Source organism: Phocoena phocoena, chromosome 8, assembly GCF_963924675.1.
Source record: "Phocoena phocoena chromosome 8, mPhoPho1.1, whole genome shotgun sequence".
In the NCBI taxonomy this organism is placed as follows: domain Eukaryota; kingdom Metazoa; phylum Chordata; class Mammalia; order Artiodactyla; family Phocoenidae; genus Phocoena; species Phocoena phocoena.
The window spans coordinates 71,499,227-71,603,348 of NC_089226.1; the positions used below are offsets into that span (position 1 = coordinate 71,499,227).

General features: G+C 38.6%; 2 protein-coding genes across 5 annotated transcripts; both read left to right on the forward strand.

Annotated features, from left to right (window-relative positions):
* The first annotated feature begins 33,795 nt into the window (after positions 1-33,795).
* On the forward strand, positions 33,796-78,097 carry NUCB2 (nucleobindin 2). Of its 4 annotated transcripts, XM_065881783.1 has the most exons (14): positions 33,796-33,915; positions 38,936-39,087; positions 50,820-50,963; positions 51,559-51,666; positions 56,822-56,948; positions 62,882-62,985; positions 63,808-63,993; positions 64,190-64,280; positions 64,874-64,932; positions 65,030-65,122; positions 66,326-66,415; positions 77,005-77,175; positions 77,461-77,542; positions 77,974-78,097. In XM_065881783.1, exons 3-14 carry the CDS (start codon positions 50,820-50,822, stop codon positions 77,979-77,981), a joined length of 1,263 nt encoding a protein of 420 aa, XP_065737855.1. In that variant the 5' UTR covers positions 33,796-33,915; positions 38,936-39,087; the 3' UTR covers positions 77,982-78,097. The 4 variants fall into 4 exon arrangements, with proteins under 4 accessions (XP_065737855.1, XP_065737853.1, XP_065737854.1 ...); XM_065881781.1 differs by lacking the exon at positions 33,796-33,915 and having other exon boundaries at positions 39,030-39,087; positions 77,461-77,546; XM_065881782.1 differs by lacking the exons at positions 33,796-33,915; positions 38,936-39,087; positions 77,974-78,097 and having other exon boundaries at positions 77,461-77,550.
* A 16,394-nt stretch (positions 78,098-94,491) lies between these two features.
* NCR3LG1 (natural killer cell cytotoxicity receptor 3 ligand 1) lies at positions 94,492-101,950 on the forward strand. Its single transcript, XM_065882410.1, has 4 exons — positions 94,492-94,735; positions 94,955-95,038; positions 96,305-96,652; positions 101,583-101,950. The coding sequence occupies exons 1-4, from the start codon at positions 94,492-94,494 to the stop codon at positions 101,948-101,950; spliced, it is 1,044 nt and encodes a 347-aa protein (XP_065738482.1).
* The last annotated feature ends 2,172 nt before the right edge of the window (positions 101,951-104,122 follow it).

A 104,122-nucleotide genomic window follows, 5' to 3' on the forward strand; every position in this document is an offset into this window, starting at 1 on the left:
ACAAATCAGGGCTTTTCTCTCTCCCCCTCCCAGGGGGACAGTTGTTAACCATGAACTAGCCCTCTATTCATTGCTGATGTGTTGGCTAGGGAGCAGACCAAACATGCCACTCACTTATTCAAAAGGAGTTCAGAGTATTCAGTCAACCTAGCTCCAAATTTGCCTCAGTTAATTTATTTTGTGATTATTATTAAAATTAATTAATTAATTAATTTTTGGCTGCTTTGGGTTTTTGTTGAACAAATCAGAGATAAAGTAGAGCAGACATTTAGGATGATTCCTAGTATGCTTGGAACACAAAAAATGGCAGCTATTATTGGCTATTACTCAGATGCTTATCAGATGAGAGGCAATGTAGCATGGGCTCTGGAGGTCAACTAAGGCTTGAACCTGATTTTGGTACTTATTAGCTGCGTGCCCTCGGGTGAGTTGCTTAAATTCTGTGTCTCTTTTTCCTCATCTCTAAAATGCAGATAATAACAATTACCTAATTCATGCAAGTGTTGTGATAATTAAATGAAATAATGTATGTAAAGTGTTCTGAATGGCATATAGCACACAGTAAATGCCTGAAAAGTGGTTGCTATTATTCCAGACTAAAGCACTTTCACATATATATTTTTTTCACATATATTGTCTAATATTCACAAAGACCTATGAGGATTTTTTTTTCATTCGTTTAATTGAAAATTTTCAAACATATACAAAAGTAGAGAGAATAGTATAATGAATCCCTAGGTACCCATCACCCTGTGTCAACAATTAACATATTAATTAGCTAGTTTTGTTTCAACTATACACCCACGCAACTTTCCTCCTACGTTTGGATTATTTTGAGGCAAATCCCATCCATCACATCATTTCATTCACTATGTATCTCTAAAAGATAAGAACTCTTTTAAGAGTTTATTAACCTCTTTCGGGAATTCCCTGGTGGTCCAATGGTTAGGACTCCCCACTTTCACTGCTGAGGGTCCAGGTTCAATCCCCGGTTGGGGAACTAAAATCCCGCAGTGGTGTGGTGCGGCCAAAAAAAAGAAAAAAAAATTTATTAACCTCTTTCAATAGGTTGATTAACTGAGGCTCAGCAAGGTGAAGTAACATTCCCAAAGGGACCGAGCTGGTAAGTGTATTAACCAAAATTCAAATATAAACCTGACTTCCTTTACATTGCCATTTACTGACTGATATAAATATTCACAGTCTGAAGGTTAGACATTAAAACTCTAAGCTTCAATAGTAAATCTTCGCATTTTAAAATTTAAAAAGAGAATAGACTTGTGGTTGCCAAGGGGGAGTGGAGGAGGGAGAAGGATGGACTGGGAGTTTGGGGTTAGTAGATGCAAACTATTACATTTAGAATGGATAAACAACAAGGTCCTACTGTCTGGCACACAGAACTGTATTCAATCTCCTGGGATAAACCATGATGGAAAAGAATATAAAAAATGAATGTATATATGTGTGTAACTGAGTCACTTTGCTGTACAGCAGAAATTAGCACAACATTGTGAATCAACTATACTCCAATAAAAAAATAGAGAATAAAAATAAAATAAAATGTCTTGGGAAAAAAATAAAATAAAATTTAAGAAGAAATCATATAGCACAGGGAACTCTACTTAATACTTTGTAATGGCCTACATGGGCAAAGAATCTAAAAAAGAGTGGATATATGTACATGTATAACTAATGCACTTTGCTGTATACCTGAAACCAACACAACATTGTATATCAACTCCAATAAAAATTAAAAAAAAATAAAAAGAAGTCAGAATAGAATAAAAGCATAGGTGTTCAACACTGAGCAGTGATAGACCACAGATTAAGCTCTTATGGATTTATTTTTCCTCTGGTTGAAAGAATTTATCTTGATCTTTGAAGCCATCAAGCATGAAGTGTGAAAGCAGACATCAATTGTTCAGATTTTGTATGTAGTGAATAACTGAGCAAATTTTTTCTCCAGCTTTCAGCACTAAAACAAATGCCTGCTGGAAACTACAAGCACCTGCTTGTAGTTTGTCACACTTTCAAAAGAAAATATTCCTAGCAATGTGATTATTTAAAAGGAAGAGTATACAGGCAGAAACTGCATGGGGGGAATTAAAATGACAGTGCCCAGCACCATGACAGCTTTCAACAAATGTTAGTTGATGATGATGAAAATGATAGTAATCATAATAATGAGGTTGACACATGACATGTGAACCACAGGAACGAGCAGGGAGACAAGTCGTATGTCTGTAAATAACAGCTTGCAAAGCATCTTTGGAGCTTGTCTGAGGAAAAGGCCAAAGAGGTGGTTGTGTATGTTCCAGGTACTAAAACCACTGGCTTTGGGGCCAGCAAGAATTCTGATCCCCTACTATTAGATGTATGACTTTGAACATGTTACTTAACAACTCTGAGCCTCAGTTTCTGCATTTGTAAAATGGGGATACTAGTACCTATTGCATAGTTGTTATGAGGATTAGATGAGGTTGTGTGACTGACTTATGATTATCAAAATTGTTTGGGGGCTTCCCTGGTGGTGTAGTGGTTGAGAGTCCGCCTGCCGATGCAGGGGACACGGGTTCGTGCTCCAGTCTGGGAAAATCCCACATGCCGCGGAGCGGCTGGGCCCGTGAGCCGTGGCCGCTGAGCCTGCGCGTCCGGAGCCTGTGCTCTGCAATGGGAGAGGCCACAACAGTGAGAGGCCCGCGTACAGCAAAAAAAAAAAAAAAATTGTTTGAGAGTTACTAGGAGATGTCCCCCAAGCTTGAGAAAATGAGGCAAGTAAAACTGCTTTTCAGAAGTGGAAGAAGGAGACTGAAGTGTGCTTAGGCTGGCAATAATGTATTTGGAGAAACACTGAATTATTTAGAAGGGGAGAGTAAATATCCCAGGTTCTCCTGGTAACCTGATGAGGATCTAGCCTCCTGGGTTAAGTTAGCCAGTAGGGAAGGAAATGAGCAGGCATTCAGCCTTCAAGTATGTAAACCCTGGGGCAGTGAGTCTCTCTGTGGATGACTAGGTTAGCATTTGGCTCCTGTGAATTTTGGGGTGCCCAAGTCTGTCTCTCAGGCCCTGGACACTCTGAGGCCTTTCACAGGAAAGGACAGATCAAGCCAGACTCACCTTAGACAGTGTGCACACAAATCACCTACAGGTCTTACTAAAATGCATATTCAGATTTGGTAGATCTGGGGTGGGGCCTGAGATGCTCCCAGGTGATGCTGAGTCTGCTGGTCCCTAGGTCACACTTTGTTTGTTTGTTTGTCTTTGCGGTACACGGGCCTCTCACTGTTGTGGCCTCTCCCGTTGGGGAGTACAGGCTCCGGACGCACAGGTTCAGCGGCCATGGCTCACGGGCCCAGCCGCTCCGTGGCATGTGGGATCTTCCCAGACCGGGGCACGAACCCGTGTCCCCTGCATCGGCAGGCGGACTCTCAACCTCTGCGCCACCAGGGAAGCCCCCCTAGGTCACACTTTGAATAACAGAGCTGCAGACAATGCATGCACCCCCACTTTGTTACCCCTCTACTTTCCACGAGGATTCATCAATAGTATTTATCGTCCTCTCTTTCTTCCTGGGGTCATAAGTGTCCAACTAAGAACCTAACGCTTGCTGCCCAAGCACTCTACATCCGAGGACTAGAGCAAGTCTTTGACTTGCTTCCTTTGTTTTGTTCGTTCATACTTAGGGGTCAGCATGGGGCAATAATGGGTGTCTAAATCTTCCTCTCTCTAATCCAGGGCAGGTCCAGCGAGGGCACTGGCTAAGGCTGCTTAGCTGTATCCTGCCTGAGGTGGACTGAAGCTGAGAGAGAGAAAAGACTGATTGAACACAGGTCCTACAGGAAGCCCAAAGGCAAACCAGGGGAAGCTGAAGCAAAATTAGCTGGGTGAATGGGAAGAGCACCCGAGAGTGGGGTGAAGAGATGATGGTAGATGATTGTTTTGGGGCTAGGAGATCTCAGCTTATCTGGCAAACCCTGAACTTGCAGCTTGCATGATGGAATCCCTGCAACAGGCAAAGCTAAATTTGAATCAAGCCATATCCAGACTTGAGTTGTTAAAATAAGAAACAGGCATTGCAGGGCTTTTGAGAGTATCTTATTTTTGAAAATTTTGATTTGCTCATCTGAAAACTGAGAGAAATAAATTAAAATAAATGGGTCATAGATAAACCATAATGGAAAAGAATATAAAAAAGGAATGTGTATATGTGCATAACTGAGTCACTTTGCTGAACAGCAGAAATTAGCACATTGCAAATCAGCTATACTTCAATAAAAAATATATAAATGGGTTATATAAAACTTAAGTATAGACAAGATTAAAACTCATCTATAATCTTTATTTTTATTTATTTTTTAAAATATTTATTTATTTATTGGCTGCGTTGGGTCTTTGTTGCTGCACTCAGGCTTTCTTTAGTTGCGGCGAGCTGGGGCTACTCTTTGTTGAGGTGCACGGGCTTCTCATTGCGGTGGCTTCTCGTTGTGGAGCACGGGCTCTAGGTGCATGGGCTTCAGTAGTTGTGACACGTGGGCTCAGTAGTTGTGGCTCATGGGCTCTAGAGAGCAGGCTCAGTAGTTGTGGTGCACGAGCGCTGTTGCTCTGCGGCATGTGGGATCTTCCTGGACCAGGGCTCGAACCTGTGTCCCCTGCATTGGCAGGCGGATTCCTAAGGCACCACCCAGGGTGGCGCATTCCCAGGCGCCACCAGGGAAGTCCAAAACTCATCTATAATCTTTAGATGAATGGTATTACACAGGAATAAAGTGCAAGATGTCAGAGGAAAATTAATTACCACTGCATTAACTATCAAAAAACCTTCAAGTCTTTAAAACTTGTCCCTTTGTTTTTTTCTCTCACAAGGGAAATCCTGTTATAATTCTTCCGTCCAAATAAAGGCACTTTAATATCTCCCTTTTTTTCTGCATGCTGTGTCTTGTTGAATTACAAAATTAGACATTTTTCATCTTTCAGAAACTTTTACTTAATTTTTTTGTATCCTACGAATAATGTTTTAAAGCTATGCAAAGTTTTAATTATTATAACCAAAAACATATGATAAAAGCTTGTAATCCTTCAAAATACATCACAACAAATGCAAGAACTTTATTTCCTTCAAAGGGAACTGTATAAATAAAGGAAGAAAACTGTGTTTTAAGCTAAGCATAATATTGTTTGCTGCTACATAATAACCAGTAGGCACACTATGGCTTGGGGTCTAGCAAATAACAGAGCACAATTCTTCATCACACAGTCTTGACTTTGATCTCAATTAGATTTCTGACCTTGGCAAGCCACTTTATCAGTATTAGTCTCATTTTATCCTCTGTAAAATGAGAGATTAGACTAGTTGGTATCTAGTCCCAGTGCTCCACTGATTCAGCAGAAGCTTGCTTTTGATTGTGAGAGCATCAAAAAGCATTTGCTGTTTTCTTTACCATTGAATGTTTTAGTAAGCGGGGACCCAGAGAGGTGAAGCAACTCACCCCCAGTGCTAAAAGGGAAGAGCTAGGATTAAACTCCAAAATGCCTGACTTCTAGCTCAGGATACTTTCTATAATGGCAAGCAACTTAAAATCTTTTTCAGAGATGAACTTCCCTGCTATTAAAATAAAAATGCACCAGGAAAAATAAAAAACACAGAAGACGTTGGTCTAACATAATTTCCTCTAAGGAAGTGGTTATTTTTCTGGGTGGCTTAATATAAGACATAACTGACTGATTACGGTCAGACATGTGGATGTAAATTATGCTAGAGAACCACATGAAAGCAGGTCAGGTTCTCATATACAGCCAAAATGGCTAGTTTCAAGATTACACAGTACTGATCCTCTTAGTCTGTGAGTGACCTGAAGGCAGAAGCCATGTCTGGTCCATCTGTGTGGTTAGCAAGCCAGGCATTCTGCATCTAGGAGATTCTCCCACTAGTTCAGGGCTGTGGGGGCAGGACTGGGGCAAAGGAGCAGATCTGCAGCATTAGGGAGAGGAACTGAAAGGAAGGGTTCTTTCAGGAGGACAAAGCATGCTACGGAAGGAGATCTTGCAATGGAACCGAACAAGAGTCTGTCCTCTGCACAAATACACGAGTAGGGATGTCAAGTGTCTTCAAAAAAAGTTCCTCACAAACAGGGAATATAGAAGGGATGATGGTGAAAAAAAATAAACCATATCCGTTTTTTTGTAGATATACCTTGTCCCTCCCCACTCCTTTTCCTCTGAGAAAGTTTTAACATTATCATGTACATAGCATTAGAGTACCTGAACATATTACTTGAAAATAGGTAAACAAGATAGCAAATTATTCACATATCTTTATGTAATATTTATATAACACTGAATATGTGCTAGGCACTGTTATAAGTACTTTCCAAATAAATATTAGGTCATTTAATCCTTGTAACAACTCTATGAAATAACACTATTGAAATCCTCATTTTACAAATGAGGAAACTGGAGCACAGAGAAGATGAGTAACTTGCCCAAGGTCACACAGCTAGTAAGTGGTAAAGCCCAGGTAGTCTTCTCCCAAGTCCATGCTTTGCTTTATCTTTAAGAAAGGACTACAAACAAGCGGTGAGAGCATGAAACCGTGCAACTCTGATTGGGACTTGAACCCACATGTGTTGAAACAGGAGGGAAGGGGGCAGGGCACAATCTTTAAAAGAATGACATAGCCCAAGGACACGACATAAAGTGATTAGAACCAAACAGGTCCAAGATGGCCTTCCACTAGACCTTGAGCCTCAGTATATGCTCATCGTAACACATCAGCAAGCTAAATGACACACCCACAGGTGCTGTAACAGTTCCAAGGCCGACCACAGAGGTCAAAAAGTGGGCAGTGGCACAATTCCTGGAAATCCCCACCCCTTCCTGAAATAGCTGGAATACTCCTCCCACTCATTAGCCTATGAAATTACCCACCTCTATAAAAACTGACAACCCCATACACTGGTGCCTTTCTCACCTTCTGAGATGGCCCACACTCTGTCTGTGAAGTGTGTTTCTCCCAAGGCTGCTCTCGCCTTCTGAGCGGCCCACACTCTCTGTGGAGTGTGTTTCTCTCTAAATAAATCCACTTCTTATGTATCATTTTGTCACTCACTGAATTCTTTCTGTGATGAGACATCAAGAACCTGAGTTTCATTAAGTCCTGAAACCAGGTGTGTGATCTCAGTTGGAAGACTGTGGGTTTAGGCTGGGTTCAAGTCCTGGCAAGTGGGTTCAAGTCCCAATCTGAGGTGCACGGTTTCAAAAGGGCCAGGTATATTACAGTGCTGGAGAAGAAACCTCATGGGTGTCTTAAACCCAGCCACTTATTTTTTGGCTCCTATAGGTGAAAGCTAAGTGGCAATAGAACTTTGCTGACACTATGTGAAACTGAGCAGGACCCTGTGGGGCCCTCCTCAGTAGAAATCCTTTTGGATACAAATCCTTTCTGTGTCCCCCATTTCTTTTTTGTAGGAAAGAAGCTTCAGCCTCCTAGACCTTCCCTGTGTACCAACGGGTAGATTCAAACAGTTGCTTATCAGGGAAGAGAAGGAATGCAGACACAAAGGAGAAGCAGTCAGGAAACCATAGTGCAATAATAAAGCAGTGTCCTGGTTCTTCCTCAAGGAATATACATAACAGTATCTTTGCGTTCTTCTGTAGGAACTAAGGCCCCCACCCAGGTGGAGGATGCTAACTTCAGGCTGGGTATGATTCCTGGAGCATCACCCTGTTACCTCACCACCAACCAGTCAGAAGAAAATCTGCACACAGTGGAAGATAAAAGACTCTGACCCCCTCCCCAAATGATTAACTGTGATTAACTTCCCTTTTCTCCCTCTAAGAAACTTTCATGGTCAAGCAGAATCTTGGGAGTTGGTTCTTGGATACAAGTCCTATTTCTCCCCATGTTGCTGGCCTCCTGAATAAAGCAATCTTCGCTTTCCAGTCAACACTTGTCTCTCGAGTATTGGCTTTTGAGTGGCAAACAGCCAAATCTGAGTTAGGTGATATATGTTTCTCTAGTTTCTTGTCGTCACTACTAATTCTGTGCTTTTTTTGTTTGTTTGTTTCAGGATTGCTTATGGCTGATAAGTTATTCCCCAAATTTTGTTAGTCATAATTGTTTCTCTACTTGTCCATCTTAAGACCGTGCAAACCAGGAAGGAGAACAGACTTTTACCTGGATGGGAAACAGCTCTTTGATATCCAAACTAGTAAGTTTTTGTGTTTCTGTTTTTACTCTTGACTTGCAGCTGAAATTGTAGATTTAAAGCTATAAATCTGTATCTCTGTGTAATTTAGAAAGGCCTTTACCTCTCTGTGTATGAGTGTGAAACTGTAACTAAGCTAAGGGCTCATGGGCCAGCAGTACAGAAAGCCAAACTCGAGCAGTGGGAATTTGCAGCAAAGTAAGGATTTATTGCAGGGCACCAAGCAAGGGAGTGGGAGACTAGTCTCCACTCCAACTTGGTCTTTGAGTTAGGAGTTTTTTCAAGGGGGAGAACAAAGAGGCTGGGGTTAATCATCTTCTTGTGACATTTCTTAATTGTAGTTTTGGGAATCAGGATGTCTCTGGTTTGTGATTCTCTGGCCAAGTGGTCCATGGCTCAGAGGCCTATTAGCTCATCTTGCCCTAGAGAAACCACCTGAGTTTGTTTAAGTTAATAATAATATCTACAACAGCAATTTTAGTACATTAAATCAACAACATCAGTTTTAGTCATTTGACTCTGGTTGATTAGTGTTGAGTTAGCACAGGATTGAGGTCAGAGAAGAAAGAAAGGAAATAAAGTTTGGGATAGAAAGAAAATCGAAAATTGGGTATGGGAACTCGGCTTTAGGGGGACTCAGTTGCAGAGTGTCTACCTATCTCCAGATGATATTAATAAATTAGATTATAGGGACTTTCCTAGTGGTGCAGTGGTTAAGAATCTGCCTGCCAGTGTAGGGGACACGGGTTTGATCCTTGGTCCAGGAAGATCCCACATGCCACGGAGCAACTAAGCCCTTGTGCCACAACTACTGAGCCTGCGCTCTAGAGTCCGCGTGCCACAACTACTGAAGCCCGCATACCTAAAGCCCATGCTCTGCAACAAGAGAAGCCACCACAATGAGAAGCCCACGCACTGCAATGAATAGTAGCCCCTGTTCACCACAACTAGAGAAAGCCCGCACGCAGCAACGAAGACCCAATGCAGCCATAAATAAATAAACAAATTTAAAAATAAATAAATAAATAAGATTATAATGACTTCTAAATTAAAGGAGCTCTGCTCTGATTGGCTTATATAGAGATAACTAAGCACACACATAAATCAGATATTCCTAAAATTCTCTTAAAATAAGGAAACCAAGCATCTAATACTTTAAATGTGCTCAACTGAAAAAATTCTAACAGAATATATGGGGAGGCTCAAGGAAAATAGGGTTCTTCTAACAAGGTACAGATTCTTTGTGGCCTCCATTCCCTGTCTCTGGTGATAAGAATGTCCTTTTCTTCCAGGGGCAAAGAGGGCATCTTTCACATGGGAGTTTTACCTCTTGCTTTCAAGAAGAAAGGGGAGGTCACAGTGCCCTTCTTGCATCTGCTGTTTTACAAGTGCCTTTAGCTCAAAATAATCAGTAGGCCAAATCAGCATATTTTGAGGTGGCATGTTCTGAACCCCTTCAAGACTCATTTAACAATTTTGGTTTTAAGAAATAGCTATCTCTTCTCTGATTTATCAGTGTTAAGTATAATACAAATCTACATTTTGTTCTATTTGTGTTTGTTTTTCCTAAACATATGGAGGTTTACTGACCAAATGAGCTAACATTACTTCTACATAATGTTAATAAAGAAAAAAAGCAGACCCTGACATCCAGGAGCTGGCCTGGTGCTATCTATTGCTGGGCCTTGGTGTTGCTATGAGCTGTCTTGTCACTCACAGCTAGGTCTTAATGTTCTCCTGTTGGACATGAACTATTTCACAGAACATCAACATCAGACAAGGCCACTCTGTGACCATGGCAGATTAATACAAAAACAAGGTCACTCCAATAATCATGTCTGAACATAGACAAAACAAGAACATTGTCCAAGCCATAAAATACCAAATATTTCTCTAGACCAGCTAGTATGTGACTCATACTGCTTTACCAATTATAGCTCTATGCTTGCATTAGTGTGCCTTCCCTATGAATAAGATGTATTGAGATAATCACAGATTGTCCCCGCTTTCACCTAGAGTAAACCCTCTCTTCCTGTACCTTCTCCAAAATCACCCAACCAAAGCCCTAGTTGTATAAGTCCTTTCTAACATCCTATTACTGAGCCGCCCCACAGTTCCTTATGCTGTATGTTCTCTCCTGCTACAAAACCAAACTTGTTCAACTATAGGAGTGTTCCTGGTGGTCTTTGGTTGAAGGGCATTAACAATATTTAAGATTATGAAATGTAAATTTGTGCTCAACTAAATTGAATCATTATACTGACAACATTTTTATTTCAATAATAATTATATTTTGTAGTATGTATGTTTTATAGTAACCTGAAGTTAATTTTCAAGTTCTTTAACTTAAAACATTGGACTGGGAATTCCCTGACAGTCCAGTGGTTAGGACTCTGTGCTTCCACTACAGGGCGGCATGGGTTCAATCCCTGGTCAGGGAACTAAGAGCCCGCAAGCTGAGTGGCTTGGCCAAAAACAAAAACAAAAACAAAAAACAAAAAAAACCCCAACATTGGACTGATATTAGGTTAATTACTAGATAATCATTGAATACCTAGATAACTTCTAAGTAATGTAGAATACTGTATTGTTGATTATTACTAAGCATTGTTTTAAGTATACATAGTTTTGCTTCTTACTTTTGTTTTTTTTTTTTTGCAGTACGCGGGCCTCTCACTGTTGCCTCTCCCATTGCGGAGCACAGGCTCCGGACGCGCAGGCTCAGCGGCCGTGGCTCACAGGCCCAGCCGCTCCGCGGCATGTGGGATCTTCCCGGACCGGGGCACGAACCCGTGTCCCTTGCATCAGCAGGCGGACTCTCAACCACTGCGCCACCAGGGAAGCCCTGCTTCTTACTTTTATGTATTATAGAGAGGCTATAACTTGGGTCATGGTAATAAACATGTTCTGTTTGCCACTTTAAGAAGCTGAAAGAGATGTATGTGGCTGTAGAAAGGTGTAGTATATGTGTTCATGAGCTTTGCTAGTCTGCTAAAGTACTCCTGTACAACAAGCAATTCTCATTTATCCATCTGCCAGTTTTCTCTGTACAATAGAAGTTAGCTGCTTTGGTTAAAGTTAGTTCAACATAAATGGCTGAGACTATTCCAGGAGCAATAGTAATAGAGAAATAAAACTATGTATGTCTTTTTTTTTTCCAAGGGAAAAAAAAAAAAGCTTTTGTCCTAAAGCAGAAATCCTCTGGTTTTCTCACCTCCAGATTTCTTAACACTTACATTGGAAATGGAACCAAAGAAAATTTAAAGACCTTTTAATTGATTTATTTAAAGTTAGCAATGATGACTCCATTGATGTTAACATAAATAACATCTTAGTATTATTATGAAACAGCTGTGATCTCATGGATCCAAGAGAGAACCACTGTCCTAAACTTCAATAGAGTGTCAGTTTGTTCCAGAATATTAAAAAGCATAATGATAGGTAAAACTTAAAAGTTAATTTTATTTGCCTGTGCATTTGGCTGTTATAACAAAATACCACAGACTGGGTAGCTTAAAAACAACAGAAATTTATTGCTCACAGCTCTAGAGGCTGGAAAGTCCAAGATCAAGGTGCCAGTATGGTCACTTTCTGGTGATGGCCCTCTTTCTGGTTCACTAGCCGGCACCTTCTCCCTGTGTCCTCACATGGTGGAAGGGGCCAGGGATCTCTGTGGAGTCTCTTTTATAAGGCACTTATCCCATTCTAAGCAACTCCCAGAGTTCCCATCTCTTAATATATTATCATCTTTGGGGGTTAGGTTTTTAACATATGAATTTTTGGAGGGGGGAGTGATCATTTAGACCATAGCACCTCGATTTATACTATCTGAGTTTGAAAAGAAGCTATGAAATTGGTGAGTGCTTTAGTGAAGTTCACTCTGTCTTGAACAGCTTGCTTTTATGAAATTATTCCTCCAAGAGCTCAGTCAGCCACTTTGTGGCAAGTTGAGTACATTCGGCCTCTTCTATCCACTTGAGCACCTCCTGGAATTCTTTTGATCCATTATAACTATGAATGGTTACATGTAGCAAACCTGGACTGAGAAGGGTATGATTATCAATAGGTTCAGACCCCTCAGACATAAAAGTTTGAGTTGCACTATCAGGTAAGCCACGCAGATCTGCTGGGGTAGTAGCTGAGGGTGAGGGGAATTTAGAATACATAGTGGAAACCATAAGCAAGACGAAAAGACAACCCTCAGAATGGGAGAAACTATTTGCAAACGAAACAACGGACAAAGGATTAATCTCCAAAATATACAAACAGCTCATGGAGCTCAATATCAAAAAAACAAACAATTCAATTAAAAAATAGGCAGAAGACCTAAATAGACATTTCACCAAAGAAGACATACAGATGGCCAAGAGGCATATGAAAAGATGCTCAGCATCACTAATTATTAGAGAAATGCAAATCAAAACTACAATGAGGTATCACCTCACACTGGTCAGAATGGCCATTATCAAAAAATCTAGAAACAATAAATGCTGGAAAGGGTGTGGTGAAAAGGGAACCCTCCTGCACTGGTGGTGGGAATGTAAACTGATACAGCCATTATGGAGAACAGTATGGAGGTTCCTTAAAAAACTAAAAATAGAACTACCATATGATCCAGCAATCCCACTACTGGGCATATACCCTGAGAAAACCATAATTCAAAAAGAGACATGTACCACAATGTCATTGCAGCACTATTTACAGTAGCCAGGACATGGAACCAACCTAAATGTCCATCGACAGATGAATGGATAAAGATGTGGCATATATACAATGGAATATTACTCAGCCATAAAAAGAAGCGAAATTGAGTTATCTGTAGTGAGGTGGATGGACCTAGAGATGGTCATACAGAGTGAAGTAAGTCAGAAAGAGAAAAACAAATACTGTATGCTAACACATATAAATGGGATCTAAAAAAAAAAATGGTACTGATGAACCTAGTGGCAGGGCAGGAATAAAGACATAGACGAAGAGAATGGACTTGAGGACATGGTTAGGAGAGGGGAAAGCTGGGGCAAAGTGAGACTAGCATCGACATATATACACTACTGAATGTAAAATAGCTAGTGGGAAGCAGCAGCATAGCACAGGGAGATCAGTTCGGTGCTTTGCAATGACCTACAGAGGGGGGATAGGGAGGATGCGAGGGAGGCTCAAGAGGGAGGGGATATGGGGACATATGTATGCATATGGCTGATTCACTTTGGTGTACAACAGAAACTAATATAGTATTGTGAAGCAATTATACTACAATAAAGATTTTTTTTTTTTTAAAAAGAATGCATATGGGCTTCCCTGGTGGCGCAGTGGTTGAGAGTCCGCCTGCCGATGCAGGGGACATGGGTTCGTGCCCTGGTCCGGAATATCCCACATGCCACGGAGTGGCTGGGCCCGTGAGCCATGGCCGCTGGGCCTGCGCGTCTGGAGTCTGTGCTCCGCAACGGGAGAGGCCACAACAGTGAGAGGCCCGCTTACCGCAAAAAAAAAAAAAAAGAATGCATAGTGGAGGAAGGAGAGGATGAGTACTAAATGAAGCCTTCAGATCAAATGCAGCAATAGATGCTGTAGTTCTTCCAACACACCTCCCTCAGGAAGCAAGTTTCCCCTCAGAAAGAGAGGCCCATGGGCAGCATGGAGGAGGTGCTCCCTGTACAGTACAGAGAAGTAGGTCTGCATGGCACAATAGGTGGACCATGGCAGCTATGAGCTCTCAGGTCTCTGACTCCAGGGACCATAACTGACTGTAGGCCTCTGCTGTTGTGCTTGGAAATTCATCCTTATGTTTGTGCCAAGGCCATGCTTCCCTAGCCAGTGACTGAGCACAGCAAGGATACTAAGGTAGGCCCCTTCCTGGGAGACTTGTTGCTCTTCTTATGGAGACTTCAGCTGGAAGGCTACCTGATGGCCTGGAAAAGTTTTCTTAGAATTGCATGGCTGTCTAAGCATTCCCCCCTTCCTCCCTTCCTCCCTTTATCCCTCCCTCCCTCCCTCCCTCCCTGCCTCCTGTCCTTCCTTTATCCTTCCCTCCCTCCCTCTCTCCTTTCCTTCTTTCCTTCCTTCTTCCCTTCTTTCCTCCCTTCCTTCCTTCTCTTCTTCACTCAGGGTCAGAGCTGTATTGCAGTCTGACAGATCTCCCAGCCTTCTCTGGCTCCCTACCCATTTTCTCTCTCAAAGACATTTCCCTTAATAAATTCCTTGCACATTTAATCCTATCTTGATGTCTGCTTTTCAGAGGACCCAGGAAATGAACTAACTACCAATCAGCCATCCATTCATCTATTTGTATAGAACCCTGAGTTTATTCTGATTCCCTCAATTTCACTCTATTACCATAGGGTTCATTCTAGCCTTCTTCCTTTCCATATTTGAACTCGTTTCTGACAGTGAGAAATCTAGAAATTATTCACATATGTTTACTAAGTTTCTCTGTCTTAGAATGCACAAAAGGTAGTTTCAGAATTACTAACTTGGGCTTCCCTGGTGGCGCAGTGGTTGAGAGTCTGCCTGCTGATGCAGGGGACACGGGTTCATGCCCCGGTCCGGGAAGATCCCACATGCCGCGGAGCGGCTGGGCCCGTGAGCCATGGTCGCTGAGCCTGCGTGTCTGAAGCCTGTGCTCCTCAATGGGAGAGGCCACAACAGTGAGAGGCCAGCGTACTGCAAAAAACAAAAACAAAAACAGAATTACTAACTTGCTCCATGGCAAAAAGCAAACCAACACACTAGAGTTTAAAACTTGCTTACAGACATTTTGGATTTAACACCAAATGCAAAGGCAATAAGCACAAAAGTAAACAAGTGGGACTACATCAAACTAAAAAGCTTCTGCACAGAAAACAAAACCATCAACAAAATGAAAAGGCAACCTATGGAGTAGGAGAAAATATTTGCAAATCATATATCTGATAAGGGGTTAATATTGAAAAAATATAAGGAACTCATCAAACTCAATAGCAAAAAAACAAATAACCCAATTAAAAAATGGGCAAAGGGGCAAACTATTATATATAGAATGGATAAAAAAACAAGGTCCTACTGTACAGCATACGGAACTGTATTCAATATCCTGTGATAAACCATAATGGAAAAGAATACAGAAAAGAATGTATATATATATGTATAACTGTCACTTTGCTGTACAGCAGAAATTAATACAACATTGTAAATCAACCATACTTCAATAAAAGAATGGGCAAAGGTTCTGAATAGATATTTCTCCAAAGAAAACATACAAATGACCAACAGGTACGTGAAAAGGTGCTCAACGTTTTTAATCATCAGAGAAGTGCAAATCAAAACCACAATGAGATATCAACTCATACCTGTTATTTAGTTCATGATTTCAGTTATGGGCTAATTCCATTGCCAAGGAAAGTGCCAGACTGATCCATAGCCTAAACTGGAACCCATATCCAAGATTAGACCTGCTGACCAATCCTATTTCAGTATATGTGCTGCCAAAGCAAGCACTGACCAATCCTAGCATATCAGTTCAGAAACCAGTTTACAATCCAGCCAGAATCCCAGCCAGTACCATCTCAGTATAATGTTGTACCCAGAGTTGTGTCGACACAGATAGACAAACATGTTCTCAGCTAAGAGATCACTCCAACTCAGAACATAGTTATGTGCCAGTCCACCTTGACATAGAAACCAAACAACTCCTGACTAACCCAGATTAGGGCCAAGGCCTGGTTTCTGATGGCCCAGAACCCAAAATATGCTAGCTCATTCCCACACCCATTCATTCATTAATTTATTCAACAAGCCTTTAGTGCAGGCCTACTAGGCTTCAGGCACTGTGGTAAGTGTTCATGCTTATCTGGGCGTGGGAGGATTCCAGAGAGGCTTGCATCAATCACCCTAGTGGTGTAAATGCAGGGTCCAGCTCCTCTTCCTGTTGTGGTCAACACTTCCAGACTAGTGTCATCAGATAAATTTTCACAGATTTTTCTCATGACATCATATTCTGCTTAATCCCCTTATGGCAATTTTTAAGAAACGATTTTTTATTTATTTGGTTGCACCAGGTCTTAGTTGTGGCAGGCAGTCTTCTTAGTTGCGGCAGGCAGGCTTCTTTGTTGCGGCTCGCTGGCTTCTTAGTTGTGGCATGAGAACTCTTAGTTGCAGCATGCATGTGGGATCTAGTTCCCTGACCAGGAATCGAACCCGGGCCTCCTGCATTGGGTGCACGGAGTCTTAACCACTGCGCCACCAGGGAAGTCCCCCTCATAACCTTTTGACCTAGTAGATTTCTATATTTGCTTATGACCATTCATTCAACACATTTATTAAATGTCTTTAGATTGCTAGGCCCTGGAGAAACGAAAATACTGCCTTTAAGTAACTCACAGTCTTTAATTCTACCCAAGGAGATTAATAAATTAAAAAAAAACTACTGCAGTTCTAAAATAAAGGTATAAGTTCTTTAATAAAGGTATCTTCAAAATTCTATGACAGCCTAATAGACAAGTTGTTTCTTTTCTTTTTTTTTTTTTTTTTTGGCCACGCCATGCGGCATGTGGGATCTTAATTCCCTGACCAGGGATTGAACCCGTGATCCCCCTTCATTGGAAGCATGGAGTCTTAACTGCTGCACCACCGCGGAAGTCCCAGAGTTTTTTTTTTAATGCTAGGAAGGTATAGTTAGAGAAAGTGATTTCTCTACTGTTCTTTGAAAAATGACTAGTTTAGTGAGAGAGAAAAACATTACAAGAAAAGAAGCAGTCTGTGCCAAGGCATGCAGGCAGTAAGGAGAATAGGATGCCCCAAGGACAAATAGTTGGTGATGTTATGGAATGTCTTATTCTTTGGAGACATAATGGTTTATACCACTTAGGGATAATGAGATTTGTTCTAAACTTGACCCATGGATGTTTGACACAAAGGACACTCGACAATATACAAATATATAATAAAACTTATGTCAACATTAGTGAATTTGGGAGGAAAGTATCTTATGAATTAAATTCCATCGATCCAGTTTAATTCCTTGATTAATACATAGACTGCATAATGGAGGCAAAATCCTCTGAGGTCAGAGTGGCAGGATCAGAAAGAATATTATTGGGATTAAAATGGCAAGATATAAACATCCTGCTGCTTCTACTCTTGTCACAATGAATTTTCCAAGGTCTCTATACCTTATGTCATAGATTACCTTCCCCTCCTACAACATTGACTCACCTCTTTGTTATATGGAATTCCCCAAACCAGTGTCACAAACTTAAAAGCCTACAAGTGCTAGGTGGATAATATGAGTAAAGCTGGCTAAGTGGGATTGTAAACTAATAAGTATCTGCCTTGTCCAAAGAGGGAAGCTGTTACTTTGCTCCAGCCAGTTGTTGCCATGTAGGAATACAGGCTAAGGACTGTCAGAACTCCAATATTTTCAAGAGAGAAGCCAGAAATCCTGATTTTTATTATGGTAACTTGTGACTTGGTAACTAGTTGGAAAAAACCCCAACCCTATAAGCAGGTCAAACAACATGTCTATGGGTCTGATTCTACCCCTGGGCACCAGTTGGTTAACTTTTTTAGTTTTCTATGATATCATACTTAAAGGAATGAAGGACTGTTCCATCTCCTGACATTACTGGATTCCCAAATAAGGACTCAACCTCTTTCTCTTGTGAAGAACTATTTTGTACCACCCTCTAGTAATTGCAGTTTGCCCATTCCTTTAAGCATCAAGTTTTATGCTTAAAACATCTCTTGTGATAACATGAACTATACCAACAATCTTCCCCTCCATTCTTGAATTTCCCTAGCCAAACCCTACCCTTTATGACCTCATGAATTGCCCTACCACCTTGGAATGACAACCCATGCCTCCATACCATTGCAATCATTTGCCTATTTCTTTGTATCATGCCCCATGATATCATGTATTAACCTCATTCAGGACTGCAACATAGGATGGGAAGTGGGAAGATAAAATCTGTATGGCATCACAAAAGCATGAGGTTGCTTGGGAAACTTCATGATGTCATAAGAAAATTTCTACATTAAAAGGATCATAGGGACTTCCCTGGTGGCGCAGTGGTTAAGAGTCCGCCTGCCAATGCAGGGGACATGGGTTCGAGCCCTGGTTTGGGAGGATCTCACATGCTGCGGAGCAACTAAGCCTGTGTGCCACAACTACTGAGCCTCCGCTCTAGAGCCCGTGAGCCACAACTACTGAGCCCGGGTGCCACAACTACTGAAGCCCGCACGCCTAGAGCCCGTGCTCCGCAACAAGAGAAGCCATGACAATGAGAAGCCCACACACCGCAACAAAGAGCAGCCCCCGCTCACCACAACTAGAGAAAGCCCGCGCGCAGCAACAAAGACCCAACAGAGCCAAAAATAAATAAATAAATAAATAATAAAATAAAATGGGCAAAGGCCTTGAATAAACATCTCTCTAAAAAAAAAAAGGATCATAAAAGTTAGAGAAGGATGTGTAAATACTGTGATTTAGATCTCGTTAGAGTGAGTAAAAAGTATAAATTCAGTTTTCCAAGTATTTCAGGCAAACATCTATCATAGTGAAGTTTTATAGGAGATCTCTAAAGAGATTCTGCTTTCTGGATATACTGTTTATTCTTCAGGGGGAGTGAGAGGTTATCTTTTTTTTAACTTCATAAAGTGAAAATCTAGTGATTGGGAATAAGATTTATATAACTACAGTCATTGCATATTATAAGGTTTTTTGCTGAACAGAAACAAAAATTATGAATGTAGTACACAATATTTATTTGATAACATTCCTTACGGCAGCATGACTGAATTTTTTTCTCACTAAATTCTTGTAATCTATGGAACACATACTTCATACTACTTTGTTTCTAGTTTCTTCTTTTTTTTTTTTTAGGATTCCTAAGTGGGAGTAAAATTATCATTCTTAGGATGCTATAAAACTTTTTGGGTAGAGATAGTCTAATTTTTAAAGTATGGGACTCTTTAAATTATTGTCATTGTAACATGGATCTAGATATTGTTTTTACTGTCTATTGATTTACTCTTATTAATATTTGTCTCCTATGCGATGATCACTAATATCAGCTGGCAGAGGACACAATTTCCATTCTCCTTATAAAGGAAAAAAAGATAAAAACAAGAATCAAATCCCTTTGTCAAAATACTGAGAAAAAACATGCCCAACAACATGAATACCTAAGATAATTAGGTGATTGTCCTTTCATTCACTCATTCATTCAACAAATATGTATTGATTGCCTACTATATGTATCAGACACTGTGCTAGGCTCTGGGTAAATGGTGAAAAACAAATCAAATATGGTCTATACTCTCATGGAACTTCTGGTCTAGTGAAAGAGACAGACAAAAAACAATTAAGGAAAGAAGTGCATATATATGTATACCTATATATGTAAATGAATTTCACATATATGTAAATGTATATATACATATTATTATGGAGAATAATGGGAAGGAGGAGAGGAAAATTACTTTAGGTTGAGCAGTCAGAGTGGGTTTTTCTGAGGCAATGGCAAGCTGAGTACAAGTGAAGAAGGATCCGGCCATGTAAAATGTAGGGGAAATAGTGGTCTACCGAAGGGGGTATACTTGAGCAAAGGCCTTAGCTGGGAATGGTTTCTAAGAACAGCAACAATAAAAAATCAACATGGCTACAGCAGAAGCAAAAAGAACTACAAGTCTGCAACCTGTGGAACAAAAACCGCATCCACAGAAAGACAGACAAAATGAAAAGGCAGAGGACTATGTACCAGATGAAGGAACAAGATAAAACCCCAGAAAAACAACTAAATGAAGTGGAGATAGGCAACCACCCAGAAAAAGAATTCAGAATAATGATAGTGAAGATGATCCAGGTCCTTGGAAAAAGAATGGAGGCAAAGATTGAGAAGATGCAAGCAATGTTTAACAAAGACCTAGAAGAATTAAAGAACAAACACCTAGAAGAATTAAAGAACAAACAGACATGAACAATACAATAACTGAAATGAAAAATACACTGGAAGGAATCAATATCAGAATAACTGCGGCAGAAGAAAGGATAAGTGACCTGGAAGACAGAATGATGGAATTCACTGCCGTGGAACAGAATAAAGAAAAAAGAATGAAAAGAAATGAAAACAGTCTGAGACCTCTGGGACAACATTAAACGCAACAATATTCACATTATAGGGGTCCTAGAAGGAGAAGAGAGAGAGAAAGGCCTGAGAAAATATTTGAAGAGATGACAGTCAAAAACTTCTCTAACATGGGAAAGGAAATAGCCTCCCAAGTTAAGGAAGCACAGAGAGTCCCAGGCAAGATAAACCCAAGGAGAAACATGCTGAGACACATAGTAATCAAACTGACAAAAATTAAGGACAAAGAAAATTATTGAAAGCAACAAGGGAAAAATGACAAATAACATACAAGGGAACTTCCATAAGGTTAATGGCTGATTTCTCAGCAGAAACTCTACAAGCCAGAAGGGACTGGCATGATATACTTAAAGTGATGAAAGGGAAGAAACTACAACCAAGATTACTCTACCTGGCAAGGAACTCATTCAGATTCGATGGAGAAATCAAAAGCTTTACAGACAAGCAAAAGCTAAGAGAATTCAGGACCACCAAACCACCTCTACAACAAATGCTAAGGGAACTTCTCTAAGTGGGAAACACAAGAGAAGAAAAGGACCTACAAAAAAAAGAAAACAATTAAGAAAATGGTAATAGGAACATACATATTGATAATCACCTTAAATGTGAATGGATTAAATGCTCCAACCAAAAGACACAGGCTCACTGAATGGATACAAAAACAAGACCCATATATGTGCTGTCTACAAGAGACCCACTTCAGAACTAGGGACACATACAGACTGAAAGTGAGGGGATGGAAAATGATATTCCATGCAAATGGAAATCAAAAGAAACCTGGAGTAGCAATACACATATCAGATAAAATAGACGTTAAAATAAAGACTATTACAAGAGAAAAAGAAGGACACTACATAATGATCAAAGGATCAATCCAAGAAGAAGATATAACAATTATAAATATATATGCACCCAACATAGGAGCACCTCAATACATAAGGCAACTGCTAACAGCTCTAAAAAAGGAAATCGACAGTAACACAATAATAGTAGGGGACTTTAACACCTCACCTACACCAATGGACATATCATCCAGACTGAAAATTAATAAGGAAAAACAAGCTTTAAATGACACAATAGATAGATTTAATTGATATTTATAGGACATTCCATCCAAAACCAGCAGATTACATTTTCTTCTCAAGTGCACATGGAACATTCTCCAGGATAGATCATATCTTGGGTCACAAATCAAGCCTCAGAAAATTTAAGAAAATTGAAATCATATCAAGCATCTTTTCTGACCACAGTGCTATGAGATTAGAAATAAACTACAGGGCAAACAACGTAAAAAACACAAACACATGAGGCTAAAAAATACACTACTTAATAACCAAGAGATCACTGAAGAAATCAAAGAGGAAATCAAACAACACCTAGAGACAAATGACAATGAAAACACGATGATCCAAAACCTATGGGATGCAGCAAAAGCAGTTCTAAGAGGGAAGTTTATAGCAATACAAGCCTACTTCAAGAAATAAGAAAAATCTCAAATAAACAATCAAACCTTACACCTAAAGGAACTAGAGAAAGAAGAACAAACAAAACCCAAAGTTAGTAGAAGGAAATAAATCATAAAGATCAGAGCAGAAATAAATGAAATAGAAACAAAGAAAACAATAGCAAAGATCAATAAAACTAAAAGCTGGTTCTTTGAGAAGATAAAACTGATAACCCTTTAGCCAGACTCATCAAGAAAAAGAGGGAGAGGACACAAATCAATAAGATTAGAAATGAAAAAGAAGTTACAATGGACACTGCAGAAATACAAAGCATCATAAGAGACTACTACAAGCAACTCTATGCCAATAAAATGGACAACCAGGAAGAAACGGACAAATTCTTAGAAAGGTATAACCTTGCAAGACTGAACCCGGAAGAAACAGAAAATATGAACAGACCAATCACAAGTAATGAAATTGAAAGTGTGATTAAAAATCTTCCAAAAAACAAAAGTCCAAGACCACCATCACCCTGATACCCAAACCAGACAAAGATACTACAAAAAAAGAAAATTACAGATCAATATCACTGATTACTATAGATGCAAAAATCCTCAGCAAAATACTAGCACACAGAATCCAACAACACATTAAAAGGATCATACACCATGATCAAGTGGGATTTATCCCAGGGATGCAAGGATTCTTCACTATATGCAAGTCAATCAATGTGATACAACATATTAGCATATTGAAGTATAAAAACCATATGATCATCTCAATAGATGCCGAAAAACCTTTTGACAAAATTCAACACCCATTTATGATAAAAACTCTCCAGAAAGTGGGCATTAAAGGAACCTAACTCAACATAATAAAGGCCATATATGACAAACCCACAGCAAACATCATTCTCAATGGTGAAAATCTGAGAGCATTTCCTCTAAGATTAGGAAAAAGACAAGGATGTCCACTCTCACCACTATTATGAAACATAGTTTTGGAAGTCCTAGTCACGGCAATCAGAGAAGAAAAAGAAATAAAAAGAATACAAATTGGAAAAGAAAACATAAAACTGTCACTGTTTGCAGATGACATGATACTATACACAGAAAATCCTAAAGATGCCACCAGAAAACTACTAGAGCTAATCAATGAATTTGGTAAAGTTGCAGGATACAAAATTAATGCACAGAAGTCTCTTGCATTCCTATACACTAAGAACGAAAGATCAGAAAGAGAAATTAAGGAAACAATCCCATTCACCATTGCAACAAAAAGAATAAAATACCTAGGAATAAACCTACCTAAGGAGGTAAAAGACCTGTACTCAGAAAACCACAAGACACTGATGAAATAAATCAAAGATGACACAAACAGATGGAGAGATATACCATGTTCTTGGATTGGAAGAATCAATACTGTGAAAATGACTATACTACCCAAAGCAATCTACAGATTCAATGCAATCCATATCAAATTACCAATGGCAATTTTTACAGAACTAGGACAAAAAAATCTTAAAATTTGGATGGAGACACAAAAGACCCCTAATAGCCAAAGCAATGTTGAGGGAAAAAAATGGAGCTGGAGGAATCAGGCTCCCTGACTTCAAACTATACTACAAAGCTACAGTAATCAAGACAATATGGTACTGACACAAAAACAGAAATATAGATGAATGGAACAGGATAGAAAGCCCAGAGATAAACCCACGTACCTATGGTCAACTAATCTATGACAAAGGAGGCAAGGATATACAATGGAGAAAAGACAGTCTCTTAATAAGTAGTACTGGGAAAACTGGATAGCTACATGTAAAAGAATGAAATTAGAACATTCCCTAACACCATACACAAAAATAAACTCAAAATGGATTAAAGACCTAAATGTAAGACCGGACACTATAAAACTCTTAAAGGAAAGCATAGGAAGAACACTCTTTGACATAAATCACAGCAAGATCTTTTTTGACCCACCTCCTAGTAATGGAAATAAAAACAAAAATAAACAAATGGGACCTAATGAAACTTAAAAGCTTTTTCACAGCAAAGGAAACTATAAACAAGATGAAAAGACAACCCTCAGAATGGGAGAAAATATTTGCAAACGAATCGACAAAGGATTAATCTCGAAAATATATAAACAGCTCATGCAGCTCAATATTAAAAAAACAAACAAGCCAATTCAAAAATGGGCAGAAGACCTATATAGACATTTCTCCAAAGAAGACATACAGATGGCCAAGAAGCACATGAAAAGCTGCTCAACATCATTAATTATTAGAGAAATGCAAATCAAAACTACTATGAGGTATCACCTCACACCAGTTAGAATGGGCATTATCAGAAAATCTACAAACAACAAATGCTGGGGAGGGTGTGGAGAAAAGGGAACCCTCCTGTACTGTTGGTGGGAATGTAAACTGATACAGCCACTATGGAGAACAGTATGGAGGTTCCTTAAAAAACTAAAAATAGAATTATAGTATGACCCAGCAATCCCACTACTGGGCATATACCCAGAGAAAACCATAACTCAAAAAGATACATGCACCCAAATGTTCATTGCCTCACTATTTACAATAGCCAGGTCATGAAAGCAACTTAAATGCCCACTTACAGACAAATGGATAAAGAAGATGTGGTACATACATACAATGGAATATTACTCAGCCATAAAAAGGAACGAAATCAGGTCATTTGTAGAGTCGTGGATGGACCCAGAGACTGTCACACAGAGTGAAGTACGTCAGAAAGAAAAACAATTATCATATATTAACACATATATGTGGAATCTAGAAAAATGGTGCAGATGATCAGTTGGCAAGGCAGAAATAATAGACACAGATGTAGAGAACAAACATATGGACACCGAGGGAAAGTGGGGTGGGGGTGTGGTGGTGGGATGAATTGGGAGATTGGGATTGACATATATATACTAATATGTATAAAATAGATAAGTAATAGGAGCCTGCTGTATAAAAATAAATAAAATTCAAAAATCAAATAAAAAAATCAACATGGCTAGAGTATAGTGATTGAGAAGGATGGTAGTGAGAAATAAGGTTGAATGGAGAGCTAGGAGACCTCATGAAGAAGCTTGATAGATACAGCAAGGAGTTTGGAATAGAAGCCATTGTTTTCAAGTAGAGCAGTGCTATGTTTTAAAGATCACCCCAACTGCTGTGTGGAGAATGGAATATAGGTGATCAGAGTGGGTGTAGGACACTACTTTAGTGGCTATCTGCAGTATTCCAGTGAGAAATGATGACTTGGACTGGGTTGGTAGCAGCAGAGAGAGAAGTAGATTATGTATTTCGGAGTAGAGTCAACAGAACTTGCTAATGAATTAGGTATGTAATATGAAGGAACATTAAGAATCAGGAATGACTCATAGGGTGTGGCTTGAACAACAGGTGCATTCCATTTACTGAAATGAAAAAGATAGAGTGCTAATAGGTTCTCTGGGAAGCAGATGCTGACACAGAGTTAGGTGTGCAAAAAGTTTCTCAGGGAGTAACACTTGTAAAAGGAGAAGAGGCAGAAGCATAGTTGTATAGAGAGGTCGCAAGCATGATGCAAACCTGACAAAGTCTCTGCCAGCCCAGTGGGGAGTACCAGAGCACAGACTGCTAGTTAATAGAGTTCTGTGTTGGACTAGGTCCTTGTACTACCACCTTGCTCATTCATTGGCTGGGAGCCTCCCCAAGAACAGTATGCCATTAGTTATACCCCAAGAAGCGTGTAACTGGCTCTAAAGGTGAGGTGGACCCTGAAACAGGTAAGAGCTGGAATCTGTCAGTTAACCACATTCCTCACAGCTGGGCAGGCAGTCCTTCCTTGAAGGGGGTTGTAAGTAAGCACATCTCCATGTCCACCACAGGGAACAACAGGTAGGAAAAGATCAAGAACTTAGTTTTCAATAGGAGCGGGGCTAAGACAGTTAATTAGATCATTCATTCATCAAATTTTTATTGAGCTTCTATAATAGACCATTCAAATGGAAATGTCAGGTGCATAGTTGGTAGCGAGTTCACAAGAGATGTTTGGGCCTGAGATATTTGAGAATTAGCATATATATGATATTTAAGGTCACAGATTAGCTGGCATCACCTACTAAGAGACAAAATGGTTTTTAACCCTGAGAAATATCACTTCTCTAGGGACTGTTTGGAGGCAATTTGGGTCATCATACTGACTAAGGGGACAAGGGGGACACTACTGGCATTTAGTGGGTAGGGTCTAGGAGTGTAAAACATCCTGAAATACATGGGAAATTCTACTCAGTAAAGAAGTGTCCAACATAAAATGCCAATAGTGCCTGTGTGGAAAAATTGGCTGTAGACAGAGAAGTGGTCCCAGAACCAACCCTTGGGACATTCCAACTCTTAGAAGTTGGGTAATGGAGAAGAAGCTGGCAAAGGAGACCAAAAAAGGAGTACCTAGGAAGGTAGAAAGAAAACTAGAAGTGAGTGGTGTCAGATGCCAAGAGTGCGGAGTGTTTCAAGGAGAGAGGCAGGTCAGCAGCAAAGAACGTTGCTGAGCAGTTGAATATGATGAGGACAGAAAAGTGTCCACTCAAAGGAGAGCTTAATACTGTAAGAGCCATCTCAGAGGAGTGGTGGAGATGGAAGCCAGATGGGCACAAGCTGAGAGTAAAGGGAGGGGAGCAAGCAGAGAAAGGAAATTTTTAAAGGAATTTGAATAAACAATAAGCGGAGAAACAAGTTGGAGGATGATTTGGGGTCAAGGGAAGGATTTTATTTCAAATATTTTATTATCAAAGTTTTAAACATGCAGGAAGTTGAAAGAATATTGCAGTAAATCTCACTAAGTTCTATCATTAACATTTTACCATGCTTGCTTTATCATATATATTTTTTTTTATGTGGACTATTTTTAAAGTCTTTATTGAATTTGTTGCAATATTGCTTCTGTTTTATGTTTTGGTGTTTTGGCCGTGAGGCATATGGGATCTTAGCTCCCTGACCAGGGATCGAACCCACACTGCCTGCGTTGGAAGGTGAGGACTGCCAGGGACGTCCCTATCATATCTTTTTATATATCCATAAAGAAGGAATTTCTAAAGATGAAAAACACTCCTAGAGCATGTTTGTATGCCTACACTGTGATTCAACAGGTACGGAAGATTAATGATAAAAGAAAGAAAGGGAATAACCAAGTGAGAAATGAAGCCCTTGAGAACTGAGGGAGGGGAACAGGATTCAGAGTACAGGTAAAGGGATTGCCTCTTGTTGTTATAGAGGGAAAAAAGAGCAAATGGTTACAGAATCATGTAGGTTTGTGGATTTAACTCAAAATGGATTAAAGACATGAACATAAGACCTGAAACCATAAAACTCCTAGAAGAACTTCAACATAGGTGGTAAGTTCCTGAACATCAATCTTGTTGATGATTTTTTGGATTTGACACCAAAAGCAAAGGTAATAAAAGCAAAAATAAACAAGTGGGACTACATCAAATTAAAAAGCTTTTGCACTGCAAAGTAAAACATCAACAAAATGAAAAGGCAACCTACGGAATGGGGAAAAATATTTGCCAATCCTATATCTGATAAGGGATTAATACCCAAAAATAAAAAGAGCTCATACAACTCAATAACAAAAAACCAAATAATCCAATTTAAAAATGGGCAAAGGACCGGAATAAACATTTTTCCAAAGAAGATATTCAAATGGCCAACAGGTACATGAAAAGGTGCTCAACATCACTAATCTTCAGGGAAATGCAAATCAAAACCATAATGAGATATCACCTCACACCTATGAGAATGGCTGTTATCAAAAAGACAAGAAATAAGTGTTGGTTCAGTATCCTATGATAAACCATAATGGAAAAGGATATATGTATACGTAAAAGAACGTATATGTATGGGTAACTGAATCACTTTGCTGTACAGCAGAAATTAACGCAACATTGTAAATCAACTGTACTTCAATAAAAAATAAAAGAGAAATGTGTTGATATGGATGTGGAAAAAAGGGAACCCTAGTGCACCGTTGGTGGGAATGTAAGTTCATACAGCCACTATGGAAAACGGTATGGAGTTTCCTCAAAAAATTAAAAATAGAATTACCATGTGATCCAGCAATTCCACTGCTGGATATTTATCCAAAGGAAATGAAAATCCTAACTTGAAAAGATACCTGCATCCCTGTGTTCACTGCAGCATTATTTACAACAACCATGACATAGAAGCAACCTAAGTGTCCATCAGTGAATGAATGGATAATGAAAATGTGATATATATCTATATCACATTTTCATAATATATATATAATTATATATATATATATATATGCATATGCGAGATGGAATCTCCACCACTCCTCTGAGATGGCTCTTACAGTATTAAGCTCTCCTTTGAGTGGACACTTTTCTGTCCTCATCTTATTCAACTGCTCAGCAGCATTCTTTGCTGCTGACCTGTCTCTCTCCTTGAAAGACTTTGCACTCTTGGCATATATATATATATATATATATATATATATGAATATTATTTAGCCATTAGAAAAAGAAGAAAATCCTGCCATTTGTGACAACACGGATGAATGCTGATGGCATTATGCTAAGTGAAATAAGTCAGAGAAAGACAAATACCATGTGATCTCACTATATATGGAATCTAAAAAACAAAAATAAAAACATGAACTCATAGATACAGAGAACAGATTGATGGTTGCCAGAGGCAGTGGGTGGACAGTGGGTGAAATGGGTGAAGGTGGTCAAAAGGTACAAACTTCCAATTATAAAATAAATGGTCCTAGGGATGTAAAGTACAGCATGGTGACTATATGGTTTATTATATTTTAATTTAATTAAAACAATTTTTAGGGCTTCCCTGGTGTCGCAGTGGTTGAGAGTCCTCCTGCCGATGTGGGGGGCGCGGGTTCGTGTCCCGGTCCGGGAGGATCTCGCGTGCCGCGGAGCGGCTGAGCCCGTGAGTCATGGCCGCTGAGCCTGTGTGTCCGGGGCCTGTGCTCCGCAACGGGAGAGGCCACGGCAGTGAGAGGCCCGCATACCGCAAAAAAAAAAAAAAAAAACAATTTTTAAATTATGGTATAGTTGATTTACAATGTTGTGTTAGTTTCACGTGTACAGCAAAGTGAATCTGTTATACATATACATGTATCCAGTCTTTTTTAGATTTCTTCCCATGTAGGCCATTACAGAGTATTGAGTAGAGTTCCCTGTGCTATACAGTAAGTTCTTATTAGTTATCTATTTTATATATAGTAGTGTGTTTATGTCAATCCCAATCTTCCAATTTATCCCTTCCCCCCCTTATACCCTGGTAACCGTAAGTTTATTTTCTACATCTGTAACTCTATTTCTGTTTTGTAGATAAGTTCATTTGTACCCTTTTTTTAGATTCCACATATAAGTGATATCATATGATGTTTGTCTTTCTCCATCTGACTCACTTCACTTAGTATGACAATCTCTAGGTCCATCCATGTTGCTGCAAGTGGCATTATTTCGTTCTTTTTTATGGCTGAGTAACATTCCATTGTATATATGTACCACATCTTCTTTATCCATTCCTCTGTTGACGGACATTTAGGTTGCTTCCATGTCCTGGCTATTGTAAATAGTGCTGCAATGAACACTGGGGTGCATGTATCTTTTCGAATTATGGTTTTCTCTGGATATATGCCAAGGAGTGGGATTGCTGGATCATATGGTAGCTCTACTTTTAGTTTTTTAAGGAACCTCCATACAGTTCTCCATAGTGGTTGTACTGGTTTACATTCCCACCAGCAGTGTAGGAGGGTTCCCTTTTCTCCACACCCTCTCCAGCATTTATCATTTGTAGAATTTTTTTGATGGTGGCCATTCTGACCGGTGTGAGTGATACCTCATTGTAGTTCTGATTTGCATTTCTCTAATAACTTGTGATGTTGAAGCATCTTTTCACGTGCTTTTTAACCATTTGTATGTTTTCTTTGGAGAAACGTCTATTGAGATCTTCTGCCCATTTTTTTGATTGGGTTGTTTGTTTTTTTGATATTGAGCTGCATGTGATGTTTGTATATTTTGGAGATTCATCCCTGTAGGTTGCTTTGCTTGCAAATATTTTCTCCTATTCTAATGGTTGTCTTATGGTTTCCTTTGCTGTGCAAAAGCTTTTAAGTTTAATTAGGTTTTTATTTTAATTTTTATTGAAGTATAGTTGATTTACAATGTTGTGTTAGTTTTACGTGTACAGCAAAGTGAATCAGTTATACATATACATATATCCATCTTTTTTAGATTCTTTTCCCATATAGGTCCTTACAGAGTATTGAGTAGAGTTCCCTGTGCTATACAGCTGGTCCTTTATGTAGTGTGAAGTACTGTATTTCACATTTGAAAGTTGCTAAAGAGAGTAAATCTTAAGTCTCAGCACAAGAAAAAACAATTGTATCTATGTGTGGTGATAGACATTAACTAGACATATTGTGGTGATCATTTTGCAATATATACATATTGAATATGTAATATTGAAACATTACGTTGTATACTTGAAACTAATATAAATGATATATGTCAATTATATCTCAATAAAATAAAGAAAAAAAGGCTGATGTGATTAAGTTTGATCTAGGGACTAGCAATACTGCTAGTATTGCTAGTACTGCTAGTATTGCAACACTAGGGTATCACCCTAGTGTTTGTTAGAAATGCAGAATCTCAGGCCTCATTGTAGATCTACTGAATCAGAATCTGCACTTTAATAAGACCCCCCAGGTAATTTGTATGCACATTAAAGTTTGAGAAGCAATGGATTAGGGGATTTGACGAAGGTGAACATTTTTGCAGTCGGGATATTGACAAATGATCCTGGGTGAATTATCAAGATCAAAGGTTAGCAATTTTTTTTCTGTAAAGAGTCAGGTAGTAAATATATTTGGCTTTGAGGGCCATAGATTCTCCATTACAACCACTCAACCTTGCCCTTGTAATTCAAAAGCAATCAGAGACAATACATAGGCAAATGAGTGTGGCTGTTGAGAATGGCTGTGTTCCAATAAAACTATTTACAAAAACAGGCAGTTGGGTGATTTGGTCCAAGGGCCTAGTTTGCTGACTACTGACCTAGATCGTAATAAAACTGTTAAGTCTTGGTGCCCATGTACAGTGTACTGTTGTTTTCCTCTTTCTGATTACTTACTATCTCTTGTACGTACTCCTGCCTCCCTCTCCCCCATTCTGAACACAGTGAAGAACTTGGCCAAGTGATGTCCTGTGGGATCCTAGAAGTGAGAAGGAGAAAACTGAAGTGTTAAAAAGCCAGAATCTCCCTGACACCTTTTTTTTTTTTCCTGAAAGACCAAGGTATGGGGCAGGCTTCACATCAGCTGGTTCTCTGGAGTTGTTTCCCTTTTATTTTCTCCTGGCCTCCAGTAAACTCATTTTGAGCTTTTCATCTGAGCCAAGAAAAATCAAGCAAAGATATTTTATCCTTGCTTAGACCAGGTTGAGCAACAGCTCCTTGATGGCAATGGCAGTGTTAATCAGAGAGGAGTTCAGAGGTAACAGGCTCGGGGCTTGCAGGGGTGGAGCGGGCAGAGAAATAATATTTATTGAGCATCTCTTCTCTAACAGTTTACATACATCCTTTGAACCCTTACAGTAAGTTCAATATTATGCTCCCAGGTTACAGATGGAAAAACTGAGACCAATATTGTATCAGACATTAATATAGCACTTACTATGTGCCAGGCACTGCTCTGCTTTACAAATATAAACACATTCAATCCTCACAAGTCTATGAGGTGGGAACTATTATTGCCTCCATGTTATAGGTGAGGAAGCTATGCTATGGAGAGAGGTTAAGTAACTTGCCAGAAGATACTCTACTAATAAAGATAGAACTGAGTTTTTAATCCAGGCAGGGCTGGGACCCAGGTCTGACTCCAAAGTCTTGTTTTTTCCCTCTCCAAGTTTGGGGTTTTACCTATTAAGTAATAACATTTCCTTATAAGTCCCTCACATGAGCTCATAGTTCCAGGGCTCACTATCAACATTCCTATTTTTCTCTACCACAAGATAGTCTTTACTAGTATAAGAGATGCTGTTGCCTGCTTTACAGGCACACGACATTCTGAAATACCTTCCTCAGTGATCTCTCCTAATCCTGAGTCTTGCTGTTTCATCTTTGTTTTCCTGTCTTTCTTGTTTTCTTCTTCTTTCACCCCAGAATATTGCTGAGAATATTGCCAGCATCTCAGTCACCAAGCTAGTGTTATCTTTTTCTTTTCATTGTGTTGTTGGACTAATCCAATTTCTCATTTTCCATTCTTCTTCTCCACTGGATTACTAGATAATAGTAATAAATAATATTTATCTAGATAAACAATCTAGATAGATTATTACAAGATCTTTCAGGGTCTCCCCTTAAAGGGTTTATCCCAATTTTTAGGGCCTAGATCAGGCACAGTGTGCTTGGCCCTTTGGTAGATAGTGGGTAATAAAAATGTGGAAGATAGCTCCTGCCTTTGATGTATTTACAGTTTAGTGTTTTCCACAGTGATGGGATGTGGTATTGTCTCCTGACCTAACAGTAACATTGCCCCCGTATTAGTATTTCTCATGTTTTTCAAATAGAAATTTAGTCCTCCTATACCATAACCTCTTGAATATACTTTCTTTCTCTAGTGTTTTCACTTTTCAATCTCTCCATCAGAACGGAATATGATTATTTTCCTCACATTTGTCTCTGCTATTAAACCCTCAGTGAAGGCAGAGTCATAACATTCTAGGACTTTCATGATGATAAGGGAGATAGTTTGAGATTTTAAGAAAATAGACAAGTGTTTCCTCCTGAACCTTCAAAAAAGCTTAACCTCCAGGCACTGTTGTAAGTATACAGATGAGAGGTGTGTAAGAGTAAAGACTGCTGGCCTTGGAATCCAGAGACCTGAATTATAGCCGTAGCTCAGCCACTAAAGTGAGAAGGGCTAACATTTACTGAGCACTTACTATATGCCTGTCACTTTTCTATTAACTTATGCTGTAAGGAGGAGGGTACTATTATTCTCATTTTACAGAAAAAGAAAGTGAGGCACAGAGCACTTAAGTAACGCTGCGAGACAAGGAATTGGTTTGACATAGGCAGTCTGGCTCCAAATTTGTGACTTAGCTACTATTCTCTATTACTTCCTGATAAAAAGAAGCTACCATTACTAACATATATGCAACAGGTTCTATACTGGTTTTCTGGAATCTTATCTAATCTTCACTAACAACTCTGAGGTATATACTATTTTTCACAAGGGAGAAAACTAAGGCTCGGAGAAAGATGCCGTTACTTGGCAGACTTAAGTTTTGAAACCAGCCTTGAGGCTCCAAAAGCTTCTCTAACCCTCGAGCCACTAATATCTTTGAAGCTGAGTTTTCCTATCTTTAAAATGAGGGTTGTGGAGTAGATGTCTCAGTTCTATGAGAAGGGTGTGAAGAAAAGACAGATGTCCGCAGATGGGTGTGAGACAAGGTGAAATAAAAGCAATCAAGCCATAGTAGCCCAGGGCCCAGCAAAACGGGGGTGGGTGCGGTTACAAATATGAGGAAGATTCCCGCCATGGAGGAGGCCCGGGGTGTTAGACCCAAGCGAGGCCTGTGGGCGAAAACGAGCCTAACATCCTGTCTCTGACCAGTCCGGGAGCTGCCGGCGCAGACCAGCGGCCGAAGGGGAGGAGATACCTGGGTTTTTGTCCGCGTCCCGGGAAAGCACCTCACCCACCCAAATCCTGCTCCACAGGACTCTCCATGAAAGCCAGAGAAGGAAGGGGCGCGGCTTCTCAGGCCGCGCCGCAGAGCGCCACGTCCCTCCTGGCTCACCCTCCTCGGGGCTCCTACGCGTTAGCTCTCCACACCGCCCGCCTCCAAGCCCTCCGGCGCGGCCTGGTCTCCGCCCTTGCCAATCGGCACCTTCCACTCTTCGGGTAGGACCAATTAGCGGCTGCTGGGGCCCGGGGCGGTCGCCATGGCAGCAAGGAGGCGGGAGCGCGCGGTGGGTAGAAGTACAGAGCAGAGCTGCCGGCTGGGGGCTGGAGGTGCAGGTCTGTGCGCTGCAAGCGTTCAGCAGGCGGAGCTTCGCGTGTGGAGACGCGGCTTCGTAAGGCCGGCGGTCTCGAGGTGGGTGAGGATCTGCACCGCGGGAGGCTGGGGTGGGTCCTGAGATAAAGCTCAGGTATTCGCCTACCCTGCCCCGGCAGTAAGGATGGTGGGAGCTCCACGGTTGGGCGGGCACGGTGGAGAGTGGCTTCCAGCTCGAGCTTGAGACGCAGGGTCTCTTTCTCCGTTCCACTCGCTGCCGGGCACTCGCTTTCTTTGCGGTCGATGAAAGTGGCAGGCTCCTGGCGAGGAGCAGGCGGGGGGTGAGTGCAGGTCCAAGTCCCAGTCTGGGCTCCAGCCCGGCCTTGGCAGGTTGATGGGCGAGGGAGGTGCCCCCTGGTGAGACTGATGCTCACCACCGGCTGAGGCGCAGGAGCTAAGATAGGCCGGTGAATCCTGCTCTTCTGCCGGTTCTGTTCAGCCGGCAACCGCTGACATTAGGGGAGGAGAAAGTTCGTGCCAGGTGTGGTATTGTTTTCCCTAAGTGACAAATCATTAGGTGTGAGATGATGGTACAGGGTTTGAGAAGGATGGTACTTCCTTGTTGCACCTGCTAAATAGTGACTGAGTAAAATGTGGTTATTGTTGTGGTTGGTGCTGGCAGTGGTTTTGGATGGCAATTATTTTATAATGTCAAGAAAGAAAATATGAACATAAACCATTGAACCATTACTCTCATTTCTGGGAGACAGAACCTCTTGAAAGTCTCAGTGTCCACTAAACTCCTAAATTGGATAATGTCCATTTACACAATTGAATAAGTAAGTGCTGCCGTCTCAGCCTTTTATTAAGGCTATTAAATTCATGAGTGAATATGAACACCAAACTATATATTACCTGGGTTAGAAAAGGGGGGAGGAGGGAGAAGGGAGGTTAAATGCAATTATATCTGATACTCAGTGTTGTCTGAAGGAGATTGTGGACTTTCCTTATAAGAACTGAAAGAATTGATGAGATATTTGCTTTAAGGAATTCATTAAAAGTAGTATGACTAGTGGTATAATAGATTTGGATCCATTAACTTATAGCTTCTTTTACAGCCTACTTAAATTACTTGTTTCTTAAGACCTTCCCTGGTAAATTCTGTTGAATAGTGTCAGCCAATATCCAGATTCTTGCATCTTGTTCCTCATAGATATTGCCTCGAGACTCATTCTGATTTAAGCCGAGTGTTCTTGTTTTACAAAACTTGAAAACCAAGTTCAACAAACGTTGAACAAACAGATGTTTCAACAATTCTTCCTCAGTTAGTAGAGTCAAAATTTTAAGAAAAAAATGGGAATTAGAATTAGAAATGAAATCTCAAATAATATCCCTCTTGTTATTAGGGTAAACATAGGAACTTCTGGGCTTCCCTGGTGGTGCAGTGGTTGAGAGTCCGCCTGCCGATGCAGGGGACGCGGGTTCGTGACCCGGTCTGGGAAGCTCCCATATGCCGCGGAGCGACTGGGCCCGTGAGCCATGGCTGCTGAGCCTGTGCGTCCGGAGCCTGTGCTCTACAACGGGAGAGGCCACGACAGTGAGAGGCCCGCATACAGCAAAAAAACAAACAAACAAAAAAACCCATAGGAACTTCTGTTTCTCATCTTGGTCTTTAAATTCTCCATGATCTGGTCCAGCTTTTCAAGATAAGTGAAAAATTCATTTGTCTCCTTGTGGTTACCTATGTTGTTCTCCTTCTATTCTAGTTTTACCTATTTTGCAAGGGTGAAGTCCATGTTGTGTTTACCTTTCTATGATCTCCCGAGGTACTTATTGTTCATACCACACATTTTGTATATACCCTTTCAGTATGCTTTTTGCCAAGTTGGTTTGTGCTCTGTAAATACCAGTTAAAATGAAATGCACAATTAAGGCAATAAGGGTACCTTTCAAAACACTAGTTATTGATTATGGGCACTAATATAGAGTATCAGTAACATGATCAATACCAGTGTCTTTTTATTTTGGGATATGTTATGTACCTCTATAGACATACCAAACTAATTTTGTGTTATTTAGAATAATATTTAAATGGCTTTCCACTTTCTAAGGACGCTTTAGATGACTGAAGTGTGCAAAATACCCTTTTAAGTACCGGGTAGCTGGAGGAATCAAGTGTAGGATTTCAAAATGTACTGAAAATAATTCTTAAAGTCAATAATCTGTTAAGTATTGTAATTGAGTTGACTATATTTGGCATGATAGATGATTAACTTTTTCTAAATAATTGAAGGTCTAGAAAGGGGAAATTGTTATTTTTATGTTTAATACATGCAATTAGTTTATAGGCTTTAAAAAACAGGCTCCTAACAATTTAAAATAATTTATTCAAGGAAAAGTGTTGATCACTTTAATGATTTTCAATCTAAAATTTTTAAAAGCCACCACAATATGGTAAAAAGTACACTTAATTAGAATTAAATGACCAGATTCCAATCCTGGCTCTGCCAAATGATCTTGGCCAACTCAGTTAACCTCCCTGTGCCTTATAACCTTTTATAAAAGTAGGGTCTGACCCGAACAACCTCTAAGATCATTTCTGGTCCCAGCATTCTCTGATTTTAAAAATTTAAAGCAGCCTAATGGAAAATGAGATAGCAGTTGCATGCTTGTATTTTTGGCAGTGTTTTGTTTGTTTGTTTTTTCTTTGTTGTTTTTGGCAGAGCTTCTTGACATACTGTATTTTAATTATTGAAGTACGGTATGTGTAAATAATGAAGACATTGTAATTTTAATAAATTTAAAATTCTTACTGTTGCTCATATGTTTATTGAGTATATGTATGAGCAACAGTATCTGCTTTTCAGAAGCCTTATCATCAAGGATACTGTAGGGGAGAGGGAGAGATAAATTAGGAGTTTGAGATTAACATATACACACTACTATATATAAAGTAAACAACAAGGACCTACTGTATAGCATAGGAAACTATATTCAATATCTTGTAATAACCTATAGTGGAAAAGAATCTGAAAAAGAATAAATATAAATATACATATAACTGAATCACTGCTGTATACCTGCAAGTAACACAATATTGTAAATTAACTATACTTCAATTAAAAGAATGGTTAATTTAAAAAAAAGAATACTGAAACTGTCTTTTAAGGTTGGAAAAAAAAGGCAATATACTGGTTTTCTTGATTGGTGTCCTTTTCTACAGATATGAGCAGCAGAGACACTAAGATCTATGCTGATATCTTGATACAGGGAAGGGTTGGAGTCCAGCTCAGCTGGTCATACATCTGATGTTTTATTTTTTTTAATTTTAGAAAGTTTCTTTTTTTATATATTTATTTTATTTTTAATTTTATTTATTTAGTTGTTTATTTTGGCTGCGTTGGGTCTTTGCTGCTGCTCGCAGGCTTTTCTCTAGTTGCGGCGAGCGGGGGCTACTGTTTGTTGAGGTGCGCGGGCTTCTCATTGCGGTGGCTTCTCTTGTTGCGGAGCACGGGCTGTAGACGCGTGGGCTTCAGTACTTGCAGCGTGCTGCGCTCAGTAGTTGTGGCTCGTGGGCTCTAGAGTGTAGGCTTAGTAGTTGTGGCGCATGGGCTTAGTTGCTGCATGGCATGTGGGATCTTCCCGGACTAGGGCTCAATCCTATGTCTCCTGCACTGGCAGGCGGATTCTTAACCACCGCGCCACCAGGGAAGCCCAGAAGCTCTGTTTTAATTCCAGGGAGGAAGAGATTGTGTTCTTCTTTTGTTGGATGTATTCTTTTCATTGGCCTACAGCTGCATCAGGACTTTGGCTATGGCAATGCTCAGAGGAGAGCTCTAACATGGCCTTTCAAAAAATGACATTTAAGGTTGTATGTCAAACTGGTTTATTGCTTTTTAAGTTCAATGACTTTGGGTGTTTACAGCACAGATTTAATTTAAATATATAGATATTAAATTTTCAAGACAGGAAGGGCATTACTGTTTATGGAGCGTTTACTATTGCCAGTACTGTGCTAGTTACATTGTATTCATTCTTATTTTCATCCAGTCAAAAACTTATGGAGAAGTATTAGTTCAATTTTATAGATAGGAAAATCGAGACTCAGAGAGTCAAATAGCTTGCCAGTAAATGAGAGTGTTTAGGATTAAATCTGCTGGGTTTTTTTATTTTTTTATTTTAATTTTTTTGCGGTACGCGGGCCTCTCACTGCTGTGGCCTCTCCCATTGCGGAGCACAGGCTCCGGACGCGCAGGCTCAGCGGCCATGGGTCACGGGCCCAGCTGCTCCGTGGCATGTGGGATCTTCCCAGACCGGGGCACAAACCCGTGTCCCCTGCATCGGCAGGCAGACTCTCAACCACTGCGCCACCAGGGAAGCTCTGCAGTTTATTTTTGACCATGCTGTGTTAATAAAAGTCATGTGCCTTTCCGACATATTACATGCATATGATTACTCTCCTGCTTAGATAATTTTATGTTAAATATAGTACCATGAAAAGAAATAAATCTGTGTTCTTAAAACTTGAAGATATTTTATTTCCTTATTTTCTTTACATACTGCTTAGGAATAATTATGTTCACTGGTGAGTTTGCACATGAGCTAACTGCCTTGTATTTTACAGTTAGGTAGTGGATTTCGAAAAAGATTTTGAGATGTTTTGCTTTATTACTGATCACTATGTCTGAGGCTGGGGCCAAGGTTAATTTTTAAAAGTGGTGCTAAGATTAAAAAGATTCCAGATAAAGATTTTAAGAAAAATTCCAGTTAAGGATTTAATGGGGAAACTTACCCTATATATTGAAGTCTCATTGCAGAGGAAAATAAGCTTTTAATTTGAACTTTTCTTAGTTATTTAAAAGAGGAGCAATATGGTAAAACCTGGGTACAATAAATGAGTATCTTTGCTTATTCTGGTCTTTGATTCTGTTTAGTTAATATGTTTCTTTCCCTTCCCCCACTGGAATATGATACAGTCTCATTCCACTTTATAGAAATTTGGCACCTTTCTTATCACAGGATTTGACAAATGTTTACACTGTCATGTGCCATTACCACTGTAATAAGGCTAAATTTATGTTTATTTTTAATTTTTTTTTTTTTTTTTACATATATTTAGAACCTGTTAAGAGTCAGTTCTTGCGAAAAAGCATTGAGCCAGGAGCCAGACCCACCTCTTCACTAACTGATCTTGTGCAAGTCATCTTACCTCTCTGGATCTCAGTTGCCTGATCTGTAAAAAGGAGATAAAAATTCTTTACCTGTTTGAAGGTAAGTGATCAGTTAAGAAAGCAAAAATGAAAACAGACTTAGTGGTGGCTTCAACATAAAATATTTATTTTCTCATGTAAAGTAATTCTTGAAGTAAGCAGCCTAGGATAGGTGTAGTAGCTTCATAAAGTCACCAGGGACCTAAACTTTTTCCAGTTCTTTGATCTGCTGTTCCTAAGATGTGGCCCTGGTCCTCGTAGTCCAAAATAGCTGCCAGAGCTCTAACTGTCAAAGCAGAGTTCCAGGCAGCAAGGCAAAGACAAAGAAGGATGCATCCTCTCCCTTTAAGGAGATTATCCTGAACCAAAGCTCAGGCTACCAGGGAAGCAGGGAAATGTAGCTGGATACATGGCTGCCCTGAATAAAATTGGGCTTTTGTTATTGAAGAGGAAGGGAAGATTTGGATATTGGCTGGGGAATAGAAGTATTTGCCACAATATGGATCTTTTTCTCTTTCATCTCTGATATCTGTAAGCTGTGATAACCACTCAAAGAAGCTTCAGTAGTTTGCCATGGCAGAGCTCTAGTCTGACCATTGTCTCTAGAAGGAAATAACTTTCATCTAATACACTGTTTTTCTTTTGTTATGTTTATCCCATGATTCATTATAGAAGGTTTTCTGTCTTGATTGGGTATTTGTTCTGGTTATTTAAAAAAAATTACCCATAAATGTTCAATAGTAGATGTTGGTTGTGTAGCTAACATTTATTGAGCCACTTGCTTTATGCAAAGTACTAAAAAGACAGAGATAAGTTATCCTAAGAGTATCACATAATAAGTCATCAGGAAGTAAATTTATGTTGAAAAGTGTAATCCACCTTAAGATACATTTAAATTCAATGTTGTCACGCAGTGAACATTTTTACCTTTCTTCTTGGTTAAAAGTTGTGGTTTTTTTTAAAACGGCTTAACTGTTAACCGTCTTGAAATTTCCTCTTACTTAACTACTAGCCCTTGCTTAACTTACTTAGGTATACCAATATTTTATTTCCTTCCAGACCTTTTTGGGTAAATATTATGTAAATATACCCTATACTTGTCACATGAAATGATTCAATTACCATTATATCTGTAAAGAAAGTGAATTGAAATAAAGTTTTGAGAAAAGGAAACTGAAATTTAGGAAATGGAAATTGGATGGGGGAAGAACCTAAAGATTCAGTGAATCTTTTAAGAATATTAGAAGGAATATAAGGAGCAAATTAAGACATTTAGCATTTTTAGTCACCTGACTGAAAACGTCTTATTTGCTGAATACTATTTTAATGCCTTAAAATTTTTTCAATTAACAGAAAGGATCATGCTGCATGTTGCTTTGTAAGCAGCTTTTTTCAAATTGCAATTGTTTACTTAATAGGCTGCCTTCCACACTAGATTGAAAACTCTGTGAGGGTAGGGACCATGTCTATCTCACTTACCTTTGTATCCAGCATAATGGCTGGAATATAGTGAGTACTTAGTAAATATTTGTTAAATTAATAAATAGCATACAACAGATTAAAGAAAACATACTTCAATTCAGTCTTAAATTTAAAAGGAATAGGAGTAAAAGAGGAGCGTTGGGGGAGGGAGAAAGAGATGGATGAGGGAGGAAGAAGAGAAACAAAAGGAAAGAGAGACAAACTAGTTTCAGTTTTTTGTACTCTTCACACTTCTCACCCGTGATCATGCTTTTTAATCACTTCCAGGGTTTTTCTCCTTACAAACAAGCAAAACAGGAAACTCTTGAGAAATGCACACACACATACACACCCCAAGTAAACTTAATCTGGATAATTACTGGTACGAATCAGTAGTTGAGAAATGTGCCTCTGTTTATGAATGGGAATTTTGATTTGGTGGAGACAGGGAAGGAGAGTTAAACTTATTTTTAGGACTTGGACATTTAGGGAAATTATTTTGTATCTACTGCATGTTAGGAGAGGCTTAAGAACTCTGCTTTTTTTTTTTTAAATTTTGGCTGTGCTGGGTCTCGTGGTGCACGGGCTTCTCTCTCTTTGTGGCGCACAGGGTTAGTTGCCCCACGGCATATGGGATCTTAGTTCCCCAACCAGGGATTGAATCTGTGTCCCCTGCATTGGAAGGCAGATTCTTAACCACTGGACCACCAGGGAAGTCCCAATAACTCTGCTTATTTTGTAATTTTTCTTGAGGCTCTAATGCCTTTGGGATCAGTGCTTTCCATGCTGTCTTTTTTTTTTAATTTATTTATTGGCTGTGTTGTGTCTTTGCTGTGCACGTGCTTTCTCTAGTTGCGGTGAGTGGGGGCTACTCTTCCTTGTGTTGCGCAGGTTTCTCATTGTGGTGGCTTTTCTTGTTGTGGAGCACGGGCTATAGGCACGCGGGCTTCAGTAGTTGTGGTGCATGGGTTCAGTAGTTGTGGCTCGCAGGCTCTAGAGCGCAGGCTCAGTAGTCATGCAGCAGGGGCTTAGTTGCTCTGCGGCATGTGGGATCTTCCCGGACCAGGGCTCGAACCCATGTCCCCTTCATTGGCAGGTGGATTCTTAACCACTGCACTACCAGGGAAATCCCTCCATGCTGTCTTGAGATCACTGCCTGATTTAGAATTTCACATTATCCTACTTCAGAGCGTTAATTTTCAGTCTATCCTGGTTTGGATCAGTCTGCTGTGTCAGCCAGCTAGTTTGGCCCAGTATTTCCTCTTTAGGACTCTGTTCTTATGGAAGAAGAGAGTGATAAAAGAAAGGAGAAGGCCATTCTTAACTAACCTGATAGTGGAAGAGAAGTAAATTAGTCTCCCTTTCTTTCCATTGCCTCTCCTTATCGTTCATCTCTCCTTCTTTTGTATGGACATTTGTATATTATTGGGTTAATGAAAATCTGTAAACCTATCTCTGACACATTTGACATTATCTTGGTATTTAAAGACATCTTTGTATTGTTACTTTTCTACCTAATGAGCTAGAAAAATTTTCCTTTCTTTTGTTATAACAGTTAACATTTATTGAGGGCTTATTAAGGAGTAAATGTTTTAATTAGCTATAGACTTCAGTAAGTTAATTGTCCTAATTATTCCTAGAATAAACAGTAAAAGATTAGAAACTAATAGAAGGGAAAAATGTATTTTAAAAATTCCTCATCAATCAAAAACAAAATTTTAAAAAACAGGCAGGAAAGGAGAGGAGATAAATATTAAAGGGGCAGGATAAATAGAAAGCCCAAAAGAAGATGGTGTTTCATCAACTCTAAGACTCCATTGATATTAAGACACTAGTTTATACTATATAGAACACATACTGCCAGTTAAATTATTACACTGTGCTTTATCACTTATAATTTCATTTTGTGTTTACCGAAAGTGCTTTTTAAGATTCATTTAAACATATAGATTTTTCTCACATCACTTTTGCAGATACATAAAGAAATCACAAGTTAAATAAATTGGTTAAGGTATTCCTAAGGCTTTTTCACATTCATAGTCTGAGTCTTTTGAAATGCTTTCTTGATTCACAATTGTGAATGTTTGTGTTTTCCCACACGACATTGTTCTCTCTACTATGAAGAGTGAGGGTAATTTTATTCTGGGAATTTCTTTAAGACCATTTGCCTGGAATTTTCTTCCAAGCCTCTGACATTCATTTTGCAAGCTTTGATGCCAGTGCTTTTCAAAAGATGACAATGGAAAGTTGTCAGATTCATCTTCTTTCCTCAACCTCTCCTTCAGTGGTTTATTGACTAAAATGTTGAGGGGTTATAGTTTGTCTAGACATGGCATCAGGAATAACATCAAGTTGTGATACCTTTCCAGCAACCTAGTCTTTTTTTTTTTTCTTTTTTTTGCGGTACGCAGGCCTCTCACCACTGTGGCCTCTCCCGTTGTGGAGCACAGGCTCTGGACGGGCAGGCTCAGTGGCCATGGCTTACGGGCCCAGCCGCTCCGCGGCATGTGGGATCCTCCCGGACCAGGGCACAAACCTGTGCCCCCTGCATCGGCAGGCGGACTCTCAACCACTGCATCACCAGGGAAGCCCCCAGATTATTTTTAAAACAATCCCAGGCATCATGTATGCAGCCTCAGAATGCATCAAGAACTAAACTCATACCCTTGGCAGACCACGAAAGGCTCTTGAACATTCAAACCAGATTTAGCTAGCCTTCCTTTAACTCAGCCATAATCCCTCTTTTACATACACAGTAACGTTTTTGGGAAATGCTTTTGTAGTTTAAAATTTAATATGGCAGCAACTTTTGGCCATAGGTGCTCATGCTAGTGTTTCAGTGATATGCTATTCCCTATGTAACCCATTCTCAGGATATCAATCTCTTTAGTACCTTTAGCATTTGCATATCATTTTGAGGCCTGTGAAGAACATCAGGATTTTTTCAGCATTTCCTATTGACTAAATTCAGCTTTGTTTCTTCGTCAGATTACGTGGAAATTATGCAGCTTCTGTTTAGTCTTGATAGGAAGTCTCTGACAAATTAACATTTGCCTTAACAATTCATGAATCCATCAAATCAGCCTCATGTTCTATAATTTATTTTTTATTTGTTGGAGGCATTGTCAGTTTCTACCGCCTTCATTTGCATTGTTTGGCTGCTCATAGATAATCTTGTTGCATCTCAAAATGTAAGGCAGCTTTGTCTATTTGTTGGTATCTTCCTGTCTAAAGTCAGGTGAAGCACTTAAATGTTCTTTTACAAGAAAATGTAAAGTTGCTGTTATTCCTTTAACATCAAATATTTGCTTCACTAATATCAGCTGCTTCATTTTTATGTTTACAAAATATTTTTTTTTTTGGCCGCGAGGCTTGCGGTATCTCATTCCCCGACCAGGGATTGAACCTGGGCCACGGCATTGAAAGCCCAGAATCCTAACCACTAGGCAACCGGGGAATTCCCCAGAATAGGTTTTCATTTCAATGCCAAATCACAATTTAATCCTTTTGAAGATATTTTAAATGGCAATTAAATTCAATTTCTGAAGTACCCAAAATGTAAAAACTCAGTCTCAAGTGATGGAAGTAGGAATAGCTATAATAAAGTTCATGCATGTGCAGGCAGTAAAGATTATGTTGCTATTGCCACTTAGTCAACCACATTTTAATATTCCATTAACTGAAAAACACTCTGATTTCTGAGATGTTAAACTGAGGAATTAAGTACAATGTCAGTAATTTGATTAAATATAAACAGAGAAAATACTCTAGTTGGAAAGATTATTAGGCTGAATTTTAAAAAAACGTATGAACTGCTATGTTTAAAATGGATAACCAACAAGGAACTACTGTATAGCACAGGGAACTCTGCTCAATGTTATGGGGCAGCCTGGATGGGAGGGGAGTTGGGGGAGAATGGATATACATGCATATGTATGGCGGAGTCCCTTTGCTGTGCACCTGAAACTATCACAACATTGTTAATCGGCTATACTGCAATATAAAATAAAAAGTTAAAAAAATAAAAATATGAGCTAGGAAGATTTCATCCTTACCAAGTGTACTTCAAAATAACCCTAAAAACCCAAAATATGACACATTTTTTATATATAACTGGTCTTTATCATACAAATAAAAGAAAATTTATTAGAGAATGGAAAAAATAAATAAAAAAGTGTGTGAGAATGTGTGTGTGTGTGTTTGTGTGTATCTACACACTAATCAAAAGAGAACTGATTATACTATATTACTGTCAGAATAGACCTTAAGGCAAATTGGGGTATAAAGGTCACTCAAATGTGAAAAAGATTAAACCCACCAGAAACCTAGAAAATCTTAAAATTTGTGTACATTTTTTTTTGCGATACGCGGGCCTCTCGCTGTTGTGGCCTCTCCCGTTGCGGAGCACAGGCTCCGGATGCGCAGGCTCAGCGGCCATGGCTCACGGGCCCGGCCACTACGTGGCATGTGGGATCTTCCCAGACCGGGGCACGAACCCGTGTCCCCTGCATCAGCAGGCAGACTCTCAACCACTGCGCCACCAGGGAAGCCCAAATTTGTGTACATTTTATAACATAGCCTCAAAATATTCAAATGAAAACGGACAGAATTATAAGGAAAAACAGATAAATCCAAAATTAAAGTGCAAGATTTTCACTTTTCTAGTATGATAGGACAAACAGACAAAAATCATTAAGAATGTAAAAATTGGATAATTATGAAAAGTTATAGAGCATGGCTAGTTCTAAAACCTCTATACTTTTGTAGGTAAATGATATTTGTAAATTGTATTTGTTCCTTTTTTAATGTTCGCATTTTATTTTATAAGCTCAGATTTTTTGCTCTATTTTTCATTACTTTAAAAAAAGTTGAAATATGATTCACATATCATAAAATTCACTCTTTTTAAAGTGTACAGTGTCTCACACTCTGTATGGGAAGTGTGAAACATTCCTGGCTTTACTTCATTCTTATTTTATCTAGATAGGAACTTTCTTTGGTAGTTGATTTTTGTATTCTTTGTATCCCAGCACCCAGATCTTCTATTTGATCTACCAAGGTAATTTTCATCTGGCTGAATAAGCAGTGTTTGGTTTAAAGACATTTATAAATTATATAATTTAATTTCTTACAATTGGTGTGAGTACAAACAATTTTAGTAGTATTTCTGATAATGTAACAGAAAAGATCTACACATTATTCAAAAGAATAAGCTGATAATAGAATCTAAGAGCTTAAAGAATACTGAAGTCTAGTTAAAGTCTCTTTAAAAAAATTCATTATTTAAAAAAATGAGGAAACAAGCAGGGAAAGTTAATTGACTGACCTATGATCACATAGCAAGTGAATGGTACAGCTGGAATTAGAATATAGACCTAAATTTAGTTTTGCCTTACCCTTCTTAGATGTAACACCTGACTTTCATTTCCTTGAGGATCCAAATTTACTTTTCAGATACGCATTCGCTTTGTCTCTCATAGTAGAAGAGGTTTGTGAATAATAGAGCTAAGGAGAGGCAGTATGTCCTCAAATGTTAGCATGCCTCAGAATCACCTATAGGGCTTGTTAAAACAGATTTTGCCCCCCTCTTCTCTTCCTCACCCTCCTCAAAGATTCTTTGATTTAGAAGATCTGGAGTAAGCCCTGATAATTTGCATTTCTAACAAATTCCCAGGTGGTGCAGATGCTGCTCGTTCAGGGACCACACTTTGAGAACCAGTGCTTAAAAGCAGACATACTCTTTGAAGTCAGTCACTCCCAGGTCCAAACTCTGGATCTACGATTTACTGCTGTGTGACCCAGATCAAGTTTTTTAACTGATATGTTTCAGATTCCTGTACTATAAAATGGGAATAATAATATTTATTTCACAGGGCCATTATAAGAGATAGATCAGTTAATATAATAAAAAAGTTTGGCATACTGCTTGCTACATAGTAGACACTCAATAGATGGTTTCTGTTGTTATTTATAATAAGCCTGGGACCCAGTGAAATGTTTATGAACCATAAATTCAGTCATTGTTTTAGAGTAGATGCCCAGAGACTTTCTGTCACTTTGAGATGCTGTCAGGACACAGACACATAGACACATTCATATATACAAACACAAACACATTCTTGCTTGACTCTCTTCGTATTTATGGTAGACTTGAAAGAAGAGTGAGAGAGCAGAAGTGACAAATTGGTAAAGAGATTCCACATCCAAGATTGGATTTATCTATAGATTATTTTTATTACTCTCAGCTTCTATTGTGTATTGAAGTAAAGGTGGACACTATAAAAAAAAGAGCATATTTCAAGGTATGTGACATAGCTGCCAGTTGCTAAGACAGAACTGCTTATTAATGTGTACGTGTGTTGTATGGTGGGAAAAGGAGAGCCTAAGGGACATCGGAGATGACACAGGTGGAGGGGAGAAGTCTGTATGAAAGATTCTTTTAATGTATATATTTTTTAATTTTATTTTTTTTTGGCTGTGTTGTGTCTTCATTGCTGCACAAGGGCTTTCTCTAGTGGCAGCGAGCAGGGGCTACTCTTCGTAGTGGTGCGCAGCCTTCTCATTGTGGTGGCTTCTCTTGTTGCTCTAGGCATGCTGGCTTCAGTAGTTGTGGCACACAGCCTCAGTAGTTGTGTCCCGCGGGCTCTAGAGCACAGGCTCAGTAGTTGTGGTGCACAGGCTCAGCTGCTCCGCAGCATGTGGGATCTTCCCAGATCAGGGATTGAACCTGTGTCCCCTGCATTGGCAGGCGGATTCTTAACCACTGCACCACCAGGGAAGTCCTGAAAGATTCTTTTGAACTCTGGATTGACCACATCAAGGGATAATCACAGTTCCTGATGGGGTCTGCAAAATGAGGTTATGGAGGTGTATCCCTGAGCTGACTTTCTCTGTGTACATTATTATAGAGAGACTATTCAAACCATTTTAGCAATTATTCATTTTCTAACTGTACAGGTACCATGTTAGGGGCTGCGGAGACTTAATTAAGCTCCAGAAGTGTGTGTAGAAGACATCAAAATTGACTTGAGCAGTTAAGTCATAACTTGGGCCTTTCAACCATGATTACACTTAAAACTTTTACGTTGTTTAATGGTCATTTGGTCAGCCTGTTTACAGTGGCATATGGGACTTGCAAAGATAAACAAAACTTTCAATTCAGAGTTTTTAAAAAAACAACTAACTTAATATTTTTAAATTAATTTTTTAAAAGGTAAAAGGTATAGATAATAAATACTTGAAAAGATGCTCAACATCATTAGCCAGTGAAATGCAAATCAAAATCATAGTGAGATACCGCTTCACACCCAGTAGGGTGGCTATAGTAAAAAAGATAGACAATAGCATGTGTTGGTTAGTATGTGGAAAAATTAGAATCCTCATATATTGCTGGTGGTAGTGGAAAAAGGTGCCGCTGCTATGGAAAACAGTTTGGCAGTTCCTCAAAAAATTAAACATGGAGTTATGGAATTAACCTAGCAATTCTACTCCTAGGTATACAACCTAAAGAATTCAAAATATGCTAACACAGTAACCTGAACACAAATGTTCATAGTAGCATTATTCATACTAGCCAAAAAAGTAGAACCCAAATGTCCATCAACTGATGAATTGATAAACAAAATGTGGAATATCCATACAATGGCAAATCTATTCAGCTGTAAAAAAGAATGAAGTGCTGGGACTTCCCTGGTGGCACAGCGATTAAGAATCTGCCTGCCAATGCAGGGACACGGGTTCGATCCCTGGTCCAGGAAGGTCCCACATGCCTCAAAGCAACTAAGCCCGTGTGCCACAACTACTGAGCCCACGCTCTAGAGCCCGCGAGCCACAACTACTGAGCTCATGCACCACAACTACTGAAGCTGGCACACCCTAGGGCCCACATGCTGCAACTACTGAGGCTGCATGCTACAATTACTGAAGCCCGCGAGCCTAGAGCCTGTGCTCTACAACAAGAGAAGCCACTGCAATGAGAAGCCTGCACACCCCAATGAAGAGTAGCCCTCGCTCCCCGCAACTAGAGAAAGCCTGCGCGCAGCAACGAGACCCAATGCAGCCAAGAAAAAAGAATGCAGTGCTGATTCGTGTTACAACATGGTTATACCTTGAAAACAATGCTAAATGAAAAAAGCTGGGTACAAAAGACCACATGTTTTATGATTTCATTTATATGAAATGTCCAGAATAGGCAAATCTATATAGACTGAAAGTAGATTAATGGTTGCCAGAGACTGAGAGAATAGGGGGAGTGGGGAGTGACTACTAATGGGTATGGGGTTTCTTTTTAGAGTGATGAAAATGTTCTAAAATTGGACAATGGTGATAATTGCACAGCCTTGTGAATATACTAAAAACCACTGAATTGTACAATTGAAAAGGGTAAGTTTTATAGCATGTGAATTGTATCTCAAAAGAGCAAAACTAAAACATGTACCTACAGTGGGCATGAAGCATGAATGAGAAGTAAACTTTGTTGTCATAAAAAATAATTGTGGGAAGAGGAGCTAATTCATGGTTAGGAAAAGATTCTGTGGAGAAACAAACCATCCTTCTATTAGAGATTCATAATGCAGAGTAGCCGATCTGAAGTTCTGAAAGTCTTAGGAAGATGGAAACTTATTTAGCTTCATTGAGCCAGTATCTCCCAAACATTTCATTATAAAAAACATTTATTCACGGCAATCATGTTGAACTAGTGTCCTAGAGAAGAGTGAATCTTGGTCTTGAGCATATGTATATAGGTGGATCACCTGGATTGTTTGTTAAAACAGATTCTGGGTCCCCACCCCAGAGATTCTGATTTCAGAGGTCTTGGCTGCAGGCTGAGAATTTGCATTTCTGACAAGCTCCCAGATGATTTTATCCTTCAGGTTTGAGAACTAAACTTTGAGTAGCATCTTTATAGAATAGTCAAATCCTGTACCTTAAATGGGTGAATTTTATGGCATGTGAATTATATCTCAATAAAGATGCTAAAAAATTTGATATACTGGAAATAGCACTACAGTGTGGATTCTAGTGATTTTGTTAATGCAAGACAATGCTCTTTGAGTGATTTGTTTCCATTAAAAATTTCTTCATCTATAAAATGAGTCACTGTTCTATGTATTACGTAGGGTTGTAGTGAAAATAAGGCAATGTACTCTTCCAAATTGTGCTCTGTAGATAAAAACATGTTACTTAAAAAAAAAAGTCCATGGCCAGCTAAGTTTGGGAGTCTCTAAGTTAATAATGCATATTCCAGTTTGATGGTCAGACCATTATTTTTGACTTGGATCCTAATATCACTCTCTCTATATAAAATCAATTAAGTATGAGCTTTTTATTCATTCTTATTCTTGTAGTAGATCCTCTGGAGCTACAAAGATCGTTATGAAGTAGAAGCTGAATAAGCAAGGTTTGAATAATATTGCGGGACCAACAATAGTTTTTCCTCTTTTACTTCCATGCTGTTACATCCTGCTTGATATTTTATTGACCTATTTATCTGAAAAATTATTGGCCAAACAGAATTTTAACATGACTATTGGCTATGATAAAATAATGTCTAGGAAGGTTAAGAGAATACTTGTAGCCAGTTATTTGTCTCTTTTAATCAGTTTATGTTCATAGAGCAACTTATTTTCAAAATTCGATTGAAGCTAATTTAAATATTATATCCAGAAATAATTTTGGCTCTTTAGTATTTTAATAGAGAAAAAAATAAATAGTTTTCCCTTTTCCCTTTTTTAAAAAAAAATATTTATTTATTTATTTGGTTGTTCCAGGTCTTAGTTGCGGCAGGCGGGCTCCTAGTTGCAGCTCGCCAGCTCCTTAGTTGCGGCATGTGGACTCCTTAGTTGCAGCATGTGAACTTTTAGTTGCAGCATGCATGTGGGATCTAGTTCCTTGACCAGGGATCAAACCCGGGCCCCCTGCATTGGGAGCGTGGAGTCTTAACCACTGTGCCACCAGGGAAGTCCCCCTTCTCCCTTTCTTAAACTTGGACTATTTATTTAAAAAAAAATTGAGTCCCTCATTACCGTCTTTATTTGAAGCTTTTATAATTAACCAAATGTTTTCTTATATAAGCAGTTTAAACTTTAAATTTTTGTTTACTTGTCATTTTAATTTTAGCTGAAAAGCATTTCTTTCCTGATTTTCTTTAGTGATCTATTTTAAGCATTATTTTTGATGTTATAATCTATTTTTAACTCCTTTCCTAGAATTCTTTTGTTGAATTAAACTTCCTGAAATTAAATATATTATTAATGTGGCATTGGGAATGCATGTATATATAGTTTGAAAACATCTTTTCAGAACCTTAATATAATTGTACCTTTATTTCAGATGAAGTGGAGGACCATCCTACTACAATATTGTTTTCTCTTGGTTACATGTATACTTACTGCTCTTGAAGCTGTGCCTATAGACATAGACAAGACAAAAGTAGAAAATGCTCAACCTGTGGACAGTGCAAAGATAGAACCACCAGTAAGTGAATGCTAAAGATAACCTTGTGGGAAGAATTTTAACTAAAATATTGCTAAGAATTTATTACTTATAAAACTGGACATTTAGGAACTATTTCTGAAATAGCAGTAAAAAGAGTATTGGATAAGCATGTTCTTTAATATCAGGCAAAGGTTTTTTAATGTAGTTATATTAGATATATATATCTAATTAGTATATTAGTGTATAAAAGAATTAATCATAATACATTTCCAATGTAGAGATAACCAACCAAGAAAACGTATTATATTCAGAGAAGAGACAGATAACAATGAGGAGAGACAGGTGACAAGGGGGTAAAACCAATTAGTATATTGGTTAAGTATTCATTGTCTAAGCCATATAGAAAATCTACCTTTATGTAAGAGTAGAACATGACATTGGTTCTGATACAACTCTCTTCATTTGAGAAATACAGCTTTTAACTTTGGCTGTCCAAACTATCAAAGTAGGTATGTCTCAATGCCATTTTGCTAGACGGTTTTTGTTTTTTGTTTTTTTTTTTTAGGATTGAAATCTTTAGATACAGGAAAGGAAAAACTTTCAGAAGAGTTACTGTTTGTTTCTTAATTTGAAGGATACTGGACTTTATTATGATGAATACCTCAAGCAAGTGATTGATGTGCTGGAAACAGATAATCATTTCAGAGAAAAGCTCCAGAAAGCAGACATAGAGGAAATAAAGGTAAATGTAATTAAATAATTATTTAACAAACACTTGAGCATGCCAGACACTGAGCTAAGTATTGGGATTACAAAGATAAGACTCGGGACTTCCCTGGTGGCACAGTGGTTAAGAATCCACCTGCCAGTGAGGGGACACAGGTTCGAGCCCTGGTCTGGGAAGATCCCACATGCCACGGAGCAACTAAGCCCATTTGCCACAACTACTGAGCCTGTGCTCTAGAGCCCGTGAGCCACAGCTACTGAGCCCACATGCCACAACTACTGAAGCCCACGCATCTAGAACCCATCCTCCGCAGCAAGAGAAGCCACTGCAATGAGAAGCCTGCACACTGCAAGGAAGAGTAGCCCCCGCTTGCTGCAACTAGAGAAAGCCCGCACGTAGCGATGAAGACCCAATGCAACCAAAAATAAAAAAATAAATAATTAAAACAAACAAAAAACAAAGACTCATTCTTAGCCCTTAAAGAACCCTCAAGGGAGACTAATATCCAGGAAAAGATTACTAAGATAAATATTTACTGAGCGTATAATACATTTTGGAGATACAGAGGATGGACACCTACTTCAGTAGGAAGCAGTGGGGGAAGGTGGGAAGTCTTTCTTCCTGGTAGAGATTATGCCTGGGCTTAAATATGCGGCTGAGAAAAGGAGAAAGATTGGGAGACATGCTAGGCCAAGGTACAAGGGAACAGAGACCGGAATATATAGGAACCTGGAAGGAGTAACTGTTGCTGGAACCTGGCCTGGGAAGTGGAGGCCATGACTGGCCAAAAGATGAGGTTGGAAAGAGTCATGGGCTAGATGACAGAGGGCCTTGTACATCATGGTAAGGGGCTTGAATCATGATATGAGGACAGCAGGAAGCTAGTCAAAGGTTTAGCACAGGTTTAGTTCTGGTGTTTAATCAGGTCCAGATTAATAGAAGACGTAATGGGCCATATCTTATCTCAATAGGGGAGGTTTAATTATTTGTCTCTGTCCTAAGAACCCTATTTATTTGACATTATCCTAGCCCTAGACATCTCCTTAGTATTCACAATAAAGAAAGAAGGTTGTAAAAACCAAGATCTGACGTGAGAGAGTCTTTTAAAGCCCTCCCTTGAAGGGTAGTGAATCCACTTAGTGGGGTTTATCTTAGAGTCAGCAGTAAACAAAAAATTCCAATGATTTAATTTTAAACTTTCAGTTATAACTCTCAAGATAGTTTTATTGGTTTGCTTATGTTATTTTTGTTTATCTGTTTTTAACTTTCGTAAAAAGTTATCTTACCTGGAACTTTGAAGGAAAATTTCTGAATCAAACATCCTTATTTTAGTCTCTGTCCCTGGTCTGGGCCCCTGTGAAAGTCTGACCCACATTAGGTTGTGGCCACTATCAGAACCTGTGTGTGGCTTTTATTTATTTTATTTTATTATTATTTTTTAAAATAAATTTATTTATTTATTATTTATTTTTGGCTGTGTTGGGTCTTTGTTGCTGCACATGGGCTTTCTCTAGTTGCCGTGAGTGGGGGCTGCTCTTCGTTGAGATGTGTGGGCTTTACATTGTGGTGGCTTCTCTTGCTGCAGAGCATGGGCTCTAGGCGCTTGGGCTTCAGTAGTTGTGGCACTCAGGCTCAATAGTTATGCCTCATGGGCTCTAGAGCACAGGCTCAGTAGCTGTGGCGCACGGCCTTAGTTGCTCCGTGGCATGTGGGATCTTCCCAGACCAGGGCTCAAACCCGTGTCCCCTGCACTGGCAGGTGGATTCTTAACCACTGCACCACCAGGGAAATCCCTGTGTGTGGCTTTTAGTTCACAGCTGTCCTCTTGGAGGCTGTGAATTTTTCTGGGAGAATGGTAACAGCCTTATGCCAATAATTCCCTTGAATTATCTTTATTTTATTTTATTTTTTTGAATTATCTTTTTTTTTTTTTTTTGCGGTACGCGGCCTCTCACTGTTGTGGCCTCTCCCGTTGCGGAGCACAGGCTCTGGACGCGCAGGCTCAGCGACCATGGCTCACGTGCCTAGCCACTCCGCGGCATGTGGGATCTTCCCGGACCGGGGCACGAACCCGTGTCTCCTGCATCGGCAGGCGGACTCTCAACCACTGCGCCACCAGGGAAGCCCTGAATTATCTTTTTTTAATTGAAGTATATTTGACATACAGTATTATATTAGTTTCATATGTACAACATAGTGATTTGACTTTTGTATACATTGTGAAATGATCACCACAATAAGTCTATTAACCATCTGTCACCATACAAAGTTAATACAATATTATTGACCCCATGCTGTACATTACATCCCCATGACTTATTTATTTTATACCTGGAAGTTTGTACCTCTTGATCCGCTTCACGCATTTCACTCCTCCCCCAACTCCCTCCACTCTGGCAACCACCAATTTGTTCTCTGTATCTATGAGTCTGTTTTTTGTTTGGTTTAGTTGCTTTGTTTGTTCTGTTTTTTTAGATTCCACATACGTCATGCGGTATTTGTCTTTCTCTGTCTGACTTATTTCACTTAGCATGATATCTACAGTCCCCTGAATTGTTTTGAGAATAGTCTCGTGTTTCCTTGAAAAATTGACTTGAGCTGTAGGACTAATTTCCTGGGATGAATAATATTTAATGTAGAACTTTCAATGTCTCTTATTTACTTCAGATAGGACTAAGCGTTATTTGGGGGCTAACAGACAATGTGGGTAATGGGAGTTACTATAGAGAGATAATCAGGGAAAAGAAAACAACAAGCTTGCCTTCTTTGGTATAGGAGAATACTTTTATAACTGTCTTCCTTTCACAGTCAATTCCTATTCCCTATGGGGTTGTGTGGGGGGAGACAAAATGAAGTAAGTTAAACAGTTTAATGAAAAAGAAATTGAGTAAAAATAGACAATAAAAATCAAGCCGACAGAATCATTACAAACAGCTGAGCAAAGACTCCTGTCTCAGGAAAAACTGGAAAAAAAAAAGTTAGAAGTTGTCCTTTGTTGTCAGCTAAGCATTTTGAAAGGAGAATCATACTGTTTCTTCACTTACCAAACATTGCTAACTGGGAAGATTATGGCTTCACCCACACCACTTCCCTGAATGTACTTTTGTGAAGGGTGTCAGTTGACTTCCTTATTTTTTTTTTAATTAAAAAATATATTTATTTATTTGACTGCACCGGGTCTTAGTTGCAACATGCGGGATCTTTAGTTGCAGCATGCGGGACCTAGTTTCCTGACCAGGGATCAAACCCAGGTCCCTTGCACTGGGAGCATGGAGTCTTAACCACTGGACCACTAGGGAAGTACCTGTCAGTGATTTCTTAATTGCCAGATCCAGTGAGCACCTTTTATTACTCTTCTTACTGGACTCCTTTATTTTATCTCAGTGGTTCTCAGATTTTAAATTGTTAAAACAGATTTCTGGGCCCCACCTCCTGACTTTCTGATTCAGTAGGTCTAGGGCCTCCATATCTAAAGTTCCCAGGTGATGCTGATGCTTCCACTTTGGGACCACATTTGAGAACTATTGTTTTATCTAATAATAATGACCATTCCCTCCTTGAAATGTACTACTCTTTTTGCTTCTGTAACAGCATATTCTCTTAGCTCTCCTTCTCCCTCTCTGAACATTCTTTCTTGGTCTTGCTTGAGGCGTTTCTTTTCCTTCCCTTCCTCCCCCTTGACTCAGTCCTGAAGGGTCTGTGTGCCTGATTGCTAGTTAGACTTGCAGTTTCTGATTGAAAATGCATTTTTAAACAATAGAAGGTAAACCACTAGCTATTTTGTCTCTTAAATTTTGGAACATGTATAGAATTACTCATCTATGAAAAAAAGTAATCAAAGGAGACAACCTAAAAAAGATGAATTTTGAAAAGTTATTTATATATGGAATGACTAAAGCTTAAGGAGGCCACATTACTTAAAAAAAAACTTTATTGAAATATAATTCACATACCATAAAATTTGCCCCTTTAATATATACAATTCAGTGGTTTTATTATATGTACAGAGTCATGTAACCATCACCACTATCTAATTTTAGAACAATTTTATTTCCCCCCAGAAGGAACCCTGTACCCATTAAGCAATCACCCCCCCTTTCCTTTCTCTCCTCAGCCCCTGGCAACCATTAATCTACTTTCTATATCTGTGCATTTGCCTATTCTAGACATTTCATATAAATGGAATCATACAAAATTTGGCCTTTTGTGCCTGGCTTCTTTGACTTAGCATAATGTTTTCAATGTTCATCACATTGTAGCATGTATCGGTGTATTCATTCCTTTTAATGGCTGAATAATATTCCACTGTATGGATATTCCATATTTTATCAATTCATCAGTTGATGGACATTTGGGTTATGTCTGCTTTTTTGGCTCGTATGAATAATGCTGCTATGAACATTCATATTTAAGACTTTATGTGAGGACTTCCCTGGTGGTGCAGTGGTTAAGAATTCTCCTGTTAATGCAGGGGACATGGGTTCGAGCCCTGGTCCAGGAAGATCCCACATGCTGCAGGATGTGCCAGTATGCCACAACTACTGAGCCTGTGCTCTGGAGCCAGTTAGCCACAACTACTGAGCCTGGGTGCCACAACTACTGAAGCCCATGCGCCTAGAGCCCGTGCTCCACAACAAGAAAAGCCACCGCAATGAGAAGCTTGCGCACTGCAACAAAGAGTAACCCCCACTCACCACAACTAGAGAAAGCCCGAGTGTAGCAACGAAGACCCAGTGCAGCCAAAAATAAAATATAAATACATAAATAAATTTATTTTTTAAAAAAGACTTTATGTGAACATATGTTTCAACTCTTTTGGTATATACCTAGGAATGGAATTGCGGGGTCATATGGTAACTGTGGGTTTAACTTTTTGAGGAACTGTCAAAATTGTTTTCCAAAGTGGCTGCACCATTTTGCAATTTAAGTTACTTTTTGAGTTTCTTCTTTGTGCTTTAATTATGCTTTTCTAAATTATATGGTTTTTAGACATCTTGATTTTAGAGTTACAAACTGAATATCTTCTGAAAGAAATGCTGTTTGTAATGTCAAATTTATCTAAAATAGTCAAAAGTATCACTACTTTATTATAACCCTATTTTTAATATATTGTGTCTTATCTAAAAATGCAATGGAATAGATAAAATTAATTTATTATTTTTGTTAACAGAGTGGGAGGCTAAGCAAAGAACTGGATTTAGTAAGTCACCATGTGAGGACAAAACTTGATGAACTGAAAAGGCAAGAAGTGGCAAGGTTAAGAATGCTGATTAAAGCTAAATTGGATTCCCTTCAAGGTAAGTGCTAAAGAAAAGGCAGGAAAATTCCAATATTTGGTTGTTAAGGTCAGTTTACAGACCATGTTCCTATAGTCAACATTTAATGTTAGTATTGATTTGGCTTCTCTTATTTTTTTAAAAATTTATTTATTTATTATTTATTTATGTATTTAGGCTGCACCAGGTCTTAGTTGCGGCACTCGGGATCTTCATTGCGGCATGCAGACTTCTTAGTTGCGGCATGTATGTGGGATCTAGTTCCCTGACCAGGGATCAAACCCAGGCCCCCTGCATTGGGAGCATGGAGTCTTACCCATTGGACCACCAGGGAAGTCCCACCTTCTCTTAATTATTAAAATTTAATTTTTTGAATAGGTTATATATTCATGTCATTCAAAAATCAAAATGATTAGCCTTAAATAATTATATCAGTAAAAAGGAAGAATGAAAAATAATGAATTAAGCCACTGATTTAAAAGAGGAAAAATAACATCAAAGCAAACCAAAAGAAAGTAGAGAGGGAAAATCTAATTAGAACCATTTCCATAGATGAAATAGAAGAATCGTCAGAGCTAGCTCCACAGAAACACCAGATTCAGATAGTGCCAAAGGGAATTCCAGCAAACCATTAAAGATCAGATTATCAGTGCTATTTAAAGTATTCCAGAGCATAGATTAAGAAGGAAACTTCCACACTCTTATTATGTGTTGATGCCAAAGCCAAAATTATTGGATGTTAAAAGAATATTCTATCATAGCAAGTGGATTTATTTCAGGAATGTAAGATTAACTTAATTTTAGGAAATCTAATGCTGTAAATTATCATATGAATAGACATAAGAAGAAAGAAATTTTTGGTGTGACAAGAGAAATTATAAAGTCAAAGGACAAATAATGAATCAGAATAAATCTTTGAAATTTGTATTTTTTTAAAATTAAGACAATTTTTTTAGTGCAATATAAGGTTCACAGCAAGATTGAGGGTAAGGTACAGAGATTTCCCATACACCCCTGTCCCCAAATGTTCATAGCCTCCCCCAATACCAACATCTCCCAACAGTGTGGTACATTTGTTACAATTGATGAACCTATACTGACACATCATAATTACCCCAAATCCATAGTTTATATTAGAGTTCACTCTTGGTGTTGTACATTCTATGGGTTTAGGCAAATTTATAATGACATGTATCAACTGTTATAGCATCATACAGAGTAATTTCACTGCCTTAAAAATCCTCTGTGCTCTGCCTATTCATCTTTCTATATTCTTTTAATTTTAGACTATGAGAAGATTAAATAGCTATGAAGCAGAGTTTTTGAAATGTGAAGATATCTTAAAGGAAGTAATCTCATTGTTCATATGATCATCTCCATATATTCAGAAAAGGCATTTGACAAAAATTAACACCCCTTCTTAATTTTAAAAAAGTAATAAAATAGTAATCAATAGATACTTCTGTAACATGACCAGATATGTCCAACTCAGCTACACATTGGGGAAACACAAATATATTTTCTCACTAAAATCAGAAACAAAACAATGATGCTCACTGTCACCACTACTAATTAATATTGTTTTGGAGGTACTAGCCAAAGCAATTATACAAATGAAAAAATTGGAGGTAAAATAATTGGAAAGTAGGGGATAAAACCATCTCTATTTGCAGGTAATATAATTATTCACTTGGAAAACCCAAAGAACTTGTCTGAAAAACTTAGTATATACAAAAGGAAAATTCAGCAAGGTAAACAATATACAGAAATCAGTGTTTTTCATATGTACAAACAACAGCCAGTTAGGAGATATAATGGAAGAAAAGACTCCATTTATGATACCAACAAAGATAAAACACCCAGAATAAACCTATTAAGAAATGTGCAAAACTTACAGATAAAAACTTTAAAATGCTCCTGAAGAACACAAAAGTAGACTTGAAAAAAGGGGAAGACATAACATCTTTTTGATACAAAGACTCAACATTATGAACATGTCAGTTCTTCTTAGGTTAATTTACAAATTTAACATGATCCAAATAAAAAGATGTACTTTTTTCCCCTGGTACTAGCCAAGTTAATTTTAAAGTTCATATGAGAAGGGAAATGAGCAAGAAAAACAATGTGCCTCTGAAGAAGAACAAAGAAGAAGGACTAGATATATTAGATATTAGAATATATCACTAAGCCTCAGACATTAGAACTCTATGGTTTTGTCATGTAGGTAGAAAGACCAGTGGAACAAAATAGAAATTCCAGAAATAAAATTAAATACATATGGAATTTAGTTTGAATTAAAGGTGGTATCTCATTATTAATGAGATAAAGATTAAAAAAAATAAGTAGTCTTAATAGAGTTGGATAGCCATTTGGAAAAAGGAACAGTTAGGTTTATATCTCATATACATCAGAATAAGTGCTTATATAAATCAAAGATTTAAGTATAGAAAATAAAACCATAAAAGCAACAGTTGACAACATAAGTGAATTCCTTTATTGTCTTGGAATGACCTTTCTAATTATGAATCAAAATCCAAGGGCCAGCTTTGGCAAGTGGGAGACCCTTCAGGCTGGCTCCTGTGTCCTTGTAACGTGCCTCCATAGGTTGGTTATCTGGGTGGTTCATTGTCATCAGTAAATATCTGAATACTTACTAAGGGTGGAATAGCAGTTCTTAAACTTCAGATTGCATAAAACTCACCTTAGGGAGCTAGTTAAAAATGCAGATTACTGGATCTCACCTCCAGATACTCTGATTCTAGGGATGAGTAATCTGCATTTTATCTTTTTATTTTTAAAAAATAGTTATTTATTATTTATTTATTTTTATTTTGGCTGTGCCGGGTCTTAGTTGCGGCATGCGGGCTTCTTAGTTGCTGCATGCAAACTCTTAGTTGCTGCATGCAAACTCTTAGTTGTAGCATACATGCAGGATCTAGTTCCCCGACCAGGAATCAAACCTGAGCCCCCGCCTTGGGAGCATGGAGTCTTACCCACTGGACCACCAGGGAAGTTCCTGCATTTTAAACATGTACCTCTGGTCAATGGATCATATTGGAGAAATTGTGTAGAGCAGTAAACTCTCTGCTGGTGAATAGACTTAGAAAACAAGTACCAAATACTCTTTATCCTGAAACTAAGGATATCAATGAGAGGTAAATTAACTCATACCATCCTACTTCAGCTGGTCAGACACACAAGGTAATTCCATCCTTGAAGCCAGGCCTAAGGTGGTTTGAGATTTCTTTGCCCTTAGACAACTTCCATCCCCTTAATCTTGGCAACATTTTCTTTATTCCAAGACAGGGGCTGAATTTCATTATCTAAAGTAAACTGTTTTATATGCTTAGAAAAGTTATGAGTATTTTCTCATTGATTCAAAATTTATGAATTAAAATTTCTGATAACTTGAAGGAGGGCTTAAAGCATCTTAATTTTGTGGGGTGTGTGTGTAATTTTTAAAGTAGGCAATACATTCACATGGTTTAAAAAAACAAAGTGTAAGGGGCTTCCCTGGTGGCACAGTGGTTGAGAGTCCGCCTGCCGATGCAGGGGACACCGGTTTGTGCCCCAGTCCTGGAAGATCCCACATGCCGCGGAGCGGCTGGGCCCGTGAGCCATGGCCGCTGAGCCTGCGCTCCGCAATGGGAGAGGCCACAACAGTGAGAGGCCCACGTACCGCAAAAAAAAAAGTGTAAGAAAGTATATAGCAAAAAGTTCCATGATATTTTTGTACTTTATCAGTTCCCACTGCCCCCTAATACCATCCTTCCTGAGTTTCTTTACTCATATATAAACAAATACAAATAAATTTATTTTTCCTCTTTTTTATACAAAAGATACATGCAATACACGTTTGTAGTTTGTATTTTTCCTTTACTAATATATTTTGGAGATCTTTCTGTATTAGTACATAGAGACCATCATTTTTTTAGCAACTGCGCAGATTTCCATTATATAGGTATACCATAATTTATTTACCAGACCCCTGTTGATGGATATTTGGGTTATTTCTAGTGAACACTCTTGTACACATACCACTATGTATCCATGTAATATTATCTGTAGGATAAGTTCCCCACAATGAAACTGTTAAACCAAAGGATATATGTATTTGTAATTTTGGTAGATACTGCCACCTCCACAGAGGGTGATCAATACCCATTCCCACCAGCAATAATTTCTCACAGCCTTGCTAATTATAAGTATCATCAAACTTTAGGAGTTTTGCCACTATGTTAGATGGTATAATTGTGCAGGTTTAATATGTATTTCTCTTATTTTGAGTGAGGCTTAAGTGTCTTTTCATGTATTTCAGTGACAGGTTTTATCCTTTAGGGCTAGGTTTTATAACAGATCTTTTCTTCATAAGTAAAACTTCTAGTACAGGGCCATACTGAGAATTCAGTGAAAGCTTAGTTGAACTAAATTTAGCTGTTTCTTACTTTCTGGCATAACAATATGTTCCAGGCTCATCTTGTACTTTATACCCTGCCCTAGCCCTGGAACTAGCCATTTCTCTGAGGATTCCTGGTTCTTAATTTTAGTGCGAAATGATGTTACAGACCAAGAGATGGCACTAGGTGTGCTCAGTACTCCTGGGATATATTTTCTTCTTGACACTTCCATAGGACAGAGATAGGAAATACATGCATGTCTATACACATATGCATGCACACACACATATATAAATATATATTCATGCACATGCATATACGTGTGAAATATACATGCATATATGTGTACACATTATATATGTATGTTTAGAAATAATAAGTTCACACAGTTAGTACTAATTCCCATCCCTTTCCCCAAGTTTCTTTCCTGCCTTCCATCATTTTCATGTTTGTATGTTCTTTTTTCCTAAGTGAGAACCCTGACTTCTAACAAATCAACACATGTACATATTTTGCTCAGTTCTATAATACAACTGAAATCGTCCAGAATTGCTTCACTCATTCAACTACAATACACTGTAGCTTTTTTTTTTTTTTAAGTTCTTTACAAAGAAAACTGTTGATGTTTCTTTAAAAATCAGTCATAATCAGGGACTTCCCTGGCGGTCCAGTGGTTAAGACTCTGTGCTTCCAGTGTAGGGGGCGAGGGTTCCATCCCTGGTGGAGGAACTAAGATCCCATATGCTGTGCTGTGCAGCCAAAAAAAAAAGTCATAATCAATTGAATTTACTGAATTAGATTTTTACTGTTCCATAAAGGATTAATTGGAGCAGCATATAAATAGTTCCTTCATATAAATTTTAGAGCAATTCTATTTAGAAATTATTCTTAGGACTTCCCTGGTGGTCCAGTGGGTAAGACTCTGTGCTCCCAATGTAGGGGGCCCGGGTTCGATCCCTGGTCGGGAAACTAGATCCTGCATGCATGCCACAGCTAAGAACTCCGCATGCCTCAACTAAGTAGTCCGCACGCCACAACTAAGAAGCCCACATGCTGCAAGTAAGCATCCGCATGCCGCAACTAAGAAGTCCACGTGCTGTAAATAAAAGATCCCACATGTTGCAGTTAAGACCTGGTGCAGCCAAAAAAGAAAAAAATTCTTATAAAAAAAAAAAGAAAGAAATTCTTCTTAGACCTTTGGTGAGGGTGGTATATTAGAGTTTAGTTAAAAGTAGGAAATTTGGTACTTTTACAATAATGAAAAAGTTTTTACTGTAAATTATACTGTAAAAGATAGCTAACTAGTCTTTCTTGAAATAACATTAAAGTGTACACATTAAATTATATTCCATTCTAGATTCAAGGGCATTACCTTTGCCTAGAATAACAATATGTATGATATTCTAAAAGAAAATACAAACTTTTAAATCTAAAACTTTGAGTTTTCTTATAAAATCCTATAAGAATTAATATGAATGCTTATTCTTATGTATTATTTATATTAATGTTTCTAGCTTCTAATAATTCATTGTTTACAGTTTTCTCATTTTCTTTCAGATACAGGCATAGACCACCATGCTCTTCTAAAACAATTTGATCATCTAAATCACCTGAATCCTGAGAAGTTTGAATCTACAGATTTAGATATGCTAATCAAAGCGGTGAGACTCATTTCAAAATGTGTTGTCTTTGTTGTGCCTTTGAGGTTTTGTAATTTGACAAGTAAATTCCATGAAGTGGTAGTATAACTTTTACATACTCTCTAGAATATCTTTAAAGGGAGATAGCTTAACCCTTATTAGTACAGATAATAATGTGGACATACAGGTCTGTAATCCCTTGCCAACAATTCCAAAATCCAAAATACTATAAAAATGGAAACCTGGCTTGAATTATAGTAAGGCTATTTATAGGTTTTATTTAGCTTACTTAGTGTATTTATAGATTTTGATAAGGAAGTACTAATCTGTTTGATTACAAACTCTTCAGGGGTGTTAAATTATATGGCATATATGCCATATGTCTTTTCTAAAATCTAGAAAATTCTTAAACACATCCTGCCTCAGGGATTTTAGATTATAATTTGTAGACCTCTCGTGTTGTACTGTATGAAGTTAGCAAATTAGATGTTCTAGCCTGGGTGTTACTAGATTTAGTTAAGTTGTTAGGAACTGTTCTAGTTCTCTATACTGTACAGATTTGATACAGTCCCTTCCTTTTTCTTCTTTTTAAAATAAATTTATATATTACTTGCTTATAAGGAACTTCCTAAAGTTGAAGCTAGCTTTGAACTTTTAGTTTCTTTGAATGCTTACATCTCTGAGAATAATAATGACCAAAATAGAAGGGTAAAATTTAAAACAGAAGTCAAATATGTTTTGGTCCTCCTATGCTACCTTCTGTTAGAGAGTATGCTATATGCAAGAAAGCCTTTATTTATATTTTTCAAGCACATCTTATTTAATTTAAAAATTGCATTATAGGCTACAAGTGATCTGGAACACTATGATAAAGCTCGACATGAAGAATTTAAAAAATATGAAATGATGAAGGAACATGAAAGGAGAGAATACTTAAAAACACTGAATGAAGAAAAGAGAAAAGAAGAAGAATCTAAATTTGAGGAAATGAAGAGAAAGCATGAAAGTCATCCCAAAGTTAATCATCCAGTAAGGATTATGACTTTGTAAAACCATAGTTAGATGAAGATACTTCTTTGTGCCAGATAGAAGAATTTTATAAGTTATTAGTACTTAAAATCTTGATTCTTAATTCTGCAAAGTTTTTCAATTTTATATTTTATTTTGAGCCTATATACATAGATTATAGTTTGTCTTGAGTGTTTTTTTTTAAATTGATTCACAGGGAAGCAAAGATCAACTAAAAGAAGTGTGGGAAGAGACTGATGGATTGGATCCTAATGACTTTGACCCCAAGACATTTTTCAAATTACATGGTAACAGATTTGATACAATATTAATATTTATATCTTTTGTTTGAAAAATTATAGATGCTTTACTATTAATTGACTTCTGCCAAGGTTTGCTAATCGAGTCCTATTGATAGTAAACATTTAGAGTTTTCCTCTAGGGTAGTATAGTAGTCTTTATTGCTGGTCTGCAGTATAAAATATTTTAGGTCAGTAGCTATGTCTTTATACTTGCTTTTACTTTTGAGTCATTTTATGACTTATTACAAGTTTCTCTGTAAAATGAAGGCATTTCTGTGACTAGCTAGGTTATATCTAATGGACTTTATGCTGTAATATTAAAATTTACTTTTAGTCTTATAGCATATTGCTTCACTTTATATTTTGGTTAATATATATATTTTTCTAAATAACTATGATGAATTATGAATAAGTAGTGAATTGTTATCAGTTGGACTGATCTGAGGCTTCATAAAAAAGAAGGATACCTTTTTCTGTAGCATGTTGATGCTTCGTGTTAAGTAATACTTTTGCAAACCATTAGTAATTAGTTGTATTTTAACTATCAGTTTTCTAAGGCATTAAAATCAGTTTTTGCATTTGTAACTTTTAAACTTTAGATGTCAATAGTGATGGCTTCCTAGATGAACAAGAATTAGAAGCCCTATTTACTAAAGAGGTAAATGAGTTCATTAAGTATTCAGTGGTTTTGCTCTGTCTTTTTTCCTTCTATTATCTTCCTTTCTTTTATGTTGGTTTAAAATTTTTCTTTTTAGTTGGAGAAAGTATATGACCCCAAAAATGAAGAGGATGATATGGTAGAGATGGAGGAAGAAAGGCTTAGAATGAGGGAACATGTAATGAATGAGGTATGTTTGAAAAGTTTATCTGTTACTTCTGTGGAGTTTTCAAGTTCTTGCAATAAATCTTATTGTAAAATGGAAAATAAATATATATAATATTTAATTGGATTTTGCAGTTTTGATCCAGAACAGTCAGTAGGTTCCCTTAGTGTAAATAAAATTATTTTGTAACTGCTTTAAAATATTTTAAAATATTAAGATGCTGCTGCATATAAAAGAATGCTGTAAAGCATTCTTTTAGAAGTAAAAAATAATGTAGTCCATTATTTGATATTGTAAATGCTGTATTCGTTTTTGCTAAGAAATTAAAAAACTCAATACCTTAATGGTTTATAACAACAAGTATTTATTTCTTGTTCACATTACTAAGCTGAAAACTCTGAAATAGCTATCATAGGCAGGGTAACTTAAGCCCACTTTTTTGTTGTTTTGTTTTGTTTGTTTATTTGTTTTTGGCTGCACCACGTGGCTTGTGGGATCAGCTTTTGGGATCTTAGTCCCCTGACCAGGGATCGAACCAGGGCCCTTGGCAGTGAAAGCACAGAGTCCTAACCACTGGACCACCAGGGAATTCCCCAAGCCCACTGTTTTGCTTCAGTGATTTTCACCTGTTATTTGAGCTATTTATGGTAAATTGGGATTTTTGTTGAGTGCTGGCTTCCAAGTAACAAATGAATTTCTTTGGCCATCATAGAGTTCACTTTTGTAACTGAATTTGCCATAGTCTATAAGAGCCATTAAACAGGGTTTGGAAAGGTTGTCAACTTTAGCTTTGATTTAGTTAGTTGTTTGTTTTTAGGAAAACATTGTTGAGAGCATTTTAACTTAAGCTCCTTTACTCTTGGCTAAAACAGTCTTCTTTCTGGAAAGATTGTTTTTCTTGCCCAAGCACTTGGCTTTGAAAGGAGGTGTGGTGAGTAAGGAAAACAATACTAGTCTACCCAGTCATATCAGCAGACTCAAACTTGGTGATCTTTGGGGGTATCAGTTATTTTCAAATTTGAATTATATAGAAGAAAAAGTTATCTATTCTCTGATTCTAGGATAATGTTGAGTGTCCTGTTTTGATTTTTTCCCTCAGTTTCTCTGGATGTTAGGCTAGCCCTAATTGCTGTATATTTATGTAGTAGCATCTATTAGAAGAATTTCTAGTATCTAAATAATGTGAAAGAGTTATTTTATTTTACATGTACACTTTCCTTTAATCAGGTTGATACTAACAAAGACCGATTGGTGACTCTAGAAGAGTTTTTGAAAGCTACAGAAAAAAAGGAATTCTTGGAGCCAGACAGCTGGGAGGTAATAGAACCTACGTGAAATGGGATGTGTCGTTCAAGAAATTCTACATCAGTCTATTCTGCTTTTAACTTTTATTCGCCATTACGTTTGCATGTATAGTTTTACCATCTTGGCTTTTCATATGAAATTTCACTATAGAATAATGAACTTGATTTCTTGCAAAGCTGGGACAATTGATATATATTGGTAATCACATTGCATGTAATTGTGTCTTTCTAAAATCGTCCTTTTTTTCTTTTTGCGGTATGCGGGCCTCTCACTGTTGTGGCCTCTCCCGTTGCGGAGCACAGGCTCCGGACGCGCAGGCTCAGCGGCCATGGCTCACGGGCCCAGCCGTTCCGCGGCATGTGGGATCTTCCCGGACCAGGGCACGAACCCGTGTCCCCTGTATCGGCAGGCGGACTCTCAACCACTGCGCCACCAGGGAAGCCCTAAAATCGTACTTTTTTTATGTGTAAAATATGTTCATTCTTGAAAATTAAAAATATGGATACAGTTAAAGTATGAATTAGAGGTTACATGTAATTCTACTATCCGGAGGTAGACACTTAAATTATGCATTGTGTTATGCCAGTTTGGAAATTGTTTGTATATTTAGTATATGCATATATAGCATACAGTGAATAAATAGTATACTGTCCCATTTTTAGCTTACATATACACATAAATTCATATCTATATTTTTTTAAAATGGCTTCATATATTCACTATATAAATGACTTTGTATGTTTGTGAAATTCTGTTTTTTAAAAATATAACAATATTTCATGAACATTTCAATGCCATGTCTCAAAATCTCGATTTAAAAAATGACCACTTAGCATGCAGTTGTGTGGTTGTAGCATAATTTATATAACCATTCTTCCAGATTCAGACATTATGGGTCAATTCTAATTTTTTTTTACTGTGATAAATAACATTTTGATGACTATCCATTTGTTCATGCATTTGGGGGCATCTGTGATGATTTCCCTGGGATTAATTCCTAGGAATACAACTATTCTCAAGTTTTATGAACATTTTTTAGTTTCTAAATATATCTGTCAAATTGCTCCTGAAAAGTATTTGAATTTATACCATGGTTTACTCTGTATAAGTGAGTGCATACACATCTTAAATAGAATGGTTGAGCGGTACCAAACAAAGTAGATTGAAAAAAGAACATTGTCGACAGGTGCAAGCCGCGGCTATCAGCGTGGACACCAGCAACAGTCATGAAACGCTAAGGCTGCTACTGCAGCCACCAAGAGGCCTGTGTGCAAGCACAGGTCACTATCCACACCACCCCGGGAGCCTGTGCAGCCCGCCACTGCCAGGGTCCGGTGATCCAGAGAAAACTTCCCCAGGAGAACACACAGCATGCCTCAGGCTATTGCAACGTCATGTCAGCCTCTGCCGCCTCTGCCGCCTCTGCCGCCGCAGGCTCACCCCGCATTCCATACCCCTCCCTCCCCACCGCCTGAGTGAGCCAGAGCCCCCTAATCAGCTGCTACTTTAACCCCATCCTGGCTGGGCAAAGAACAGACGCCCTCAGGCGACCTGCATGCAGAGGCGGGGCCAAATCCAAAGCTGAACCCTAGGAGCTGTGCGAACAAAGAAGAGAAAGGGAAATTTCTCCCAGCAGCCTCAGGAGCAGCGGATTAAATCTCTACAATCAACTTGATGTACCCTGCATCTGTGGAATACCTGAATAGACAACGAATCATCCTAAAATTGAGCTGGTGGACTTTGGGAGCAACTGTAGACTTGGGGTTTGCTTTCTGCATCTAATTTATTTCTTGTTTTATGTTTATCTTAGTTTAGTAATTCGAGTTTATTATCATTGGTAGATTTGTTTATTGATTTGGTTGCTCTCTTCCTTTTTTTTTTATATAGATATTTTTTTTTCCTTTTTCTCTTTTTGTGAGTGTGTATGTGTATGCTTCTTTGTGTGATTTTGTCTGTATAGCTTTGCTTTTACCATTTGTCCTAGATAATCTGTCTGTCCATTTTTTTTGTTTGTTGTTTTTAGTATAGTTTGTATTGCTTGTTATCATTGGTGGATTTGTTATTTGGCTTGGTTGCTCTCTTCTTTGTTTCTTTCTTTTTTTATTACTTTTTAATTTATTTTATTTATTTATTTTTTGCGGTATGCGGGCCTCTCACTGTTGTGGCCTCTCCCATTGCGGAGCAACAGGCTCCAGACGCGCAGGCTCAGCGGCCATGGCTCATGGGCGCAGCCGCTCCGCAGCATGTGGGATCTTCCCGGGCCGGGGCACGAACCCGTGTCCCCTGCATCGGCAGGCGGACTCTCAACCGCTGCGCCACCAGGGAAGCCCTAATTTATTTTATTTTTAATAATTTAAAAAAATTTTTTATTTTAATTATTTCCTTCCTTCCTTCCTGCCTCCCTCCCTCCCTTCCTTCCTTCCTACAGGTGTCAGGCCTGTGTCTCTGAGATAGGAGAGCTGAGTTCAGGACAGTTGGTCCACCAGAGACCTCCCGGCTTCACATAATATCAAACGGGGAAAGCTCTCCCAGAGATCTCCATCTCAACGCTAAGACCCAGCTCCACTAAACGACCAGCAAGCTACAGTTCTGGACACCGTATGCCAAACAACTAGCAAGACAGGAACACAACCCCACCCATTAGCAGAGAGGCCGCCTAAAATCATAATAAGGTCACAGACACCCCAAAACACACCACCAGATGTCGTCCTACTCACCAGAAAGGCAAGATCCAGCCTCATCCACCAGAGCACAGGCACCAGTTCCCTTGACCAGAAAGACTGCACAACCCACTGAACCAACCTTAGCCACTGGGAGCAGACACCAAAAACAACAGGAACTACGAACCTGCAGCCTGCAAAAAGAAGACCCCAAACACAGTAAATTAAGCAAAATGAGAAGACAGAGAAACACACAGCAGATGAAGGAGCAAGGTAAAAACACACCAGACCAAACAAATGAAGAGGAAATAGGCAGTCTACCTGAAAAAGAATTCAGAGTAATCATAGTAAAGATGACCCAAAATCTTGGAAATTGAATGGAGAAAATACAAGAAACATTTAACAAGGACCTAGAAGAACTGAAGAGAAAACAAACAATGATGAACAACAAAATTAATTAAATTAAAAATTCTCTAGAAGGGGGCTTCCCTGGTGGCACAGTGGTTGAGGGTCCACCTGCTGATGCAGGGGGCACAGGTTCGTGCCCCAGTCCAGTAGGATCCCACGTGCCATGGAGTGGCTGGGCCTGTGAGCCATGGCCGCTGAGCCTGCGTGTCTGGAGCCTGTGCTCCGCAATGGGAGAGGCCACAGCAGTGAGAGGCCCGTGTACCACAAAAAAAAAAAAAAAATTCTCTAGAAGGAATCAGTAGCAAAATAACTGAGGCAGAAGAACAGATAAGTGACCTGGAAAATAAAATAGTGGAAATAACTACTGCAGAGCAGAATAAAGAAAATGGAATGAAAACAATTGAGGACAGTCTCAGAAACCTCTGGGATGACATTAAATGCACTAACATTCAAATTATAGGGGTCCCAGTAGAAGAAGAGAAAAAGAAAGGGACTGAGAAAATATTTGAAGAGATTATAGTTGAAAACTTCCCTAATATGGGAAAGTCAATCAAGTCCAGGAAGCACAGAGAGTCCAATACAGGATAAATCCAAGGAGGAACATGCCAACACACATATTAATCAAACGATCAAAATTTAAATAAAAAGAAAAAATATTAAAAACAGTAAGGGAAAGCAACAAATAACATATAAGGGAATCCCCATAAAGTTAACAGCTGATCTTTAAGGAGGAGCTCTGCAAGCCAGAAGGGAGTGGCAGGACATATTTAAAGTGATGAAAGGGAAAAACCTACAACTAACATTACGCTACCCAGCCAGGAACTCATTCAGATTCGACGGAGAAATTAAAACCTTTACAGACAAGCAAAAGCTAAGAGAATTCAGCACCACCAAACCAGCTTTACAACAAATACTAAAGGAACTTCTCTAGGCTGGAAACACAAGAGAAGGAAAAGACCTACAATAACAAACCCAAAACCATTAAGAAAATGGTAATAAGAACATACATATTGAAAACTACCGTAAACGTAAATGGTTTAAATGTTCCAACCAAAAGACATAGACTGGCTGAATGGATACAAAGACAAGACCTGTATATGTGCTGTCTACAAGAGACCCACTTCAGACCTAGGGACACATACAGACTGAAAGTGAAGGGATGGAAAAAGATATTCCATGCAAATGGAAATCAAAAGAAAACTGGAGTAGCAATTCTCATATCATAAAACAGACCTTAAAATAAAGACTATTACAAGAGACAAAGAGGGACACTATATAATGATCAAGGGATCAATCCAAGAGGAAGATATAACAATTGTAAATATTTATGCACCCAACATAGGAGCACCTCAATACATAAGGCAAATGCTAACAGCCATAAAAGGGGAAATCAACAGTAACACCACCATAGTAGGAGGCTTTAACACCCCACTTTCACCAATGGACAGATCATCGAAAGTGAAAATAAATAAGGAAACACAAGCTTGAAATGATACATTAAACAAGATGGACTTAATCGCTATTTATAGGACATTCCATCCAAAAACAACAGATTACACTTTCTTCTCCAGTGCTCATAGAACATTCTCCAGGATAGATCATATCTTGGGTCACAAATCAAGCCTTGGTAAATTTAAGAAAATTGAAATTGTATCAGGTATCTTTTCCGACCACAATGCTATGAGACTAGATATCAATTACAGGAAAAAATGTAAAAAGTACAAACACATGGAGGCTAAACAATACACTACTAAAGAACCAAGATATCACTGAAGAAATCAAAGAGGAAATCAAACAATACCTAGAGACAAATGACAATGGAAACACGATGACCCAAAACCTATGGGATGCAGCAAAAGCAGTTCTAAGAGGGAAGTTTATAGCAATACAATCCTACCTCAAGAAACAAGAAACATCTCAAATAAAGCAACCTAACCTTACACCTAAAGCAGTTCGAGAAAGAATAACAAAAAAACCCAAAGTTAGCAGAAGGAAAGAAATCATGAACATCAGATCAGAAATAAATGAAAAAGAAATGAAGGAAACAGTAGGAAAGATCAAGAAAACTAAAAGCTGGTTCTTTGAGAAGATAAACAAAATTGATAAACCATTAGCCAGACTCATCAAGAAAAAAAGGGAGAAGACTCAAATCAATAGAATTAGAAATGAAAAAGGAGAAGTAACAACTGACACTGCAGAAATAGAAAGGATCATGAGAGATTACTATAAGAAATTATATGCCAATAAAATGGACAACCTGGAAGAAATGGACAAATTCTTAGAACAACACAACCTTCCGAGACTGAACCAGGAAGATAGAAAATATAAACAGTCCAATCACAAGCACTGAAATTGAGGCTGTGATTAAAAATCTTCCAACAAACAAAAGCCCAAGACCAGATGGCTTCACAGGCAAATTCTATCAAACATTTAGAGAAGAGCTAACACCTATCCTTCTCAAACTCTTCCAAAATATAGCAGAGGGAGGAACACTCCCAAACTCATTCTACGAGGCCACCATCACCCTGATACCAAAACCAGACAAAGATGTCACAAAGAAAGAAAACTACAGGCCAATATCACTGATGAACATAATGCAAAAATCCTCAACAAAATACTAGCAAACAGAACGCAACAGCAAATTAAAAGGATCATACACCATGATCAAGTGGGGCTTATTCCCAGAATACAAGGATTCTTCAATATATGCAAATCAATAAATTTGATAAAATATATTAACAACTTGAAGGAGATAAACCATATGATCATCTCAATAGTTGCAGAAAAAGCTTTTGACAAAATTCAGCACCCATTTATGATAAAAACCCTCCAGAAAGTAAGCAGAGAGGGAACTTACCTCAACATAATAATGGCCTTATATTACAAACCCACAGCCAACATGCCCCGGTCCAGGAGGATCCCGCATGCCGTGGAGCGGCTGGGCCCGTGAGCCATGGCCGCTGAGCCTGCGCATCTGGGGCCTGTGCTCCGCAAGGGGAGAGGCCACAACAGTGAGAGGCCCGTGTACTGCAGAAAAAAAAAAAAAAAAAAGAATGACATTAGAATATTCCCTAACACCATACACAAAAATAAACTCAAAATGGATTAGAGACCTAAATGTAAGGCCAGGTACTATAAACTCTTAGAGGAAAACATAGGCAGAACACTCTATGACATAAATCACAGCAAGATCCTTTTTGACCCACCTCCTAGAGAAATGGAAATAAAAACAAAAATAAATGGGACCTAAATGAAAATTAAAAGCTTTTTCACAGCAAAGGAAACCATAAACAAGACGAAAGACAGCCCTCAGAATGGGAGAAAATATTTGCAAATGAAGCAACTGACAAAGGATTAATCTCCAAAATTTACAAGCAGCTCATGCAGCTCAATATCAAAAAAACAAACAACCCAATCCAAACATGGACAGAAGACCTAAATAGACATTTCTCCAAAGAAGATATACAGATTGCCAACAAACACATGAAAGGATGCTCAACATCACTAATCATTAGAGAAATGCAAATCAAAACTATAATGAGGTATCACCTCACACCAGTCAGAATGGCCATCATCAAAAAATTTACAAACAGTAAATGCTGGAGTGGGTGTGGAGAAAAGGGAACCTTCTTGCACTGTTGGTGGGAATGTAAATTGATACAGCCACTTTGGAGAACAGTATGGAGGTTCCTTCAAAAGCTAAAAATAGAAATACCATAAGACCCAGCAATCCCACTACTAGACATATACCCTGAGAAAACCATAATTCAAAAAGAGTCATGTACCCCAATATTCTTTTCAGCTCTATTTACAACAGCCAGGACATGGAAGCAACCTAAGTGTCTATTGACAAATGAATGGATAAATAAGATGTGGCACATATATACAATGGAATATTACTCAGCCATAAAAGGAAACGAAATTGAGTTATTTGTAGTGAGGTGGATGGACCTAGAGTCTGTCATACAGAGTGAACTAAGAAAGAGAAAAACATATACCGTATGCTAACACACATATGTGGAATCTAAAAAAAAAAATATGGTTCTGAAGTACCCAGGGGCAGGACAGGAATAAAGACACAGACGTAGAGAATGGACTTGAGGACACGGGGGTGGGGGAAGGGTAAGGTGGGACGAAGTGAGAGAGTGACGTAGACATATATACACTACCAAATGTAAAATAGATAGCTAGTGGGAAGCAGCCGCATAGCACAGGGAGTTCAGCTCGGTGCTTTGTGTCCACCTAGAGGGGTGGGATAGGGAGGGTGGTAGAGAGACACAAGAGGGAGGAGATATGGGGATATATGTATATGTATTGCTGATTCACTTTGTTATAAAGCAGAAACTAACACACCATTGTAAAGCAATTATACTCCAATAAAGATGTTAAAAAAAAAAAGAACATTGTCCTTTCCTATATAAAATAAAAATATTACCTTTTTAATTAGTTTGAGATAGGGTGGCCAACTGTCCTAGTTTACCCAGACTGTGGAGTTTCCTAGGATGTGGAACTTTTCAGTGTTACAACCTGGACAATCCTGGACAAATTGGGACAATTGGTCATCTTAGTTTGAGGTTAAAGAAATCAGCTTCTTTTTTGTTGTAAGTTTTTGTCTAACATTTGAACTATTTCTGGACATTGGTGAAGAAAAAGAATGCTAAGATTGTTTGAACATGAATTCCCTTGAGTGCTTCTGGTGAACTGGATCAATAAATAATTATATATCTTTTTCACTTCAGCATAATTTCAGATTTACAAAAAAGTTGCAAGTATGAACAAGGAATTCCTGAATACCTTTCACCCAGATTTCCCATTTTACTACATTTGCTTTCTCCCTCCTTTTCTCTCTTTCTCTATTTTTAATCTGTGTGTGTGTATTTATATATAACATCTATAATTATTTTTGAGAGTAAGTTGCACACGATGCTGCTTTAACCTTAAATACTTGAGTGTAATTTTTGCAAACAAAGATTTATCTTACATAATCACAATAAGATTATCAATGCTACACACACAATACTATTCTCTAATCTCTAGATTTTATTGAGATTTTTGTCAATTTTTCCTGTATTGGTCTTTATAGCAAAAGAAAATCCAAGCTCATGCATTGGATTTAGTTGTAATGTCTTTCTAGTCTACTTTAATCTGAAACAGTTCCTGAGTCTTTGTATCTCATAGCATTGATATTTCTAAAAATTACAGACCAGTTATTTTGTAGAATGTCCCTCATTTTGAATTTGTCTGGTGTTTCCTTATGATTCCTACTTTTGATAGGAATATCACTGAAGTGATGCCAAGTGCATCGTATCAAGAATCATATCCTGCTGATTATTTCCATAACTGGCAACGTTAACTTTGCTTATGTGGTTAAGGTGGTGTCTACCAGGTTTTCCCACTGTAAGATTACTATTTTACCTTTTGTAATTTGAAAAGTATCTTGTCTATCCCACCATACTGCTAGAATCAGAAGTCAGCTTAAAAAAAAAAATCACTCAACATCATATCAAAAGTATTTCCAAATACTATTTGTAAGCATTGTTTTAATAACTATGGAGGTGCTTAACTGTTTTCTGAGGGTTAGACATATAGGTTGTTTCCAGTCTTTTATTGTTATTTAAAAAGATAGTGCTGCTATAAACACATTTTTATATAAAGTTTTTATGTGTTCAGGGTTATTTTCTAAGATAAATTCTCAATGTAGCATTACCAGGACCAAGGGAATATTTTTAAGGTTGTTGATATACTTTGTAAAAGTGCTTTTCAGAAGAATTGTACCAATTTACATTTCCACCAATAAAAAATGAGATTGCTCTACTTTTTAAAAAGGTATTGTCTTTGAGGATATACTTTGAGACTCATTATCTACGGGGTTTAGCATGCATTGATGAATCTAGCCAGAATAAATTGTTACTGTGACTGTTGACAAATGGTGATTTTCTAATCGTCATTCCTTAGCTGGCTTTCCGCTGTAGGTGGAAAAAGTCAATATTCCCTTGACTTTCCACTGTAGCTGTTCCTTCCCCCTTCTCTAGTTGTTTATATCAATGTAGACTCTTGGCTTCTTATTTTATTCAGTAAACTTGAATTCTTACTGTCATTTGTTTTCAATGCTCAAATTGTCCCTGATTTGGCTAGTAGGAGTTTCCTCAGCTGGCTTTTGTGTCCTTCAGGCATGTCCCTATCATTCTTTGAGGACTTCCTTACTTTTTAGCGTAATAAGGTGTCCAAGGCTCATCTTGTTCTTTCTCTGCCCTACCTCTGGAATCAGACATTTTTCTGAGGAGCACTGGTTCCTTTTAGTGGAGATCAATATTACAGTCCAGGATCTGGACACTGGATTTGCTCCTTGCTACTGGAGTGCCATTGCTTCTAGGCCTTATCAAGTAACAGAGTTGAGGAATTAAAAAATATATATATATACATAATATATATTTATAGTATGTGTATGTGTGTATATATATATATATATATATATATATACGCATGCATGCACATATGTATATAGACACGTATACACATTTATATTCATTTTTATATTTTAGCTATCAAGATGTATTAAAACTCATGAGTTCACGCTGGTATCTCCTTAAATTTCAATCTAACGCTTCTACTTGCAATACATTCTTTTTCTCTTTCCATATTTCATACAAAGCCTGGCTCTCATTTTCCACAATAATATTGTATTTATTTGTTCAATCCTAAGATGTACGAAGAGTTTCAGAATTGCTAATCGATGCCTCTGCAAAGCCAGACTTTAATATTTTTTACAGTTTTTTTTTGTTGTTTTAGCCTAAGGGCATATAGTCCAAATGCTATGATCAAAAGTTTCTTGGGGGGATTCCCTGGTGGCGCAGTGGTTGAGAGTCCGCCTGCCGATGCAAGGGACACGGGTTCGTGCCCCGGTCTGGGAGGATCCCGCGTGCCGCGGAGCGGCTGGGCCCGTGAGCCGTGGCCGCTGAGCCTGCGCGTCCGGACGGAGCCTGTGCTCCGCAGCGGGAGAGGCCACGCAGTGAGAGGCCCGCGTACCGCAAAAAAAAAAAAAGTTTCTTGGGTTAGTTCTTTTCTCCTTCCCCCTTCTGTGGATTGTTTTATTCACTTAAAATAAAAGTATTATTTGTTTCTATTTGTATTCAATTTGGAAAGGTTTTCTGTCCTTGTGGATTTTTATTTATTTTCTTTTTTTCTTTGAGTATGTGAAACATTGATATATTTCCAACAATCAAATCTGTGCAAAAAAAGGCATATTCAAAGGAGTGTGATTTTTTTTCCCACATTGTCTTTGTCCTTTCCACCCAGTTCTCCCCTTACTCTGTAGGTAACCAATCTTATTAGTTTCCGGATTTTCCTTCTTGTTATATCTTTTGCCCAAATAAGTGCAAGTGTATATATTCTTATTTCCCCTTCTTTCTTACCCAAAAGATATAATACTATAGATATTCTTTTGTACTTTGCTAAGCATAGAATTTTAAAGCTGAATCAGACCTTTTTGTTTTCTTTCTAAGGTTTTTCTTTTCTCATTTTTTTGTCTTTTAGACATTGGATCAACAACAGTTCTTCACAGAGGAAGAACTGAAGGAATATGAAAATCTTATCTCCATACAAGAAACTGAACTTAAGAAAAAGGCAGATGAGCTTCAGAAACAAAAAGAAGAGCTACAACGTCAGCATGACCAACTTGAGGCTCAGAAGCTGGAATACCATCAGGTGATATTTTGTAAAAAGGCTTGTGGCATTAAAAAGGATTTTAGGGGCTTTGCTACAAGCCTGTGTTTTTGTAATATATTTCAATTAGCTGTCATATTTTAAATTTTAGTATTTTTTAAACTGCATTTTTTTAAACTTCCTTGTTGAATATTAATCTAAATTATAGAACGTGAATATCCCATTTTGGAAAACAATTTTCAGTTTGTTGTGCATTGTCAATGGTCATACATATCAGAGAAAATCAAATAACGCTTACTTTTAAGGCATTCTTTTTCCATTCACTAGGTTTTACAGCAGATGGAACAAAAAAAATTACAACAAGAAATTTCCCCATCAGTGCCTGGTGGAGAATCAAAGATCCAGCCACGTATGTAATTTTGTTTATTTGTTTGTTTGTTTGTTTGAGGAAATTAAAAAATTGAATAAATAGAAATTCACATTTATTACAAATATAATTTAAATCATTAATATTTGTGCTATTTTCTGTTTATTTGTGGAAATAGAGCAATTTGTGTTACAGGAAAATGAAAAAGCCTCTCAAATTTGTATATATCAGTACATTTCAAAAGCTATATAATTTGATAGCCATGTGCATGGTGAAATGATTTTTTTCAGTATTATTCATAATTCTTCCTAATCAGTTATTGATACTATCACAGAATATGTTTTTTAATTGTAATCAGTGATTAACTAAACATAGTTAAAAAGCAAATACTCAGTATATCTAAGTATAAAAGAATATTCAGAATAAAGGAAGATACCTTTAAAATGAGGGCTTTTTTTTTTTTTTTTGAACAGGCATTTAAAGTCCAAAGTCCACCAGAACTTAGAATAAAATTGTTACATCATCATGTGTGTCATCTTTTTACCTCCCTTCCTTTTCCTCTGCTCAGTAAATATTTTAAAGCATATATGGAATAAAGGAAGATACTTTTTAAATGAGAACGTATTTTTTTGTTTTTTGGACACAGATGTTTAAGGATTGAAGTCTACCAGAACCAGGAAGGAAACAAACTCAATACCTGCTCTCATTTTCATACCTCTTTTCTTTTTCCTTTGTTCTCCTTTAGTGATTTAATTAAGTGGCTTTATGCCATAATTTAATGAAACTATTAGTACCTATTTAAGTGAGAAAGCGCCACCCACTGCCTTTAAAATAAATTGTTTTCTCTTATTCATAAAGGTAAATACTCTTTTATGGGTGCTTATCATCCCCTCTCTCAATAAAAGCTCTTTGATATTAATAATTCTTCTCCTGAGAAGACCATAGTATTCCCCAGTGTGTGTTGGTAACTTTTTCCTACTTTTCAGCAATCTTAACTGCTAGAAATTCTACCAAACAGCTCTTGCTACGACTTAAGTTCATTTTTCATTTACATTTTTGCTTTATACTCTATCATTCAAGATCAGGTTTTGCTACATATAACAGAAAACCGAAAGATAATGGTGGTTTAAACTGAATAAGAACCTTTGCCTTTTACATAGAAGAAATCTGGAAGTAGGTGATGTACAGGTTCCTATCTTTCTCCTCTGCTCTCCCCAGTGCATAGTTTTTATTCTTGAGTTATTTCATTCTCAGGGTCCAAGATGGCTCTTGGAGGCAGTGGGGAAGGGCAACAAAAGGAATGTCCCCCAGTTGAACCAGCTTCCTTGATGCAGTTTTCCCAGAGAACCACATAGCATTTGAATTTACATCTCATTGGCCAGAGCTGTGTCACATGGCCATCTAGCTGCTAGGGAAGCTGAGAAATCCATGTGGCAATGGGACAGGCTAAAAGTTAGGATTCTTTTAGGAAGGATTCCCTTTAAGAAGGGAAGAGGGAATGTTTGGTAGGCAACTTACAGCTTTAATTTAAACAGCCTTTTGGTTACTTAAATATCTATGTACATTCTTCTGAAACAGAAAATGCTCACTTCCCCCACCTCAAAAGGAAACCACCAAACCCAATCTTTTATTGCATGTAGTTCAAAGCCCATGACATCTGAGTATAGTCCCTTCCATCAGGTTAGGATGTGGTTTTTTTATGTTCTGGTCATCTGCAAACTAAAAAGCAACATGTCTGCCCCCTGAGAACCATATGCATAATGGGATAGATACAGGATAACTGCAGTAAAATCAACCTTTTAGAAAGGGGGAAAACAGGAAACAGCAGTCATCTTTCCATAACAATTTAAAAAATACTGCTTGGCAAAAATAGCAAGGTCTCTCTGCTCTGTCCATAAATATATTCTTTGGTTTTTCTATTAGGCAACCCCTGCTTCACCTTTCTGGGAGGAACTCCCTTGTCTAATGTCCTCAGAGGCCCTTGGCATTACCCTCTAGGATGGTTTTATTGCCCATTAACCTTCAAGGACGCAAGTGGGCATTGGGAAGTGTCCTCTTCTCGAAGGCTGGACAGTCTTCACACTTCACTTCCTGTTATTGTGGGTTTGGGGCCTTGGGATTGTTTCAGATAGTTACAGGCTCTTTCAGGCCAGGTTTAGGGTTTTTATTTGTTTTTGTTTTGTGTTGCTTTTTGGCAAAACAGTTCCCTCAAAGGTTGTACGTTTCTGGTCTGTTTTCTTCAATTATTACCACGAGAAACCACAAAGATCTTGCCAAGACATATTTAACAAAGAACCTCATCTTTTACTTGCTGGCCTCTGTGTTCTTTTCTCCCGTTGAGTCTTAAATGAATGGTACCCACTTGGGATTGTTTTAAACTATAGGCTTGGATGGGATAACAGCAGTCTTAATCTGATCTTTTTCCTTAGGATGACTCCCATTATTTGGCAGAAAATTCTTAAGGGAAGGTTCTTGGAAAGTTTGTGAAAGCTTTAGCAGCTTCCTCAGAACCTTTACTTATAACTGTTTCAGTTTGGAGTACGGTAGTACAGTAGGTGACCTTTTTCAATTCTTCAGGGCTCCAGATTTGGGACTTTATCAATTTATTTGGTAGATAGAGAGCAGTTCTCTCGGCAAAGCTATATTGCCTTCTATCTCTGCAGACTTGCTTACCTTAGCCCGAGCCGCATCTCTCCTGTAGGACTTTTCTGAAAGAGGCAAGGCGCAGCCCACACATGCTAGCATTCTGAAATTCTACCACCATTTTCTCTGATACCTTAACCTCAGTTGGCATGAAGTATCACTGCCCCAAACCCTACCTTCTTAACTAAGCCAATTCCATTTTTTCAGATCCTTTTACTTGCTGCACCTTACTTCTAGCTACCAAATTCTGTATAGGTTAAGATTCTTCATTGTAAGTAATAGAATCGTCTTCAGGTACTAAACAGAATGGGATTGATGTGGGGGGAGCAGTATAGATAGATAGCTCACAGAATCTTTGGGAAGGCTGAAAGAACAGAACTTAGGCTGAGCTTCTAGGAACTGCGTCATGAGACTGGGCTGCCAAAGAAGCTGCTGCTTTTGGAACAATCAAGAAGCTGCCTGCTAAATCAGGAAGCCACCTGCCAAATTAGGAAGTCATGAAGTTGCCAGCTCCAGAACCACACCACCTCTGCCTTGCTTTGTGTCAGCAAAAATGGATATTTCATGTCCTGCTTCTCTCCCCATGTAATTCAGTTCTGAGTAAAAGTTTCAAGTGAGTACATCTGATTGTTTGGACCAATCATATCTGGAACCCTAGCTGCAAGGGAGGTTGGGAAATAATATTTAATTTCCTACCCCTGTAGTACACGAATGCATGTTTAAAGCTGTTGAGTGAACAAATCCACTGTAATACCTCAAAAATTTACATTGTTTCTTTTAACATTAATAATTTTTAAAACTCTTAGTTCTCATTTTACAAATTTTAAAATAATCATTGCATACGCCTCCAAACACTTGAGATTTTTTTCCTTAAATCATGGATCCCAAAATTAAATAGAGCAATCTAGAAAAGTTCTGCTTATATGTAGCTTAAAAAAACCCACAGAAATCACTCAGGAGAGTAATGCTATGTTTCTTTAGAGACAGAGAAGAATTCCTATCTCTGTTGTTTAAATTGTAGCAAATATTTTTAAATGATCTGGGATATCCTTTTGTTGATGACTCTATCTGTAAGCGGTATTGTGATAAGACAGGGATTCACCTAGGATAAATTTTTTTAGATGGTGGACTAGGGTCAAATCAGAAAGTAATTGGAGACAATAATATTGTACTTTTATGAAATGTGACAAATATCAATACAACAGCAGTCATATTATAATATATTAAATATATCAAAGTAACACATCTTGCACCTTAAATTTACACAGTGGTATATGTCAAATATATTCAAGTAAAAAAATAGTAATTGGAGGAGAACTTAGAGAAATTTTTTAAAATGCTCTTTTGGCATGAGTAGATAACGGACAGATATTAATGTAGACATACCTCACAGTTTCCAGCAAATTATTAATTTATATTATTAAAAAAAGAATTGTTGGCCTAAGATTATTTATGGGCATAAGGAATCCCAGTTTTTATGAGTATTGGGCATTTATGAGTAAAGATTGTTTCTTAAAGAGTTGCTAATAGTATTTTTTCCAGCTGTTAGAAAGTATTCATCCTGTGTTTGATTTATCCCATTCTTCTTCATATTCTTAGATATTAAGAAGTCTTTGGTTTAGTTGACTTAGTGGTATATATAAGTAATTTGGAACTTTGTTTCACATATGAATTTTCATGAAGCATGTACATTTTATAGTATACTTAGATATATATAATTAAAATTATATTTTAAAAGACAGTGGTCCTTTAGAATATTTGACTCTCACTAAAGGAAACTGCAATTTAGAAGCAGTGGTAAAAAATCCTTTGAAATATGGCTCTACTTTTTTTTTTTTAACCAAGATTTGTTTACAATGGCATTTTTTTCATGCTAATTGAACAGATTTGTATTACCATAAGCCTAAATGCAAATCTGTTTTTCCCATGAGGAAAAATATAAAGGAAATTTTAATATTTGTGATAATGTGACTTTTAAGATAGTCTTGCTAATAAAAGAGGGGGTAAGAAATGTATTTCCTTTAGGGAGAAATATTGACAAGTCTAGTTCTGGTTAGTGCCTAAAGTTTAATTTTTGTTTTATAGCTGTGCAATAAATCGAGAAGAAATTGATAAAGAGGCAGAGTTAGATGATGACCTTCATCATTTTCATGCAAGATTTTTGTCGCCTGAAAGAGCTGCTAGAGAAGATCATCTTTACCCTTAACCACTGGTGTCTCAACTTGATACTTGAATAATTCATTTGTTTTTTGTTGGAATTGAGAAACTAAGGTGTATTAGGTAAAATGCAGAGTTCCTATAGGTGATACAATGGAAGACTCTAATTACAGCTTGTTTTCAAGGTATGAGATTTGAAGGAAATTGGATCTTTTCCTTGCTTTTTGTTTTTTTTAACACAGTATCATTAGCAGGATTTCAGTCTTTCCCTACCCATGTTTTAATTAGTTAATTAATCAATTAATTAATTAAAATCCAACAATTTAGATCTAATAGGTGACTTTTTTCAGTTTTTAAAATTTCATATTGAACTATAGTTAATTAACAATATTATGTTAGTGTACAGTAAAGTGATTCATATATATTTATATGTGTATATATACTTTTCAGATTCTTTTTCATTATAGATTATAAGATATTGAATATTGTTCCCTGTGCTATACAGTAAATCCTTGCTGTTTATCTATTTTGTACATATTATTGTATCTTTTAATCCCATATTCCTAGTTTATCCCTCTACCCCCCTTTTCCCTTTGATAACCATGTTTGTTTTCTATGTCTGTGAGTCTGTTTCTGTTTCGTGAATAAATTTATTTGTATTATCTTTTAGATTTCACATATAAGTGATATCATATAATATTTTCTCTGACTTGTTTCACTTAGTATGATAATATCTAGGTCCATCCATGTTGCTGCAAATGGCAATATTTCATTCTTTTTTATGACTAATATTCCATTGTAGTGTGTGTGTGTGTGTGAGTGTGTGTGTGTGTGTGTGTGTGTGTGTGTGTGTGTGTGTGTGTATACCACATCTTCTTTATCCATTCATCTGTTAATGGACATCTAGGTTGCTTGACTACTATAAATAGTGATGCCAAAAATCTTGGCTGTCTGTGCACCAATGCCAGAAAGAAATACGGAGACAGCGTTTTGGAGAAACAAGAAAAATGGCCTTAATCTTTGCCTGACAAAGGGGAAAACACAGCAGGCTAGTGCCTCCAGAACTGTGCCCCCCCTTCCCTGGGGAATAAGGAAAGGTTATATAGCCTGGGGCTTGAAGTCTGGGGTAGGTGATAAGGCTCAAAGTAATTAAGGTCTTGCATTTCTTTTCTTCTGGAAATTCATGGCCAAAGCTGGCATCAGGCAGCTCAGCAACCGGGTCTGATGGCCCTGAAGTTATCAGCCCATGATGTTCTTTTTGAAATGAAGAGTGCTACAAGGGAGTGTCGGGAGAAGAAATGCTAGGTGCAAAGGGTAATTCATATGGAATCAAGAGTAATCAGCTTTGTGAAGGACAGGTCTAGCTACAAGTGTTTGTTAGTAGTAACAGCTAAAGAATAACCAAGACTGCTTAACTCTTTCAGGCCTGTTTATGTTGTTTCCCCAGCCTGTTCATTGTTTCCTTATTTTCCTTGTTTATCAGAAAAGAAAAGTCTCATTTCTATTTTGTTTTTGTAAATTTATTTATTTATCTTGGCTGCATTGGGTCTTTGTTGCTGCATGCAGGCTTTCTCTAATTGTGGCGAGTGGGGGCTACCTTCGTTGCAGTGTGCGGGCTTGTCATTGCAGTGGCTTCTCTTTTTGCAGAGCACAGGCTCTAGGCACGTGGGCTTCAGTAGTTATGGCACATGGGCTCAGTAGTTGTGGCTCACGGGCTCTAGAGTGCAGGCTCAGTAGTTGTGGTGCACGGGCTTAGTTGCTCTGCGGCATGTGGTATCTTCCCAGACCAGGGCTTAAATCCGTGTCCCCCCCCATTGGCAGGCAGATCCTTAACCACCAGGGAATTCCCTCATTTCTATTTTTGCTGCAACAAATTCCCCACTGCTAGTTCATTCCCTCCATATCAATGGAGGAAGGGAGAAGGGCATCATTCTTGTCTGGCTGAGGACAAAACTTCAGTTTTGCTCCATTTGATAAAACACCAGCTGTCCAGCCCAGGGGCCCATCTATTTCCTACTTCAATAGTGCTATAATTTATTTATTTATTTATTTCATTTTAAAAAAAATTTTTATTGGAGTATAGTTGACTTACAGTGTTTTGTTAGTTTCAGGTGTACAGCAAAGTGAATCAGTTATATACATATACATATATCCACTCATTTTTAGATTCTTTTCCCATATAGGCCATTACAGAGTACCGAGTGGAGTTCCCTGTGCTATACAGTAGGTCCTTCTTAGTTATCTATTTTATATATAGTGGTGTGTATATGTCAATCCCAATCTCCCAATTTATCCCTCCCCCCACTTACCCCCGATAACCATAGTTTGTTTTCTATATCTGTAAATATTTCTGTTTTGTAGATAAGTTCATTTGTACCCTTTTTTTAGATCCCACATATAAGTGATAATCATATATTTGCCTTTCTCTCTCTGACTTACTTCACTTAGTGTGACAATCTCTAGGTCCATCCATGTTGCTGCATATGGCATTATTTTGTTCTTTTTTATGGCTGAGTAGTTAGTTACGCATTAGTAACTTTGCTTAAAAAAATTCAAGAACTGAGCCAGAACAAGCAGTAGCAGCAAGTGGTGAAGACACCAAATTGAAAAATTTGGATTTATGGTTACCAGCACTACCAAACTGTTTATTGAGATAAAAGCAAAGCAAAACAAAACCAATAAAACCTTTTATTTAATTTCAGAAATTCAGGGATTTTTCCAAATATTGCCTATAGAGTTATGTAGAAAAAAATTTACATTTCACGTTTACAGATATCTACAGTTTTCACAAATTTAGTTTATATTTTAATTGATATTAGTCATGTTCTTAATGACGAATGCCATGTACCATCTTGGTTGTCAGGCAGCCCTTGACAGTGTATTTTTACTTATAGGCTCACCCTTCCAGTTGCCTTCCAAGCTCTACCTGCCTGTTAACAAGTTGTTTTGTTTTGTTTTTTAACAATTTTTTAACTAGTTTTGATTATAATTTGTTTACAATCTATTGTAAGCAATAGATATGACTTTTGCTGTGCAAATTTTCTTACCTCTTTTTTTTTTGGCCACACCACACAGCTTGTGGGATCTTAGTTCACCCACCAGGGATCAAATCCAGGCCCATGGCAGTGAAAGCACCGAGTCCTAACCACTGGACTGCCAGGGAATTCCTGCTCCTTTTTTTTTTTTCTCCTTTTGTTTTATCCTTAGTAATAAGTATGTTTTCTAAGACTGTCCAGGATTATGAATATATATCTTGCAGTTAAAGTGTTAAAATATTTCATTTTAGGGCTTCCCTGGTGGCGCAGTAGTTGAGAGTCTGCCTGCTGATGCAGGGGACACAGGTTCGTGCCCCGGTCCGGGAGGATCCCACATGCCGCGGAGCGGCTGGGCCCGTGGGCCGTGGCCGCTGGGCCTGCGTGTCTGGAGCCTGTGCTCTGCAACGGGAGAGGCCACAACAGTGAGAGGCCTGCGTACCGCAAAAAAAAAAAAAAAAAAATTTCATTTTACAATTCTCATAATTTTGCTACTCCATGAAATTTTTTAATGAATAATGATTTTAAAGTTATAACTTGTCTGAGTGTTTTAAAAATAAGGGAGGAAAAAATAAAATTCCATCTACTAGCTCTGTTTGCCATCTCCCATGAATCATTGTATTAAAATGTTATTTTTTAATTTTAGTCCATTTAACATCTCCTTTTTAGTGATATGAAAATATGTGTCATTTAATTAAATCCTCACCCTCACTTTAGATTCCCTGTGTATGGAGTAAGTAACACATGTACGGCTTATGCCATTCTATATTTGTTTTGTACCATGTGACTTTACCTATTTTGCTGTCCACTATTACTCTTCACTTGTCAAAGTGATTTGAGTTTGCTTTACTTTTGAACTTTATCCTTTTTTTTCTTGGTGTTGCTACTTCATAAATATGTCCTTATTAGAGTAGTGATGTATTATAGATTATTTCTTTTTTGAGACATATTTGCCATGCCCCTTAATGTTTTAAACATTTTTATGGTAGTATTGAAGCATTTTCCTCAAACACAACAATTTAAAACTCCTATATCTTTGTGTAGTGATTCCTTCTTGTTCTACAGCATTGAGTAATGTGTATTAGAATTTGTATTTTAACTTTTTCCTGACCAAATCTCAGTTCTAATCCTGTATTCATTTCTTGTTTCCTTTGATGTGTATGTGTTTTCACTCTCTGATATTTCTAGTATGTTTCATTCAGAGTCAAGGTTGATCTTGGGGAAAAGAAAACTATGTCTGCAGAAAAGTCAGGTTTTCTAGAGCTTGTTAGGCAAGAAGGCAGTCCTTGCTAGAGTGGTTTCTGAGCACGGTGGAGAGTGCTTCTAACCCTGAAAAAAGTTTCTGACTCATGAATAGAGATTTCCTGACTCCTTCCCTTTAACAGAGTGAAACAGCTTACAGAGCAAAAGCGTCCAGATTGTGGTGAATGTCCGTTGTCCAATTCTTTAGCTTTTTTATACCCTCCTTAAATAATAATAGTATTTAAAAATACTTTGTGCATCCCAACAGACTATTCTCCATCTTACAGTTGTTAATAAAGGAAAATAAGTATTTTTTGGAACAGAAAGACCAGGACATGAATTTGGCAATCTCTGATTAGAAGAGAAGTAGCATATTTTATTGTTTCATCATCACTTTTGCCTGGATGATCTGAGTTTTAGTTAAGTTCCTCTCTAAGTACTCTCCCATTTTTCTACTGTTGTATTGACTTTTCCACTATTGTATTTCTAATGCACCTCCTTAATCATTGAAGAGTTTCGAGGGATGTAGAATGTTGTAGCACCATTGTTAGAGGTCTTAAGGTTTCATAGCCACCAGCTTCATGGGGCTTATTATCCAGACTTTCAAATGAATTCTCCTCTTCCCTCACAATCCCAAATAATAATCTTTTCTCTAAGGACGTCTGTTACTAATTAAGATTTAGAGGTGATTTTATTAAAACAGGATTAATTTCCAAAAGGTTTATATAAAAGATAAAATAGAGGCTAAATCTTTTATTTTAAGGACAACAATTTGAAGCCAGTTAATGCTCAGAGTGACTGTTTCATTCATTTGGAATATTTCTGGTGACTTCCAGGTAGTTTGGTCTGCCCCTCTCTATCTAGTTTAAGGACCTAAGAATGGAAGAGCCCTGGAGGCTGAAGTACTGTAGCCAAGGGGGAGGAAGGAGCCCCCATCCTGCTGAAGGTGTTTCTTTCTCTGAAGCAGTTAGTCCAGGATCTATTAGCAAATGAAAGTTCTAAGCCCTTGCAACTTTCAAAGTATCCGTCTGTGTACCAATTTATGTATCTTTCTAATATGATCTTTCTAATTGAAAGATCATATTTTTGGAAGGAATATGTGTTTATATGTAAGCTTGTGCCTAAAACAGGTCTGAAGGGAAGACCATTATTTATCCTGTGTTTTTTGAAAAAAATTGTCTTCTGAAATTAAAACATAAAAACATTTTTTCATTATTGCTTTTCTTTCTCATGAAGGAAACCTGTGTTGTATAATCCATATTTTATCAATATTTATTGTTTTAAAAACCATTTCATAATGATGGTTTATATATCCTATTTTGTCAGAATTTTTTTTATTAATTAATTAATTTATTTTTGGCTACATTGGGTCTTCGTTGCTGAGGGCGGGCTTTCTCTAGTTGCGGCGAGCTGGGGCTACTCTTCGTTGCAGTGTGCCGGCTTCTTATTGCGGTGGCTTCTCTTGTTGCGGAGCATGGGCTTCAGGTGCACAGGCTTCAGGAGTTGTGGCACACGGGCTCAGTAGTTGTGGCTCGCAGGCTCTAGAGCGCAGGCTCAGTAGCTGTGGCGCATGGGCTTAGTTGCTCTGAGGCATGTGGGATCCTCCTGGACCAGGGCTCGAACCCGCATCCCCTACATTGGCAGGTGGACTCTTAACCACTGCACCACCAGGGAAGCCCTAAGGTCAGAATTTTAAATATCTTTTATTTGTTATTACTAATTCTGGGGGATTTTGAAAAGTTTTCAATTTAAATGAATTAAAAAAGTAAGTGTTTATAAATATGTGGCCAGACATGTTCTGTTGATTTTAAACTTTGGAAAGAAATTTTATTAGTTTTAAGTATCCTCAGTTTAATTCTTTTTGGCTTATTTAGATACTTTGGACTATTTTTAAAACTACAAATAAATAATTAGATTTCAATTTGATAATTAGGAAGACAGAGTTTATACGACTTTGTTATTTTTTTTAATAAATTTATTTTATTTTTACTTTTGGCTGCATTGGGTCTTTGTTGCTGCACGCAGGCTTTCTCTAGTTGTGGTGAGCGGGGGCTACTCTTCATTGCAGTGCACGTTGCAGTGGCTTCTCTTGTTACGGAGCACAGGCTCTAGGCATGCAGGCTTCCGTAGTTGTGGCACGTGGGCTCAGTAGTTGTGGCTCGCAGGCTCAGTAGTTGTGGCTCATGGGCTCTAGAGCACAGGCTCAGTAGTTGTGGTGCATGGGCTTAGTTGCTCTGTGGCATGTGGGATCTTCCCGGACCAGGGCTCGAACCCATGTCCCCTGCATTGGCAGACAGATTCTTAACCACTGGGCCACCAGGGAAGCTCAACTTTGTTATATTTGAATTTGTCTTTTGACTATATGTTGTAAGAATTCTTCCAGTGCAATATTTGTTGGAAAATATTATTCTAGTCATCATTTGTATAGGTTTATATTTAATTATATTAAATGTAAAATCAGAAAAATATGTAATATTTGTTGTAATTTTCTGGGGAAAAAGACAAATTTGACAATGTTGAAAGAATGAATTGTTTGAAAAACACTAATGTTGCACATTTTGGCTAGAATATTAAAATTTGTAATTTGTACATATCCTACATTGTTATTTTAATAGTATCACTAGCATATTTATTTTCTACACTAGATATTGAGCAAAAACATTTCTTTTGTGCGTGTGTTTCCAGCTATCATGATAAATGCTTATATGCATGTATGTAAATGTAACATGGCTGAGCCTTTTTCTTTTACCTCAGTTTAAAAAAATGCCAAACAGCACAATAGCCATAACTAAATTATCTATGGAGTGTTTACTTTGGAGGTGAAATAAGCTAACAAAAATACTTGAGAATAAACATAATGAGGCAACTTTTATACAGGGAAATATATTTCCACTATTCAAAGTGCTTCATCTATTCATAGAAACATTAGAAAATGTAACTCTGCCTAAATAATGCCATACTCTTATAATATAATTTAAGATGTTAAATTCAAATGAAGTGATTTATCATTTCTTAAAACAAACAAACAAACAAGAAACACTAACATTGCAGAGTCATAGAGCCTCAGGGTCTTAGAGATCATTTACCTGGAAGGGACCTCTTCTCCAGCATTTCCTAGTAGACTTTTATCCAGCCCTGCTTCCAGTGATAGGACTGAAGTGGAAATCACAGTAGTTACCAGGCTTGTCTCCAATATTGGAATCACCTAAGAGCTTCAAAAAATACTGATTCCTGTGTCCCACCTCCAGAGATTGTGATTTCATTCTTCTGGAGTGCAGTCTGGGCTATGAAATTTTTAAAAGATCTTCGGGTGATTCTAATATGCAGACAGGTTTGGGAACTGCTGGTAGATCATGTGGAAAACCAACATTAGAGAATCTATGCTGGGGAGGAAACCTGACTGATGTTATGAAGGCTCTGTAAGCATTTAAATGTCACTTCAGTTACATGCACGCACACACCAGTGTTTGTAATGTGTAGGAAGCATTTCCACTTAAATTCAAGAACCTTTTAATAGCAAGATATCACAGTGACAAAGAATCCATGATAATGGGATAGTGGAAAGTGCTGGGGGCTGGGTGTTAGGACCCTGGCTCTGTCATTCTCCAACTATATGATTTTTTTTTCCTCCTAGTGTCTGGAGAAAAAACTCTAAAAGTTCTAGACTGTGAGCTTTTACTAACTTTACTAACTAAAATTTCCTAACTTTTCTATTTGAAAGCATTTCAGATTTGCAAAAAGCATGCAGAAATAGTACAAAGAATTCCCATAAGCCCTTCACCTAGCTTCCCCAAGTGATAACATCTTACAAAGTTATTAAAATCAGGAAATCAACATTAATACAATTTTACTAACTAATCTGCAAATTTTGCCAATTATCCCACTAATACACTTTTTCTAGGCTAAGAACAAATCCAGGATCTCACATTGCATTTAGTTGTGTGTACGTGTGTGTGTTTGTTAACTCTGACAAAAAATTATCAAGCCTATCCAAAAAGGTTGCAACAATTGTACGGGTAATTCTAGTATGCCCTTCCCCTAGATATATCAGTTCTTAGCAGCTTGCCACATTTGCCTTCAAGCTTTCTCTATGTATAATTCAGTTTTCTTACTGAAGCATTTCAGTAAAAAAGTTTTTTTTTTTTACTGAAGTTTCAGACATTGTGATCCCTTACTGTAAATATGTGAGTGAGCATCTCCTAAGAACAAGGACATTCTTTTATAATAACCGTCTTATAAAAATTATCCTCTTATCAAATTCAGGAAATTTAACATTGTTACTATGGACAAAGGATGTGGTCTGCCATTTCAATAAAGAAAGGATGTTGCTATCCTCAAGCCATCAGCCACCATAGCTGCCCACAAGAGTGCACCCTGAGGAGAACTCAGGATGGAGATAAACAGGATACTAGTCCTTAGAGAGCTGAAGTGCATATCAAAGGCATGATTTCAGTGAGCCCAGATTCTTGCATCTTCCCATACATAGAAAAGTGCTAAATTCATTAACCTGAGATGTCTGGTTTTCTTTAATTAACGGTAATCTTTTAATGTTCTGACGACTTGTTTTTCTTGTTTTTGTTTTTTTCACAAAAACTCCTATACAGTATATCCTGGTTCCTCCCTTACCTCTCTGGAACAGCCCCTTGGAGCTATCTGAGAGGCTGTCTCCCGGGCTTCAGTCCTCAGTAAGTCCACTGAATAAAACATAATTCTCGGGCTTCCCTGGTGGCGCAGTGGTTGAGAGTCCGCCTGCCGATGCAGGGGACAGGGGTTCGTGCCCCGGTCCGGGAGGATCCCACGTGCCGCGGAGCGGCTGGGCCCGTGGGCCATGGCAGCTGGGCCTGCGCGTCCGGAGCCTGTGCTCCGGGAGAGGCCACAGCAGTGAGAGGCCCGCGTACCGCAGAAAAAAAACCAACACATAATTCTCAACTCTTAGGTTATATGTTTTTTTTCAGTTGACATTCTAATACTATTGATCTATTATAACATCTGGTCCATATTCAGATTTCACCAGTTGTCTGAATACTGTCCTTCATAGTAATTTCTTTTTTTTGTCATCTAGGATTTAATCCAGAATCAAGCTTTGCATTTACTTGTCATGTCTCTTTTATTTCCCTTAAGCTGAAATAGCTCTTCAGCCTTTCTTTGTCTTTCATGACGTTGATATTTTTGAAAAGTACAGGCCAGTTATTGAATGGCCCTCAACTTGCATTTGTCTAGATCAGTGTTTCTCAAAGTATGTTCTGTGACTGGTGCTGGTCTATACACCAGTGCCACCCAACAATGAGGGGTCAACATAGAAACTGAAATTAGTTATGCCTTTGAAAATTATTTTATGTCTGTTTTATAATAAAAATGGGAGCTTATATTTTTATGTCTTGATTTCCTTTTTCTAAGAATTCATTTTTGTTGTATTTTATAAAATATCAGTCCCCAATGGGTTGGATATTTTCTTTTAAAAGGTCCTTTGTCACAGCTACTTTGAGCAGCACCGGTCTAGATGAGCTTTGTGAAGCTAAGGACTGTGCTTTATTCACCTGAATCCATTACGTTCAGGCCGTACCTGGCAGAGTTCAGTGAATGGTTGCCTGTGGGATGACTTAAAATGGCCATTCCTGGGCTTCCCTGGTGGCGCAGTGGTTGAGAGTCCGCCTGCTGATGCAGGGGACACGGGTTCGTGCCCCGGTCCGGGAAGATTCCACATGCCGCGGAGCAGCTGGGCCCGTGAGCGATGGCCGCTGAGCCTGCGCGTTCGGAGCCTGTGCTCCGCAACGGGAGAGGCCACAGCCGTAAGAGGCCCGCGTACGGCAAAAAAAAAAAAAAAAAGGCCATTCCTTTATTAGAGACACTTACGCTGAGTTCAAATCTGTCTGTCCATAAATTCTACATAGGAACCTTCTTTCTGCCTTCAAAAACATACAACATGTCTACGCATATACTTATGTGTTAGCTTTTCAGAGATTTAAAAACTGATAATAAGTCTTAAAGCCCCAGTCTACTCCAAGCAAAAGTAGCTCCATTTCTTTTACCATTTGTAGTGATTAGGATTAAGTTTTGCTGAAAATAAGAACACCTCAAATAAGAATGGCTTATTGACTTTGTTTCTTATGTTCTGCAAGCTCAGAGGTGTCATTCTAGGGCTGGTAGGGAAGTTTCCCAAATCATCAGGGACCCAGCACCCCTCTATTTTGCTGTCCTATTGTCCCCAATGTGTGACTTTTACACTATGGTCCAATATGTTTGCTGATGCTCTAGCTATTACATCTGCATTCCTGCCAGCAGATGGAGGAAAGGGTAAAGAGCATATCCCTCCCTTTAAAGACATTTCCCAGAAAGCACACAAAAGACTTCCATTTATATTAATTGGGTCAGAACTTGGTCATATGGCCACAGTGAGCTTGTTCTGCAGATAAGGGAGAATGTAAATATTTGTTTAGTTACTGGCAGTACCACTAACTCAAAATTCACTGTGCCAATAAGACTACTCTTTATTGGGATTTGATCCACAGCCCACAGGATACTGTAATTCTTACAACAGTCCTGCAGGGAAGATTTTACGACCTGAATTTTAGAGAAGTGGAAATCGAGGCTGTCAGGGGTAGAGGGGGTGAGGTAACTTGCCTTTTGTCCTGCAAAAAGCAGCTGGTGTAGCTGGCATTTGAGTCCAGGTCTGCCTGTGAGTTTCTGTAGGTTACACTCTTTTTAAAGATGTGAGAAAAATAATTAAATAGGATCAATGAGACTACTGGAATGCAAGATGCTGGAGAAAGAGATATGTGCGTTTATAACAACAGCAAATGCCACTTGTGTTCTGAACTTGGCAGTTAAATTGATTTTAAAGGTGGTCTGGAGGTTGTAAAACTTGATCACTGAGCATTTTGTTTTGCTTGGAGAGGTCACAAGCCACGTTTTGGTTAGCAAGGGGAAATGGGCTGTTTTCAGACATTTGACTGAAGCATCCTGGAAATATAAATTTAGCTTTAGGTTTCAGTAATATAAGATTTTTTTTTAAAGAAATGTAAGTTGGAGCTGGTAGCAGATGTTCCTATTCTATAAGTTTGCTTTACAACAATATGAAAACAAGTGACATTCTTTACAGGTTGAAGGGTTTATTTTTTGTATGTCGGCTGAAAAAATACACGCATCCTAAAAGTTATGGGTTTTTTTTTAACATCTTTATTGGAGTATAATTGCTTTACAATGGTGTGTTAGTTTCTTCTGTATCACAAAGTGAATCAGATATACATATATCCCCATATCTCCTCCCTCTTGCGTCTCCCTCCCACCCTCCCTATCCCACCCCTCTAGGTGGTCACAGAGCACCCAGCTGATCTCCCTGTGCTATGCGGCTGCTTCCTACTAGCTATCTATTTTACATTTGGTAGTATATGTAAGTCAATGCCACTCTCTGAGTTATGTTTTATTTGGCGGGAATTTTTAGGACTTCAAGCCCAGGAGGCAGCACCTCAAGTAACCCTGAGAAAACTGCTCCAAGGAGGCGAGGGGGCGGGTTTTGCAACAAAGGGCAGGTAGTCCGGAACATCAAAAGATTATTGTAATTAAAGAAAACCAGATACCCCCAAAGTTAAGGAATTAAGCCCATTTCTACGTATGGGAAGATGCAAGAGTCTGGGCTCACTGAAATCATTCCTTTGATATGTACCTCAACTATCTGGGGCCAGTGTCCTGTGTTTTTGTAGGGAGTGGCTGCGGTCTGATGGCTGCTAGATGGCAGGTATTCTTTCCTTCCTGAGTTGCCTCAGGGCTCACCAGCTTACCTTCTGGTGGTGGCTACAATCCCCGGTGACTGTGACAGCCTCTGTTTACTGATATGTTAGGAAATAATCCATTTCTCAGTATCAAAATAAAGAATGACTTTTCAGAACCGTAAAAAAAAAAAAGTAATGTTAGTTTATCATGCCGGTGGTAAGAACAATTGCCCCCAATGCGCTCCTGCATCATAGTGGATCTTCCTTAGAGCAGCGCCCAGGCGATCGGATCCCGGCCTCAGATTACAAAGCGAACGTAGAGGCTGACGCGAACCCTGTGCCCCTGCCGGCCGGCACGCTCGGAGTTGAGGACTTCCTGCCCACTGCTCGCCGCTCCCACTCCCGGCGCGCGCGCGCAGCCGGTGGAGGTGTGACTGAGCAAGGCGCTGGCGGTAACTTTCCTTCTCTGTGAACGGAGCAACCAAAACGACTTCTCGCAGAGTTGCAGAAGGTGCAAACGCGCCATTAACTAATTCTGCGTAAAGTTCCAGTCACCGCGCAAGAGATGTTCCCTCACCCCCTCCTTAGGACCTGCCCACTCCTAAGAGGAAGAAAGCTACTAAGACGAAGTTTGAGGGTGCAAGTTCCGGGAGGCTGTGGCCACGGCGCAGAGGGCGGGCGGCCCAACGTGGTGAGGTTCCGTGCTGTGTTCCCGGTTCTGGTGCTGGTCCTGGGGCTCACGCTGCTCACCGCAGGTAGGGCAGGAGGGAGAGAAGGCAGGAGGGAGAGAAGGGAGGAGGCAGGGAGGGAGGAGGGGTGGCTTTCGCTACGCAGTGAGGGCCGAGTCCGGCTGGGGCTAAATATCTTAAAAATCCCCAACCAACCCTGAACTCTGTATTGTGAAATGCGGATTCATTTACTGATTCAACAGTTGTATACGGACGCCTACTATGTGCAGAGTCGGCACTTGTAGGAGTCTGTGAGCACACGCTCTGATGTTCTGTAAACCTCTGCCTCTCTTGTATCATGCCAGTTGCTGGAACGGAGAGGCGTGGAATAAGAAATTTACTCTGGGACTTCCCTGGTGGTCCAGTGGTTGAGACTCCATGCTTCCACTGCAGGGGGCACGGGTTCGATGCTGGTTGGGGAACTAAGATCCCGCATGCATGCTGCCAAAACAACAGCAACAAGAAGTTTATTTCCTACAGTTCTGGAAGCTGGGAAGTCCATGATCAAGGTGCTGACTGATTTGGTTCCTGGTGAGGGACCCCTTCCCGGCTTGTAGGTGAACACTTTCTTACTATATCCTCAGGTTTGGAGAGATGTCTCATATTTCTCATGTCTCTTATTTTTTATTTTTATTTATTTATTTTTTGGCTGCGTGGCATGTGGGATCTTAATTCCCCGATCAGGGACCAAACCTATGTCCCCTGCAGTGGAAGCACAGAGTCTAAACCACTGGACCGCCAGGAAACTCCCTCTCATGTCTCTTATAAGAGCACTAATCTGATTCATGAGGTCTCACCCTCATGACCTAATTAATTATCTCCCAAAGGCCCCTCCTCCAAATACCATCACACTGGGGATTAGGCCACAACATATGAATTTGGTGGGGACACAAACAGTCCATAACACATCCCCCAAACACATTTGTGGATTAGAAGCAACATTGCTAAGATGGCAGTACTTGCCAAATTGATCTACAGATTCAGTTCAATTCCTATTAGAAACTTAGCTGACTTCTTTGTAGAAATTGATAAACTGTTTCTGAAATTCCTCTGAAATTACAAGGCACCCAGCATAGCCAAAACAATCTTGGGAAAAAAAAAAAAAAGAACAAAGTTAAAGGAGTTTATGTGGATTAATGAGGGGCCATAAACTAAGGGCCTTTGTATCTGAAGACCCCTCCCCCCGCCCCCACAAAAAGGGAAGTTGTTTCCAATTATATGGCAGTGTTTTAGAGCCCCAGGCCTATGTTTCTTTCAAGGGTCTTCCATAACACAGTTCTCATATTGCCCCAGGTTTTCTGGAAGTGGAGATGGCAGGGAGGACTCAGATGGTTTTCCTGAATGAAAATGCGACTATCTTTTGCAAGATCCCTGGTTTCCCACACCTGGACATCAACAGTATGGGTATCACCTGGTTTCGGAAGGCTCAGTTGTCTGAAATAGAGATCAAACTGTTTGAATTTTTTGGAGACCACAAAGTGGCATTCCGACCTGGAGCCAACGTGTCTCCATGGAGGCTGAAGAGGGGGGATGCCTCACTGCAGCTGCCTGGGGTCCAACTGTGGGAAGCAGGAGAGTACCGATGTGAGTTGGTGGTCACTCCTCAGAAGGCACAGGGGAGAGTCTGGCTGGAGGTTGTAGGTGAGTGCCTGAGGGCAGTGCCCTGTGATTCCCATGGTGATGGGGCTTGGGGTGGAGATGTAGATGGGCCAAGTGGAGCAGAGCATGGGCCTAGGAGTCACATAGATGTGGGTTTGAGTCCTGGGCTTCCATGGACTTCTAGACAACTTTGGACAAGTTATTAATCACGCTGAATCTCAATGCCCTTCCCTCTAAACAAATGTAATAGTACTTTTCTAAGAGGATTGATCGTAGGGAAGAGGCTATGAAAAATGCAAGGAGGATGCTTAGAATAGCGTTTGGCCCATTTTAAGTTCGCAGTAAAAGATAATCAAAGTAATTATATAATTTCCTTGGTGTGTGGACAATTAGTCTTCACTGAAGAGGTACCTCTGAAAGGTAGCTGGGGAAGGGGAGAGATTGCACTCTGGTTCCATGGATCTGAATCCTATTCTATCTAACTTTGTTGCTTCCAAACTGAGTGATTGGGTCAGCCATTTAACATCTTTACACGTGAATTTTCCCATGTGCAAATGAATTTTCCATGTGCAAAATGAGGCAATAAGTCATACCTGCCTCATAGTGTTCTGAGGATTACACAAGATCATGTATGAAAATGCTCAGCCAGTGCTGTTGTGAGGTAGGTGCTCAGTCAAGATTTATAACAACACTTTTCCCTAAACACGTTTTTGAGCTCCACTTTCTTCTATTATAAATAGGTCAGATACTCTGTGGATGAGCTTGGGGCTGCCATAACAAAACACCACTGACTGGGTGGCTTAAACAGCAGAAATTTATTTTCTCACAATTCTGGAGTCTAGAAGTCTGAGATCAAGGTGACAGCAGGGTTGGTTTCTTCAGAGGCCTCTCTCCTTGGCTTGTAGGTGCTTGTCTTCTCCCTGTGTCTTCACCCCTCTTCCCTCTGTATTTGTGTATCCTAATCTCCTCTTCTTATAAAGACATCAGTCATATTAGATTAGGATTCAACCTAATGATCTCATTTAACTTATCAACCTCAATAAAAACCCTACCTTCAAATATAGTCATAGTCTGAGGGACTAGGACTAGGGATTAGGACTTCAACATATGAATTTGGGGGGGCATACAATTCAGCCTGTAACTGAGGGGCAGTGTCTGTGAGCCCTCCATAATTGTACTTAAGACTTTGAATGTTTTGTACATATTAATTTTGGTAATGGGGATGTATATTAGAATTCATTTCCTCTGCAACTGACAGAAAGCCTAAAATAAAAGGTTTTTTTCCCAAAAAGTGATACACTTTATTTTTTAGAAGAGTTTTAGATTTACAGAGAAATTGGAAAGTTAGTACCGAGTTCCCATATTACTCTTGCCTCCACACCACACTTGCCCCATTAGTATCATCTTGTATTTATGGTATATTTGTTATAATTGATGAATTGATTATTCATTAATAATGTTCTCTTTGGATTAGTATTAGTTCTCTTTGGGTTCTCTTTGGGTTAGTTCTCTTTGGGTTAGTATTAGTATGGTATATCTTTCTCAATCCTTTTACTTTTAATCTATTTGGGTCCTCATATTTAAAGTGGGTTTCTTGTAGAAAGCACATGTTTGAGTCTTTTTTTTATCCACTATGACAGTCTCTGTCTTTTAGTTGATGGAGTTAGACCATTCATTTAAAGTGATTGCGTATATAGTTGGACTGATATGTATTGTGTTTGTATCTGTTTTCTATTTGGTGCCCTTTGTTTTTTAAATTTTTTAAATTTAATTTTCCACCTCTTTTTATGCCTTCTCTGTTTTTTTTTTTTTGTTTTTTTTTTTGTTTTTTTGCGGTACACGGGCCTCTTACTGTTGTGGCCTCTCCCGTTGCAGAGCACAGGCTCTGGACGCGCAGGCTCAGTGGCCATGGCTCACAGGCCTAGCTGCTCCGCGGCATGTGGGATCTTCCTGGACCGGGGCACGAACCCGTGTCACTTGCATCAGCAGGCGGACTCTCAACCACTGCACCACCAGGGAAGCCCCCCCTTCTCTGGTTTTAATTGAATATTTTATATGATACCATTTTCTCTCTTTTCTCTGTATATCAATTATACTTATTTAAAATTTATTTTAATGGTTGTCCTAGAGTTTGCAGTGTACATTTACAACTAATTTAAGTCTGCTTTCAAATAACACTGTATTGCTCTATGGGTAGTACAGGTCCTTAATAACAGAGTATTTCCAGTTCTTCTCTCCCATCTCTTATAACATTACTGTCATTCATTTAACTTTTTCATATGCTATAACCACCCAGTACATTGTTGCTATTATTATTTTGAATGAACACAATGATCTGTTAGATCAGTTAAGCATAAGAAAAATAAATGTTTTATTTTGCCTTCATTTATTCCTTCTCTGACACTCTTCCTTTCTTTTTGTAGATTCTAGTTTCTGACCTATATCATTCTCCATCTCTCTGAAGAACTTCTTTTAACATGTAGCAAAGCAGGTCTACTGGTGACAGATTTCCTCAGTTTTTGTCTGTCTGAGAAAGTATACTTCATTTTTGAAGGGTAATTATTCTGGATATAGGAGTCTAGATTGGTGGGGTTTCTTTCTTTGAATACTTTAAATATTTCACTCCACTCTCTTCTTTCTTGCATTTAAGAAGTCCCATGTCATCCTTATCCTTGTTCCTCTGTAGGTAAGTTACTTTTTTCCTCTGGCTTCTTTCAAGATTTTCTCTTTGTTTTTTTGCATTTTGAATATGGTATACCTAGGTATAAATTTTTTTTTTTTCTTTTTTTGGTATTTTTCTGCTCGGTGTTGTCTGAGCTTCCTGGATCTGTGCTTTGGTGTCTGTCATTAATTTTGGAAAATTCTCAGCCATTATTTTTCAAAATGTTTCTTCTGCTCCTTTCTCTTTTCTTCTTCTGGTATTCCTATTACATATGTTACCTTTTGCTGTCATCTCACAGTTCTTGGATATTCTGTTCCCTTCTGGTTTTTTTCCCCATTCTTTTTTCTCTTTGCATTTCAGTTTGGGAAGTTTCTATTGACATTCTTAAGCTAGCTAATTCTTTCCTTGGCACTGTGAAGTTTACTGATGAGCCCATCAGAGGCATTCTTCATTTCTTTTATGATGTTTTTGATTTCTCGCATTTCCTTTTGATTCTTTTTTAAAGTTTCCATCTGTCTATTTACATTATCCATTTGTTCTTGCATATTGTCTGCTTTTTCCATTAGTGCTCTTAACATTTTAATCATTATTTAGAATTCTCTATCTGATAATTCTAAAATCTGTGTCATACGAGAGTCTTGTTCTGAGGCTTGCTTTGTCTTTTCATACTTTTCAGCATGCCTTGTAATTTTTTGTTGAAAACCAGATGTTATGTATCAGGTGGTAAGAACTGAGGTGAATAGGCTTTTGGTGTGAGAGTCTATGTTGCTTTGGCTAGGCGTTAGGCTGTGTTTAGTGTTAATGCTGTACCTGTAGGTGCCAGAGTTTTCCCCCTTCCTTGTTTTGTTTGAATTTCCCTATGAACACCTTAAACAGAGCCTGTGTTTAACATCTCTCTCAGTTGTAATCTGTTACCATTCTGGAACTCTGTTGATGTAGTGGTAAGGTGTTGTGGAGGAGAAGCAGTCTATACTCTTATGGTTAAATCTCATTCTTTTGAGTTGCCTGAGCCCCTAGGCTGTCTCACCTTCAAAAGTGTTTCTAGGTGAGGCGGGAAGGCTAGAGGGGGCTGGAGTTGGCTAATCATCACTATCCCGGGTCAAAGCAAGACTCTGGCAAAGTCTTTTCCCTTGAGAGCATCCTTTATTATGGAGAATGCACTGGGTATATTTTTAAATAGTTACTTTTCCTCTCCCCATTGCTCAAAATAGGAGGGAATTTTTCTTGGATCTTCACAGTGAGAGCGTGGTGGGATTCTGGGAGGTAAAACTCATGAAAGTGTTGTGACCCCCCCTAAGACTGGGCCTTTAGGAGTTTTTTATTCTCAATCTAGTCCACACTTATCCTTTAGCAATTTGTCAGAGTTACTGCTTAAGTGTGTCGACCAGCTTATTACTCCAGTACCTTCTGCTTAAGGTTTTATGATCTCGGCTGTGATTCTCTCAATCTGCCTGTCTTTTTTCAGGGTGGTGGTTTGCCCTGTCACCTTAATTCTCTGATGGATCTAAGAAAAGCTGTGGATTTACAGTTTGTTCAGCTCAGCTTTTTTTCCTGTTATGAGGATAGAAGTGATGACTTTAGGTCTTTACATGTCAGAGGGAAGCGAGAAGTCAATAGTGCTTTTAAGAAGGTAGTTTATTTTCCTTTCACAAAACTGTGGCCAACCCAGGGCATGTATGGCAGTTCTGTGATCATCTAGGACCCAGGATCCTTTTATGTCATCACTTTGCCATCCTCAACCTGCATTTCCACCTTGTGCTTGGAAATGTCTTCTCCATCTCCAGCCATGACATGGTATTGCAGCCATTCTGCAGGAAGGAAGTGGAGGGGGAGAGACACTGTACTTTTCTTTAAGATACCCTTGTTATTTCAGGAGACTTCTTAGAAATTGCTCTCACTACTTCTGAATACATCCAAACTTCCAGACCCTTAGTTCATATGCCTACACCCAGCTGCAGAGAAAGGTGGGAGAAGTAGCTTTAACTTGGAGGTGTCTTTGAAGAATAGAGATTCGCAGCAATTAGCAGTCTCTGCCACAACACTGCTCCAAGGCTTTCCTCAGATTCTCAACCATGTCTATGACACAGAGGGGCTTAAGAAACTCTGCTTTATAAAATTGCTGTGAGTTTTGGGGTCACAGCATATCGGCACCCTGCCAGCACTGGGACCAGCATACCCAGAACGTTTAGCCTAGGCAGAATACCATTCAGTTTACTCACCTTTCCTGAAGGCTTGCCATGGGTCTGACATTGGGCTGATAATAAGCAAGTCCCTACCTACCCTCAAGGCATGATTTCTCTCCCCTGGCAGCTCACCCAGTCAGTAGCTTGTTTCTGGAGCGAGCCGGGGTGAAAGATAATGAAGACAAACATATTTTGTGTAAGTCAAGTGGATTCTACCCAGAGGATATTAACATAACGTGGAAAAGGTGGACCCAGAAGGATCCCCAGTTCCAGGAGATTTCTGAGGACGTTATCACTGGCCCCACCATGAAGAATGAGGATGGTACATTTAATATCACTAGCTACTTGAGGCTGAAGTCCTCTCTGGAAGACAATGTGACCATCTACCAGTGTGTGGTATGGCATGTATCCTCACTCATGTGCCAGAGTTTCAACTTCACCCCGATTCTGATAGGTAAGCAGCCCCCTAGACATTTCCCCATCTCTTCATCTTGAGGGGAATATAATATCAACTTTGGTTCCCACACAGTCTAGGGGAATATGGGGGCCAATATGGAAGGAGAGAAAGCTTGGTCTGGTTTAGCTCAGCCCCAGAGTCAGCAGTCCAGATTAGGTCCTTAAGCTGGGACAGATGGTCTAATAGGTAGAGAGTGGTGATGACCTGGCTTCCAGGGTCATGGCTCTGGTCCTGCTGGTCCAATGCATCTGCCTAGAGGTGAGGGAGGTAAGGAAGGCAGAGGCTAACTAGTGGCCCTGGGAAATGTGGTCAGGGTGTGCCAGGTGGGGCTTGGGATGGCCCTGAAGGGAGAGAGAAATTGTTCCTGGAAGTAAGGACTAGGGATTGTGTGGGTGGGTGCTGTGTGCAGGGATGTGTTTAGGATATGTGTGGGGCATGGGGAATATGAAATTGAAATATGCTTTGTGTGTATGGTATAAGGGATTTGTCTGGGTGATATGTATATGTCTTAGTCCGTATGGGCTGCTATTGGGTTGGCCAAAAGGTTCATTCGTTTTTTTCCATAAGATGGCTCTATTAGCACTTAGTTGTCTTTAACTTCATTCAAAACAATTTTGTTAGATTGTATGTGACGGCTGTCATATCAGTGTGCATTTAAAAAAAGACATCAAAATTGGTGAATTTTTGTGTAGCCATTTTAATATTGAAGATGGAAGGAAAAAAAGCAACATTTTTGGCATATTATGCTTTATTATTTCAAGAAAAGTAAAAACACAACCGAAATGCAAAAAAGACTTGTGCAGTGTATGGAGAAGGTGCTGTGACTGATCAAATGTGTCGAAAGTGGTTTGCGAAGTTTTGTGCTGGAGATTTCTTGCTGGACGATGCTCCACAGTCAGGTAGACCAGTTGAAGTTGATAGTGATCAAATCAAGACATTAATTGAGAACAATCAACATTATACCACGCAGGAGATAGCCAACATGCTCAAAATATCCAAACCAAGCGTTGAAAATCATTTGCACCAGCTTGGTTATGTTCATCTCTTTGATGTTTGGGTTGCACATAAGTTAAGCAAAAAAAACCTTCTTGACCGTATTTCTGCACGTGATTCTCTACTTAAACATAACGAAAATGTTCTGTTTTTAAAACAAATTGTGACGGGCGATGAAAACTGGATACTGTACAATAACGTGAAACGGAAGAGATCGTAGGCAAGCGAATTGAACCACCACCAGCCACACAAAATGCCAGTCTTCATCCAAAGAAGGTGATGTGTATATGGTGGGATTGGAAGGGAGTCCTCTATTATGAGCTCCTTCCGGAAAACCAAACGATTAATTCCAACAAGTACTGCTCCCAATTAGACCAACTGAAAGCAGTACTTGATGAAAAGCATCCAGGATTAGTCAACAGAAAACACATAATCTTCCGTCAGGATAATGTAACACCACATGTTTCTTTGATGACCAGGCAAAAACTGTTACAGCTTGGCTGGGAAGTTCTGATTCATCTGCTGTATTCACCAGACATTGCACCTTTGGATTTCCATTTATTTAGGTCTTTACAAAACTCTCTTAATGGAAAAAAATTCAATTCCCTGGAAGACTATAAGAGGCACCTGCAACAGTTCTTTGCTCAAAAAGATTAAACGTTTTGGGAAGATGGAATTATGAAGTTGCCTGAAAAACAGAAGATAGTGGAACAAAAGGGTGAATACATTGTTCAATAAGTTCTTGGTGAAAATGAAAAACATGTCTTTTATTTTTACTTAAAAATCGAAGGCACGTTTTGGCCAACCCAATACAACAAATTGCCACAGACTGGGTCACTTATAAACAACAGAACTTTATTTTTCACTGTTCTGGAGGCTGGAATTCTGAGATTAGTGTGCCACTATGGCTGAGAGCCCTTTCAGGTTTCAGACTTCTCATGGTGTCCTCACACGGTGGAAGGGGTGAGGGATCTCTAGAGGGCCTCCTTTATAAGGCACTAATCTGACTCATGAGGGCTGCACCCTCATGACCTAAAGCTCCCCAAAGCTCCACCTCCTAATACCATCGTATTGGGCATTAGGATTTCAACGTAAGAATTTTGAGGGGAGATAGACATTCAGTCTATAGCAGTATACAAGTGATACAGGGTAGTGTAGTAGTATGGAAGCTTTGAACGTGTGCATGGTATGTGTATATTGTATGTGGTGTTTGATAT

Bases quoted from the DNA above. Each gene is read 5' to 3' on its own strand.
- NUCB2 (XM_065881781.1), top strand. From the start codon at position 50,820: ATGAAGTGGAGGACCATCCTACTACAATATTGTTTTCTCTTGGTTACA. The intron at 64,933-65,029 runs GTAAATGAGTTC...TTTTCTTTTTAG, and splicing joins AAGCCCTATTTACTAAAGAG to TTGGAGAAAGTATATGACCC. The intron at 77,547-77,973 runs GTAATTTTGTTT...TTTTTTGAACAG, and splicing joins TCAAAGATCCAGCCACGTAT to GCATTTAAAGTCCAAAGTCC.
- NCR3LG1 (XM_065882410.1), top strand. From the start codon at position 94,492: ATGCCGGTGGTAAGAACAATTGCCCCCAATGCGCTCCTGCATCATAGT. The intron at 94,736-94,954 runs GTAACTTTCCTT...GCCACGGCGCAG, and splicing joins GACTGAGCAAGGCGCTGGCG to AGGGCGGGCGGCCCAACGTG. The intron at 95,039-96,304 runs GTAGGGCAGGAG...ATATTGCCCCAG, and splicing joins GCTCACGCTGCTCACCGCAG to GTTTTCTGGAAGTGGAGATG.